Raw genomic sequence first — 118,153 nt, forward strand, 5'->3', positions numbered from 1 at the left:
TTTAAGCTTGTTTGCTTATTCAGCCTACTGTGATCAAAATTTGATTTTACGTAACTTTTCCCATACAATCTGCAGATTTTCCGGAATCGGTTCCAGAGTGGCCAAAGTGTCAATCAGTTAGCGTATAAACCTTCCTTGGGCTTATACGAACCCAACGCAACAAAAAGCACCTCGATCCGACGCTCCGTACTGAACTGATTCGCGTTCGAACAAAAACATCGAAATTTTTTATATATATAGAGATGTATTATTAAAATTTAATGAGTTTAATGCTGAAATCTAAATCTAGGCTTAAACTCATATTATCCGCGCACCACCAAGCCGAAGTGCGCATCTCTTCTGTTGCGCGAAAAAATCTGTTGCGCCGTACAAAAATGGAGTGGTTCGTCGCGAGTGTGGGCACTAGCCTGTGGCGCCCGTATTCTGATTTTTGTCTGCCTTCACAATAAAATTTAGTTTAAGACTAAATTCATTTGGAACTCCGATCGTACAGGTCTTCAAGTTTAAAGCGGTTTCCCACGGTTTTCCATATTAACGCTTGAAGCCGATTTTCTTTGCTTTGATTGAGATTTGAACATGATTTTGAGTATATAGGGGAAGGTGGGGCAAGACGAACAATCGCTCGTACGGTCGTAATTTTTACAATTTTGATTATTTCCAGTATGAGTTCCAGTTGTTGCTAGCAATGTAATAAGCTGATTCTATTACCACATAACCGCCAAAACAACGTAAACGCCATGGGGCATAAGATTCAATGAAGTTTTTATCAAAATCTTAGTTTTCTTATATTTTTTTGGAAAGTACAAAATAAGGCTTAGGGTTCGTTTTAAGGCTCATTTTATCAAAATGCTATTTTTCCTAGATCAGTAGTGTCCCTACCAACTTGGACCTATTATTTATTATGATTTATCTTTTGTTTCAGGTGGGGCAAGTGTACCATATGGATTTTTAGTATGAAAAAAAAAACGAATTGCTGTAACAAGATATTTTATTGGGAAAAAAATACATAAATGTACTTAAAAACAGATAAATACATAGTTGTTAAAAATAATGGTCCTTACACTGGTAAACAGCATTACACTTCTTTCAGTTAACTTTTACACACCTGTATGGGATTTTTCAGTTCAAGTATGATTACACACTTTCGTGTAATCATACTTGAACTGAAAAATCTCATACAATTGTGTAAAAGTGAACTGAACAGTGTGTAATGTTGATTATCAGTGTACAAAATATCCAGATTTTTAGGCGAAGATGGCGTTCGAATGGTGAACGCCCGAAGGTCAAAATCACGCAGTGGTACCAACATTACGAAACAAGTGTGACACGGTATGACAGCCTAGTTTCTAATGTTGGTGCAACATAGAAAAAAAAATCATGGTAATATTACATCTGGGAAGGAGTACATCTTTTATGTCAGAAAAAAGGTGTAATTTTACCTCTGGAAATGTGTAACTTTAACAACTTTTCTGGTGTAATGTCACTTTTGACGAAGAACTTCGTCTTAGGGCTCTATACAGGGTAGCAATCCAAAATTTCGCGAAGCGAAATGAAACCGAAAAATGAAACGCCTTCCCCAAGCAGAGGGGAAAATCACAGAAGCAGCGCGGCCGGTTTTGATATAAATATAAAAGCCACCCCCTCCACAGCATTAGTTTAGTCGGTGGTCTACCACCGAAGCGAGAGGAGCTCAGCTCTTCTCGCGAGCGCCAGCCTTCTCTCTTCCCTACAAAACCACGGGAAATTTGAAGGCTGGCTTCAGTCGGTGGTCTACCACCGAAGCGAGAGGAGCTTAGCTCCTCTCGCAAGCGCCACTAGGTGACGTCTTCAGGAACTAGCCTTCCCGCTTCCCTACAAAACCATGGGAAATCGGAAGGCTGGCTTCAGTCGGTGGTCTACCACCGAAGCGAGAGGAGCTCAGCTCCTCTCGCAAGCGCTTGGCAGTAGTGGCCACCACCTGGAGGCCTCGGGGATATTCCGATAAGGGGACATTTGTGGAACCATAAGAGTGGGGGCAATATGTGTATCAAACTTTAGGGATTTTGATACTGGACATGAAATTTGACATTTTGGCAGTAATGGCCGCAACCTAGAGTGGCCGGAGGCCCCGGGGATGTTCCGATAAGGGGACATTTGCGGAACCATAAAAGTTGGGGCAATATGGGTATCAAACTTAAGGGATTTTGATACTGGACATGAAATTTGACATTTTGGCAGTAATGGCCGCAACCTAGAGTGGCCGGAGGCCCCGGGGATGTTCCGATAAGGGGACATTTGCGGAACCATAAAAGTTGGGGCAATATGGGTATCAAACTTAAGGGATTTTGATACTGGACATGAAATTTGACATTTTGGCAGTAATGGCCGCAACCTAGAGTGGCCGGAGGCCCCTGGGATGTTCCGATAAGGGGACATTTGCCGAACCATAAGAGTTGGGGCAATATGGGTATCAAACTTAAGGGATTTTGATACTGGACATGAAATTTGACATTTTGGCAGTAATGGCCGCAACCTAGAGTGGTCGGAGGCCCCGGGGATGTTCCGATAAGGGGACATTTGCGGAACCATAAAAGTTGGGGCAATATGGGTATCAAACTTTAGGGATTTTGATACTGGACATGAAATTTGACATTTTGGCAGTAATGGCCGCAACCTAGAGTGGCCGGAGGCCCCGGGGATGTTCCGATAAGGGGACATTTGCGGAACCATAAAAGTTGGGGCAATATGGGTACACTCAACCCCCGGTGGTTGGTCACTTTTTCGTTTGACACTTTTTTAGTTTGTACCCCGTTGGTTGGTCAAAGTCAAACTAAAAAGTGACGAACTGTCACTTTTTACACGGCACTCACGCACACTATCAAAACAAACGTTTGGTAGTGTGTGTGAACTCCATGTAAAACGGGTGTCAAACTAAAAAGTGACCCCGTTCGTTTGACAACAGTTGGTGTCAAACCATCGGGGTTTGAGTGTATCAAACTTAAGGGATTTTGATACTGGACATGAAATTTGACATTTTGGCAGTAATGGCCGCAACCTAGAGTGGCCGGAGGCCCCGGGGATGTTCCGATAAGGGGACATTTGCGGAACCATAAAAGTTGGGGCAATATGGGTATCAAACTTAAGGGATTTTGATACTGGACATGAAATTTGACATTTTGGCAGTAATGGCCGCAACCTAGAGTGGCCGGAGGCCCCTGGGATGTTCCGATAAGGGGACATTTGCCGAACCATAAGAGTTGGGGCAATATGGGTATCAAACTTAAGGGATTTTGATACTGGACATGAAATTTGACATTTTGGCAGTAATGGCCGCAACCTAGAGTGGCCGGAGGCCCCGGGGATGTTCCGATAAGGGGACATTTGCGGAACCATAAAAGTTGGGGCAATATGGGTATCAAACTTAAGGGATCTTGATACTGGACATGAAATTTGACATTTTGGCAGTAATGGCCGCAACCTAGAGTGGCCGGAGGCCCCGGGGATGTTCCGATAAGGGGACATTTGCGGAACCATAAAAGTTGGGGCAATATGGGTATCAAACTTTAGGGTTTTTGATACTGGACATGAAATTTGACATTTTGGTAGTAGTGGCCACCACCTGGAGTGGCCGGAGGCCCCGGGGATGTTCCGATAAGGGGACATTTGCGGAACCATAAGAGTTGGGGCAATATGGGTATCAAACTTAAGGGATTTTGATACTGGACGTGAAATTTGACATTTTGGCAGTAGTGGCCACCACCTGGAGTGGCCGGAGGCCCCTGGGATGTTCCGATAAGGGGACATTTGCCGAACCATAAGAGTTGGGGCAATATGGGTATCAAACTTAAGGGATTTTGATACTGGACATGAAATATGACATTTTGGCAGTAGTGGCCACCACCTGGAGTGGCCGGAGGCCCCGGGAATGTTCCGATAAGGGGACATTTGGGGAACCATAAGAGTTGGGGCAATATGGGTATCAAACTTTAGGGTTTTTGATACTGGACATGAAATTTGACATTTCGGCAGTAGTGGCCACCACCTGGAGTGGCCGGAGGCCCCGGGGGTGTTCCGATAGGGGGAAATTTGCAGAACCATAAAAGTTGGGGGAATATGGGTATCAAACTTTAGGGATTTTGATACGTGACATGAAATTTGACATTTTGGCAGCAGTGGCCATAACCTGGAGTGGCCGGAGGCCCCTGGGATGTTCCGATAAGGGGACATTTGCGGAACCATAAAAGTTGGGGCAATATGGGTATCAAACTTAAGGGATTTTGATACTGGACATGAAATTTGACATTTTGGCAGTAGTGGCCACCACCTGGAGTGGCCGTAGGCCCCGGGGATGTTCCGATAAGGAGACATTTGCGGAACCATAAAAGTTGGGGCAATATAAGTATCAAACTTCAGGGTTTTTGATACTGGACATGAAATTTGATATTTTGGCAGTAATGGCCGCAACCTAGAGTGGCCGGTGGCACCGGGAATGTTCCGATAAGGGGACATTTGCGGAACCATAAAAGTTGGGGCAATATAAGTATCAAACTTCAGGGTTTTTGATACTGGACATGAAATTTGTAGTGGCCGCAATCCGGAGTGACCGGAGCCCTCGGGGGTGTTCCGATGAGGGGACATCAGAATCACCTCGAAATTTACGAGCGATTACATATGTGTGTATGTGAGTGTAAGCGCGTGCAGTCCAAAAATCTCAGCCTGCTGCGCCCCACTTCAGCTCATAATTTTTGGATCGTCGTCGAGGCCACATCAGCTGCAGCAAAAGAGGGCGCAGAAGGCGAAAATTTCCCTAGGCAGCCCAACGGACAAACAACGAAGAATAACCGCTGCACCGCAGGAGAAGCAAACCACAGGCCAAGGTTCCAAAGGAGAGAGGAAACCGGCCAAGCCCGCGGCCCGTCCGCTGGTTGACGAAACGAATCTGGCCGCCATCACCCCGAAGGATCGGAACTTCGGAACGAATCGCCACTGCAGACCATCGGGAAAGAAGAAGAGCAGCTCCTCCACCATCGCAAGTGTAACGGACAAGAAGCAAAAGCCCCGCCGCAAGTAGCACTTAGGAACGTGGTGCTGATGCAGGTTGACCCAGACCAAAGCCATGGACATCTTCTTCAACGTTGACCGGAGAAGCGGCCCGAATGAAGCACTACACCTCGCGGAAGATTTGATAAACAAACGGCCCTTTTCAGGGCCACCAAATATCTCACGAAAGAGTTGTTCCTTCAAAATTTCCCTCTAAGAATGTTCCCTAAAAATTTAAAAAAAAGATCGAATAAAAATCATTTCACCACAGAGTTAGCATGAAACCACTGTTTCTGTGTGGTAGAATGTCATACGCGCTTGTGTGTGTGTGTGTGTGTGAGCACGGAGAGGGAAAAATCGCCTGCTGCAAAAATGCAAAGTCAGAATAACTTTTTCGAAAATTTGGAGCCGTCGCCGATTGCTGGCAACAGCCTTCAAAAAACACTGGCTCAGAAAAAGCCCCATCGAAACGACGTTGAACGCTTCAACTTTATCCTCAGCTCAAGCATCTCCGCCGTCAGGTATTCCCGGTTTGGTTGACTCGTCCGACCGGGAACTGCGGCCCAGCTCGAGACTACCGTGTCTGTTTCTCGCCTTCACCTTTCCTCATTTGCTGACGCGTCGTCCCTTCCTCGTTGAAAGTCGAGAGTGAAATGATTGCGAAAATGACAAATCGACCTATATTTATAGATTTTTGTTTTGGCATATCGCGGAACGATCAAATCTTGGTGGCGAATGCAGTAAGGAAGGCAGAGAGAATGCAGTAGGAACGGCAAAATGAGGAAAAAATCTTGCGTGCTTGTGAAAAGAGGGGAAGTAAAAGCGAAGTAGAAGTATAAAAATGCGTTCTACCCTTTCCACTCCACTTAGTTGGCACCGAGATGCTGAACAAGTCGGGTCGGCTCATAATATCTGAGCCGCAGACGGGTGAAGCAGCAGCAGCAGGGAGATAGAGAGCCCCAAATTCTCTCTTCCGGAGAAGGATTTCTTCTGAAAAATTACCTTTATTTTCTAGAGAGAGAGAGAGAGAGAGAGAGAGAGAGAGAGAGAGAGAGAGAGAATCGGAGAGCAGTACCGAAGAGGGCAAATTGTTTGCGAATGCCGTAGAATGACACACCATACATACACACTCCCGTTTCATGGTACACGCTGATTGGGTTCGATGCGTCGAGTTTCCCTTCCACGGATGTTCGATTGATGTATCTAAATTCGTCACCTGAAAAGGCCATCAAAGACTGCGACCAACTACAGATACACCCGGGGACGAGCAAAACCGCCAGCGGAGGCAACTTTTAGGCAGTGGAGTAAAATCGTTTAACCTAGTAGACTGTGTGAAAATTGTTGTAGCCCTGTTGTATGGGTTAGTACAACGAATCTACTACGAGCTCGTGTAATTGGTCACGGCCCCGGGATGCACAGCCGGGTCAGTCAGGAAGCTTCCCCCAATTCGTTCAAAGATTTTGTTTACGCCAGTGGTGGCCAAAACCTGGAGTGGCCGGTGCCCTCAAAGAAGGTTCCCCCGGGGCTTGGGGGGACATTTACAGAACCATACGAGTTTTGGCAATATGGGTATCAAAATTTATGGTTTTTGATACTGAACATGAAAATGGCCATTTCGACAGTGGTGGCCAAAACCTGGAGTGGCCGGTGATCTCAAAGCAGGTTCCCCCGGGGCCTGGGGAGACATTTACAGAACCATATGAGTTGTGGCAATATGGGTATCAAAATTCATAGTTTTTGATACTGAACATGAAAATGGCCATTTCGGCAGTGGTGGCTAAAACCTGGAGTGGCCGGTGCCCTCAAAGAAGGTTCCCCCGGGGCCCGGATGGCCTTTTACAGAACCATACGAGTTTTGGCAAAATTCATGGTTTTTGATACTGAACTAAAATTGACATTTCGACAGTAGTGGCCACAACCTGGAGTGGCCGGTGCCCTCAAAGCAGGTTCCTCTTGGGCCCAGGGTAACATTAACCGAAACATACGGGTTGTTGCAATATGGGTATCAAAATTCATTGTTTTGATATTGAACCTCCTCTTGGGCCCAGGGTAACATTAACCGAAACGCAAATGAAATAGATTTTCGTTTTGGGATTTCGTGGAACGAAGAAATCTAGGTGGCGAATGCCGTAGGAAGGCACAGAGAACGCCGTAGAAACGTCAAAACGAGAAAAAAGTCGTGTAATGTGTGGGAATAAATCGTTTAATGTGATTCAAATTTGTTGTGACGCAAAGAAAATCTTTAACACATGGTTCAGACTGGCTCTCTGTAATGAATTGGTCTTTTTATTATTTCAAAATATTTCTAAAAAATTGTTCAATGCCAAAAGTTTAATTGATGAAATGATTTCAAATCAACTGGCACGAAAATCTTGACATTACGATTAGCTGTGAAGCGTTTCAAAACTTTAGACGTTATCCAACGTCAAAATACCATAAGATCTTAGAGCAGAAATACCATAAGATCTTAGAGCAGAAATAAATAGATCTTAAGAAATAACCGTTTCGTGATTGATTTTGTGGCCAAGAAACGCAAATAATAAAACTATAAAAAAAATCATTAACTTTTGTGTCCGAAGTTCTTCGTCATGATGGTTATGCCTGTAGCATTACCACTGCACCTTTTTTCAGTCTAAATTGAGGTAAAATTACATCATAAAAGAGGTAATATTCAACCTTCCAAAATTAAAGCTTCCAAATTTACATTATTTTTTCTGTGTACTGCGCGATTTTGACATTTCGGGCGTTCACCATTCGAACGCCATCTTCGCTTAAAAACCTGGCTGGTGATATTATGAACATTTACTATTTATCATCTCAGTAATTATTATGTTTTCGTAAAAAATGTTAGCAAATTAACATGTTGTTTGATGCATTGTTCCTGCCCCACTAGTTGTGTAGAACGTACGGAAATTCAAAAATTTCAAAATCAATTTTTTACATTAAAAAACTGGATTTAAAAAAAAATATTTTATCAATGTCTTAACCAAGACCTTGAATAAAATGATTATAAAAAAATACGACAGTTTTTTTTAAACGTTTTTAATGCGTTATAACGAGCATTTGTTATTGTCGCTCTGGCACTAAACCGAATCGAGCGATATCCACTCTCACCGCACTTTTTCTCTACGCCTTTTTCTGTCAAGCTTAATTCGGTATAACTCGATCAGTGTGTAAGCCAACTTTGTTGTGATTCCTCATATTGTTTTGATAGACGAAAATTTATGTCGGTGGATGAACCAACTTTTTTTTGTGTATTTAATGAAAAACAAAATGTTTTACCTATTTTACCTTTTTACCACTATTTTTACCTGCAGAAATGGTCAACATCATCATCCAAAATCTCCAACGGCATCACGCAAGCTCTGATGCTATTAAGCTTGACGGAAAAAGGCGGAGAGAAAAAGTGCGGCGAGAGTGGATATCGCTCGTTTCGATTTGGTGCCAGAGCAACAAAATATTTTTTCAGTGACGTTTATCCTCGCGTTCAACACAACTTGTTACACTCAGAATTAGAGTTGATGCGAAGCGTAGTGCCAGATAAGTCGCCGCGAAAATTCGATTTATTTCCGAAACCACAATAGAGCTTTATGACGTTTCGCGTACACACACTAGCGCACCATTTGATTTTGCTGGCCGGACAAAATTTAACCTCAATCTTTTTCGTGTATGTACACGCAATACATGCGCACGCAGATAACTCTATACACTTGCCCCACTTTCCCCTTGTTACACTTGCCCCACTTTCCCTTACTTCCAGCTGACCGTGTTCCATTGGGCAGCGAAATTAGAGATCCTAAATAGGGAGACTGGTCGAAGTGAAACAGACACGAGTTTGACGTAGAGACCCTAAATAGGGAGACTGGCCTAAGTTGGATAAATCGATCTGGCAACGTATGTTTTCAGCTTGGCAACACTGACAACTTTTGCTGGGCGTAAAGGCGATACTCGTTTGGATACGTCAAACTCGTGCCTGTTTGGGTACGTCAAATTCACTTCGACCAGTCTCCCTATTTAGGATCTCTAGTTTGACGTATCCAAACTAGCATTTCGACGGTAACATTTCAAAAGGCATCATGTACATTTTGACACTTTCTGGGTTATTGCATATTCTGAAAGTACTCCTAATAAGCTACCTTTGCACCAAAAATGAGCAAAAGTTACTTCAGTAAAGTCTGTTTAATCATGATTTTAAATAAAGTAACATAAACAAAATCTCTGCCATCAGCAGTCCCTGTTTATATAGCCCTGTCAACCTGTCAAACAAAAGACTACATGAACCTCGTGACGAAAAAAAAAGCGTCATGAAAAAAGCGCCATGTACATCAAGGGAATGGTGGAAAGAGAGGAATCACAAATCCGTGTAAATAATTTCAAGATTTTTCAGGTGTAAACCGAAAACGCGATCAAAAATTAAAGTGGAAGAATAAGACTTTTAATTGCTTATTTAATTGTAGGTGTACAAGACGCCGCACTTTTTAATCATTTTCTGACGTCCATTCAATTTTGTAGTCCAAACCCAGTCATTAAATTGGAAAAATAAAATTCTTTTTCAAATTTTCTTTTCTTGATTTGTGTGCACCGAGGTGTGCACCTACGTCGAAGACCAAGATTGTTTACTTTTTGCTCTTTGGTCTGACAGTCTTGGTCTGACAGATTTGGTCTGTCAGCTTTATCATGGATTTTGGTCTGGTCTAGGCGAGGGATAGGACACAGCACCTTCCTGATGTACATTCGGCGAAAAAAAACGAATCATAACAAAGCGCCTCCCTCAATGACAGCAGGGTGATATAGACGTTGGTGATTTCAAAAGAAGTTATGTTTGTTTTTCTCAAATAAAATTACGGAAATAATGTTTTATTGAATATAGATGATCAAGTATCAATTAAAGCAACGTTTTTCATCGTTTGTTATCATTAGAACATCTTATTTTGCTTTTATATTAAAATGGGAATTGAACATTCAAATGCGTTTTACTCAAAAAGGATGGTTTGTACATGATGCTTTTTGAAATGTTGGCATCGATTTGCCTTTACGCCCAGCAAAACTTGTCAGTGTTGCCAAGCTCAAAACATACGTTGCCAGATCGAGTTATCAAACTTAGACCAGTCTCCCTATTAAGAGTCTCTAAGCTAAATGACCGCGCCGCTAACCAATAACGTTAATTCAAGGTTACCCAATTATAGAGTACAATTTGGTCAAAGTATACCGGCTCTCGCCCAGTCACGACCTTCGCGGCCTTCTGGAAATTTTCCAGCAGGATTCTGGCTGAACCAGGTTTGTATGATTTTGATAAATGTTTGTTGTTAATTTGGTCATGTTTCCTTTGACAGGAAAAACAAATTGAATCGAAAAATTTCAGAACAAAATATTTGAGGAACGCAAAATTATTTGGCTCTTTCTTTCACTCGTAAAATAATATCATATTATTGAATGTTTACAAATCCCATTTTATTGCTCAACAAGATTATCAACTAGTCTCGGACTTAACCTGCAACGTTGTGGAAACCACCGTGCCGCCATCCCCGCTAGTTTCCCCACCCTCAGCTTCCTCCTCCAGCGGAGGCAACGGATTTTCGTGAATTTCAATCGCCTTAAATTCCACCTCCTCTTGCGTCTCCTCGGCCACCACCACCGCCGCCCTTACCTTCGCCCGTTTCTTGCGCGGCTTCATCGTCGGACTTCCGTCCGCGTGGTGCATCTTCATGTGGTACGTCATGTATTTGACATTTTTGAACCGCTTGTCGCACATCTTGCACGGCACGGGCAAACCATCCCCGTGCAGCGTTTCGTGCGTTTTGAGGGCCGATTTCGACACGAAGCTACGCCCACACTCGCCACACTTGTGCTGCAGCAAGTTGACGTCGAACGGGGCGGGCCAGTTGTGGATGCGCGCCTCGTGCAGCGCGATTTGCCGTCGACGCGTTGATCCCTTACCGCAGAAGCGACATCGGAATTGGAATTGTTTGGTGTGTCGTTGCTCGTGTCGAACCAGATCTTGCTTTGTGATAAATTTCGTGTCACAAAAACTGCACGGAAATTTGCGCTCGCTAGTGTCGTGCACTTTCATGTGCAGTTTGTAGCTTCTTTTACCTTTTAACTTTTTCGCACAAATCTCGCATGTTATTTCCCGCTCTGCGACGGCATCTTCGCCCACCTGTTCGGCGTGGTAGATTCGCACGTGTGCCGTCATACCGTTCCGTTGTGCGAAGGATTTCCCACAGAACTCACAGCAGAATGCCTTCTGCTCCTGGTGGATTTGAGCGTGGATTCTAAGGTGCGGCAGTCCTTTGAACGCTTTGTTGCAAATCTCACACACATGGCTTGGCTTCACGTGGACACGCTTCTTGTGCTGTTGGAGCTCTTTCTCGCTAGCGAAAGGCTTCCCGCATTCGTCACAGCTTGTCTTTTGATGCTCCGGATGGGCCGAACGATGCCGCTCCAGCCCATGCGCGCTGACATATGTTTTCTCACACAAGTCACACGCGAACCGACGATCTTTGCCGACGTGGGAACCCTTCATGCACGAATGCACCCGCAAATCGTCGGCACTGACGAACTTTCGGTGACACGACGTGCATCGAACGAACTTTGTTTCGTCAATCTGCTCGCCGTGAGCTTTCTCCAGATGACACACCAAGGTTTTCCATACGGAAAAGTTCCTCTCGCAGTGTTTGCAAAAATGAGCCCGAATTCTGTTCGGCACCGGGACGACTCCGTCGCCGTGCTCTTTGGCCCGGTGCGCCTTCAGGTGGTATTGGTAGGAAAACGTCCTGCCGCACGTCTCGCAAGCAAAGTTTGCCGGCCGAGGATTTTTGGCGTAGGATTTGCGACGCACCGCCGGGTTTGATTTGCGTTTTACTTTTGGGCGCGTTTGCTCGACGTTGATTTCAGACGACTGTTCATTTTCATCATCGATATCCTCAAATATGTCCCGTTCACTTGCCGTGTCCGATTCAGGGTTGGGACTACCGAAGGCATCACTGTTGCCTTCCTCGTCGGACGGTTCCGATTTGATTTCCTCTTCTTTGATGGTAATGTTATGCAAAGATTCATGATTTGATGTTGGCTCCTAAAAAGGATATTTGTCTTGTTAGAATAAATATTTTCTATTACGAAAGCTTTTAAATTCAGGCGTAAATGAAATAATTTAATACTCTCGGGAAAAAGTTTCCCGATATTTCCCATTTTCCATAAAATTTGAAATTTCTCGGAATTCCAGAAATTGAAGTTTTTTAATAGGGTCCTAAAGCTCCATGTAATTTTTTATGTACAACGGGGAAAAACACGATTAAAAACCATTTCTGATCGTTCTATTCTAAAGCTATAACAAATAAATTGACAAGACAACATTTTTTCGATGGATCAACTATGGTCCCCTTGGAACGAGCTGTCAAGTAGGACCATTTCTTGCAAATAGGAACGCGAAGTAATTTTTCAAAATTGATTTAAAAATCCATTTTAAATTCTTTGCGGTTAATTGGGTACTAAAGCCCTATATCAATTTTTATCTACAACGGTAAAAAACACAATCAAAAACCATTTCTGATCACTTTTTTTTTCATTTAAATGCAAAAAAATATATAACAAGACCTGCCGAGCTTCCGTGGCCGTGAGGTTACGGGTTTCGCCTTGTAAGCGGAAGGTGATGGGTTCGATTCCTGTCTGGCTCGGCAAAGTCAGATCCCTTCAAAGAGCAAATCTGCTCACTGGGAATACTGACCGGTAGGGGATGAGTTTCGACTAACGGCGTGCTGGGTTTCCAATCCAGAGGTCGTGAGTTCGATTCTCGTACCGGGATGATGAAGTTTAAAAAAAAAAAAAAAAGACAACAACCCCTTGGAACGAGCTGTCAAGTAGGACCTTTTCTGTCAAGAAGGACCACGAGGTTAATTTTTCAAAATTGATTTAAAAATCAAATTCAAACTCTTTGTGGTCGTATAAAGGGTCATTGTACTCAGAAAAATAAACTTTATCACTGTAAACAATAATATCAGCAATCTAAGCTTCATTTTAGGACCCAATTGTACTTAGAAAAATAAGCTTTTTGCAATTCCGTCGTGAAACTACTTACTTTTCCTGTCATTCTTGAACGACGAAATAGCCTACTTTTCTGTACCAAAAATAACAGAATCGAGTAGCAACACTTTTCAGCACTTGTTTCGAATTTTTTTTTTTTTGATTTAAACGATTTATTGACAAAATACATGAAAATTTGACATAAAATTTCACTCAGTGTGTGTTTTTTGGAATTGCAAAAAATGTTGCATGGAACTCGTTGCAAAACTTTATTTTTTCAGCACTCTTCGTATTTATCCAACTCGGTGAACCTCGTTGGATAAATGTACAACTCGTGCTGAAAAAATTCTCTTTTTGCAACTAGTTGCATAAACTACTATTGTCGTTGTGAACAATACCATCACAAATTCAAGTTTCATTTTAGGGCCTAATTGGGTCCTAAAATTAAGCTTAAGGGACCATCGAAATAATGTTGTCTTGCCAATTTCTGCTGATTTTTTTTTTTAAAGATCAAATGAACCAAATTTTCAGTTTTTGCTTTTTGGTTGTTTTTTAATACACCTGACTCAAGGCGGTTTCAAAAACATCCAAAAAGCAAAAATTGGAAATTTGATTTAATGGACCTTTTCAAAAATAAAAAATAAAACTCCAGATTTATTTGTTAGCAAATCAAATCAAAATATTCGCTCTACAGCATTGCCTTGGCGTTCTCGATTGCGAGATTCCTACTCGAAACCAGGTGTCCGAAGGTTTGATTGTTGAGGCAGTTGCAAACCTCTTTTTACACCTAAGCTTCCATCCACCCCGGGATTCGAACTGACGACCTTTGGACTGTGAGTCCAACTGCTAACCAGCGATTCCACCGAGGCAGGATAAAGGAAGACGACTTGTACACCTCGTTATTAGCATTAGAACGAAAAAAAACTGTTTAGAAATGGTATTTAATCGTGTATTTAATCGTGTTGTTTACCGCTGTACATTAAATATTTACATGGGGCTTTAAGACCATATTTCAATCAGATTTCTGCTAGCAAATGAGCAATTCTCTTTTTTAATATGTTTTAGAGGACATCAAATGCCAAATTTTCAAAATTTCCAGAATGGGCAAAAAATCTTTTAACAAGTTATGATTTTTTTGAATCAATACAATTTTTTTCAAAAAATCGTAATATTGGTCGCAATTTTTTTTTAATTTAATTTTTCGATGTAAAATTGAATTTGCTATCAAAAAGTACTTAAGTGAAATTTTGATAAAGTGTACCGTGTCAAGTTATAGCCATTTTCAGGTAACTTTTTTCAAAATAGTCGCAGTTATTGATTTTTTTAAAATAGTGCCCATGTTTGCCCACTTTTGAAAAAAATATTTTTGAAAAGCTGAGAAAATTCTCTATATTTTGCTTTTTTGAACTTTGTTGATATGACCCTAAGTTGCTGAGATATTGCCATGCTAAGATTTAAAAACAAGAAAATTGATGTTTTCTAAGTCTCACCCAAATACCACACCATTTTCTAATGTCAATATCTCAGCAACTAATGGTCCGATTTACAATGTTTAAACATGAAACATTCGTGAAATTTTCAAAAATAATATTGAAAAATTTTCAAAAATTTAAATCAAGACTAACATTTTAAAAAGACCAAACATTTAATATTACGCCCTTTTGATACAGATTTTTGAATTTTCACATATCATTTTTGTATGGACAGATGCCAAACTTGTATGGAAAATTATATGGACAAACTAATGATGCAAAATGGCTTCTTTGGGCAAACCGAAAGCACCAAAAAAAGTTTCAGCCGGATTAAAAAAATCAAAATTTAAAAATGAAGAAAAAAGACCGATTTCGTATAGAACTGCTCAAATAGCGTCCGAGTTTGAATTCCTACTCAAGGAGCTATTACACTACGGCAAACAAACAAACTCGCACATTTTGACAGTTTGCCTGCTTACCAGTTTAGAGTTTGGCAAACTGTCAAACACGAAAAAAAGGCGAGTTTATTTGTTTGTTTGCGGTATTCTAATGGCTCTAATGGCTAATTCGAACTCTGAACCGAAATTCGTAATTCGAATCAAATATAGTTTCAGAAATCGGATTAAACAAACCGAGTGTGTGTGTGTGTGCAACCAACCAAACGGGACCACGCGGTCGCTTCTTACAAATTGAGTTGTTTCCATGTATTTTTAGATCTTCATTCTATACATACAAATAACTCGCATAGGCATTTGGAAGGTGTTAGCTCTGCCGAGCTTTTGGTGACCCATTTCTACGCTGGCTAGCCGAGCGCGAGGTCCCTCAGCTTTTATCGACAAGCCCCGCCCTGAAGAACGTTTGCACCAATCGGGTTCAAACGTTATTTAGAACTTCCGAACCCTTGTCAAATGGACAAGGACCCAGCGCGTATATAGTTTGATAGTAACAGTATTCCTACTTCCAGGCGTCGTTCACCAAGCCGTGATGGCCTTGTGATTAGCATTTTTGCTTACCAATCCAAAGGACGGGGGTTCGAACCCCGACTCGGGCGACTTTAATTTTTCGTTCATGTTCAGTGTTTCAAGATTAATATTTCCTATACTTTCTCGTTGGGAGCAGATGGGAATCGAACCCAGGACCATTCGCTTAGAAAGCGAACACCGTAACCAGTCAGCCACGGCCGCTCCTATCATCGGATTAAACAAACCGAGTAGACACGAAAATCCTTGCTGAATTCAAATAGAATTTTTAACAGAAGAAAATCTTTCTATCTTGACTGGGTTGACGATGAACGATGAGAGATTCTTCTCAAGCGGTACCCCAGTTAACTCAGTCGGAAATCTGAAACGGAATTCAATTCGAATCGTTTACGAATTCTGTTAAAAACACAACAATCGAATCGATTTAATCGATACGTAGACGGAATCGCTTTTTGCGTTTGAAACGGAATACGTTTCGATTCGAATTGAATTCCGTCTCAGAATTCCGAATGAGTTGACTGGGACGCAGCTGAAAACTATAACAGAAACGAAAAGTAGCGATTGACGTTTCTTCGCGCGGTGCTTGTTTGATGAAAAAAGCAAAGAATTCTTATTTTTCTTTTTGAATGCGACTGACAATAGAATTTCAGAATTTAAGAATAAAAACGTTTAAGAACTAAATAATTTAAGAAATTAGGAATTTAAGAATTCAAAATTTTAAGATTTTTTTAAATAGAATTTAAGAATTTTCAGTTCAGTTTCAGTTATTGAGGAAATTTTAAAATTATTGATGATATTATTATTGATATTATGATGATTAATAATTGTTGTTGGAAAGTTTTAAATAAACGTTTTTTAATCTATTTAATTTCAACTTTTTGAAATTTTCCTCCTTCCGATCTGTACTTAGCGTGTTATCACAACGAGAGTTGAGCTGCAAAATGGAAAAATGTAAAATAAAAACTCACCTCCGGTAAAAGAACCTGATATTTGTCTCCTTCCCTTTCGCAGAGTATAACAATTTCCGTCGTTTGATTCCTCTCTTTTACCGGTTCTTCCTTGGTCACAGCCACCTTGCCGTCGCTCCCATCTTTCTCCTTGTCCAGCAAATGTTCCAACCCAATAAACGGATTGTGTTTGTTTCTTCGCACGCGCACCTTCGGCTCCTTTGGCCGCTCCACCGCTTCTTTCCTCCTGCCCTGACTTCCCAGCACCCGCTCGAGGCCCAACACTTCCCAGTGACGTTGGCGCTCGTGGTTCCGCAGTGCCTTCTCCGTGACAAACTGCAGCTGGCAGTGGCCACACCGGAACTTGCCCTCGTGAACCCGCACGTGATGGCTGAGCGCTCGCTTGGACTCGAAGCCCTGGCCACAGTGCCCGCACTGGTGGTCCTTCTCGGGGTGGCCCTGCTCGCGGTGCTTTTCAAGCAGCTCTGGCTTCCGGAACCGTTGGCCACACTCGGTGCAAGCCAGCCCTTTGGATCCGCCACTGGCGCAGGACCCCTCGTGGAGCTTTAAACTCTCGATTCGCGCGAACGATTTCCCGCACACGCTGCACACGTGCGGCTTCTGGCCGTGCGTGGTCATGTGCAGCCGCAGGTTCGACTTCCGCGCGAAGATCATCGGACATTCCTCGCACCGATACGTGACCCCTTCGGCGTGCTTGAGGATCATGTGCACCCGGCGACCTTCGCGGCTTTTGAACACGGCGTCGCACTTGCCGCACGCCAACACAACTCCGGCGTGCTTGTCCACGTGGTCCCGGTAGCTTGCCTTCGAGCGGAACACGGACGGACAAACCTGGCACCGGAGCTGCTTCGTTGTTTGTTTCTCGGTGTCGGGCTGGAATGTTTATATTAGCCAGTTTTGATGATTTCCAACAGATTCAAGCTGAATTTCTTACCTCATCTGCAGTGGCAATCGTTTCGACCGGTTCCGGGGGCGCGTCTTCACCACAAGCACTCATATTTTTGGAAACGGCAATTTTTTAACTGAAATTTTGATCTGATTAAATTTTAGTCGCAGGAAATAACGCCGTTGTTTATAAACACTTGCTTACCTATATACACTGAAAAAAATTTCAAGAATAAATTTTGTCAAGTTTGCACGTTAATAGGAACGAACCATTTTTGGGGTTTAGGGCAAAGTACTCTAAATTGAGGGGTGCGCTAAATCAAAACTTTTCAATCAGTTTCCAACAAAAGTGTTCAATTTATTTGATTTGTTTACGTTTAGTTCGTTGATGCAAAAGTCATTTCGGCACTTTCGTCGTAAAATTTTTGAACAAAATTCATGGAATTTGTGTGAAACAAAAATCAGATCTGTTCAAAATGGAAGCGGAAATCTCAGGTTTCGAACTCTCTGAAAAAGTGAACGAAACGCTTGAAATAAACGAATCAAAGGTAAGTTTTAATTGTATCAACATCTGAAACAACATAAAAAACAAACCAACTTTCAGGCGGACTTCAACCAAGAACCGGAAGACGACGATTTTCTTCCCCCGGAATCCAAACCCCCAAAGCACCCCTTCCAATGCGAAGTCTGCGACAAAATTCTCACTACCAAGCAGTCCCTGAAACTCCACGCGCTCACTCACGTAGACCCGGCCAACCGGAAGACCTTCCGGTGCGAAATCTGCGAGACCACGTTCAAGTCCCAGCCCGGCCTAAATTACCACCTGGAAACGAAGCACAACCCGGATTACGAGCGTAAAAAGCTGCCCTGTCCGACGTGCGGCCGGATTTTCAAAAGCGACGAGGGCCGGAAGATCCACATGACCATTCAGCATGGGGCCGGCGGACCAATCTTCAAGTGCAAGGAATGCCCGATGGTATTCGCGCGGAAGCCCCACCTCGAGCTTCACATGGCCACTCATGGCGCGGGCCAGCACGTTTGCACGATCTGCGGAAAGTCGTACGCCAGGCTGAAGGACCTGTCCCTGCACGAGGCCACCTGCGGCGTGAAGGAACTGTGCTGCGCCGTTTGTGGCAAACAGTTCCGGAAGGAGCAAGCCCTCGAGAATCACCGGAAAAAGTGTCGTCAAGAATGTCGGAACTACCGCTGTTTAACCTGCGGCCAGGGATTTGCCACGGAGCAAGCGTTGAAAACGCACGAGGCGGTCCACCGGAGGACGTTCCGATGTTCGGAATGTTCGCAGACATTCGTCACCGTGCTGGCCCTTCGGAACCACGAGCAGACCAAGCACTGGGATGGGTTTGGAGGTGGTGTCGGTGAGAAGCGGGGTCGTCCGAAGAAGAGCGGCTCCGGTGGTGGGGAGGACAAGGTCCGCATGAGGAGAAGTAAATATGACCTGTTTATTGGACTGGAACATTTGGCCGATCCATCGACGCTGATCGAGGAAGAGAAACCGGTTAAGGATGAACTGAAGCCAGCCGATCTCGATCCGAAGAGGTTTCCGTGCGAGCATTGCCCGCTGAAGTTTGCTACCAAGCAAGCACTGCAGAATCACGCGCAGAGACGTCACTGGGAGGCTTTGGGTCTTGTGGAACCAGCTCCCGAGAAACGAGGACGCAAGAGGACGCGTCCGTTGGTGCGAGTTTCGGAGAAGCGTCCGTTGGAGCCAGTATCGAGGAAGAGAGTTCGCAGACCGCGGAAGTTGGTCAACTATGTTGAGCTTGTGGATTTGCCGGAAATGGTTGAATGTGACGCTGCGAAGGAGGAAGATGGTCCGGTGAAGTCCGAAGTAGTAGAGAACGTTGTCATTCCTGCAAACGTTGCTTACGCTGAGGAGAAAAGTGTAGGGATTAAAAATGCTAGTTTTGTTTTCATTATTAATAATTTTTGTTGTTTCTTTCAGGCGCCGATCGAACAAGTTGAAGAATCAGATATTTTTGCAACGAACGAAGTTATCATCAAGGAGGAGATCGTTGGGTTTGAGGACTACGAATTTGATTACTTTGAAAATGACTCGGCCAGCGGAGACGAACCCGTTGATGAGCTCACGTTTGAGAACATTATTGCGGACCTTGAACTGCCTCGCGAGCCAACGAACGATGAAGTTGACACTCTTGCCGTAGAACCAGAGCTGGAGAACAACGTGTCGGAGGAACCACACATTTTCAAAGAACTCGTCATCAGATTGGAGAAGCTGGATTATTCCGCCCTCGTGGAGTCCAGTAGCGGCAAGAAACATTTCAATCGGAAGGAATGCGAACATTGTGGAAAAGCGTTTGTACGTCAATACGATCTAGCGAAGCACCGGGTCAGGGAACACGGGAGTACGGAAACGCCAACGAGAACCAAACCACCACCGAAGATGACACTGCCACCAAGCTACCGATGCGAGGAGTGCGATAAATCGTACCAGCTCGAGCATTACCTCAAGGCGCACAACGAAAAAGTGCACGGCATCACGGAAGAACCTGGTGACGGTGCTAATATTCGAACCTGTAAGCACTGCGGACAGAAGTTGAAATCCTGGCCAAGTCTGGTCAAACATCTAAAGTTTTTCCACGCAGAAAGTATCGACGAATCGCAGTTCGTTAAATGTCCGTCGTGTCCTGCAAAGTTTCTCAATCAGGAAGACTTGGACGGGCACGTCTGCACCAAGAGAGACGTTTGCGAAAGGGAACCAAGGGAGCGTTCCTTCAAGTGTGATCTGTGCCGTAAAACGTACTCTTTCCTCCTTCATTTGGAAGCGCATTATTCCGTGCATCCAGAATATCAGAACTTCAAATGTGACCACTGTTCGGACGGATTCTACAACGAGAGGGAGCTGAACAAGCACAAGAGGAACGTGCACGAACCGGTGGTGAAACCTGCGGTGACGAAGATTCGCCCCTTCAAATCCAAGTACAAAAATCCGTTTCCCAGGACGGAATGCGAACAATGTGGACAAACGTTTGCCTACCGATACCGGCTAGCACTGCACCGGATCAAGGAACATGGGAGTACGGAAGTACCAGTGGCAAACAGACCAGCAGCAAGTGCGACGCTTCCACGAAACTTCCCTTGTGATCAGTGCGATAAATCATACCATCTTCAGACTAATCTCATGATTCACAAGGCCAAGGTTCACGGCGTTGGAGAAGCCCCACCAAAGTATCATCCAACCAAAATCTTAAAACACACCTGCAAGCACTGTAAGAAACAATTCACAGCCTGGGGCGCCCTGATCTACCATCGAAAGTACATCCACGGAGAAAGCATCGAAAAGACGCAATTTGTGCAATGTCCTTCGTGTCGTTTGAAACTCGCAACAGACGAGGAAATGGCGAACCATGTTTGCCTCAGGGGAATCATTCGCCCAAGGGAACGTCCCTTTAAGTGCAACCTGTGCGATAAATCTTATTTCGCGAAACCTCATCTGGAGGGCCACTATTCCGTTCATCCGGAGTACCACAACTTCAAGTGTGATCAGTGCTCGAAGGGTTTCTTTGCCGAATCCGAGCTCGTAAGCCACAAGAAGAAAGCACACATTGCAAAAGAGCTGTACTACGCGTGCGAGACCTGCAATCAGCTGTTCAAAAGCCAACAAAACTTGAAGCGACACCGGGAGCTTCACATGGGCCGCGAGTACTGCTGCGAGCATTGTGGCAAAAAGTTCAAAATGCGAACAAACCTCAAATCGCACGTGTTCCACGTGCACGCCGAGTACGCGAGCGAGGCCGCCCGAGCCGCTCAAGCGATCCCTTGCACAGTGTGCGGCAAAACGCTGAGAGGAACGAGCGCGTTTAAGCAGCACATGCGAACTCACAACAACGATCGACGGTACAAATGTTCCTTTCCGTCCTGTGGCAAAAGCTTCATCGCGAGCGGCAGTTTGAAAGTGCACGTGCAAAGTCACACGAAGGACTACAAGTACAAGTGCAAGTTCTGCGAGTACGGGACCGTTTTCCGGAAAAGAATTGTGCTGCACGAGCAGCGGGAGCACAACCATAACCGGTTCGCGGGAGTGAACGATTCGCAATAGGTTGGGGAATGTTAAATAAACGTGCATTCTCGTCATTTGAGAGAAATTGTGATATTTTTGGCGGGTATTTAAACAACTTTTTCAGCAAACCTTTTGAAAGAAACTTGCCCAGTTAGTTCAAATCGAATTTTGCCTGTTGGCTGGGTAAAGTCAATCGGATTTAACGGAATGCAATTAGAATCGTTTACGAATTCCGTTTTAAACGCAACAACCGCGTACGTACAAACATAGACGGTTTTACTAATTTGGCTCGTTTCAGGATTGTTTTGTGCCTTAATTTCAGGGTTGTTACGGACGGCGCGGATGGCGCGTTTCGCGCGGATTTGTTGGCTAATTTTGCTTAGGCGCGGATTTCGCGCGGATGTGTAATTTGATTAATATTTAAAATAATTGAGAGAGATAAAATGACATTCCAGTAATAAGGAAAAGTGTTATCAGGGAATCAGGGATTTTTTTTTTAATTTGCTTCGATTTCTGCTATTGAAACAAAATTGAGTTTTCTTCCGAAAATGTTTGTTTGTATTTTCTTAATAAAAATAAAAAACGACAAAAAAATCTTCATGATTGCATTATTTTTTAAATGTATTGATGAGGATTTTTTAAACAAATTTATTACTACACTCAACTAATTTTTACCGGCTTTGAATATTTTTAATATATTTTGAGTTTTGAGTATCGTTCTTTTTAACTTTATTTATTGTTTATTTTATGAAGGATTTCAATCATGTCAATCATTTTTCAAACTTTTCTCCAAGTTATATACCAGGATGTAAGAAAAATGATTATTGGGGCTTGTTTCCGTGGCCGTACTGTGCTCAAATGCGGATGCTGGTTCTTCGCCGTTGAATTGTAGTAAAACCCACCCCATAGAAAGATTTTTTATCTAGATTTCTTGGGGAAAAAATAAAAGATCAAAACATTCAAAATGAAAGCTACAATATTCAAAACTCGATGATTCGGAAATTAAAAATATTTTTGATTTTCATAGTCTTTTTTACTGAAAATTAAAAAATTAGAATACAAATATTCAAAAACACGAAATTTTTTAAAATTTATAATTAAAAAAAAAATTCAAAACTTGAAAAATTTTGGAATTCAAACAAATTAATTCAAATTTAATTTAAGAAGAAGAGTCAAAAAAGATAAATTCTAAAAATTAAAAATGACCAAGAGAACAAAAAATAATACATGCTCAAATTCTTAAATACTTGAATTCTTAAATTCTTAAATTCTTAAATTCTTAAATTCTTAAATTCTTAAATTCTTAAATTCTTAAATTCTTAAATTCTTAAATTCTTAAATTCTTAAATTCTTAAATTCTTAAATTCTTAAATTCTTAAATTCTTAAATTCTTAAATTCTTAAATCCTTAAATTCTTAAATTCTTAAATTCTTAAATTCTTAAATTCTTAAATTCTTAAATTCTTAAATTCTTAAATCCTTAAATTCTTAAATTCTTAAATCCTTAAATTATTAAATTCTTAATAAAATAGTACAAATTTGGTGGTCCGATTTTTATGAGTGACTCTTTGGCGAGAATCATCAAGTACGAACTCTGTTTATATTTTTAAATCCTTGGATTTATGAATTTTTAAGATTTTCAAATTTATAAATTTTATGATCATTTTCATTACATAAATTTTTGATGTTTTTTCTATTTTTCATATTTATATTTCAAAATATTTTCATTCATATTTAGAATTGCTCTTTTTGCCAAAATTATTGTTATGGCTTTTCCCTCTGGGTTACTTTATCCTACCAAAAATAAATTTCTCCATGAAATTTTCGGCGTTTCAATATTCTGCGTTCTGAGATTCGGCTTCATGCGGCTATTCTTGATATAAAATTGGGTCCTAAAATGAAGCTTAGATTGATGATATTATTGTTAACAGCGATAAAGCTTATTTTTCTGAGTACAATGACCCTTTGTACGATCACAAAGAGTTTAAAATAAATTTTTAAATCAATTTTGAAAAATTAACCTCGCGGTCCTTCTTGACAGAAAAGCTCCCACTTGACAGCTCGTTCCAAGGAGACCATAGTTGATCCATCGAAAAAATGTTGTCTTGCCAAAAAAAAATTTTTGCATTAAAATGAAAAAAGTGATCAGAAATGGTTTTAATTGTGTTTTTACCGTTGTTCATAAAAATTGACATAGGGCTTTAGAACTCAATTGCATTTATTGAATTCAATTTTATTCAATCGTTTGTGATTGTTGTGTTCCTTTTGATGGATCTCTTGATTTTTATCCCAAAATATTTTTTTTAATTGGGTACTAAAGCCCTATGTCAATTTTTATGTACAACGGTAAAAAACACGATTAAAACCCATTTCTGATCACTTTTTTTTCATTTTAATGCAAAATTTTTTTTTGACTAGACAACATTTTTTCGATGGATCAACTATGGTCCCCTTGGAACGAGCTGTCAAGTAGGAGCTTTTCTGTCAAGAAGGACCGCGAGGTTAATTTTTCAAAATTGATTTAAAAATCCATTTGAAACTCTTTGTGCTCGTACAAAGGGTCATTGTACTCAGAAAAATAAGCTTTAACGCTGTAAACAATAATATCAGCAATCTAAGCTTCATTTTAGGACCCAATTGTACATTCGCACGAATGTCATACGTTTTTGCACCAAAATGTTGTATTTGTCGTGCGATCGATCATCGAAATTGTTCGACATTGTCGTACTACATTCGACCGACGTCGCACGGTTTTGTTATTTAGGTTGTCGTGCCTTTGTCGTGTGCTTTTTTCAGGTTTTTAGGTTATGTTGAAGTTAAAAAATAGATATTTGTTTATTTTTAATTTGTTTTATTTTTTATGTAATTTGCACTTTTCCCCGGAGTAAAAAATCAATTAATTCATTATACTTGTTGTGTCGTGGATCTTCACGTACATCTTGGTGTCGTCTTCCAGTTCTCCGCGTTGCTCGGCAGGAATTCGTCAGTCATCTTCTCGAGCGCCGTTGCGAGTCGCTTCTTCCGATGCAGGCGGGGCAGCATATTGGTCAAGATGGACTGTTGCTCCTCGCTGCTGCCGCAGATGCTGATCAAAGTTGGCATTGAAACGGTCCTGGTGCTGCCCCACTGTTTTATGTCCGATGGACTGATGGCCACTGAAGTAACGGATAACGTGGGTTTGCGCACTTTGCAAGACTTTCGGCAGGATCAGATAGGAATATTTTCGAATGTCTGAAATAAGATAGGGTGATTCCGTTAAACCATTCATATTTAGAGGTTTTTGCTTACAGGAAAATACAAGATTTTAAAATTACAAGGTAAAAAATACCCAATTTTATTGAAGATTAATCGAATAAAAGATTCTAGAAATAAGAATTTTTAAATCATAGAATTTTAGAATGCTGAAGATTTCAAATATTTTAATTGTATAAATTTAGAAATATGCAGCCATTTAAAAAAATAATTTGACGATTTTATAATTTAACAATTTCATAATTTATCAATTCAATAAATTAACAACTTGACAAATCAAGAATTAAATTAATCAAAAATTTCATAATTAACATTGTTACTAATTTTTATTTATTTTATAATTTCTTAATTATACAATACAAAAAATTTATTATTTGAAAATTCAAGAATTTCATAATTTAGGAATTTCATAGTAAACATTACTTTAAATTTCAAGAATTTGATAATTTCTGGCGAATCAGAAACGCCACCGGGAGCGTATTATTCCGTCCTCCTCCGCCTTTTCATTCACCCAGAACAGTGAACAACTCTCTGGGAATTGGAAGTTCCGTTTCCTTATTTATGTTCCCTTGACCAGAACTTGGTATTTAATCCTTTTTCTCTTTTGGGAATGCACCGCAACCTCCCGTGGAAAATAAAACATCCGCTTCCTCGACCGCAGATTGGTTCCTTCCCATCCCGTCTTCCGGCATGGCCGCCGGGTTATCTCTATTTCCCATCCTCCTTCGCCTCCACCACCACGATAACCGAAATCAGGAAACCTGGAACAAATGACACTATGATTCGGCCGCACGCCCACTCACGCTGAATCTTTCCAGCAGAAAAATAACACAACTCACCTATCAACCGGCCAAAATCCTTGCGAAGCTCAACAGCAATCATGTTCAAACAAGTCCAACTGAAGAGAACTGTCAAACTCTTGCGTCGACGAAAATCGTGACGTCAAATTGAAGGAAAATCGATAGAAAAAACAATGTCGGGCATGTCGAGTGTTTGTCGTACGTTTGTCGTCTTTTCGACCAATCGATATCGAAACGGTAAAATCAAAACCGTGCGACAACTCGTACGACGTGCGACATTTTTCAAACAGGGATCCCTGCCCTGTTTGAAAAATGTCGCACGTCGTACGAGTTGTCGCACGGTTGTGATTTTACCGTTTTGATATCGATTGGTCGAAAGGACGACAAACGGACGACAAACACTCGACATGCTCGACATGGTTTTTTCAATCGATTTACCTTCAATTCGACGTCGATTATCGTCGACGCAAACATTTTGACAGTTCTCTTCTGTTGATCTTGTTCGGACTTGATTGCAACCGAGTCGAACCAGTTGTTGTTGCTTTTAGGCTTTTGGAGGATTTTGGACAGTTAATAGGTAAGTTGTTTACTAGGTTCAATTACTTTTTCTGCCGGAAAGTTCCGGCCGGAGTGGGCGAGTGACCGAATCAAAGTGTCTTGTATTCCAGATTTCGGTCTTCGTGGCGGAGGAGGAGGAGGACGGGAAATATGGTGTCGGCGGGCCATTCCGGAAGACGGGACGGGAAGGAACCAGTTTGCGATCGTGGAAGCGGTTGGTTTTGGTGTTTTACCGTCCGCGGGATGTTGCGACGCATACCTAATAGGGGATGGCGTCGCTATTTTTAGACCACATTTTCCACTTTTGCTCATCGAAACCGACTACTTTATCGACTTCATTTTGCTGGGCGAGATAGGACGCCGTCTATTTTTAGACGATGACTCAGCACTTTTACACTCTTGCGCTTAAAAAAAACAGGTGGCAGCACGATGTAACGCCACGTCCCTATGGAACTGGTGAGTCATGTTTTAGAAACGATAGAGGTGTGCTGGAAGTGCGATTGGACGATCGAAATTAAAAATAGGATGAATGGAACAAAAAAAATTCTCAACTTTTCAATCCAATAATTCCAAACTGAAAAATAAAAAAAATCAAAAATACTAAAATTTTTAAAAAACTTAAACGCTGAAATTGTAAAGTTGTAAAATTCTAGCATTTCAGAACTTAAAAATGTAAGAATTCGAAAATTCTAAATTTATTGAATTCCTTGATATTGTGCAAATTGTTAGTATTCTTTTCTTAAATTCTAGAATTTATTAATTCTTCAGATTCTCAAAGTCTTCAAATATTTTTGAAAAAAATTGAAATTCAAAAATAAGAATTTTTTTAATTGACAAAAACTTAAACACTAAAATTCCTTAACCCACCGGAAGTCGCGTACGTGTACTTTGTACACAGTTTGTAAGGGCACTTGTAAGAAAGACGAAAACACGCGACTTCCCGAAGGTTAATTCTTAAGTACTAAAATTCTTCAATTTATAAATACAATAAATCTAACATTATAAAGTTCTTGAATTCCCAAAACGTTGGACGCACGAGTTGGAATTTTGAATTCTAATATTAAAAAAATTATGAGTTCTGAAATTCAAAATTGTAAATTCTGTAAATTCTAAAATTGAAATAATTTATATTTTTAAATTCTAAAATTTCAACGATTATTATTTTTAATTACGCATTTGAAAACTTAATATGTTTCTTAAAATTTTAAAAATAAAAAAAACTGATTTTTTAGATCTTAATTTTTTTTTTAATTTTCAATAAAATACAAATTTAAAAAACTTTAACAAACTAAAATTAAAAAAAAATATTACAAAATTTAAAAAATGCAAGTTCAAGTTTTGTTTTAAGTTTTAAAAATAGTTTTTTTTATATTTAAAAGTTTTAAAAAATTTTAAATAGTAAAAAAAATCTTTTAACTTTTGAAAGTTTTCAAGGATTTTACAAAGTCAAAATTTTAAAAAATATCACGAATTGAAATAAATGATTTTGGTATTGAGGCACCATAAATTCAAAAATTTTATAATTCAGAAAATTTTCATTTTTAAAAATTTCGAATTTCGGAACTTAAAATTTTTAAGAATTTCAGAATTATAGAATTTTAGAATTATAAAATTTTAGAATTTTAGAATTTTAGAATTTTAGAATTTTAGAATTTTAGAATTTTAGAATTTTAGAATTTTAGAATTTTAGAATTTTAGAATTTTAGAATTTTAGAATTTTAGAATTTTAGAATTTTAGAATTTTAGAATTTTAGAATTTTAGAATTTCAGAATTTTAGAATTTTAGAATTTTAGAATTTTACAATTTTACAATTTTAGAATTTTAAAATTTTAGAATTTTAGAGTTTTAGAATTTTAGATTTTTTTTAGCATTCTTAAATCAGGTACAATTTTCAAATAATAATATTCTCGGATTTCAAAACTAATTGCAATAATTTTAAATTTAAATCTATCATCTATCTAGGCTTCTATTATTTATAATTCTTTTTTAAATGTTTAAATTTTGAAAGTTCATAAATTTAGTTTTTCTTTCATAGTTCAAAAAAACATATTTGAAATTTTATTGAATTGAAATATTATAATTATTATTATTATTGAAATCTGAATTTAATTTATAAATTCTTGCCAATTGTTGATTGATGATATATTTTTTTCAGGCAACAAACATTTTTCAATCTGATTCTGCCGGAAACCGGAATGCGTTCCCGTGTGGTCACTCATGGCTTCCGTAGAATCCACGGAAGCAGCCCCGTTTTTTCGTACTCGTACTCCACAAAACCCACGTTTCCTCGTACTCCGGTAAACATCAATCCGTCGGAGATCCAAGATCGTCGCCAAGGCGTCGCATCCGGGTTTCGATCAGCTCGTCGAGGAACAAAAGTCCAACACGACCAAGATACTGCCACGGCCGCCTCAGAAGAACACCAACACCCAAGCCGGAAGCTGCGGTCAAGGCAAATCCAGAAGGAAGCCAAGTTGGGGAAGAATCGGCGATACGCAAGTGAAATTAAGTGTACAATAAATATTTTTGTGAAATTTTGACAGCTGGAATAAAAAAAAACAATAAAAATAAAACAACAGTTTTTTCAACTGCAACATAACCCAAAAATCCGAAATGACAGCACACGACAATAGCACGACATTCTAAATAACAAAACCGTGCGATGTCGGTCGAATGTCGTACGACAATGTCGTACAATTTCGATCATCGATCGCACGACAAATACGACATTTTGGTGCAAAAACGTATGACATTCGTGCGAAAGTCGCACGACATTGTCGAGCGACGTCGTACGATTGCACGGACGACAAACGACGGACGTCCGACGGACTTTTCAGTCAGGGTGACGTCATACGTTTTTGCACCAAAATGTCGTATTTGTCGTGCGATCGATCATCGAAATTGTTCGACATTGTCGTACGACATTCGACCGACGTCGCACGGTTTTGTTATTTAGGTTGTCGTGCCTTTGTCGTGTGCTGTTTTTTCAGGTTTTTAGGTTATGTTGCAGTTAAAAAATAGATGATTGTTTATTTTTAATTTATTTTATTTTTTCATGTAATTTGCACATTTCCCCACAGTAAAAATCAATTATTTCATTATACTTGTTGTGTCGCGGATCTTCACGTACATCTTGGTGTCGTCTTCCGGTTGGTCTTCCAGATCTCCTCGTCGCTCGGCATCTTGGCCGGATTTTTTTGGCGTTGTCTTCCGGGTCCGGATTTTGTCAGCCATCTTTTCGAGCCGACGCCAGCGTGCGGGGAAGCATCTTGATCAAGAAGGACTATTGCTCCTCGACTAGCCGCAGATACGGCGGGGTGCGGCGCCACCGTTTATGTCCCATGGATTGATGGCCACCGGAGTACGGGACAACGTTTACGAACTTCTGGAGCAGGTGTTTTTGCGGTCGTTACAGCTTCCGTTCAACAAGCTGCGTGGAACAACACGGAGACGCTGGGTTGTTAGCAGGATCAGATTGGAATATGTTTGGTTACCTGAAAAAAAGATAACGTCATTCGGCTGAATAATCATATCCAAATCATATCTAGAGTTTTGTTGTTGAAACAAAGGGAATCTCATGACAGATATCATACTCAAAAAATCTGTGAAAATTCATAAAATAATTAATTGTGGAATATTCAAAAGTTTAACTTTCAATGTAAAATTTTGAAAACAAATTAATTAAAAAGTAGTTAATTAAACCTTATTTTATTCAGAAAATAAAGATTAAAACAAATTTAAGACAACAAAATATTCTAACATTTTAAATTTCAAATTAAAAATCAACATTTACGCAAGTTTAATGAAGAAACCCCACCTGGACCTGTTTAAATATTTTTGATTTTTTTAAATTAAAATGCATGTGTTTCTGAAGACTTGGGGTCTTCATGCTTTGAAGAAGCTAAGAACTTAAAAGACTTTAAATAATTTTAAAATGTTCGAATGTTTAAATTAATCGTAAAAATTCAAAATATCTGAATAATTTAAAAATGAAATTTAATGTTTGATATTTTTGAAATTTACAAATATCAAGAATTAAAAGAATACACTCAAAACCCGATGGCTTGACACAAACTGTTGTCAAACGAAAGGGGTCACTTTTTAGTTTGACACCCATTTCACAAACGAAAAAGTGACCAACCACCGGGGCTGAGTGTAATACAACATAATAATTTAAGAGATTAAAAATTGTAGAACCTAAGAATTCAAAATTATTAAAAAAAATTTTAGAATTTAGAGTTTTAGAACTTTAAAATTCTGAAACCCTAAAATTCTTAATTTCTATAAATCTTTAATTCTAAAATTTTAAGATCACAAAATTCTAAAATTAAAAAAATAAAATTCTAAAATTCTAAAATTCTAAAATTCTAAAATTTTAAAATTCTAAAATTTTAGAATTTTAGAATTTTAGAATTTTAGAATTTTAGAATTTTAGAATTTTAGAATTTTAGAATTTTAGAATTTTAGAATTTTAGAATTTTAGAATTTTAGAATTTTAGAATTTTAGAATTTTAGAATTTTAGAATTTTAGAATTTTAGAATTTTAGAATTTTAGAATTTTAGAATTTTAGAATTTTAGAATTTTAGAATTTTAGAATTTTAGAATTTTAAATTTTAGAATTTTAGAATTTTAGAATTTTAGAATTTTAGAATTTTAGAATTTTAGAATTTTAGAATTTTAGAATTTTAGAATTTTAGAATTTTAAATTTTAGAATTTTAGAATTTTAGAATTTTAGAATTTTAGAATTTTAGAATTTTAGAATTTTAGAATTTTAAATTTTAGAATTTTAGAATTTTAGAATTTTAGAATTTTAGAATTTTAGAATTTTAGAATTTTAGAATTTTAGAATTTTAGAATTTTAGAATTTTAGAATTTTAAATTTTAGAATTTTAGAATTTTAGAATTTTAGAATTTTAGAATTTTAAATTTTAGAATTTTAGAATTTTAGAATTTTAGAATTTTAGAATTTTAGAATTTTAGAATTTTAGAATTTTAGAATTTTAGAATTTTAGAATTTTAGAATTTTAGAATTTTAGAATTTTAGAATTTTAGAATTTTAGAATTTTAGAATTTTAGAATTTTAGAATTTTAGAATTATTTTAGAATTTTATTCTAAGTGTTTGAAATAAAAAAAGATATTGCTTTTACCTTTTGTAATCTGCATTTTTCAATTTGTTATAATTTTATCATAAATATTTTTTCATTTAAAAAATATTTTTGTAAACCTTTTAAAATAATTAATTTTTTTGTAATCTGCTTTGTTTTCAACCTTTTTTATTTAAATTAATTTTATTTTTTCGGTAAAAAAATATAAAAAAAAACTGTAAAATATTAGAGAATTCAGGATGTTGGTAGTTTTTAAATATTGCAACTCATCATCAAGATGTTCCTGGCGGAGCACTTACACCATTCCAAAAATCCGTTTTTTCAATGTTAACTACTTTTTAGGTAATAAAAACTGTACAAAAAGTTCTGGGCCTTGAAGGGTTAAATCAGAGATACTAAAAATTTCCTTAAGGAGTTAATTTTTGATTAGTCAAATGTTAGAGTTTTTTATTATACAATTCTGAAGTCCAATAATCATAACACCCAATATTAGCCCTCATACTTCCGGTCTTCCAAGCTCACTCCCGATACTTTGAAATGCGCCTCTTCCATCATTTCAATGACTTGAAGCAACAGTTCTATTGATTAAAAAAATCCGGTGGATCAGAAACACCGCCACGAGATGATTATTCTGTACCCCTTTTTCTCTTACCTTGGGTAGAACTTTTGACATTCGGTGATTCATCCTCCTCCTCCTTTGGAATGAACCATATCCTCCATAAGCTCGGTTCCTCCCGGTCCTGTCTTCCGCCACGAAGATCTGGCCCGCCGGATTCATGCGTCTCGTCCTCCTCCTCCACCGCCACGAAGACAGAATTCTGAATATCTGGAACATAAGAAACTATAATTTGGCCACTTGCCCACTCCGGCCGGAACTTTCCGACAGAAAAAGAAGCACAACTTACCGGTCAAAATCCTTCCGAAGCCCAACATCAACAATAACTGGTTCGATTCGGTTGCATTCAAGTCCAAACAAGACAAACTGAAGAGAACTGTCAAACTGTTTGCGTCGACGAAAATCGTGACGTCGAATTGAAGGGAAATCGATGGAAAAAACAATGTCGGGCATGTCGAGTGTTTGTCGTCCTTTCGACCAATCGATATCGAAACGGTAAAACCAAAACCGCGCGACAGCTTGTACGACGTGCGACATTTTTCAAACAGGGATGTAGAGTAAATTGAAAACTTCGTTTGAAAAAGTGGGAAAACCAACTCTGCCAATCATGATTTTTGTTTAAGGGTGTAGAGTGTCATGTCAGTTTAATTTAGTTGCTTTGTTTTGAAAATTTTGATACAACATTTCATTGTCTTATTCGTTGCAAAAATACAAATTTCACGATATTTGAGTCTAAAAAAGTAGTTAAACATGGAAGTGAATGAATCCCTTGAAATGGTCGAATCAAAGGTAAATTGTTTCCAAAAACATTCAAGATAACAATCATAAAACAAAAACTTTCCAGCATGATTTCAACCAAGATCCGGAAGACGACGAAATTCTTCCACCGGAAGTAAGCCCCCCGAGGCATCCCTTTCAATGTGAAATCTGCGACCGAATCCTCACGACCAAACAGTCGCTTCAAGTCCACAAGCGCACTCACGCAGATCCGGTCATACGGCCGATGTTCGGTTGCGAAATCTGCGGGACCACGTTCAAATCCCGTACCGGCCTGAGTTACCACCTGGAAACGAAGCACATCCCCGAGAATGAGCGCAAGAAGCTGCCCTGTCCGACGTGCGGCCGGATTTTCAAAAGCGACGAGGGCCGGAAGATCCACATGACCATCCAGCACGGCGTCGGCGGGCCGATCTTCCGGTGCAAGGAATGTCCGATGGTGTTCGCTCGGAAGCACCACCTAGATCTGCACATGGCAACCCACGGCGCGGGCCAGCACGTTTGCACGATCTGCGGGAAGTCGTTCGCCAGGCTGAAGGGCCTGTCCCAGCACGAGGCCATCTGCGGCGGCGTCATGGAACTGTGCTGTCCGCTGTGTGGCAAGCAGCTTCGGAGCGAGCAAGCGCTTGAGAATCACCGGAAAAAGTGCCGATCGAGCGGTTTGAGGGGTGAAGTCGGTGACGGTGAGAAGCGGGGACGTCCGAAAAAGAGCGGATCCGGCGGCGAGGAGGGCAAGGTTCGCATGAGACGCAGCAAACATGACCGGTTTCTTGGACTGGAGCATTTGGCGGATCCATCAGCGCTGGTCGAAGCAGTTGTTGATCCGGCCAAGGTTGAGCCGAAACCCGTCGACCCCTACCCGAAGCGATTTCCATGCGAGCATTGTCCGTTGGATTTCGCTTCGAAGCAGGCAATGCAGTATCACGCACAGCAACAGCACTGGCAAGTTATGGGGCTTGTGGATCCAGCGGAGAGAAGGATCCGATGCGTGCATTGTCCTTACAAGTGTTATAGAAAGCAAGAGTTGCAGAAACACGAGCGCCGAAAGCACTGGGATGTGCTGGGTCTTGCGAAACCAACTATTCTGAAGCGTGGACGGAAGAAGACGCGAAAGGAGGTTGACTATGTTGAACTTGAGGGATTGCCGGCAGAAGTGGAGTGTGACGTCAAGAACGAGGAGGTTGATCCGGTGAAGTTGGAAGATACTTTCGCTGAGGCAAAAAATGTAAGGCTTGAAATTGTTGGATTTTATTCTGTTATTTTTGTTACTTTTCCTTCAAGGAGTCCTACGAACCAACACCTGATGGCTTTGCAGCGAACGAAGTTTTCATCAAGGATGAGATGGTCGAATTTGCTAATGACTTCGATCTGGATTACTTCGAAAATGATTCGACGGACGGCGACGAGCTCGTTGAGAAGCCGACGTTTGAGAGCATTGCGGCGGATGTTGACAACCTGCAAGAGCCAACCAAGGAAGAGGTTGACACTCTTGACGTTGAACCGGCGCTGGAGGAGGAACCACGCGTTTTCAAAGAACTCGTCATCAAGTTGGAAAAGCTAGATTATTTCGCGCTGGTAAAATCAAGCAGCTGCGAGAAACGGGTCAAGAGGAGCAAAACAACGCCCGCTTCAAGCTACCGCTGCGAGGAGTGTGATAGATCGTACAACCACAAGGGTAACTTCAAGGCGCACAACGAAAAAGTTCACGGCATTACGGAAGAAGCTGACGAAGGTGCTTTAACACGCTCCTGTAAGCACTGTGATAAACGGTTCAGAAACTGGACTCAGCAGCTCAGACACACGAAGCTACTCCACGGTGAAACCATCGACGAGTCGCAGTTTGTGCAGTGTCCGGCGTGTTTTGCAAAGTTTTTCAATCAGGAAGACATGAAAGAGCACGACTGCCCCAGGAGTTCCGAGCGCATGGCGTTACGTCCGTTCAAGTGTGACCGGTGCGATAAGTCGTACGCTCTCCTAACGCAACTGGAAGGCCACTATCCCATTCATCCGGAGTACCAGAACTTTAAGTGTGACATGTGTCCAAAGGCATTCTTCAAGGAAAGCACGCTGAAATCACACAAGGGCTACAAGCACGGACCGCGGACGAATATAATTCGAAAGTTTAGATCCAAAGCCAAGTTGAATAAACCGTTTCCCAGGAAGGAATGCGAACATTGTGGACAAACGTTTGCGCACCAATACCATCTAGCGCAACACCGAGTCAAGGAACACGGAAGTACGGAAATACCGGTGGCAAACAGACCCGTTCCAAGGACGACGCTTCCGCGGAACTTTCACTGCGACCAGTGCGATAAATCGTTCTACTACGAGTCTTATTTCGCGGCTCACAAGGCAAAGGTTCACGGCGTCGGGGAAGCCCCACCACAGTACTATAGAAAACAATTCCCGATGCACACCTGCAAGCACTGTCAAAATAAATTCACATCCTGGGGCGCTCTGATCTACCATCGGAAGCACATCCACGGAGAAAGCATTGAAAAGACGCAATTTGTTAAATGTGCGTCGTGCCAGTTGAAATTCGCTTCCGAAGAGGAAATGGCGAACCATGTTTGCCTCAGGGGAATCATTCGCGAAAGGGAACGTCCCTTCAAGTGCGACCTGTGCGATAAAGCTTTTCCCGTAAAAACTCACCTGGAAATCCACTATTCCGTCCATCCGGAATACCACAACTTCAAGTGTGACGAATGTCCGAGGGGTTTTTACTTTGAAAGGGAGCTCGACAAACACAAGAAGAAGGTGCATATATCAACAGAGTCGTACCACACGTGTGAGACCTGTAATCTGCGGTTCAAAACCAAAGGAAACTTGGTACGACACCAGGAGTTCCACATGGGCCGCGTGTACTGCTGTGAGCATTGTGGCAAAGAGTTCCAAGCGCGACATTCGCTCAAAACGCACATGTACTACGCGCACGCTGAGTACGGGAGCGAGGCCGCCCGTGCCGCCCGAGCGATCCCTTGCAAAATCTGTGGCAAAACGCTCGCCGGAACCAGTAGTTTGAAGTTGCATATGGAAATACACACCAACGAACGGCAGTTCAAATGTTCCTTTCCATCCTGTGGAAAATTATTCCTCAGAAGAACCTGTGTAAGGGTGCACGAGCAAAGTCACACGAAGGATTACAGATTCAAGTGCAAGTTCTGCGATTACGGCACCGTTCACCGGAAGACAATTCTGCTGCACGAGCAGCGGGAGCATAATTACAACCGGCTCGTTGAAGGGAACGATTCGTGAGATGATGAAAATCACTGAAAAAACTGTATTCTTATCATAACTTCAATAAAACCAGCTAAGGACCATTCTGTCATAGTATTTTTTTTAAGTTGAAAACTCGGATTAGTTTTCAAAAAGCCGTAAGAGCCATTGGTAAACAAAGTCCTTTTTGCATCGGTATTCGACCTACTTACGAAAAACCAATATCAAAAATGCTCGAGATTGTTCATCTACACGTCCTTCATGTGACCCATTGAAATAAATGAAATTTTGTTTCATTTTCGAGAAAAACGAAAATTAGTGTCAGAGGTCACAGTGGCTGTTACGACTTTTTGAAAACTCACCCGAGAAAACTTCAATCGAATCGTATACGATTTCCGTTAAAAATAAAAGAAACGTCAAAATTGGTGACAGCTTAACGATTGAACACGTTCAGTCGATTCTAGTAAATTTAGGGTTATTATACACACATTTGTTGCAATTTTCAAACGAGTAAATCGAGAGCATTCTTGCTTTTTCAAACAGAACATTTATTGAAACAAAACCCGTAGAAAACCCGCCCACCTACTCCAGCACCTCCTCGCCCTCCTTGATCTCCTTCAGATTCAACACCTCCAGCACGCCGTGCCCCTTCGTTTCCGTCCGGACGATCTCGTCCATCTCGCGGTAATGGCCCGGATTGATCAACCCGGTCAGCACCAGCTTATCGCCGTCCCACTCTTCCGCCTCGACCGGCGAGCACAGCTTGGCGATCTTGTCCTTCAACCGCTTGGCCTCCTTCCCGGCCAGCGTCACCTTCAGCCGCATTTTGGCCCGCTCCAGCGGGATCGAGTCCTGCAGGATCTTAATCACCTCCAGGGCCTGCTGCTTGGCGTTCCGATGCTGCTTGATCGAGTAGTGCACGTCCTTCATGGACTTTTCGATGATCGACACCGGATAGGGGCGCTTCGTTTCCGGGTTCACGCACCGGTCGGCGACGTTCGTGGCGATTTCCTTGAACATCGACTCCAGCTGGTCCTGGCGCTCCTTCTCGGAGATCTGCAGCTCGCCCTTGGCCAGAATCTCCTTGCAGATCTCCGTGACGTCCTCCTTGCCGAACGCCTTCACCAGGTCCTCCTTTTTGGCCACCTCGCCTTTGGAAACGTTCGTGAACACGGAACCCGTCTGCAGGACCTCGTCCAGGTCCTTTTCCGCCCCGCTTCGCCATGAAACGACCTTATTTTTGTAGCACGCAATCTCGAACCGCTTGCCGGCCTTTTTGATGCGCACGACGGCCACATTCGTGAGCCGGATCTGGTTCGTCGGGGTGAAAATCTTCGGCATGGTTCCGCCCTCCTGCCATGCACAACCACAGAAAACAACGTCGCAGTATTCAATTTTGTTTTTGTTTTGATTACGTTTATTTTGACGTAATTTTTAACCCATTAGTTGGGTAACGCTCACTCACGGTGCACAAACGTCAGGTTATTTCTGAACGCTCCTTCATCGCAGATAAACGGTTGCTCTTCAAATCACCAACTGTGAACATTGCTCGGTTCGCGCGCTTTTCTCGACTTGAAATTTTTTGGAGGATTTTCGCCGAGATTACTTCAAAATGTGCAACGTAAGTTTGTCAAAATCATACAACTTAATAAAAAAAAATCTGATTCGTAACCCCTCCTCCAAGCAGTACTGTCCCAACTGTGGCTTCTACCTGAACGGTGGCCCGCAAGGCTGGACCCGGTGGAATTACCAGCCAGCGCAGGCGTGGTGGCCGCAGCCCCAGATCATCATCCGGATTGAGGGTCCACCGCGTCAGCGATACGTCCAGCGACCCCGGGCAACGATTGAGGAACTGCCTCGCCGCGCCTATGACCAATACGTACCGGGACCGCAGCAGCAGGGGGGCACCTTCGTAGGTCAGCGTAATGTTTATGCAAACTATTGATTAAAATTGGGATGGAAATGTTTGAGAAAGTTCCATTTGGGGATTGCAACTAAAGATGAAATAAAGTTGTTTTGCAAATCAACTCGTTTATTGTTCAATTCACTTTTAATCCAACCGGAAATTCTCTTGTCTTTCTACTTCAAATCATGACAAAACAGCGATGCTTAGCAATTTTGGGTGTGAAATGGATTGCTGGAGTAAACTCCGGGGTAGTTGGTCGGTGCCGGCAACGGCGAATATCCATACGGCGCTCCATACCATGGATTCATCGACGACGGGCCTCGAGGTGGAACCGGAGCCGTCCGCAGTGGCATCGGATAGGGAGCAGGCCTTCCGTAGGGAACATAAAATTCTCTTGCGACAGGAACGTAGGGAACAAAGGGCGCAAACCATCCGCTGATCGGCTCTGGCCGCACCGACACCGTGGTTTGGGTTGCCACCTCCTTGTAGATCTTCACGGGTCGGATTCTGGGAGCGGCCACATTTTCCGGCTGTGGGTTGCAGCGTTGCGGGCCGGCCTAAGAGGGGATTAAATTTTGTTAGTTTTATGCTGAATAGCTTAAATATTTCACATCTTACGTTAACACTCATTTTAAGCTGCGTTTTTTTACGGAAAATGCAAATTTGCGTGACGCAGGTCAACGTTTGGTGATGTTTACGAGACAAAAAGGCGGGAAAAGTGAGAGTGTCGAATATCAACTGTGATGCTTGTCGCAAATGTTGTCAAACCAAACCAATTTTGGGTTGTTTCTCTAACCTAATTCTGTCAAAAGTAAACCATAGATAAACGGATACCAAACTGCTATTCGGTTTAAAAAATAAGTTGAAATAAAGGCACAAAAAATTACTAATAGAACTTCTTATTTATTTCACAAAATCATGAAACGTCACTTTTTATAACAACCAGCAAAATTCTCATCGTTTTCCACTGCCCCAAATCGCAAGTTTAGTTGTTTCTGCCGAGAGCAGGCTGCGAGACCGGCAGAAGCACCAGCTGTCCCGGAGCAAACGGTGCCGGAAAGCCTTGCAGATAATATCCGATCGTCGGCATCAGCACTGCTGGTGCGGCCATAATGTAGACCGGAAGCGGCTGGTATGCAAGTTGCCGAACTTGGCAATTGCAGCAGGCTGTGGGAGCCGCGCGCGGTTGCGTGGAAATTGCGGGCTCCTTCCGCGGGGGAACCGTGTAAGGGCTAGCCCTAGCGATTACGTTGGGGCGTCTCGGGGATTGGGAAGCTGACGATGGATTGCTGTCCGGTTCCGTTTGGGTCGAGGCGTCCTTAACAGACGAAACTGGTACGTGCACAGTTTGTGTAGCCTCGTTTTCCGGGTTGATGCATTGAGAACGGAGCTGGGGATAAAGTTTGTTGTGATTTATTCATGATGATCATCAAAACATATCAATTTTACCTTCATATTTTACCACTGATTGCTGAACTTTGTGAAACTGGAATAAAACGCCTTTCAGGATTCGTCTTTGAACGAAAAGTGGCGCGCAATCTCGTCAACAGAATGAAGATGTCAAATTTGGCAGAACTGCCAACATAATCAGCACGAAAATTTATGTATGACAGGGGGAAGAACACTTAACAAGTTTTTAAATAAATAATTATTCTAGAGTTTTTTTGTAAGGATCTTATAAACATATCTGGAAATAAATCTGGTTTTTTTTAAAAAGTTTCAATGAATCAGGGTTTTTTTTTGCTTTCTAGATGTTTTTGCAGCAAGAAAAAACTTCTTTTTGGTCTTAAAAAAACTTTGGCATTCAACCTAGGTTTTTAAGACGATTTCAGACAAAAAATGATGCAAAACTTTGTTATGATCAAGTTTGTTTATTTCTTTTAGATCAGTAAAAAAACGAATATCCCTTTTTTTCGAAAAAAAGTGGCACTCATCGAACGACTTTCTCAAAACCGACTCATTCAGCATTCAACGAACCGAAACTTGGCCGTATTTTGCAGGCGCGCTCGTCCCGTTCGCGACAACCCATAACAGCCGTGCACGGTCAGCAGCTCGAGTACACGAGCTTCCAGCAGCGCGTCCACGGAACGATCCGTAATGGGACACTGGTGCAGCTCGAGCTCCTTCAGCCGCGCAAACCGCTCGCAAACCAGCCGCACCTGGTCGTCCCCGGCGATCCAGCAAAGCGTGAGCACCTCGAGGTTGGGACAGGCTGTGAGCATTTGCGTAAGCGTGGCCTTCGACGTACGCACGTGGTACAGGGCCAGCCGACGGAGGTTCTCGTACGGGCCCAGATTTGATAGCCATGGCGTCAAGATGGTCAGTGAGCGGAGCGTTAGGGTACGGAGTTGGCCGAGGGGGAGCGTGGAGGTGAGGCTTGGGAAGTCATCACAAGCAAGGTCCAGGAGGACGGTGTGAAGGTTTGGGCATTGGCGCAGGAAGGACAGCAGATTGGTGCTCGGGTAGATGTCGGTCAGGTTGATTTCTCGGAGTCTTGGAGCGATGCAATCACGGAAGTCGCCTACGGTTTTGGTTCTGTATTCGCGGTAATTGTCGTGTGTGGCAAACTTGGCGAATCCCATGATGTTAACCTTGAGGTATTCAAGGTTCGGAGCGAGCTCAAAGAGGGACGATGGTTGCCAGATTGGGACGTAGTCCAGGTTTACGGTTAGATGTTTTAGCGCTGGAAGGTTCGCACAGATTTGGAGAACCACCAACTCTGGCAGCGCAAGGTCCAGCAGACTAAGCTTCTCGATGCTGGCTTGCTTTCGTGTAAAGTTGAGCACGTGCTCGATCTGGTCCGGATTGCACCAAAACGTAACGTCTTGCAGCTGCAGACGATTCAGCGAACTGATACCGGCCAGGATGTCCACCGTGGGAGTCAGTCTTGTGGTCTTCAGCGTGTCCTGCGAGTCCCGGATGAAGTCAATGATCAGCTGCTCGTCGTCTTGCGGTGCTGAAACGTCCCAAGCACAGCCGAAACACTTCAGCCGAGGGCAGATCAGACGACGCATCAATTTGGCCAGCGCGTCCGGAATGTTGCTGAGCGAGAAGTGTGACAGCTTCTCCAGCCGGAAGTTAACAGCGGTTCCGTTCCAGGCAACCGGGGGAAGCAAGAAGATGTCCTTGAAGCCCAAATTGTTCAAATTCGGCGTTTGACGAAGCATTCCGGCAATCATCGGCAGACTCAAGTGGCAAAGCCGAAGGTAGAGGTGGGACAGGTTCGCGCCCAGATCGGGCCACCAGTGGTTCACGTTGATAATGTTGGAGGTGAAAATCGAGACGCTGTGCACGGGCAGGCGACAGTGTGGCGCGAAGTCCCGGTCCAGATCCTCGCACCGGATGATGAAGGCCAGTTGATCGGACAGCAGACGACTTACGTCGACGATGCGGCGCCAGGCGTGGCACGTGAGGCGAACCTTCTTCAGCTGGAATACGCTCAGATAGCGGAAGACGGCCTTCCATATGTCGCCCGAAAGGGAATCAACGCCGGTGGTTGACGGCCCGCGCGAAGCTTCCATCTTGGCTACAATGACAACTCGCATAATCAAATACCAAAGGTGAAACTGTCGAAATAATAAGAAAATTATTTCTGGTATGGTTACCATTTGTGATATTGTTGATATAATGTCACGACCATGTGTGTGTGTGTGTTCAACCAACCAAACGGGACCACGCGGCCGCTTCTTACAAATTGAGTTGTTTCCATGTATTTTTAGATCTACATTCTATACATGCAAATAACTCGCATAGGCATTTGGAAGGTGTTAGCTCTGCCGAGCTTCGGTGACCCATTTCTACGCTGGCTAGCCGTGCGCGAGGTACTTCAGCTTTATCGACAAGCCCCGCCCTGAAGAACGTTTGCACCAATCGGATTCAAACGTTATTTAGAACTTCCGAACCCTTGTCAAATGGACAAGGACCCAGCGCGTATATAGTTGGTAGTAACAGTATTCCTAATTCCAGTCATAGCTCACCAAGTCGCGATGGCCTAGTGGTTAGCATTTTTGCTTACCAATCCAAAGGACGGGGGATCGAACCCCGACTCGAGCGACTTTGATTTTTCGTTCATGTTCAGAGTTTCAAGATTTATATTTCCTATACTTTCACGTTGGGAGCAGATGGGAATCGAACCCAGGACCATTCGCTTACAAAGCGAACACCGTAACCAGTCAGCCACGGCCGCTCCTGATATAATGTCACGACCATATAACAAAATTAAAATGGTACTATTTCCCGAATTGTTACTCTTATCTTGACATATTCGAATGGTTGATTTTTTTTCCTACAATTTAATGAACGGTATCTATTCGTCATACGATTAGGATGGTTCGAAACAGCTATTGTTAGAACATAATAGTACTGTAGCCGGTATGATAAAAGTTATGATACTCGGTATGATTTAGTCAAAGAAACTTAAGCGGAAAATTTCCTAAATTTCCTAAGTCCTAATAATTGAAACAATTGCACAACAATTAATGGTACGATATGATTATTCCTCATATGTTTAGTTTCATTTAGCTTCATTTCATTTAGTTTCATTTAGCTAATAATTATTGTTGAATGTTTATGAACAAGTTTACCTACCTCACTTTTGAAATTTAAGTGATGTTATCAGTCACAACTGAAATTATTATGATTTTTGGGAAAAATCCTTTGAAAACGCTGTTGGTTTTATCGGCGACCAGAGGAAAGCAGAAGTCGGAAGTGAGAATGAAAACGCGAGAATGTACAGTTAAGACTAACTAACATTTATTGCTCGTAAAAACGCGTCTGATCGTGGTGATCACTAAACTGGTTCTGAGGACGATCGACGAGTCGTCAAAGAAGGAGAGCTCGTCGTCGTCGTCTTCGTGGTTGCCAGAAGGGCCTAGGATGTGCGCAGACTTGATGTGGACAGCGCAGATTTCCACACTCCTCCTCGATGGACAGCAGCAACGTCTACGCCAGCAGCCCGAGCGTTCCGCAGAACTGCCCAAGCTTCAACGGTCCCAGGGGCTTGGTGAAGAGATCGGCTACCAACCGGTTCGTCGGACAGTACTCCAACGCAATCTGCTTCGTGACGCACAGTTGCTGACGGCTTGCCCACGAGATTGCTCCTCCTCCAAAGGTGAAAACAAAGCCGGACGTTGAGCGTCTGTTTCCTGGATCGCCGGCCCAGTCTGCATCCGAGTGCCCAACTAGTGCTTCCCCAGGCTCGCCGCCCAGTCGAAGATAGTACTCCCTCGTCGCTTTTAGATACCGGAGCACACGTTTTGCCGCAGTCCAGTCGGCTTCATTGGGCGCGCTGAACTTGCGCCCAAGAATTGCCGCACCGACCGCAATGTCCGGTCTAGCAGTACAGGCGATGTACATCAGTCCACCTACCAAGCTCCGGTACTTCGTCTGGTCTCCAAAGGGCGTACTCGGTTCTTCGGCTTTGAGGTACCCGGGGTCCATGGGTGACTTCGTGGTTTTCGCTTGCTCCATCCCAAACTTCGTGAGCAATTTGTCAATGTGGTTCTTCACCCGCACCTTGTAGCACCCGTCGTAGCGTTTCACCTCCATGCCCAGGAAGTGCTTGGCACTCCCCAAGTTGGTCAGCTCGAACTCTCTCTGTAGGCACCGGAAGATCCGGTCGATGTCAGCCTCCCGCGTCGAGCCAACGAGCAAGTCGTCGACGTAAACAAGCAGCAACACAGTTGTTCCACCTTGCTGCATCCGGTACAAACATGGATCTGCGTCCGCGGCCTTGAACCCCAGCTTCGTCAGCACTTCGTTGAGTTTCCGGTTCCAGCACCGAGCGGATTGGTGCAAACCGTAAATGCTGCGCCGAAGTCTGCACACGAGCTCCTCCTTTCCCAGCGCTGTACGGCCGGGCAGTGCTGCCAACTCCTGCATCGCCTTCCGCCACTCGGGTATCTTCATGGCTTCCTTGTAGTTCTCCGGATCTTCGAACGCACACGATGCCACGTCGACCTCGTACTCGTCAAGATGTTTCGGCAGCTGGATGTACTGCTTCGATCGACCGCCGCCGGCGCCGTCCGCGCCCCCGGTTGGTGCCGGGTAATCCTCGGGATCATCTTCAGGAACTACGTCTTGAAGATCACTCACTGTTTCGTCCCCTTCATTTTCTTCTTGAGGCTCTTCTTCCAGCTTTTCCCTACACGGCAGCAACTCGATCTCCTCCTCAGCAGCTGGCGTTTCCGCGGCAGGTCGTTCCGCGGCAGGCGGTCCCGCCACTGTTTCTCTGACGGCGGGCGGCCCCACGGCAGGCGGCCCCGCGGCTGGCAACTCCACTTGAGAACTCCTGTTGCTCAACTCGATGAACTTGGCGTCGCACTTTCTCAATTCTTTGCTGTCGAATCCGTTACCTCCGTCCAAACGGTTGATCTGCATCTTCCGGCAGGTCCAGTTCTCCGTCCACCGTACCTTGATCCTGTCCACGGCCTCCGATGTGCATCGACTGACGTCGTCGATGAGGTGCATGACGTAACGCTTGACAGTTTGTGTTGACATTTGTATCGGGCCGCACAAGTCTGTACGCACGATGTCCAAAATCTGCGTCGAATTTCTTTCGGTCACTTTGGGCTTTGGCAGATTTCCCCTCCAGACAACACTCGCAAACGGACCGATTGCCACAGTCACGCACTTTCATCCCGGTGGCCAGCTGTTCATTGTTGATACGTTCGGCAGCTGCCAAGTCACGATGGCCTAGCCGCCGGTGCCATAGGTGTTGGCAACTCTCCGTGTGCTGCCCTGCGGATGCTTCTGCCAGGCACAGGAAGTACATCCCGCCGCGACGATCTCCGGTTGCCTCCACACGCCCGCTGGGGTCCGAAATTTGGCAGCCGACGTCGTCGAAGAACACTTTGAGGCCGTTGTGCGCCAGCTTGGACACGGATATCAAGTTCGTTGACAAGCCGGGCACAAACTTAACCTCTTTCACCTCTATTTTCACCACATCTTCTTCGCCGTCTAGGCCAAACAACACAACACTGCCTTCACCTAGAATTTGCGTCTTCTTCCCGTCGGCGAGCGTGATCCAGCCGCCGGCAAACTCTCGGAGCGAGGTGAAAATCGACCGGTCGTTCGTCATGTGTGCACTCGCGCCGCTATCGATCACCCAGCCAGCCCTTTCGTCACCGGCCGTGAACGCGACCGCTTTTGCGTCACTGTGAGCCGCCTTGGCTCTGCCGTTTTCTTCTTTCTTCGCTGGCGTGTCACTCTTCCTTCTGCCCAATCGACAATTGCGCATCAAATGTCCGGGCTTCTTGCACTGGTAGCACACTTTTTCACACTGCTCGGCCGACCGCATGGCCTTTTCCACCTTCAGCTCACCGCCGCCATCGCGCTCCTGCTGACGATGGTACTCGTCCGACAGCTTGGACTTGACCGTGTCCAGCGTCAGGTCCTTGTCCGACTGCAGGTCCAGCGCCGCTACCAGGTGGTCAAACGATGACGGCAGACTGCGGAGCAGCATGCACACCCGGACATCGCTGGCCAGGTCCATGCCAGCCTCTTGCAAACGATCGAACAAATCGTCCAACTCCAACACGTGCTGTTCGAGGTCACCGCGTTCGGTGAGGTTCGTCGAACATAACCTCTTCAAAAGGCTTACTCGAAACGACCGAGTCGTTTTCAGGTGGTACGCTTTCAGCTTGTCGTACACTTCCTTCGCGTGGTTGCTGCCCTTCACGATCGGGAACTGGTTGTCCTCAATTAACAGCAGGATCGTTGACCGCGCCTTCCGGTCCTGTGCGACCCACTCCGGCTTCCGGGCGTCCCCGACCGGGATGGCGTTCGTCACGACGGACCACATGTCTTCGCGGGAAAGCAGCGCTTCGATCCGGATGTTCCAGGTTTGCCAGTTCCGGCCATTCAGCTTCTGGATGGCGAACTTTTCCGCCATTTTGTTCACTTCCGGTACGGAACACAAAGGCACAGACAAACAATAGTCTCTAAAAAACTTCTTCCACTGCGGGAACAAAGAAAACCACGCGGTTTTTCTTTTTACAACCGAACCTTCTATTCCGACTCTGCTGGGCCCATAACCTATCGGCGACCAGAGGAAAGCAGAAGTCGGAAGTGAGAATGAAAACGCGAGAATGTACAGTTAAGACTAACTAACATTTATTGCTCGTAAAAACGCGTCTGATCGTGGTGATCACTAAACTGGTTCTGAGGACGATCGACGAGTCGTCAAAGAAGGAGAGCTCGTCGTCGTCGTCTTCGTGGTTGCCAGAAGGGCCTAGGATGTGCGCAGACTTGATGTGGACAGCGCAGATTTCCACAGGTTTCACGTTGGTGGAGTTTGCGCCAAAATAACTTGTTTTGTTTGACTGGCCACAGTAGATCTTACGCCTCCTTCAGAAATTCTGGATTTTATACAGACTTTTTCGAATATCTTGAACAGATACCGATCCCAACTGCGTTACGTGATCGAAGAACGCTCCCTCTCACTGTCAAATTCGTCCGAAAATCGTTTTGTGCGTGGCTGCGAGTTTTGTTTACTCCTGCATTTTATACCCGGAAAACCCGCCGGAACTCGGAGAAATCGCGCACCAACAATGTCCGACGACAGGGAAAAGTCGTCGTCCCCTGCGCCGCCGTCAACACAACCGGCGTCCACCGTCGTCCAGGTAAAGCGCGAACGCAGTGAATCCCCGTCGCGACGCCGACGTTCCCGTTCGGCATCGCGCCGCAAGAGGGTGGCTTCCCGGCGGGACGCCGATTCGCGGTCGCGGTCCCGGAGTCGTGAGCGGAGGCGCCGGAGTAGGAGCATATCGAGGAGTCGGGAGAGGAGGCGGAGGAGGGATTCGAGGGATGAGCGTAGACGGAGGAGGAGGAGTTCGAGCCGGGAGTCGGGGGAGCGGAGCAGGAGTGTGGAGAGGAGGCCGACGCCACCTGCGGTGGCCAGCAAGATTAATCCGGACCGCGGGGAGGAGGGTGACGAGGTGCTGCTGAAGAATGAGAAGCCGGCGATTAGGAGGACGGTTGATTTGCTGACGTCGAAGACCGGTGGCGCGTACATTCCGCCGGCGAAGTTGCGGATGATGCAGGCGGAGATTACGGACAAGACGTCGGCGGCGTACCAGCGGATCTCCTGGGAAGCGTTGAAGAAGTCGATTCATGGGTACATTAACAAGGTGAACGTGGATAATATCGGGATCATTACGAGAGAACTGCTGCGGGAGAATATCGTCCGGGGAAGGGGATTGTTGTGCCGGTCTATCATCCAGGCGCAGGCCGCGTCTCCGACGTTTACGCACGTGTACGCCGCACTGGTCGCGATCATCAACTCCAAGTTCCCCAACATTGGCGAGTTGCTGTTGAAGCGATTGGTGATCCAGTTCAAGCGCGGCTTCCGGCGGAACGACAAGAGCATCTGTCTGTCCTCGTCCCGGTTTGTGGCCCATCTGGTCAATCAGCGGGTGGCGCACGAGATCTTGGCGCTAGAAATCCTAACTCTGCTTGTGGAGAACCCGACGGACGATTCCGTTGAGGTTGCGATTGCGTTCCTCAAGGAGGTGGGCCAAAAGCTGACGGAGGTGTCCGGCAAGGGCATCAACGCGATCTTCGAGATGTTGAAGAACATTCTACACGAGGGCAAGCTGGACAAACGCGTGCAGTACATGATCGAGGTGGTGTTTCAGATTCGGAAGGACGGCTTCAAGGATCACGCTGCGGTGGCGGATTCGCTGGAGCTGGTCGAGGAGGACGACCAGTTTACGCACCTGATCATGCTGGACGAGGCCACCGACACGCAGGACATCTTGAGTAGGTTTCCAGTGTCGAATTCCCCAATCCATGTCTAACTTTCAATTTCCTTCTTCCCAGACGTCTTCAAGGTGGACGATCAGTACGAGGAGAACGAGTCCAAGTACAAGGCGATTAGCAAGGAGATCCTCGGCAGCGATGCCAGCGGCGACGAGGACGACGGTGAGGGTGGATCGTCCAGCGGAAGTGGCTCCGGAAGCGACTCGGACGATGACGGCAGCGGTAGCGACGGCGAAGGTGGCGAAGCGGCCCAAAAGAAGATGGAGATCGTAGACAACACGGAAACGAATCTGATCGCACTGCGTAGAACGATCTACCTCACCATCCACTCCAGTTTGGACTACGAAGAGTGCGCGCACAAGCTGATGAAGATGGAGCTGAAGCCGGGCCAGGAACAGGAACTGTGCCACATGTTCCTCGACTGTTGCGCCGAGCAGCGAACGTACGAAAAGTTCTACGGCCTGCTGGCGCAGCGCTTCTGCATGATCAACAAGACCTACATCGAACCGTTCGAGCAGATCTTCCAGGACACGTACACGACGACCCACCGCCTGGACACGAACCGCCTCCGCAACGTGAGCAAGTTCTTCGCCCACCTCCTCTTCACCGACTCCATCGGCTGGGACGTGTTCAGCGTGATCCGGCTCAACGAAGAGGACACCACCAGCTCCAGCCGAATCTTCATCAAGATCCTCTTCCAAGAGCTCGCCGAGTACATGGGACTGTTCAAGCTAAACGCGCGCCTCAAAGACCCCACCCTGGCGGAACCCTTTTCCGGCCTCTTCCCCCGAGACAACCCGAAAAACACCCGCTTCTCGATCAACTTCTTCACCTCAATCGGGCTTGGTGGCCTCACGGACGAGCTGCGCGATTTCCTGAAAAACGCACCCAAGCAGATCGTCCAACCGGTGGTCGCACCCGTTCCCGCCGAAGACTCGGACAGTTCCAGCTCATCGAGCTCGTCGTCGTCCTCATCTTCCTCGTCCTCCTCCTCGTCCAGTTCTTCGGATTCGGACTCGGAGGAGGATCGCCGCAAGCGCAAAAAGAAGGGCAAGAAGCGTTCGAAGGTTGATTCCAAGTCCAAAAGTCGAAAGGAAAAGCCGGAGAAGGAGCGTCGGCGCGGTCGCGACGAGGAGTTGGACGAGTGGAGCGATAAGAGAAGGTAATAAGATGAGTTAAAAATCTTCAAATAATCAATTCTAACAAAACAAATTTCCAATATTAGGGACCGCGACCGAGACGAGCGGGCCCGAGAGGACGAAGATCGCCGGGGACGGAACCGTGAGGAGCGTCGTGATGATGGACGAAAGGAGCGTACGGATTCGCGGCGTCAACGCGATGACGATGAGGAACGTCGGCGAGGTGCCGGGGAAGGTCGTAGAGGCGAGGACAGGCGTCACCGGGATCGGGACTACGACGATCGTCGGAGGGATGACGAGGATAGGGGAGGTAGAAGACGACGCAGCGGGGAGAGGTACTAAAAAGTGGGTCGGCTGAGAGTACGATGTCGCTGTTTGAATGATAAAGCTTAGGTGTAATAAAATTTTGAGTAAATTAAGAGGCAGTATTTGTAAATTCTGCTCGGTTTGTTCTAGAGGTCGTATCGAGGTGCTCCGATTTGGATGAAACTTTCAGGGTTTGTTTGTCTATACATAAGATGAACTCATGCCAAATATGAGCCCTCTACGACAAAGGGAAGTGGGGTAAAACGGGCATTGAAGTTTGAGGTCCAAAAAACATGAAAAATCATAAAATTGGTCGCATTTCCGTAAAACTTCATCAATTCCAACTCTCTTAGATGCATTCGAATGGTCTTTTGAAGCCCTTCAAAATGTGCTATAGACATCCAGGATTGGTTGGACTTTTTCTCATAGCTCTTGCAAATTACTGTTAAAAATGGATTTTTTTAAAACCTTAATAACTTTTTGCAACAGCCTCCAACACCCATACTCCCATAGGTCAAAAGTTAGAGAATTTCATGGACTTTAAGCCTACGGTATTAACTTTTTGGCCAATCACAGTTTTTCTCATAGTTTTACGATTTTTCTAGAACAAACATTTTACAACGGTGATTTTTGCCCTGTAGGTCAAGAAGACGGCACTTTTTGGTCTCAATTTTGTCATATTCGGAATCCTCGGACAATTTCACGTAAGTCAAAAGTATTGGAGTTATAATTTTGATTTAAAAAATAATTAAGTAAAACATTTTTGAAAAAAGAAATAGATCTTATTTACCCTATGATCAATACGTCAAACGCTGTGTCAAGTAGGCGAAAACTTGTTTTACCCCTAATCCGACAAAAGGCTAAATAATATTTTAATTAATTCTAAATGGCACTTTTTTCAATCAAATTCAAAATTCGAACACCTCAATCTAATGTAAAATTTTCTGAGGATTCCGAATATGTCAAAATTGCCGCTATGGTGACCTACAGGGCAAAAACTAACGTTGTAATATGTTTGTTCTAGAAAAATCGTAAAACTATGAGAAAAACTGCGATTGGCCAAAAAGTTAATAACGTAGGCTTATAGTCCATGAAATTCCCTAACTTTTGACCTATGGGAGTATGGGTGTTGGACTGCCGCTCTAATCTAGTCCGTCCCATATGTATTTTGGTCATTATTGAGATAAACATAGCAAAAGTATTGTTTTTACATGTACTTTGAGCCAATTTAATAAAAAAGTGATGTTTGTTCTGAAAATTCCAAAATAAAAATCACTTTCGTGCTGTCCCATATGCAAAGTAAAGGCAAGTCAGTTCCTTCTAAAGAAATGTATCATGAATCGATTGAATGAACGTGGAACCATTTAAATTTCAAGGACAATGTAAAAGATAAAAGATAAAGATAAAGATTACAAGCAGTTCATATCTGCAAGAATATTTATAAATTTTGATGCGTAATATTTTAAACAATTGGTGCTTTTTTCATGCAAGGGACAACCACAAGTAAACAAGAAACTACAAACCATTATGAGTAATATTCCATAAAATAAGTTCTATTAAATCTTGAATGAATTGCCCTGGTCCTAGTTCTGGAAGAGGTTCTGCATCCGGTAAACGTAGACTGTGGATCACTAAATTTCAACGGTCCAGACGTAGAGACACGCATTCAAATATCTGTTGCCTCTGTAGTATTTTCGTCTCGTTTATGATTACATTTTCATTGTTATGAACTTAACTATAAATGAATGAATCTGAAATAAACATAAAACAACATCATTCTATAACATTTGAGAAAATCACTTGAAAATTACCCACACAAACCTTGAAATGACAGTTTAACTTCTGGTGAAAATGTTAAAGCCTACCTTGATATCATTGACTGACTTGCCTTTATTTATAGAAAAATAAAGGCAAGTCAGTTTTAGTATGAAAATATATAAATTTATCTCTAAATTTTAAGATTAATGAAACAAATTCATGTTAGAAATATTTGTTGAACTAATATTGAAATAATTGTATAGAAATTGAGCAAAAAAATGTTGATTGGAAATGTGAAAAATGGTGCAACATTTTTTGGCCTTCTCACGGCGTTATCTCAGCATCCACTTTTTACATATGGGACGGACTAGATTAGAGCGGCAGTGGAGGCTGTTGGGAAAAGTTATTAAGGTTTTAAAAAAATCCATTTTTAACAGTAATTTGCAAAAGCTATGAGAAAAAGTAAAACCAATCCTGGATGTCTATAGCACATTTTGAATGGCTTCAGAAAACCTTTCGAATGCATCTAAGAGAACAAGAATCGATAAAGTTTTACGGAAATGCGAACAATTTTAAGATTTTTCATGTTTTTTGGACCTCAAACTTCAATGCCCGTTTTACCCCACTTCCCTTTGTCGTAGAGGGCTCATATTTGGCATGAGTTCATCTCATGTATAGACAAACAAACCCTGAAAGTTTCATCCAAATCGGAGCACCGCGATACGACCTGTTTCACATCGGTGAAAAACTCGCTCTTAAGTGCTGCTTTTATTTGAATCCGAAAAAAAAAAACAGAAATATATTTGACAAGGACTTCGGATATTCAAGTGCGAACCGTATATTTTTTCATTTCTTTTGATTTTTGAATTAATTTAATAAAAAAAATTAGCTTTTATTACATTCAATTTTTGATTTTTTTTATAATCAATATTTTAAGATTCAAAAAACAAAAAAAATATTTTTTGGAATTTAAACCTTTGAATTTTAGAATTTTGGGTTTTATGGGTTGGGTATGGGTTTTTTGTTTGTATGTTTAGATTGTTTTTTTTTTATTTTGGTTTTTTTTTTGCATTTTAAATTATAAGAATAGAGCAAAGATAAAGAACATTTTGAATTGGGTCCTAAAATGAAGCTTAGATTGCTGATATTATTGTTTACAGCGATAAAGCTTATTTTTCTGAGTACAATGACCCTTTGTACGACCACAAAGAGTTTAAAATGGATTTTTAAATCAATTTTGAAAAATTAACCTCGCGGTCCTTCTTGACAGAAAAGCTCCTACTTGACAGTTCGTTCCAAGGGGACCATAGTTGATCCATCGAAAAAATGTTGTCTTGTCAAAAAAAAAATTTTGCATTAAAATGAAAAAAAGTGATCAGAAATGGTTTTTAATCATGTTTTTTACCGTTGTACACTTGGTTGTACATAAAAATTTACATAGGACTTAAGTACCCAATTGTTAAATTCTTGGGTTTTCAAGCATCTTTTATTTTTTTATTTTAAAATTTTCGAGTTTTTGGATATTTTTAAACGTTTAATTTGTGAATTCCTGAATTTTTCAAAAGCAATTTTTTCAAACTTTAAGATTTTTTTTATGTTTTGATTTTTTAATGTCTTGAATTTATGATTTTTTTGCTTTAAATTTTTTGGCATATTAAAATATTTTACTTTTATTTTTTTTATATATAACTTTAAAATTGAAAATTTTTGAACCCTTGCATTTTAAATTCTTATTTTCTTATTTCAAGCTTATTTTTTCTTATTTTAAAATTGTCAGGTTTTTGGATATAAGTGCTTTTAATTATAAATTCCTGAATTTTTGAATATCAAACTTAAAGAATGCTGAATTTATGTTTTTTTATTCTTAATTTTTTTGAATTTCGATTTCGATTAGATTTTTTTTTAATATTTATTGTTGCATTTTAATTTATGATTTTTTTTCGAATATTTAATTTTTAAACTTTTGAATTTTTGGGCTTCTGCATTTATTTATTTTTTTATTTCATTTTTTTCAACTCCAAATTCCTTGATTTTAGACAATCAGATAACTTTGGAGCATTTTTGGATTCACATTACATTTTTGGTTTTTCGTCAAAATAACAATTTCGTAATTCGATTATTCGGAGTAATATTTGACAAAGACTTCGGTTATTCGTTTAAAAATAAAAAAGAATAAAAATTTAAATAACGAGCCATGATTTTAACATTTTAATCAAAAAAAAGTGTTTTAAAATGCATTATACACCTGTCCAGTTGTTTTGCCATCATTAGTTTTCAAAATATCCAAGTATTGGCGAAAATTTTATTTTTTGTGAAAAATATTTTTTTGCATTGGAATTTCATAAAAATGCAAAACAAGCCCAAACATGCTAAATATGATTATCAATGCAGAAAATGCACTTTAGATTGTTTTCAGTTGATTAGACTTCTAATTTCATGGAAATTTTGAAATTTTTTGGAAAAATATTTTTTTTTACCCCTGATTTACAGACCATATTCTTTTAACTTTAGAATTTTTTAGCGTCTGCAATTTTTTTTTTAGAATTTATTTTCTTTTAATTTTTGAACTATTTTCCTAATTAAGATTTTCTTAATTATCACTTTTTTGTATTTTATTGCAAAATCATATCATGCGACCCATTGTTGGATAGGTAGCCAAAAGACCTTTCCAACGAGCCCAAAAGATTGAAGATTTGACGAGCCTTTCAAAAGTTATAAGTACTTTAGTGTTTTTAATACACTTTTTTTGAGGCCGGATCTCAGATATTCATAAAAATACGTGTTATTTATACACTTTTTTGAGGCTGTATAGTGTATTCACTTTAAGAATGCAAGGAAGGCACCAACCACCTAAAGGTGGATTAAGTAAGGTTTTTATTTTATATTCCTATATCAAATACAGTCGTATTTATTTTTAGCCGTATTCAAATATGCAAATTTAAATTATTTGATTTTTTCATCAAAACATAGTGCAAACAAGCATGGCGTGAAGAAACGCCACATTCCGATTTGTTTCCATTTTGAATTCTGAGTAAAATTCACCCAAATTTGACGAATGGTGTTTAAGTTTTTTTTTTATATATAAATAAGACTAACTTAAAAAAATATTAATAGTTTGTTAGTTGATTTATTATTTAATTTTAATTATTATTAAAAATATTAGTTTTGAAATAAACTTATTTTCTTCGAGCATTATAAATTATATTTATTTATTATATATTTATATATTTATTTACCCCTTTTTCATCACCCTAACCGAATCCCCTTCAGGATCTTTAGGGCAGTGTAAACTGTGCTGAACATTTGTCTGTGGCAAGAACTGTCAAAACAGAGAAAAAAACAATTTGCTTTGAAAACAAGCCGCGTCGCGCATTTTCAAAAAAAAACCTCTAAATTTTACTCAAATAAATAAGTTTTAAGCGTGAAAATGACTGCAATAGATAAAATACAGGTCCTTGACTCGATTGAAAAAGAACTGATTCTGTGCTTGCAAAGTGCCGGTAAGTTCTCCCGATGCCGGCCCGGCCAAAACCAAACACATTTGTTTACAACCAGCTCCTCCTCCCCCGCATTCAAGGCCAAGCTCTGCTCGAGCTGAGTAAAGAGAAAACCAGCCAAAAGGCGACGGAAACCCACACGAACCAGTTCCTGAAATCGCTCAACATCGTCGAGTCGAAGCTGTCGGAGCAGATCAACTACCTGACGCAGGTTTCGACCGGGCAACCGCACGAGGGAAGCGGCTACGCCGCGGCCAAGGTGCTCCAGATGGCGTGGCACCGAATTCAGCACGTCAAGTCGCGCATCAAGGAGCTGGAAGAGTGCAAGATGAAGTACGTGACGGCCACCAACCGGCTGCAGTCCCAGCGGGGCGGTCAGAATCCGACGTAAATTAAGCAACGCATTATTCTCACTTTTTTTTTTTAATTAAACATCTTTATTGGAGCTCTCAACGATGGGCTGTTCTTCCTTTGGCTGACCGATTCCGAAGAATTTGTTGTCCACCACGAAGCGAACGCACTGCAGCAGCACGTTCCGTTCGTGGCGAATGTCCTTGTCCAGCAGCTTCTCGAGCATCGTGTTTTGGCGGGCGTAACGAAGTTTGGAGTAATCTAGCAGAGGTTTGACCACTTTGGCGGGTTTTGGTTGATCTTCCGGTTTGGTTTGATTTTTACGCTTGCGATTTCGATTTCGGCGATTTCCGGATTTTTCGTCTGTTGTTGATGGTTGATCTTCTGTTTGTTCAGTTTGCTCTTTCTCTGGCGTTTGTTCCACTTCTGGTACAGATTCTATCTCGCCATCCTCCTCCTCCTCACTTATGTGTAAACTCTCCGGATTGATCGTAGCGCTGTCCTGCTCAGTGATTTCTCCCTCACTCAATCCGGGATCGTCTTTGATGTCAACCTTCTCTTCCGCTGGAGGTTCTTCCTCTTGCTCGGAGGAAGTCTCTCCACTGTCACTTCCATATCCAGTCAGCAGTGAAAGTGCCGTTTTGACCTTCTCCTTATAGTCCTTCAATCCGGAAGTTCCTTTAAATCCAACTCTGCCCTCATCTTCTCCATTTTCCTCGCTCTCCTCAGTTGGTCCATTTATCTTTCTCTGCCTGAACTTCTTCCTCCCCCGTCCACCTTCGTTTCGAAAGTTCCTTGGACCGCCGCCACCTCCCTCCCTCGGAGGTTCCTGCTGCTGTTGATTCCTGTTGGCAAACCTGCGCTTGTCCTCCTCAATCCGCTCACCCCGACTGAACCGCTCCTCCTGCGCTTGCTGTCTCCGTTCAACGTTCTCCTTGGTCGGGTATCGCTTCCGGCGTTGCTCTCTCCACGCATCGATCTCCTCCGGCGACTGCTTCGTGTCCGTCTGGGCCTTCTCCTGCTGGCGCTGCTCATCATGCACAAGTCTGGAAGTATTTTATGTTTTAGAGAGTTAAAAAAAATATCTTTCATTTGATGTGCCGTTTCAATAAACTTGGTCTTTACAAATTTACTTTTTGATTAATCAAAATGGCATAATTATGCCAGCCTTATTTTATAATTTTCTAATATTGTAATTTCATAATTACATAACTTCATAATTTTAGATTTTTTTAATTTTTATTTTTTCTATTGAGGAAATTTTAAATTATTGTTTTCTTAATTTTGTTGATGATCAATAATTAATGTTAAATGTTTTTGATTTCAACTTTTTGAACTTTTCCTCCAAAGAACCTCAAGTTATGTTATGCTTTTTAGGTACTTGAAGTTCACGTCGGTGCCAGGGAAGTGCAGCATTTGTAGAAGAGACTGATGCAATTTGGCAACATTGTTCAAATATGCATTATTTCAATACTTAACTTTCAGTCAGTGTTGCAAGTGTAATACGAAAATGCTGACAAAATTTCAAATCGGATAGTGCAGTATTGAAACTTTTTCTTAAAATCTAAAATTTTTAAATTTCAAAATTTTTATATTTCTAAATTATTGAATTCTTTAACTTCTTGAATTCTTAAATTTTTTAGTTTTAATTTTTTTTGAATTTAAATTTTTTAAGTTTTTCATATTTTAAATATATTGTCAGCTCCCTCCGTGTACGCACGAGAGCATGCAGCTAGTGCTCAGTGCTCCATCGTTTTTTCGAGTTTTTTCGCCGTAATTGATTGTGGTTACCCGCGAGTTTGCTTCTCCAGCATGCCAAAGGCCGGCCGTGGCCGTGGCAGTTCGAGTGCGGCCTCGAAAAACCCGCGAAGTTCGTCTACCGGCCGTGTGCAAAAAGGTAAACAAACCAACGCCGTGTCGGCCGCCATCGCGCAGGGGAGCGTCAGCGCTGAAGGCATCGACAAAAAGTTACTACATCCCGGATACGTTCCGAGATCACCAGTGCGAACCCGTTCCGGTACTTCCGGTGCCACGACCAGTGGCACATCAACATCCGCCAACATCCCCATCAGGAACGAGTACCTGATGCTGAGCGACGACGAAGAAAATAACAACTCTGACGGTAGCAGCACTACCGACGACGACGACGACGATGATGGTCGTGCACGGAAAAAAGTGCCGACGTCAAAAAAGAACAACTCTCCAGCGGAACGTAGACCACCTCCAATTTTTGTTTTGGACACGTTAGCGGACGATGTTGACGAGTTGCTGGAAGGCCTCGGATATTGTCTGAAAATCAGTAAGTCGGCAGTGCAAGTGATCACACTGACCAAAAAGAATTTCGACCTGGTGTTTGAAGAACTGAAGCGTAGCAACTTCAACTTCTACACTTTCAACCCCGAGAAGCCCCCTGTTAAGGTCGTCTTGCAGGGTTATCAAGACCGTCCGATCTCCGACCTGAAGGGTCACCTTTCGGACGCCGGAATAAAACCGCGGGAGATTAAAGTGCTCTCGCGCAAGACAACGGTGACAGGTACACACACACTGTACCTGTTGTACTTCGACCGCGGCACCGTCAAGATCCAAGACCTGCGGCGGACTAAAACGTTGGACGGTTTTTGGGTAAACTGGCGGTTTTACACCAAGAACCCGACGGACGTAGCGCAATGCCACCGTTGTCAAAAATTCGGCCACGGCTCGCGGAACTGCAACCTCCGGCCCCGCTGCGTGAAGTGCGGTGAGTCACACCTCTCGGAGGCGTGCGCACTGCCACGAAAGGCGGACTTGGGGGACAAGGCAGAACAAACCAAGCCGCGCGTAAAGTGCGCGAACTGTGACGGCAACCATACCGGCAATTACCGTGGATGCGTCGCGCGCAAGGCCTACCTCGAGGAGCAGGAAAAGAGGAAGAAGAAAGCGTCCCACCCTCCTCAGCGAAGTACGAGCGCAGCCGTTCCTGCAGCTGGACAGCGTACGGTTCCTGCGGAAAACTCAGCGTTCCCTCCTGGTTGGGGGCGTTCGTTCGCCAGCGTGGTCGCTGCCGGTAGTGGCAGTACGGCCCAGCAAGAAGTCACCGGGGAAGATCTCTTCACCCTGCCGGAGTTCTTTGCTCTCGCGGGGGAGATGATGACGCGGTTTCGGAGCTGCCGCAACAAGGCAGAACAATTCCTGGCCCTTGGGGAACTGATGATCAAACACATCTACAAAGGATAAATGACCTGTGATCTAGATATAAGCTTTCTCTTTCTCTATCCCCTTTCCTTTGCAATTTCTGTAAGTTTTTTTTTATAGTTTTTTCTTACTCTTGCTAGTGCCTTAGTTAAAGAAATAATTGTTCCTAAATGGATTATGATGCAACACACAGCTGTAAGGAACTCCAAAACTCTGTTATGCACTTCAAAATAACTCATTGTATCTTGATTATTCACCAATAAAACCGAATTGAATTGAAAAATTAAATATATTGTTCAAATTTGTATACTTGTTAAGTTGTAACTTCTTAAATTTAAAAAAATCCTAAATCTTAATTTTTTATTCCAGTTTTTTTTATTTTTAGAAACTAATGAGTTTTTGAATGTTACAACTCCGAGGTTTTCTTAAATTTTTATTTTCGAATTTCTATATTTCTGATTTTTTATACTTTTGAAATAAAGGAATTCTTGACTCGAGCTTGGGTTAAAGTAAAGGGTTCTTTATTTTGCGCGTCTTGCTCGCTTGAGTGTTCAAGACTGAATGAACTAGAAGCTGGCCTGTCGATCGCACCTCAGCTTTCTCAAAGCTTGCTTCGCTACACCCCCTCTCGATCGTGCAACCCTAATTGTCCGTGAAGGTCTCCACGTTCGTCCAGGATCCAGCAAGCTTCCCGTCAGCCACATGGTCCCGGATATGTAAACGCTCTCCAAGATCTCCTCGACGAACAGTCAGCCAGAGTGCCTCGGCTTCGCAGGTAGATGTGGACAACCCGGTTCCGAGGGTCAGCATCACCTTTCTTCGCTGCCAACGTTTATTGATCTTCATGTCCAGGTAGGAATGGACTCCACTGCAACCTGCCAACTTCAATGTGTGGATCATCGTTTCCTGGTCACCTATAATCAGCAGATCATCAACGTACAGCACAAGGACAGCATCATTCCCCCTCTCGTTGAACCGATCATCTTTCCAGTGCCTTGAAGACAGCTTGAACTCGTACAACGACTTAAGAAGTTGACATGCTATCCATCGTTCTGCTTGCACGCCGTCCGGAACGACCTCGAAAATAGTCTGGTGCAGCTTCCCGCGCAAGCCACTCTGTTGACCGCCAACAGCCAGCTTCGTCCGAAAAAAGTCCAGCTTCGCTACCCGTTTGACCGTCTCGCGATAGTCCAGGCCGGTCTCACGCTGGAATTGTTCCACAACGAGCTTTGCCTTGCAGCGTACAGGAGCACCGCCTTCGTACTCATCAACTCGGACTACCCATTTCGACTTCTTTGGCTTGACACGAACCAGACTCTTCTTCAGCTTCCAGACAGCATTGGCACCAAGGAAGTTGAGTTCGTCCGTTTCTGTAGCGTTACGAGTTTCGTTATCGCTACCAGGTGGATCTGGGAGTCTGCGCTCCCTATCGCTGCGCCTAGTGTTTGACTCTAAACAGCCGTCACCTCTTTGTTGCGATGGGAGCGCCACAGGATTGTCCTGTTCCGCACCCAACTGGCCGACGTCGTCCGCGTCGCCATCCACAGGTCCTACGTCACAGAGTCCATCTCCATCCGTGCTGTCCTCGATCGGAGGTATTTCAACCTCAGCTGCATCCAGACTCACCGGAACATCATCTGCTTCGTACTGATCCCCCTCTGGCTCACCGTAGTGAGCTTTCACCAACAACGGGGGTTCGGATTGGGCGTCTCCATGCTTTTTGAGGATATTCCCGGTCATCGATGATTCTTGGCTTTTAAGGTCCAGCTGCTTCCTCTGCTGACTTGATCTGTCCCAGACTGACAGCTCAAGCAACCCATCCACATGCGGGTGCACGCGTTCCTCTAGCCGAACAACAGGTTCAGGTCGGCCCTTGAACGACTCACGGGTTTGCTTGCTCATCACGGCAGTACACAGGTTCGCTGTACCTCCCAACATATTTACCTCGAGCTCCAGTTCGTAGAGGTTGTTTCGTAGATATGCCTCTGCAATCACAACACCGTTGAACTTCATGACCGCTTTCTCACGTCCATGGCTGCCGGTAAACAGAACGTCAACGCCAGCCTTCGACAGCTTCTTCACAGACAGCAGGTTCCCACGTAGCTCCGGCAGGAAAACGACGTGTTTCATCTCCACAGGAACTCCCGCCATAGTGACGCCCTCCAGCACACCTTCGTAAGATCCGGTCAACGAGACGCCGTCCTTGGCGACTTCCACAACAAACGGCTGCTTCAACTTGTGGACGGCCTTCAAACAGGCCAGGTTGTTCACCAGGTGGTCACTGCACCCGGAATCCACGTAGAACACCACCTTGGTTGAGTCTGCTCCCGATTTGGCATGGTTTGCAACGAACGACACAGGTGTCCCATTGATAACCGCGTTCGCTTCGCCTTCAGGCAACTTCACCCGGCAGTCCTTGACCATATGGCCCTTCGTGCCGCACCGATGGCACTTACCGTTGAACTTCCTCTTCTGTCCAACAAACGCCGCAGTCGTGACTTCCGGCGACTCTTCCATACGGTTGATCCGCTTGGCCTCCTCAGCAAGCAACCGTTGTTTACACAAATCCAGAGAGATTTCCTTCTCGTCCAGGTTCTCCAACGCAGTAACCAGAGGGTCGAAACTCTCCGGCAGTGACAGGAATAACTGGGCAATTAGGTCACCCTCCTCCAACTTTGCTCCAACGGACTTGAGCTGCCGAACGAGGTCATCGAAGCTCTGGAAGTGGCTCCGCATCCCGGTCCCTTCTTTCATCCGCAATCTGGCCAGCTGCATCCGGATGATGGTCTGACTAGCCACGGACTTCTTCAAGAAGTGGCCTTCCAACGCTTGCCACATCAGCTTCGTCGTCTCCTTACCCCTGACAATCCCAAGGCAGTCCTCGGAAATGAATCCAACCAGCTGCGTCTTGGCCTTGCGATCCAGCTTCAAAAACTTCACGCGATCTTCATTTCCGGCAGGAACTTCCGCCGTGAAAACATCAGCTAACTCCGCACCTTCAAAATGTAGCTTCACGCGGTAGCTCCAGTTCTCGAAGTTTTCGCTGGTCAGCAGCGGGATTCCTTCCTTCGTAGTGCCCATAACCTAAAGGAATTCTTGACTCGAGCTTGGGTTAAAGTAAAGGGTTCTTTATTTTGCGCGTCTTGCTCGCTTGAGTGTTCAAGACTGAATGAACTAGAAGCTGGCCTGTCGATCGCACCTCAGCTTTCTCAAAGCTTGCTTCGCTACATGAAATTTCGACATGTCATCCCACATTCCCATTTCGACTGTCATCCCACATATTCGGAACACCCACGAATTCGGAACACTTTTGTCGTAATTTGGCAAAAGAATGCAAAATTCAACTTTTCTGACGACCCTGCTATTTTTAGGGCCTTTATTTGAACACTCTCTTGCTATTTCACCAGTAAAAGTAAAACTTTTTCAACAAAAACTGCATTTCCAGACTATTTTATCCAGAGCACCAAAACACTGCCTCCAAATTGCCTGTTCCGTGATTGTGGGATGTTATTGTGTCTCCCACAATTGTGGAACGCCTGAATTTAACTGATATTTGCACAAAAAAAGTTATCAGACCATTCATTCAACATTACTAAGCATGAGTTTTATTGGTTTCAGAGTGCAAATTCATTATTTTGCAAAAAATTTCTACTCCTGCAGAGAAAAAAAAAGTTTGTTTATTTACATCGTAAGAAAAAAGTGTTCCGAATTTGTGGATTTCAAGGGTCAATGTTTTTCTTTGAAAACTTGATATAAAACGTAAAAATGTACAGCCGGTCTATACATCAATCGAAAGATCGCAAGAAAAGCTTTCACATGAAGGTAAAAGTAGATCATTATGTAAAATTATCGATTTTATATGATTTGTTGAACATTGGCCGATCTGTAAACTGTTCCGAGTATGAGGGATGACTGTAATTTCTGAAATTTGTCAGGTTTCGAATTTTAAAATTTTGGAGATATTGAATTTATAAATACTCTTTATATTATAATTATTATTCAATTTTGCATATATTTTATTTTGAATTTCCAAATTTCAATAATTGTTGAAAATTCCTTTATTATTTCATTAAACTTTTTTGTTATTAGAAACTTCTCAAATGTTTGTTATTAGAAACTTCTCAAATGTTTGAATTTTTAGTAAGAAAATAGATATTGGCATGATTATTATCAAGTTTATTCTCACTCTGGTTTGCTTTATTTCGGTCCCGCCGGTGTGGATCAATCGGACAGCGCAGGGGACTCATAATCCAGAGGTTGCTGGTTGGTACCAAAAAACTAAATCTGTCAAAATTTTCAGCATTTTCAGATTTGGCGGGGATTTTCAATATTATTACATAGGGGAACAGCATCTAATTCCAGCGTGCCTCTAATGTTGGCAGGTAAGAACTTTGACATTCAATTAAAGCTAATGAAAAGCGTTTTCAACTGAAATCGAGTAATAAATAGCTCAATAAGAAGTGAGCAATCAAGTTTATATCAAAAGTTTTGCAAATTTAGTTGTTTAAATAGTGAAAATCAGCAAATTGGATGGAATTAGGTGCGAGTGATTAACCTGCCAAAGATACGAGAATTTCCCCTAATATCGAATAATTTTTTTTTAAATGTTTTGTAATTATCAGTCGCATTCAAAAAGGAAAATTGCAATTCTTTGATTTTTTCATCAGAACATATTGCAAACAAGCACCGCGCGAAGAAACTTCAAACGCCGTTTTCGTTTCTGATACTTTTCAGCTGCGTACTGCTTAAGAAAAATCTTTTCGTGACTTACCCTTGGCCGTTTTTTATATGAAGTTTTGCGTTCCTTTCGATCTGCGTATCAGCCTTAAACGAAAACATTTATAAAGATATTCTATCAAGAATAAGAATAACAAATATTCTGGAAAACGTCCTTTCCGGAAATAGGATTCCGGAAACTTTCATAGATTTTTTATGTATATTTCTAGTATTTCAATCATTGTATTTTAAAAATAAAAAAAAGCTTTATTAAATTGAATTTTTTTTAATTTGTTAGTTCTAATGGTTTGATTTTTATGTTTTTATACACTCAACTGTTGTCAAACGAACGGGGTCACTTTTCAGTTTAACACCCCTTTTACGTGAAGTTCACAAATACTTCGAAACGTTTGTTTTGATAGTGTGCGTGAGCGCCGTGTAAAAAGTGACAGTTCGTCACTTTTTAGTTTGACTTTGACCAACCAATGGGGTACAAACTAAAAAAGTGTCAAACGAAAAAGGTACCATCCACCGGTTGTTGAGTGTATTTGTTTTTTTTTTTCATATTTTTTTAGTGTACACTCAAACCCCGATGGTTTGACACCAACTGTTGTCAAACGAACGGGGTCACGTTTTAGTTTGACACCCCTTTTACACGGAGTTCACACACACTACCAAACGTTTGTTTTGATAGTGTGCGTGAGCGCCGTGTAAAAAGTGACAGTTCGTCACTTTTTAGTTTGACTTTGACCAACCAACGGGGTACAAACTAAAAAAGTGTCAAACGAAAAAGTGACCAACCACCGGGGGTTGAGTGTAATTGCTTTTTTTTATTTAGTTTTTTAAGCGAAGTCAAAAATACGCAGTGGTACCAACATCCCAAAAAAAGTGTGCTATGGCATGATAACCACACTTTTTTGTAATGTTGGTACCACTGCGGGATTTTGACATTTCAGGCGTGCACCATTAGTAATGCCGTCTTCGCTTAATAATCTGGATACGATTTTTTAATATGCTTTTTAAATAAAAAACACCTCCCCCCTAAATAGAATTTTGTGAATTATTTTTGGAATTAAATTTTGTGCAATATTATATTTTATTCTTCCTTTATAATTTTGATAACTATATGTAACAGGTTTATGCTCGATTTGAAATATGTAGAACATTAACTTCAAAAATATTTGCAGCAGCTGAATTACAAATTAATTGAAATTATGTAATTTTCAATTCAATTCATATGATGTACTAATTATTCTGCTTAACTGAAGACAGAATGCAGAGTTTTGGAGACCCTTACAACTACAAAAACAATTCAAACACAAATACATTGGATTCAATAAATTTCATAAACTTCAGCGAGTGTAGAAAAAACTTATAAAACTGCTACCTAATTCAAACTTTTTATAATTTTTGAATACAAAAATGTATAAATTTATAAACTCCGGATACCTTTTTAAAAAACATTTGAAACGGAAAGCGAGAATTATACATAGTTTTTTTTTAAATGGTCCTATAAACATATGAGACACAATAGTTTATAGGACCTTAAACAAAAATAAAAGCATTAGGTAGGCTTGAAAATTTTGCGCAATTCGCAATTTTCAGTGTAAGAACGGGCCTTGACCGATCTTATGCACCAGGTTCCCGACGAACACGCACTGCCCTTACACCTACATCTCACCCTTGCTCTGAGTCAGTACGAGCAGCACGCTAGAACACGCTTTGAGTGTTCGTGCCAGGCATGCACACCTTCTTTTCCGGTTACGCATTTTAACTCGGCCGGGGGTGGTACATTACGTAGGGTTTGATGTAAGTATAAGTGCCTAACCATTTATAGTGTGCCTATCTACTTTCATTAAAGCAAAAACTGTTTTATTTTTAGTTTGAATTCAAAAACTTATTGTTATTTACTGTGTATTGTTTTCTCCTGAAATCTTCCCTATTGTTGAGTCTGTTTATCTGTTGCTATTTCTTTTGTCGCGGTGTTTGGTTACAATTTTTGGTCCTAAGCATGTTATAAAAGTTTATCAAAAATACAATAGTAATTGTTGTGTTAATCCTTTAACCATTCCATAAATTGAGTAAGGGCTCAAACCTAACTTGTTTGAAAAAAAGGGTGAAGATTGAAAACAATTGACAGTAAAAGAGAATTTATTTTATAAAAATCAAGTATCAATAGTAAGAGAATGATGAGCGTATTTTGAAGAATAAAAATGAGAAGCTAGATGTATTAGATGTAAAATTAGACAATAGTTAATAAATAGAGATACAAAACAGGCTTAGATTATAGTAATGATAATTTATAGGACAGATAAAGAATTATTCAAATAAATAAATTCGCAATAAAATCAAAAAAGATTAGGCGAATGATAAATAGACTTGATATTACTAGTACAGTAAGGAAAAGTATATTTTAAGGAAAAAAAACAAAACAAAGTTTGTTACAGCAGTATCAATTGATAGAAAAGAGTGGAAAAGCTTTGAGAGATAAGAGAATCAAAAGTTAGTAAAATTAAAATCAAATGTTGGTCAACCGAAGAGCACGCAACAAGGTCAGTGCCATTGCATGCTCTTAGGTATCAATCCTTGGCCTGCAGGTAGGCTTGAAAATTTTTAATGATAAACTAATTCACCTCCAATGCCGCTTCATCACGCCGGGATGTCCCACGAAGGTGCACCCCTCCACGTCGCAGCCCCGATGTTCCGCACAGTGCCTCGCCAGCTCCTCCTCCGTCCGACTGTTGAAGTCACACTTTTCACACCACAGCGCCCAGTTAATCTGGAGCAGCTCCGGAACCACATCCCGCTCAAATCCGCCGGAGCTCCCCTGATTATAGTTATGTCCACCGCGTTGCGGCGGTGGCCCACGGAATCGCTGCTGGTTGTTGTGGTACCCTCCTCCCCGTCCTCGTTGGTTCTGGTTCAGGAACCGCGGCGGAACCGTCGATCCACGCGGTCCGTACATCGGCGGCGGTTGCTTGTCCCGCGGCAGGAGCATCCCCGAGGGCGTTGAAAAGTGAGGATTGCGGAGCTTGGTGAAACTGTCAAGGGACCGATTGGTTTCATCCTGAAACTTGGGCGCCGGAAGACGGAACGGTTCCTTGCTGTTCGAACTCATCGCGCGCGCCGTAGAAACTCGCGTGCGTGAACCGCGGAGAACGTAAATAAAATAAACGCACGCGAGAGTGACAGATCTAGCAGTGTTGCCAGTTGGAGTTTCATCTGGGGTTGTAGCCTTGCCTGAACATTTTCGCTGTCAAAATTCCAAACACAAAAAAAAATCTTTAGTCTTTCTGTGAGGAGGAGCCGTGTTCGGTCGCCGCTGCTGCCTTTCGGAAGCAAAAATACCAATAATTTTCATTCGAATTTCGTGAATCCGCGTGAACGTTTCGTGCGTGACAACCGTGCGGGTGTAGTGGACGAGTTTACCTTCTAAGATACTGACCGCGCGCGCTTGTGGTCCTGCTCCGACGGTATGAAAGTGGTCCACGGGGAAAAGTTCTCGATTATGTGATCATCTGTGATAGAAGAAGGAGGAAGATTCCCGTCTTTTTTTGTGTGTGGTGCTTTTGTTGTTCCGTTCCGTTTTTGGGAATAGCGCTGGTTGGCTTGTTCTGTGCCCAAGTTGGGAAGTGGTGCTCCGGTTCTCGGAAGAAGCCGATTCATCAAGTTAAATTGAGTGAAGAAGCGCTCTCGGAACAAAGCAGATTCGACGCAGCGGTTTGCCGGTCTGCGGCAGCGATCTTTCCAAAGCAAGAGGAAGATTCTGTGCCGTCTTCCCGACATCCCCCTCCGTCTTTAAGTAAGTGATGCTAATTATAAAACGTTGAAATATTTTCTTCGATTTTTTTTCCCTCTCGGTTTTTCCTTCTCTACTTGTGTGTCTTTATGACCGCGAACGCCGCCACCAAATGTGTGTTTGTGTGTCTCTCGAAAGATTTTCCTCCCGTCCCGGCGGTCACCATCAGCTCTAAAGGTTAAGGATTCTGTCGCGGAAAAATGCTGCGAAAATAATACGCGAAACTAGCACAGTCCTCGACGACGCTTCCATCTGTTGCTATATTGCTGGTTGTTGCGATGATCCGCGCTTCGACATCGACATTCCTCGGGACACATGACTCTGAGGAGGGAGGCGACGGCGTTGAGTTGGGATGGGATTTCAGAAGAATTTTGCGTTCTCCGGATGTCGCGCACCGGCCGAGAATGAAGACACTTTCCATATGTTGTTGCTTCTCCTTCTGGTGATTTGTTATTGTTGAATGAGAATTGTTCAACTTTTAGAGCAATGCAGCGAATGGTTCGAATTGTTTTGATGTCGACACATGAGTTGGGTTGGAATGGAATTCAATCTTGAAGGAAATGCTGCCAACATACAAGGATATACAAAAAAGGGTCATTGAGTAAAAAGTATGATTCATCGTGTCCAGTCATCGTAGAGACAAGAAAGTATCGTTATCTTTTACCGAGTGAGTCATACTTGCAACCTCTTGCAATCCAGGTTTCGGGTTTCGGGAGTTCCGTAAATTATACGCATACAATAAACGTATATTGAATCTATATATTTAGGGTGGTCCAAATCCGGACTTCCATCTGATCGTGCTATCTTGACATACCATAAACATTGCTGCAAGTGCGACAACTGACCAAAGGGAATTTAGTCAGAAAACGTTTTGACACACGTACATGCCCCACTTCTGTTAACATTTTCAATGATAACTCTGAACTACGGGTACCAAATTCAACCAAACTTCGGGATAATGCACATAACAGTCAACCAGACAAATCGTGTTTGTTGTTGTTTACACTGGGTGCTCTAGTTTTGGTTTATTCAAGGTCAAACGGAACGTCAAAGTTTGAAAACATTTCTTATGTAGTGTGAGAAAAAAAGTAATATTAAGTTTTTTGGTTTATTCGTTTTCGATTTTCGATGAAAATGTTATTAAAGTTTTGAAGTCAAATCTAACATTTGAATAGGACTTAAATTATATATAGCATTCCAGACTCAATTATCCGAAGTTCAATCATCTGAATGTTTGTATGAGACACCGGATAATAAAATCATGAACAAAATATTGTTTTTCATATTTAAAGTTTTTTTTTGAAAAGGTCCTTTAAGCTATTTTGTTTCATATGTTTATAGGTCCTTCCCTGGGCTTTGTCATAATGAGTGTCATAGGTTTGATGCTTGTTTGGCAAAGAGTATGATTTGATTCGATGTGGAATTAAAATCGAAGTGTTCAGTATATTGCTGAAGCTTCCATTTTTACACATGGACACCACTTCATGCTGCGAGAACCCACTTTGGCGTAGTCTCAGGGCTTAATCGATGGCCGGTAAGCTGTCATCGAGACAAGGAGGTTCTCTGATAGTGGAAATATCACATTTGTACAATGAACCGCTACATATGTGATTTTTCCTATCTTAATGTGGGTGTCAGGTTAGGATGCGGGTTTAAAAAAATAGTGTTTGTAGAATTTAGGATTTTAACTATAAATATCAACTTTTTATACTTTGCTTTTAGTTATTTAGGGACAAAATTATTAACAGTGAATTTAGTAATTCTATCAGAATCGGTGATTTTCATTCAAGTAGCATAAAAACCATTCTGATTTGTCAAAATTTCCATAGAGTCTCGATCAATCAATAGTGAAATGATATCGGACTAAATTCGTTGATCTGTTGAACTAACGGTTGTCGGATTATGATTGTATCGACCATTGTTGCGAATCGAGGATCTACTGGAATTCTGACGAACAAATGGTCGTCTCTTTTTCATTTCACGACTTGTAAAATATCAACTGTTATTTTTTTTTTTTGTTTTTTTAAAGAAGCCAGACAGGTTTTAAAAGAAACATTTTTTTTGGTTAATAATTAAAATGTCGGGGATTTGAGATAAGAGTAGCTTTCGGATAGGTTGCTTTAAATCTTGTATTCAATTCAAGTTAGGTAGTTATCCGCAAATGAATATTTGGACTTATATGAATAATTGAACATTTTGGACTTATGAATAACACACAACTGTGCATTTATTCTAGAGTCAGATCCATACAGCGTCAGTGTTTATTTGGTCGAAGTGTACTAATTCATTGGCAGATCTGGTTCTAGTTGTAATGTACGACAAGACTACTGACGGACGTGACAGGACGAGGGCCCAGTTTAGAGGTTTCGACATCAACGATGTGCGGCTGGATCACCCTCCCAAAAAAAAAAAATGTTTATAGGTCCTTAAAAAAATCTGGATATTTTTAATTCGAGTTTTGCGACCCAATTTTAGTCCCTGGGCCTTGTCAAGTCAAGGGGCATGATTTGATCCTAGTGCATTAGTTAAAATTTGGGTATAAATTCTTTTTTATAAGCACTATGGACACCACTTCATGCTACGAGAACTCGCTTTGCCGCAGCCCCAGGGCTTAAGCGTTGACCGATAAGCTGTCTTCGTGAACGAGGTAGTTCTCCGATAGTGAAAATATCACAATTGCACAAGACACCGCTGCTTCTGTGACTTTTTCACTATCACAATGTGGGATTTAGGTCGGGACTTCAGGATAGTACAATTGCTTTGTTGCTTAGCATTAGCATTTAAATTAGATCTGTATCCTTTCCCAATCTTTTTGATGTTAAATTTAGTTGCAATTATTAAGTTAGAGTAATGCTGTCAATAAACTTTGATTGATGTAGAATACTGGGCATTCTTTTATGTCAAATTGTCCATAGAGTCTCGATCAATCAATAATGTAATGATATCGGACAAAATTCGTTGATCTGTTGAACTAACGGTTTTCGGATTATGGTTGTATCGACCATTGTTGCGAATCGAGGATCTATTGGAGTTTTGACGATCAAACAGAGCCTAACATTTCAAAAGGACACACAGGTGCGAACAGGATTGTGTCTCTTTCTCTCAAATGATAGTTTACATAAGGTATGATAGGGATACAATCTTGTTTGCAAACCTTGTGTGCCCTAATGAAATGGAAGGCACGAAATAGTAGTATTTACAACGAGTGTTCAACTTGTAAAATATGAACATTTCATTATTGTATATTGTTTTTGGAAGCAGCAAGACAGGTTTTTAAACTAGGTAAAGAAATGTTTGGCTTTGTAATTAAAATTTCGGGGATTTGAGATTCAAGTTACTTTCAGACAGTTTAGCTGAGGTTGATTCAAGTTAGGTAGTTTTCCCAGAAAAAAGGCCTCAAGATTTATGTTCCCTTGACGAGTTAGTTTTCATCTTTCATTTTCCAGTAAATTTATTTGATTTCCTTTAAATTTGAAATACATAATAGGTTCCTTTTGTATAAATCTCAAATTAGTTTTAGATTAAATCATAATTTCAGATTTCCTTTATTCAGTTTTAGTTAGAAGTTAGATTAACGTAACTGCTCATGTCATCCAAGTTCTTACTATTCACACCTACACTAATTTTCTTTTACCTTCCCCCTCCCGATCCCCTATATCTTCCGGTGGTGTTCATTTTGTATGCAATACTAGTTCGGCCACTACCCTTTTTTCCACAAGAAACCGGACTTGGATTGACTTGAGGCCGCGTCCCCCACCTTGCTCCGTAAAACGAAAACGAAAACGAGTTTTGCGACCCAATTTTAGTCAAATTTAAAAAGTTGATTGGTTAATAAATTACAAATGCATTTTTTCAATATTTCATTCCGCACTTTTGTTCGTCATCTTGGATTTAAAAATTATAAATCACTTTAGCGTGGATTAGAAATTAGAAGTCATACATTGAGATTTTTGTTGCACACATTTCAGAACTTTAAAAACTACAGGAACTACAATTTCAGATTCTTCCGCTAAAGAACTGCACACAAAATTATTTACATTTGACTTTTTTTTACAATCACATTATCACAGGATTGGGTCCGTTAGTTTAAAAATTTTGCAATAAGAAGACTACAACTTCCTTGGTTGATGTGCACCGTTAAGGGGTTACATACATGTAAATCGGCATAAATGTCATAGGTTGGTTTGAGCACAAACATAAACTTTTTTTAAATCTGTTTTCAGGGCATTAAAATATATATTTTCATCTGTTAACAAAACAAATTTGAGGACATTTGGTTGTAACATTGCCGAGATATAGCTATTTGAAGTTAGCAGTTTCAAAAAACGGGTGCCACGATATCTCAACACTGCAATGACCAAATCGGCTCAAAATTTTGGTGAAGACTCGCTAAAGCGGTCCCGTGTGCATGACGAAGGCCGATTTTCAAAAAGTTTATTTTTAAAAAAGATAAAAATATTTTTATGTTTTTCATATAAAAAATAAGAAGTTTTTAATTTTTGTATTTTAAAAAAATGCAAAATTTCAAAATCGCGCTTCGTCATGCACACGGGATATGTCTTGCGAGTCTTCACTCAAAATTTCAGCCAATTTTGTCTATCCCATGTCGAGATATCGTGGCACTCGTAAATCAACTTGGTGTTCAGAGAAAAACGCTCGCAAAGTTTGACAGTTCGCTTTGCGCATGGCAAAATTTTCAGCTAAAATCGCCTGTAACTTACTTTAATCATAAAATATCTTCATGAAACTTTCAGGAGTGATAGAAAATCATCTTGTGTTTTCTGTAATATGAAATTTTGTGATTTTCTACATGTATGTAACCCCTTAAGTTCAAAAATTAAAAATAAGACATTTTTTTGTGAGATTCAATTATCCGAAGTCAAAATTTTCCGAGGTCTTTGGATAATCGAGTCTGGACTGTATGCCATTTTTATCCATAGATTAAAAAAAATAACGATATTTCTGGCAACACTGCCAAATATTTCTTGCCTTGCTTAAAAGTTGTCTTTTTTGAACTTTTAAAATACAACAAAAATTTAAATTTCCAAGAATATTGTTTTTCCCCAATTTGTTTTTTTTTGTGTTGCAATGTAAAGTATCGAAACAAATGTTTAGAGCGTACCATTTTTTTCTCGAATTGTCGTCCTACAACTTTGCTGTAGACACAAAATTCACCAGAAATTTTCTTTTCTAGATACAGAATTAGAATATTTAGCTACCATTTGTAGCCTTCATTGCAGCTAAATATTCAAGAATCTGTGTCAGCGAGAATCTAAACAGTTGTCAAATTTGTATGAGGACCATCCATAAATAACGTGGACACTTTTTTGGAAATCTCAACCCTTTTTTAACTTTCCAAATGGATTGAGAAACAGTTTTAATTTCCTAAAATATTTCTCTGGTATTTGATTATTTAAAGAAATCCCATCATGATCCATCTAACTTTGCATATGCAAAACTAATTTCTCCATTACAGCGCCACTTTTAATCATTTTACGGATTTATACACACAAAAAAATCGTGTCACTCTCAAAACGCGTCGTTGTCGTTGTCGCCGTCGTCGTTGTCTCGCCCAAGAGAAGATCACAGATCCGATCCGTACAACAGCGACATGAACAGAAGTCTATAAATAGCTCGTTCCCCCGCGTGTCACACACACACAAACAGTTGAGTTTGAGGGGTACGCGGGAAAAACGGCTTGTTGATTCTGACGACGATTGCGCTGCTTTTCTCGATGATGGTCTTTGAAGTTGTGTTGTACTGCTGTTGCTGAGTATCGTCCACCGATCACAACTCGTCGTAGATTTATTGCATTTCTTCTGGGCGCTCTGGTTAGCATTTATTAATGTGGGTGTGTGTGTACTGTGTGTGTGTGTCGTTACGCTTGACGAGCTGTGAATCTCAATAAATTCCATTCATTTAAATCCACATCATAAAAGTGCATCGGATTTGGATCGTCAACTCTGCCATTGACGTCAGTTGGGTAAATATAAACAAATCACAAATCGTTTTCTTTTGGGAAAATCTCCAAAGATTTGAAACACGTTGGAAATAGTTTTCAAGTCGTAAAACTTGTAAAAGTTATTGTAGCAAAGGAGAATGGGCAAATTTGGTCCAAGAATGTACACGAACGGGACCAACTTTTTTCGAAAGATCTCGCCGAGACATGAAAAAAAGTCTTCTGGACCAACTCTTTAAACCCCGGGGTTCAAAAGTTACATGTTGTTGAAGTTTGAGCATTTTTGGGTAAAAATGTATAAAAAAATTGTGTTTTTACTATTTCTAAAATCATTTATAAAATCTCTGTTTCATTATGGATTTCGATTTTCTTGACTTCATTCGACGCGTATCAGCAAAAACTATGAGTTCTGATATGTCTTAGCATGATTGAAACATGATTTCTCTTGTTTTTATCCGTTTGAACCGTTTGTGCAAGAGGCATCCCATAGAAACAAGTCGAAACTTCAAGGTTTTGAATCCGGATCCGACCCAGACTGCTTCAGTGAGTATGGAAGGCTTCAGTGCAATGTTGTAACAACTTATTGGGATGGTCTGAGTCATCCGAGAACTCCTTGGAGTTAAGACCGGAGAGTCTACCGCCGTAACAAGCAAGATGTCGGCGGTTTTTGACAACGGATCATACCCGCATGGCTTCAGTGAGTATGGTAGACTACTATGCTGATGTGTTGGAGTGTCCTGGGTTCTCCTAAGACTCCCTGGAGTTAAGAGCTGTGGGTCTACTACCGTAACAATCCAAATGTCGACCGATTTTGACAACGGAACATACCCGCATAGCTTCAGTGAGTGTGGTAGACTACTTTGCTAATGTGTTAGGATGTCCTGGGTCATCCAAGGACTCCCTGGAGTTATGATCTGTAGGTCTACGGCTGTTACAAGGACTCCCTGGAATGGTCCAGAACATCCCAACATAACAGCAATACAGTCTGCCATACTCACTGAATCTTTGCGGTTATGATACGCAATTAAAAATCATCAACCTTTTTCTTGTTACAGTGACCCAAATATCTAAACTCCAGGGAGTCCTAGGATGACCAAAGACATCCCAACACATTAACAAAGCAGTCTACCAAACTGTCTGAAGCTATGCGTGTATGTTCCGGGGTCAAAAACTGACGACCTCTTGCTTGTTACGGCTGTAGCTCCACAGATCATAACTCCAGGGAGTCCTTGGATGACCCAAGACATCCTAACACATTAGCAAAGTAGTCTACCGCACTCACTGAAGCTAGGCGGGTATGTTCCGTTGTCAAAACCGGTCGACATTTGGATTGTTACGGTAGTAGACCCACAGATCTTAACTCCAGGGAGTCCTAGGAGAACCCAAGACACTCCAACACATCAGCATAGTAGTCTACCATACTCACTGAAGCCATGCGGGTATGATCCGTTGTCAAAAACCGCCGACATCTTGCTTGTTACGGCGGTAGACTCTCCGGTCTTAACTCCAAGGAGTTCTCGGATGACTCAGACCATCCCAATAAGTTGTTACAACATTGCACTGAAGCCTTCCATACTCACTGAAGCAGTCTGGGTCGGATCCGGATTCAAAACCTTGAAGTTTCGACTTGTTTCTATGGGATGCCTCTTGCACAAACGGTTCAAACGGATAAAAACAAGAGAAATCATGTTTCAATCATGCTAAGACATATCAGAACTCATAGTTTTTGCTGATACGCGTCGAATGAAGTCAAGAAAATCGAAATCCATAATGAAACAGAGATTTTATAAATGATTTTAGAAATAGCAAAAAAATCGATTTTTTGTACATTTTAACCAAAAATGCTCAAACTTCAACAACATGTAACTTTTGAACCCCGGGGTTTAGAGAGTTGGTCCAGAAGACTTTTTTTCATGTCTCGGCGAGATCTTTCGAAAAAAGTTGGTCCCGTTCGTGTACATCCTTGGACCAGCTCCCATACAAATTTGCCCATTCTCCTTTCAAACTGACTGAAAATGGCATTTTCATGTCTCCATTTAAGAAACTGAGAAAATAATGAACTGACTCACCTCGGAAAATCTGCTCAGCTGTTTTCCATCTTGGACATCGCTTTGAACCACTCGTGTGTGTCACAGCATCAGCAAAACACACCTTTCTTTCTCAACCGTAGCGACACATGTGCCTGTGTTTACGTCGTCGGGCGACATTTTTTCCCCGAGCTGAAACGAGCAAAAATTAGCGTGAAAATTCAAAATAAAAGTTCTCCCTCCTTGATGATCAGCGGTGTGTGATTTAGACCCGCTGGCAGAGATAAATGACGATTTTTTAAGTATCGCCGCTCAAAATTGATTAATCATGCACGTCTTGCGAGCCGTTGCTCTACTCGTGTGTTTTCTGCCAGCTTAAATGACCTGTAATTGTGTGTAATTTATTTTGAACCTCGTGAAACATTTATTAACACGAATGTAAAATTAAATTCCAATTAGAGATGTTTTCATAATAAAAATATCTGGTGTAATTCTGCACAGAAACGCGCAAATCTGGCAGCGCTGCAACATATCTGGATTTTTTTTAAAGGTCCAATACACCAAATTTTCAGTTTTTGATTTTTGTGTTTTTTTTGATACCCCTGATTCAAGGCGGTTTCAAAAACACCCAAAAAGCAAAAACTGGAAATTTGTTTTTTGGACCTTTTCAAAAAAAAAAAAAAAAAAACTCCAGATATGCTCAGTAGGGTGAGTACGGATTTTGAAAAGTTCTCAGATCAAGTTCTGGTGTGGTTCCCCTTGTAGGGCATACCCATAGGGACTCTCACGCCAAATTTCAGTTCATTTGGTTGAAAACTGACTAGTCTCAAGCGGGTTCAAGTTTACATGGAAATTACTATGGGAAATTTTGAATTTTCGTTCATTCGCTCCTACAGGCCTGGGGAAAACATGTAGAAACTTCTAGGATGGCCAGAAATTAGCGGAATCGTCTGGAGAATATCTTTCCCTAAGAGACCAGGTCGATTCGTCCAACCCCCATCGAGCTCAACGGCAATACATCCGGGGTTTTCGGAACCAACCGTTCTCCCCAGAAAAGCATCAAATTTACCTTAGCATGCTATGAATGCTTGATGAACACCGCGACGCCACATGTCAACAGCTACCACGTGATTGTAAAATTTTCACCATAACATTTTTTTTCTTATTTGGAGGTTTAGAAATAGTATCAGAATCACCATAAATGATAATTCTACAGTTCAAAAAGTAATAAAAAGTAATTTTTTATAGGCGATGCTAGTCCACGTGGTAGCTGTTTGACATGTAGCGTCGCGGTGTTGTTTTCCCCAGGCTTGTAGGAGCCAATGAACGAAAATTCAAAATTTCCCAAAGTAATTTCCATGTAAACTTGAACCCGCTTGAGACTAGTCAGTTTTCAACCAAATGAACTGAAATTTGGCGTGAGAGTCCATATGGGTATGCCCTACAAGGGGAACCACACCAGAACTTCATCTGAGAACTTTTCAAAATCCGTACCCACCCTAATGCTCAGTTCTCTATTTTTTGAGTAGAAGTTTTGCGAGAGAGCAAATTTGCATTAGGTTTTACGCCGTGACGTCATTTGACATCTCGCGTGCACTGTTTACATGGTCTTCGCCGATTGTCGACGAATTTCCACGACCAAAATCGACGACCGCGTTGAACTCTGTGCACTCCTTCTAACCTCCAAATCGAGTAGGCGTAAAACTTAATTGCTGAAACTGGATTCAAGCTATAGCAGAAAGAGAAAACTTTAAGAAAATTGACAGAATGCAATTCTGAAGCAATGAGCAAAGGCTATAAAAAATACTGTAAAAACGATGGTTGTCGATCTCCTCGATCTCAATATTGTTTCATCTATCGATGATTTCTTCAGTCCCACAAAATGCATATTTAACTTAGATCTTTACTTTGATGCACTTCTTGTCTCGATATTAGGTTTTATGCCGACTCAATTTTTAGGTTAGAAATTTGACAGCTTGGCTGCACTGTTTACATTTTTTGCACATGTGTCTCAGTAAAAATGTGTAGGCGTGTGCGCTCGTAACGTCACGCTGTAAAACCTAATTCTTTCTTGCTCGATTTGTGCCATAGACATTTTTCTTTGCCAAATGGAACTTTGAAGGGAGTTTAACATTAAGTTGAGAATCGCTGCTTTAAAAGTCTAAAAATGTTAAAAAATAGTGTTGCCGAAAACACGTTTTGCCAATATCCATGGTAGAAACAAAAGTTGCGGTCCAATACCATTTTTTTGGCAAGTTATTATAAAATAATTTCAAACCTTTTGCCTTCCTCACCTCACTGAGGCCAGGCTACAAAATCACTCGAAAATTGAACTTTTTAAATATACCTTCTAGATATACCTTCACGTATACATATCGACTCAGAATTAAATTCTGAACAAATGTCTGTGGGGTTGTGACATGATTTTTTTCCACACGATTTTCTCAGAACTGGTTGAACCGATTTTGACCGGGTCAGCCTCATTCGATTCGTTTTTGAGTCCTATAAGACCCTATTAAAATTTATTCTGTTTAGTAAAGTATTTAAAAAGTTATGCTAAGAAAAAGATATTTGTAGATACAAAAAGGATGATTTTTTGCATAAGCTTAAAAGGCCGGGACTTTTTGTTTACGTGCGAGAGTCGCGCCAGATGCGAAACGCCCGGTTGCCACATTGCTTCAAATGAGAGTCTGCATGTTTTCTGGAAAAGTCTGTATCAGGTATATATTTTTTCATTAACTTATTTTTATTATTACTTTGTAAATATGAGGAAGGCCCCAACCACCTAATGGTGGATTAAGAAACGTTTTTTACACCAATTTCACACTAAATTTCCTTTAGAATAAATATTAAATAACAAAAAATATTGAAAATCAGTTCTGTTGTCAATCACGCTAAACTTATCAATTAATAATGTAAACTTCACACATTGCCCATTCTAACCAGCAACATACACAAATTGAAAAGTGCAAACAGGCTGCTTTCGCGGCTCATCTCGTGGCTAGTGCTTTAAGGTTTGGCCACAGACAAACAGACGTGAATCGGTGAACAACTCATCGATCACTGCTCACTAGAGCCATCTAATTGTTTACACGCGCATTGACCGCCGTGTTTGATTGTGTAAGTGCACACGGTTTCACGCAACTGTCAAACACATGAAAAGGAGCGGTGGTGGCATTTCATTTTCCGTGGTGAGTTTCCAATTGTTCAAATTGACCGTTGTTTGCTAGAATTTAAAAGACAATAACATATGTTTTTCTGTGGTTTAGTTGTTTAGAAGGGAAACCTTTTTCGCGCAAACCAATTAACAATCCCAAATGTTATTCCGATTCTGTGGTTTTCTCAATTTATACAGAGAGAAAACAAGCCCAGGATAAGTAAACAGCAGGTTGCATTTTTGGGCGGTAAGGAAGGTTTCGTGTTTTAACCCTTTCAAGCCTGAATTAAAAAAATATATATATATATTTTTAGTTGATGATAGGAAACAGATCCTGAGACTACTTAAGAAAATTTTGATTTTTGGGTCATATATGACCCATCAGGCCCGAAAGGGTTATTAAAACCACTTTGTAGTTTGAAAATTTGTTTTTTTTTATTGTTTTGCAAATGTCGTTGAACTTTGATTGAACCGTGTTTTTGCTGCCTTTTTTCTCAATATTCATCCACCCACCCTAAACTTACATCAACACCTTGTTCTCGTTCACTACCAACTTAAACAAGATATCTACATAGCTGAAACATCATCATTAGCACACGAGCGCGGAGTGAAATCTCGAAAATGTTTGCCCGTATTCTGTTTAGTTTCTCTGGCAGAACTTTCGGTTTGTTGTTTCTTGAGTGTTTTTTTTGTTCTAAATTCCTTAAAAAACGAGACATGCTTCTGTTTCAGCTGGGGGGTTTGTTAGTTTTGCAACAATGTGCATCTGTCCGTCCGTCCCCGCGACTTGGCTTGGTTTTGCCTGCGGCAAGGTCGAACGAAAGATTTAGTACTTGAGGTGGCACGGAATGTGTATTTTTAACCTCGAAAATGGACTCGGCTGCTGAAACACATGGTGTATTGCGCTCATTATTTTGGCGTGCACATATTGTTTCTCAGTGTGGTCGCTTAGAAAACTTGTGGACTTGTTGTCTACTACACTGTTGTTGGCGAGCAGTTGTCTAGACACTATAGCAGAGGTTCTTGGGCTGTGTTTATATAAAAAGTAGTTATAATTTATCGCTCGTGGATGTCAGGTTCACCTGTTGTGGAGTGATTTTGCCAGAAAATGTATGCAAAGTATAAAAAAAGATGAGAAAAAAAATATCAGTGGGGCAAACAACCAGTTTTGTCTTCTGTTTTTAATAAATGAAATTAATTAACGCAACATAACATTTATATTCAATGTAAAAAAGACATTTCCTAACAAATTTAGTATTTTTCCTAATTTTTATTACCTTAACACCAAAAACCATTTTTTGCCATTATTTGTTTTTGTTTTCAATTCTTGACTAAATTTGGCAAACAGTTCTAGTCTAATCTTATCTGTTCTTATCGGTTCGAACCCTATTGCAGCCAGTCTTTTGATAGCCTTAAGTTGATTAACTTTAATTTTTAATTTTTTTGTATTTTTTTGAATTGGTTAAAATTTTGTGTCCCATACAACTAAATATTCGGAAATCTGAATCATTTTGAGAAATTTTCTGATCGATTTAGTCAAAAAAAAAATCAAATTATTCGCTCTACAGCATTGCCTTGGCGTTCTCGATTGCGAGATTCCTACTCGAAACTAGGTGTCCGAAGGATTGGTTGTTGAGGCAACTGCAAACCTCTTTTTACACCTTAGCTTCCATCCACCCCGGGATTCGAACTGACGACCTATGGATTGTTAGTCCAACTGCCTACCAGCGACTCTACCGAGGCAGGACCCAGGGAGACGACTCCTACACCTGGATTGAGCTAACGACCTAACCCTCTAGGTTAGACTGGGGCCAACATTTACTTCCCCATCCGACGGAAGGCGTAGTCAGATAAATCTCGTCTCGAAAAATGCCACCGGGACCGACTGGGATCGAACCCAAGCCGACTGGGTGAGAGGCAACCACGCTTACCCCTACACCACGGTTCCCGGCTATTTAGTATCTTCGGCAAATTTTTAGGTTTTGATGACGACTATTCACAACAATACACGGATTTTTTGTAGCCAATTTTTGAATTTGTTTTTATTTTCACAAAATATCTACTTCTCGAAATCCGTATTTTTGAATACATTTGATATTTATGAAGGGACAAAAACCTGCTACTTTTGAGCCATAGATAAAAAGGGCACTAAGTTTGGCGCCGAGTAATATTTTTATGATTTGTGTTTTTTGGAATAAATGTTAATGTATTTTTATAGCTCCAGTTTTTAATGTAAATTTGTTTTAGGCAATCGAAAAGTACAACAATGTCAATAAAGTGCGACGTTTTCGAAATATATTCACTTAATGTTTGGTTTAATTTTAACTAAAAACAAACAGTTAACGATGTTTAGAAATAGTGGTCATGAGTAGAGGGTGACGACTCTCGAGATTTTCAATTTCCCGGGAATCGAGAGTTGAGTTTTGTTATTTCCCGGGAATTCCCGGGACCCGTGATATTTTTTAACTAGCCAATAGTGTCAATAACTTATAAAGAAAAGTAAAAAAAAAGCGTTTCTTTTTGATGAATTCAGATACAATTAATTCATACTAATCCAATGCAATGTAAATCTAAGTAACCTCATCGTTTTGAGGAACTATTTCTTCATTTAGATTTTTTTTTAAAATGCAGTTTAAAATGTTTCCGAATCTTCATTCGCACTGAGTGATTTTTCAAAAGTTCACAAACTTATTTTTGAACTTGTTATTAGATTTTTTGAAAGTAAAAAATCGGGCTGAAGCCCACCCCCGAAATTTTTGGAAGACATATAGGAGAGAGGGAAGATGAAAAAAATTTCTTTGAAACAAAAAATATGAAAAGTGACTATAACTTGGTACACGATATAAAATTTAATATGATGTGGAAAAATCGAATTATAATAATAAGCAATTTTTTTTTTGGTGTAACTATTTTTGATTCCGATAATTCCTAAGCAATACCTACAACTTTGCCGAAGACACCAAATTTATCAGAAATTCCGTTCTCTAGATACATATATTTTTTTTTTTAATATTTTAATAGCCTTTTTATATAGACAGCTGCCAAAATTGTATGGAGACTTGTATGGATGATCCAATTATAAAAAAATGTCTTTTTTGGTCTATGAGGTATGTACACAAAATTTCATCAAATTATAAAAGTACACAAATTAAATTTGCAAGAAAAGGCGCATTCTTGGGAGAATTGTCCCATATCGTTATCTTCGGATTTTTTTTAGTCAAAATAAGTGTAAAATACTAAAGTTTTCACTAATCAATTCCGTATTTTTTATGTAAATAATCGTATCTTCAAACAATTTCACCCGTGTACCCGTGTATAAATAGCGTTTGAAAATAACATTTGAGAAGGGCGTAAGGAAATTGGACGGGCTTTCTGGAAAAAATAAACTGAAACAAAATTACACGCCACATCTATGAGATTTTTTGATTTTTAAGTCTCAAACATAAATTTAAAGGGCATGTCACGTTTTTTTTCGTTCAAAATTTTTGAGGAAATAGCTTAAAATATAACCAAAAGAATGACGAAAAATGCACGATGGTATGTCTCTCCTAAAGAAATACAAGAATGATTTACTAAAACTGTTTTCTTTTGAAAAGTGGTCTAAACGTCAAAATTTTTGAAAACTGGTAGTGGGAATCGATTCTCCAGACAATTTAACATAAAAGTCTCAATATTGACCATTGTCCTATGTCCAATCCTTGGGAAGATACAGCGGTTTTAAAAATAAAAATGTTGAAGAAACGGGAATTTTGGTGTTTTTTTGGCAATTTCCATATGACAGACTTGGTTTTTCAGTCTCGTAAATATTTTTACCGGAAAGCTCGTTCAATTTCCCATAAGTTTGCCTTTGAAAGCATTTCAATTGGATGTAAGGGCTTACAGATATAAGCTTAATTACATTGCTTATAACTGAAAATAGAATATTTTTTTCAGTGTGGTAGAAACCAGGATAGTAAATTTGATTACATAAATATAAAAACGATATAAATCAAAAAGCTGTCAAAGGCAAATTTATGGGAAATTGGACGAGCTTTCCAGTAAAAATATTTACGAGACTGAAAAACCAAGTCTGTCATATAGAAATTGCCAAAAACCACCAAAAATCCCGTTTCTTCAACATTTTCATTTTTAAAACCGCTGTATCTTCCAAAGGATTGGACATGGGACCATGGTCAATTTGGAGACTTTTATGTAAAATTGTCTGGAGAGTCGATTCCCACTACCGGTTTACAAAAATTTTGACGTTTAGACCACATTAAAAAAAAAAAAACAGTTTTAGTAAATGATTTTTGTATTTTTTTAGAAGAGACATACCATCCTGCATTTTTCATCAGTGCTTTGGTTATATTTTAGGCTATTTCCTCAAAAAATTTGAACGAAAAAAAATCGTGATGCATTGAAAATCAATAGAACATTTTGCGTCATTTGCTACCTATATTGCAAGTTTTTTATGATATAATTTTAAAGATAAAAAAAAATGTATTTTGTGATCGTTGTTTTATACTCATGTTGCAAATTGAGATAATGTAGTATGTTCAGTAAAAAAAACGTATTATTTGTGAAGTTTTTGTGTACATATACAACTAAATTTGCAACATAACAAAAAAAAAAAAAAAAGATTACCAGCTTTTTAGCATCCATGTACTTTATAATGACACTTGCAAGAAACTTTAATCATTATCGTTAACGACCTTGATTATTACTTCAAAAGACATTTTTAATTGTCGTATCGTAAGCAGATCAAGCTTGATATAAATTCATTCAAAACAAAGTTCTTGACTCATCATCCGTGTCGATTGCAAAACCCTCAACCAAAATTCAAGCCCGGCCGGGGTTAGCACCTTTCGGGTTCAACCGAAAATCTCGCATAATCTCCCCACTAGTACAGTGCAGTGGCCAACGACGGTGGCGTCCACCTCGGATTTTGGCATAATCCCAATAAATCCGTGTACGCTCACTCAAGTGCTCCCGAGCTCCCCTTCTCCTCCTCTGTGAGCATACGCTTCAATCATTAGCAAAGTGTGAATGACCGACTATAGCTGAAAGGTGTGGTGTGTGTTTTGGGGTTGTAGAATTTTTCCTAGTGGTTGAGACTTCAGGACTTGGCCAATGTCGGGGTGTGGTGGCCACTTTTTGACCACAGCAACTAGTGCCAAAAACGGGTTGTTGATGACGAACTTTTTTTTCGCTCTAGCTTGGTTCTGCGCGCAGTCATTTTCGCGCTATTTTAATAACTATATTTTAAACGAATTTTTCCCCACCTCAAAGAGCACACCGAGGGTGGTCACCAGGACGGCACACGGAATATGGCCAGTAGATAGCCGGCGCGTTGCGAGTGGTCGCGTTTTTTCGCCGTGGTTCCGCGCGATTCGACCTTTTTGAACGAGGGCGCCGCCGCCATCGCGGTTGTGTTTGGTTCCGGAGAAAAGGGCAACCCTTTCGGAAGCTGACGACTTGAGTCGGTGCGCGATCCAGAGTGATTAATAGCAACGGCAGCAGCAGACACGTTGATGCCACTCGAGGTGGACGACGGACGGGATTCGGAATAATTTGTTGCTGATTTTGACCGACACATCGAGTCACTTGAGCTGGTTCTTGGAGTGTCGGATGATCTTCGGATTGCCTCATCGCGCCCTAGCAGAACGAAAGCGCGCTCCCCCCCGGAGAGTATAAATAAATCGCGCGCATATTTGGGAAAATTTAGAGATATTTTTGGCATCACCAGACGTGGTTTTTCAGAAAGGGAATCGCGAGCGGCCGAATCGATCCTCTAACCCACCAAGCATGTTCAAAATGAACCAGAACTACATGGTGCTCATCTGGTACCTGGTGATAGTGATCGTCATGATCTACCTCTTCATATTCTCCCAGTGACGAGACGCGGGCGTCCTGGAGTGCAGCAACTCCACACCTTCGGTAGCAAGTTAGAGTAGGAGACAGCACAATGTAATCAATCACGCACGCGCACGAGAGAGCCGCCGACGACCGACCCGTTGCACCTGCTTCCCGTGTGTCATCCGCGGATTCTGGACCGTCACATTCCCACACAGCGCGTAGCAGCAGTTCACCGATAAAAGACACAAGCAGCAGCAGCCAGTAGACAACACACGTTCCCAGCATCACCAAGTCACAGCCAATCACACGTCGAAACCCTTGTTAGTTTTAGGAGCAGCAGCAGCAGCAGCATCAACACATTAGATGCACGGCGAAAGATGAATTAGTTAGTTCGGCATGGTAGCAGATAATGTAGCGTGTAGTAATTAGCGTTTAAATTAAAGTCAAAGGCTACGCGACTTTGACGCGTAAGATCAGATTCTGCGCGCGGCGCAGGAAAGAAGCAATTCCATGCCAACGTTGGCATAGGTGAGTTTCAGATTCCAATTTAGTACGTTGTGAAAATGTCTATAAAAATTAAGGACAATCCTTAAAATATGGGGTCTTGAGGAAGGTTCTACATCTAAGAAATGGAAAGAATTGGGCAACTTTTGCGCCCTCCACAGGTAAAAAACTGAAACTGTTGCTTTTCTCCATACATTTAGACGATTTTTCCCATACAAACTTCAAGCAATTAGAATTGGGTTCATGGTCAGAATGAGCTCAAATTTGGAATTTAACCTGTTGATGGGTCAATCTTTGATTAAAAGAGGTAGCCTCGAGGAAGCCCGGATTTGAACCACCCTAACGTTCATGCAAGAAGAACAAAACGGCATCTAGCAAATATTCTCTTTGGCAAGTTGTCTCAATCGCAGGTTGTGTCAATGTAGCATGATCTAATCGGGACTATATTCCAAATGAGAAGTGACAACATTGCACGGGTTTTTACGGTTTTTGATGAATTGTTGAAGGATTGAAATCGAGTTTTGGGTATTTGGAAGATCATAAGATAGGGTGGCCAATCAAGTCGGGAATTCGACCAAATCCGCTAAAAATCGGGAATTTGTGTTTTTTCTTCACAAAACCGAGAAAACAAATTTCTGGAATAGTCGCATGAAAAAAATGTTCGTGCTTATTTTTTTTAAATCTTGTAGGATTTTCAAATTAATTTTACTCAATTCGTCTTGAGCACATAACATAATGTTACAGCGATTCCACGTCATATCAGCAGGATTCAGATCAAAGTGCTTCGATCTGTCTCAACTTTGTTTTGTGAGTTCCTTGGCCAAACGTAATTAGACCCGTATTTTTTTGGCCACTTGGGTGCAGGGTTGATTGATATGCACGGTGTCGAGCTTAAATCAAAGGAGGTGGGCATCTAGTTGTCACCAAACACGCATATTTTTCAGTGTCTATGGTGATGCACGTCACTTGTTTATTTTCACGTGCTTACATTTCGGGTTAGCACGTCACATTATAAGCACATTACTGCACGTGTGCTTATTTTCAAAGGGATATTCAAAGTTTTGTAAAATATTTATTTTCTTTCTTGGTGAAGCTCAGAAAAGTTCTTTTTTTTAGGATGGAGCAATTGAAAATTTACAGACAGAAAATTTAAGAACCTTTTCAAAAATATCAATATAAAAAATGGGCAAAACACCCGGTAGAACTGGTTTGCTGGTAAAAGTTGCTTGTTGCTGGTTGTTGTAATCCGGTCCTTGGCTGTTAGGCAGTTCCAGCACCTGATGATCCTAATTCGGTAACTTTTCTTTGAAGGTAAGACCAGCGGGCTGACGATGATGGCGCGGGGATGCGCTAGATGATGGGTTATGGTCCTATCACTTATAGACCCAGACCATCTAATCCGGGACAGAGCGCTCACGTAATTTTCGGGTTTCGACAATTGGAAGGTCGATTACCAATTTAATTTCATTTAGTCTATGAACTAAACCAATAATCCTTGAAAAAAGTTTTGGTTTTGTTTTGTTCAGAGCCATTTTACCGTTTTTTTTTTACAAATAATCACATCAGATTTAACTAGGACCAAAGCCAATGAAGTTCGTTTATTATAAAATATAGTGGGAGGATTTAAAATGTATTTAAACCAATTAGGCACGGGAAATTATAAGCACAGTGTGCTTAACATAAGCACGTACACTGCTCACAATAATGTCGTGTGCAGAACCTAATCATAGTGCACATAGAAAATTCTTGTGTGTCTTTTTATCAACCCTGCTAGGGTGTTCCCATACGATACAAAATAGCGTTTTTTTTAAATTATCGCAAAAACAACATTTTCAAACAACCATATCTCCGGAACGGCTGAACCAATTTTGGTTCGCCAAAAGAATAGTGAGTAGTTGCGCTTTCAATGAAAAATACTAAAATATTTTAAATTCGCTTAATACACTTACAGATCTAATGAAAACATTGTTTGCTGAATTGGGACCGTCCATAAACCACGTGGACACTTTTTTGGGATTCTCAACCCCCCCCCCTTCGTGGACAATTGTCCATACAAAAAAAAACTTTTTCGTATGGAACGTGGACAATCGCCATACCCCCTTAAGTGTCCACGTGGTTTATGGATGGTCCCATTGATGGTCTCGAGACCAAAGGGCTCAGAGCTGAAAATATTTTTCTATGATTTCACAGGATGTTTAACGTAAAATATCCAAAAATGTTTAACATCCATAACATAGAAATCTGGTACAGTACAGACTCGATTATCCGAAGGTTTGTATGTGACTTCGGATAATCGAAACATGAACATTTTTTTTCCTTTTTTTTATTTTCTTACTTTAAACATCAAATTTGAGTTCTGCGACCCTGTAAAATCAAAACATGCATTTTTTCAATATTTAATCATCGCCATTTTGGCCGCCATTTTGGATTCAAACATTCTAAATCACTAGTAGTTTAAGGGTCATACCAGATAGAAGGGAAATACTCTTTGATCATACTTAAAAATGAGACAAGGAAAAAAAAATTTTTTTCGTGATTCGATTATCCTAAGTTTCGGTTATCTGAAGTGAAATTTTTCCAAGGCCTTCGGATAATCGAGTCTGGACTGTATATGATTTGATATATAAAAAATGGATTTCGATACATTTATTAAACACTACTCTACTAGTTACTGGCAACTTATTTTTTGACCACCCTATTTGGGAAAGGGCCACCCTAATCGCCAACCAAAAATAGAACAAAAAAATGGCCAATTGTTTTGGCAAAGGAACTCCCATGACAAATTTTCCATTCACTATTTTAATCTATTGGACCACCCACCATTCTCTAATGACGATATCGCAGCAACTAATGGTTCGATTTTCAATTTTATTAAATGAAACATTCGTGAAATTTTCCGATCTTTTCGAAAAAAATATTTTGAATTTTTTTAAATCAAGACTAGCATTTTAAATGGGCGTAATATTCAATGTTTGGCCCTTTTAAAATGTTAGTCTTGATTAAAAAAAATTAAAAAAAAATTCAAAAAGATCGGAAAATTTCACAAATCTTTCATGTATTAACATTGAAAATCGGACCATTAGTTGCTGAGATATCGTCATTAGAAAATGGTGGGTTGTTTTGGTGAAATTTAGAAAACTTCAATTTCCGTCTTTCTTTTTCTTAAAGCGGCTCTATCTCAGCAACCGGAGGTCCAATCTTCAATGTCTCTTAAACAATTTTATAGCAAATTTTCTGAACTTAAAAAAAAAATTAGAAATGGTCACTATTTTTAAAAATCGAAGAACTGCAAATATTTCGCTAAAATCAAACTTTCGGTGGCTATATCTTGAAAACGGAGCAATTTATCAAAAAATCTGTTAAGTACGTTTCGATTGCATATTCAATCAAATTAGTTTTTGTATGAAACTTAAATTTTTTTTCCAAAAATCATTTTTTTTTTTCAAAAATTCATAACTCGGCGGCGGATTTTTTGACCATGTTTCTCTATGGCTCAAAAGTTGCGGATTTTTGTCCTCTAAAACATATCAAAAAATCTCGAAAATAAAAAAATACGTATTTTGGGAAATTGAGTTTTGTGAAAAAAAAAGTTGATTAAAAAATCTGCAATTTTTTTCCGTGTACCTATTTTTGTCTCAAAAGTCCTCAAGAATAGAAAATTCACTCAAAAGTTACAGCTGTTTGAATATTTACATACCATTTTTGTATGCACAGCAGCCAAAATTGTATGGAGACTTGTATGGGTGAACCAATGACGCAAAATAGCTTATTTGATCATAGGGAAGGCCCCCACAAAGTTTAAGTCAAATAAAAAAATACAAAAAATAAAAATGGTCGAAATCGGCTGATTTCTTAGAGAGTTGCTCACATATAATAGAAAAATACTAAATTAAAATAATGTCAGTACACAAAAAAACAAATATTTTAATCGTATTTTGGAACTAATAAAATTCAAATTAATTTATTTTACCCTCTTTTGAAAATACTTTTTTTACTGTCTAGAAAATATATCATCGTTATTTTAACTCAACCTGCAATTCTCTGAGGCTTCGAATAACAATTTATATTTTTTTTCATTTAACTGCAACTGGCTACACATTTTGCATCTATGGTTCGTCCATAAAAATTTTCTACAATTGTAATGATGTCCATTAAAAGGTATACCAAAATATTCAAAATTGTTAGCAAAATACAATTTTTGTAGCTAGTAAACAACCAAAATTTGCGAAACGTGCTGAAAAAATCTGCATTTTGCCACTAGTTGCGTAAACTACCCATGCTCGATTATCAGAAGCTTTCGATTATCTTAAGGTTTGTATGGCAATTCGAATGATTTTTCTTCTTATTTATTCGAGTTCTGCAACCTCATTTTAGTCAAATTTGAGCGGTTGATTGCCTATTGAATTCTAAAATGCATTTTTCAATGTTTCATCTCCACCATGTTGGCCACCATCTTGGTTTAAAATTCTAAATCACGTTGCCGTTTCCATGTGAAAAAATGTGCAACTGAGAAAAACGCGATTGAAATTTTTCAATTGATTTCCAGACAACTAATGATGAAAAATATTGTACACAGAAAAAAAAAATCATGGTGATATTACATCTGGGAAGGGGTACATCTTTTATGTCAGAAAAAAGGTGTAATTTTACATCTGGAAATGTGTAATTTTACCACTTTTCTGGTGTAATGTAACTTTTTCAGTCAAAATTGATGTAAAATTACATCATAAAAGAGTTAATATTCAACCTTCCAAAATAACAGCTTCCAAATTTACATTATTTTTTTCTGTGTATAATAATCAAGAAATACCAACAAAATTAAAAATGTTATTTCGAACGTTGGTATGGAATCCCTCAAATCTCCCGTTTCAACCAGACCGCACTAAAAAAGAAAGAAGAACCCGTAATCTAGGCCAAAGATACAAAGGCAAGAACCCGGCAAATACTCCGCCAACCGCGGCAAATATAATCTACACATAATTAATAATTATAATCGATATAAATAAACAACTTTACACAACAGTCAGCGCAGCCAGCAAGTTGTGAAAGACACACAGTTAGGAAAATTCTCGGAAGAATCCCAACCCAAGTCACCTTGTTGGTTCACCCATATTTTCACCGTGTCACGTCACGTCACGTTACGCGTTCGCTCGGAGGATAAATGAGCCAAAACGCATCAACAAATGTGTGCACCGTCGGTCCGTCGGTCGTTGGCGTTACCAAATTTCCCAAAACTGCAAAGAAGAAGAGCAGAAGTCGCTGCTAATTTTGCGGGCCAACATTTGCCATTTGTCCTGCCCGGGGGTGTCTCCCTTTGGCTGGAGAATCGTTCGCGCGGCCAGTTTCTCGGAAGTCGTCTAGTGGGTAGCAGCGCAAACATCGACTTGGACCGTGCTCAGGAAAAATCTGGCAGGACCGTGAACGACGGCGGCGACGACTAATGGCGGTCAACGGCAGCGGAAGTGACACTGAAACTGAAAGTGTAAGGCGTTTCGTGATTTTTTTTTGGCACTCGCCAGAGAAGCCGAGCGTGACAAGTGAAAATAGTTTCAGTTTTCGTTTGCTGGCCCCAGACACTAACGTTAGTCGGTTGGTGGTGTGATGAGCGCAGATGGGAAGAAAAGAGAAGGAAATTAGAATGAGAAGACACATTTCGACATGGTCAAGTTTGATGATGAGGACGCCAAGTTGTTGATGGGGAAACATTTAAACGAGAGGATGTTTGGATTTTTGCTTGTTAAAATGTGCTCAAGGTTTTTCCCCTCCGGATTTGGAAAAGGTTAACTTGTGAATAGAATTCCAAAACTGTGAGTAGTGCGGATCTGTGAAGGATGTTGACATTTGATGGACAAGTTTCAATTGACTAGAACAGTCGATATGAAAACATTATTTCGTAAACTGTGATTTTATTATTTTAAAACTCGTTTTGTATAAAGAATGTAGTTCCCCATGAATACAAACTTATTATTAAATAGATTATTATATATTTTCCAGTTTGTTTTCGTCAATTTTTCAATCAAATTGAGTAATAATTTTTTTTTCAAAATCTAAATATTGCTGGAAAACTTTGGAAACATCAATCGAAAAGCACTCTTCAAATTTTGTTTGTTTGTTCGAATGTATAGTTATTAGAAGAATTTTCAAATAAAATTTGTTGCATGAATTTATTTCTCAAAATAAAAAAAACAGTTGTCTTGTTTGATTGTTCCAATAAAAAATAATTTCCAAGGTTCTTAATCGATAAAAATTATCGTCGATAATGATAATGGTTATTGTTACCATCGGGACGAAAGCAATAGTCTATCGTTATCGTTATTTTGATAATTCTTGATAATCTTATCGCCGATAACGGATGATAAATCAATTTGCAATCTTTTTAAAATCGATTAATTCAACCATATCCTGTTAAATTTTCAATGCTTTCACCAAAAATATATTTTTTGAAAATGTGAAAATTGTGAAAAAAAATGCAATCTATCTATTTTTTAATTTTCTTCAAAATTTTAGTTATGTAGAAACGATAAATATTAAATATAAATGATATGAAATGTTTTACATCAAGTTATTTATGAAACAGTTCTTCAGGAATCTTTCTACAGAACAATAAATAAAAAACGTGTAATTCTGGAGTTTTTTTTTTGAAAAGGTCCTATAAACATATGAAACGCAATAGCTCATAGGACATTTAAAAAAACTCTAGATTTTTTTCTTTTCCATTCCTAATTTAGACCATATTTTATATTGTATATAAATTAGCGTTCTTCAAAACTCTCTACCGTTCTTACTTAAACAATTGTTAGTTGATAAACTAAAGATATAAAGTGGATTGAACTAAAAATAAATTTGGCTTTTAAGATTACCTTCAGCATTTTTTATTTGCATGCACAAACACTGTGAAATAATGCATAATTTTTGAAATTTATGTATTTTTTTTAACTTCTCCAAAATATAAGTTGTCATTGCTTCTGTAAAAAAAAATGCCAGGCATCAATGAATTCCTAATATTCAATAGTTTCAAAAAGACTAAAAGTGACCTATTTGATTGAAAAATTTAAAAATGGACGTTCAACAATATCATTAATGCGAACCGAACTTTTTTTTATGTTTCTCTAATATTTTTAAATGGTTAAATGTTTTTACGCATTTCAAATTTCATAAATAAGATTGACTATAACATAAACTTGCTCAAGAAAATTACTGTTTTTCATGATGCAAAAATAACTGAGATTGCGTCATTGAACAACTTTGTTTTATTTGTTGTTGAAGAGTTGGACAAGTTGTAGAAAATAATTGTTGCAAAATTTGGTGATCGATCTACAAAAACCGACTATCGCTTTGTTAAACCGCTCTAAAATCTTCAAAATTGCAAATGCCTTTGAACCATTAAAAACCCGCACCGTAATAAAACACTCAATAAAATCTAGAACGATCTTATCTTTTATTGCTTTCGCTTAACACTGTCCAGCGATTTTATGCTCCCAGATGCAATCAACCGCTCGAGCAGCTTCCGATCAGTCTCCGCCCGCGTGCTCTTGATGGTTTCCACGATCGGGATGATGATTGGTTCTGTAAATTTGGGCAGTTAATTTCACACACTGCACATTAAAGCGGTTCAACCTTTCTTACTATCGGTGTGTATCACGTAATCTAGCTCGTCCCCAACCGACAAGTGGTACTTGTAGCCTTCCTTGGCGTCCGGTCCGTACTCCATGAACTGAACACTGTTGACGAGACACAAATCATTAGCACTCCTGATTATGATGATCACTGAATGTCGGACACACAAACCTCGATCGTTGCCGAATCTCGTCCAACGTTTTCTGTATCACGTCCTGGTCATGCTCTTCGCGTTCAACCACCAACTGCGGGGTTACCGCTGTGTGAGATGCTACGACCCCGACCAGGACGGCGAGCAGGTACAGCTTGAACGCGATCGCCATGATTAACCGTGAACAACTGAGGACTCCACCACACACACTCGATAGGACTTGGGGACCCAACCCGACGCAACCAGACACAGCGGCGAACTTTAGTCATTGATCATCTTTTATACCACTTTCACGACCTTGCTGCATTTTAATACAGATCAAAATGTGACACAGTCTGCTCACACCAGCGGGAACAGGTTTCGCGGCGTTGATTTAAATTTGAATATGGACCGACGGTGGCGTGGACCACTTTTTGTCCTTCTTGGTGCATGGGATTCGTTACGAGCTCTCTGGGTGGTTATTATTGAGTGGAGATTTGCGATAGGTTCTTTATGTAACACTTGTTGCTTTAGGTGAATTGATCGGCAGCACTTTTTATCTTGCCAGCGCGATGTGGGTGAATGGAATAGGAGTGTTGACACGCTACGGTGGGGTGACCTGTTTGACTATTCCGGGTTGGGCGATGTTCTGGAAGCTTCTACAGCTCTATGCCTTTTCCTTTCGTTTCCAGCTTTGACCACATCACCGCCCTGCATCCCGGAGAAGGCGCAGGCCTGGCGGCGTCGTCGGCATGGACTCGGGCCAGTTTACCGTGCAGGCGCAGTACTCGTTCAAGGGGTCCAACAATGACGAGCTTTGCTTCAAGAAGGGCGACATCATCACACTGACACAGCGCGAGGATGGCGGCTGGTGGGAGGGAACGCTCGGCGAAATGACCGGCTGGTTCCCGAGCAACTACGTCAAGGAGTATGTCGGTAAGTGGGGCGATCTTGTTCAGTGGATGAGGTTCAGCGTTTTGACGGATTTTTTTTTTTCACCTGCAGGACCCCTTCCCCTGTCAGAGACCATCCGTCCACCGGAGGACATCCAGGCCTTCCGGTCGGTCGTCTTCCGCGATTTGCTCGAGAGTGAGCGGGCTCACGTGGCCGAGCTGCGAGGGATGATGGAGAACTTCCTGGAGCCGCTGGAGGGTAGTCAGATGTAAGTTTCTGAAAAAATGATCAACTTTGTATCGAAACTGATAAGAACCTTTCCCCTCCGGACAGTCTCTCGCAGGACGAGTATACGCAGCTGATGTGTAACTTTGTCGAGGTGGTCGAGATGCACGAGGAGTTTTTGCAGAACCTGGAGGAGTCGAACGATCGCGTCGGGAAGGTGTTCCTCACGAAAGCACCCACCATGAAGAAGGTTCACCAGTGCTACTGCGCGGCGCATCCGCGTGCCGTCGTCATAGTTGATAAGTACCGGTAGGTTGAGCTGCGATCTGTGATCATTCAACTCTTCTCTGACTCTTGTTTTATCTTTTTTAGCGATGATTTAAATGCCTTTATGGAGAAGCAGGGCGCTGCCAAGCCTGGTCTGCTCGTGCTCACCACCGGTCTGTCGAAGCCGTTTCGCCGGTTGGACAAGTATTCGGCGATCCTGCAAGAGTTGGAGCGTCACATGGAGAGTTGTCACGCGGATCGCGGTGACACCCAGCGATCGATAGCCGTATACAAGGACATTGCTTCGTCGTGTTCTGCGACGCGGCGTCAAAAGGAGTTGGAGCTGCAGATCCTGACCGGTCCCATTCGGGGCTGGCAGGGCCAGGAGTTGACAACGCTCGGGGAGATCATCCACATGGGCAGCGTGGCGGTCGGTCCCGAGCACAAGGATCGCTACTTTGTGCTGTTTCCCCAGACGCTGCTGATTCTGAGCGTGAGTCAACGGATGAGTGCGTTCAAGTACGAAGGCAAGCTTCCGCTCACGGGGATCAGTGTGAACCGGCTGGAGGACACGGACCAGATCAAGAACGCGTTCGAAGTGACGGGTACGCTGATTGATCGGATTGTGGCCGTTTGTCAGGGGCCGAGCGAAGCGAACAAGTGGGTTGACCTGCTCAGTGCAAAGTTGATCGCTGATGGACAGCAGCAGCAGCAGCCAGGCAAGGACATGAAACGGATCGTGAGCAGCTCCGCGGTCAACATTCCGCTGCCTCCGCCACATGTAAGTACCCAGCGTTGGTTTGCGGAGAGTTGTTTGCTAAGAGATTAACACCGTTAATGGTTTCGGGCTTCCCCTCGTTGAATAACTGTTGTGTCCCCCCTCCCTCGTTGTTTAAAGATGTGTCCCTCCCACCCGTAATCCAACCGGCGAACCGCCGGAACACCGTTTAACGCTCCACCTTATTTTATTCGTTTTTCTATCTCTCTGTATCTCTTTCTCCCTCGCTGAACTCCAAATAAACACATACACAAAAATACGAAATCAACAACCCCCTTGGTAAAAAAAAGCAGTGTAAAGAAACGCTCGACCCGCGCGGGTACTGCACGCGTGTCTCCGTATGTGCATACAGTCAGAGTCCGGGCCGGACGACGTTTCCGCCCTCGTCCTACCCGCCAACGGCTCCGTACGCCGCGCTGACCTCCTTCTTCCGGCGGCTGCTCCGTTCGGGCGGCATGTCCCGGTACATCGTGCAAGCGCTGCTCTACCCGCAGATTACGGCACGCATCGATACGGGTGCGGTGGTGTTGCGCCGGAAGCACCGGACCACGGTGCGGATGTACAGGAGGGGGGAAGAGCAACAGCAACAGCGGAATCAGCAGCAACTTGACGGAGACTCGGATGAGTATGAGGAGGAGGAGGCGGGGTCGTGTACGTCGTCGTGTTCGGCCGGATCGAATGGGAACAATTTGGAACGGCAGAACGCGGTAGATTACGGGGACGACGAGGATCCGTACGAAACGATTACGTTCTTTACCGAGGGGAGGAAGCAGGAGAGTGATGAGGTTGCGGCCGCCGCGAGAGAGAGTACGATTTACGAGAGCTATGGCGGGCATCCGGATGAAGCGGATGAGGCGTTCTTCTACGTGCCAGGAAAACCGGCCAGTGGCAACGTTGGCAGCGAGGAGAGAAAGAGTGTCGAGAGTCACGGATCGCACATAATCGGGTCGCGAGCGATTCCTTGTCTAAAGTTGAACGACTGTGAGTCCTTTGGGAGCAACGGCGGGGTGCGGGGTGACGGGGACGCCGTAGGTTCGATCCATACGACCACGGCCCGGTTGCACCTCGGGGAGATCCGGCAGCAGTGTTCCGAGCAGTCTCAAGTATCTAGCTTTGAGCATAGAGTAGGCCACGGCCGTATGGCGTGTGAAGACTTAGTCAACTTAGATGATTCCATGAAGATCAAACATTCGCTTCAACAGAAACCGATAATCGAAGAACGGCACAGCATGCCGACCCTGTTTGTGGGGAACCGGTTCGCGAGCTCGTCGGTAACCGAGATTTTTATTCCGTCGTGGAAGGATCGCCAGGATCCGCCTCCGCCTCCGCCGCCGTCCAAGCCCACAGAAGATCGCTCCAGCTTCACGACGCATCATTCCAGCACGCTCGATATTCCCGCGCCCGAAGCCCCACTGCTGTCCGTGCCGGATCACGTGACCGCGGAACTGCTGTACAACTTCCACAACAGCCACCACAGTCCGTCGCCGTCCGTCGTGCGTTCGCCCGTTACCTCCTGGTGCAAGATCCTCACGCCGCCGCAGGAGTTCGGCACCTTGTCCCGCGAGATGTCACCATTCCGTAAGCATTCACTAAATTCTGATAAAAAACTTGTGCTAAATCAAACTCATCTCAGAAAGGGAAAGGATGATGAGGAGGCGCGATCGGCGACGACCACGACTTCGGCGACATCGCCGCGAAGGTGCGTGAGCTACCAGTACGTAAACATGGGCGGCAGCAACGCTGCCAACACTAGCGCAAGTAACGCTTCCGGGCGGCAGAACAAGAACAACTCCCCCGAACAAACCCACGCCAAGTGTCGCTTCTGCGATAGCAGTTGCAGTGCAGGCGGCTCCCGTTGCCACAGTCCGCGCTCGAGCGATTCAGGTATGGCCGGCAGTTGTTCGATATCCACACCCGATCCGCCTAAATTATCCGGGGATTTTCTTCTTTATGATTCAGAGCACGGAACAGACGCGGCCGGCGGCGGCCAACGTAGCCAATTACGGCACTCGCGCTCCAGTCACAATATCGGCCGGTTCGCGCCGCTGCTCCGCGACGACAGCGAGTTTAACTTTACCGACAGTGGTCAGTACGACCACCACCAGCATCACGGCGCGTTGGCACAGGCCACCACCACCGGAAGTGGCGATCCGAACCAGACCCGGAACAATACTCTGCGAAGCGAGGATTCCGAGCTGGGCGGGGGGATGATGAAGTTTGCGCGAAGTCGCAGCGAGGAGCGCGTCAGTGACGACGACGAAGTCGTCGAAGAAAAGAAGCAGTACAGTGGCCGGAGTAGAATTGTGGTCAATCTTACCGGAAGCGGACTGGAAAACGGCGCGAACGAGCACAAATCGCAGACGACGATCTACCGCACCGGACTGTATGCACATTGGTGGAAGAAGGAAAAGTTGCCCATCTTTGTGGTCGGAGCGACGACGCGGCAGGGCGCGGCGGAAGAGCGAAGAAACGAGCTTCCTGGGGGTAGTTGTGGTGGTTCCGGTGACCATTTCGTTGATGGCGGTGGTGGTGGTGATGGTCGGGACGCCGTCGTTGACGTCGCACGGGGTTCAGGCAAGAGATTTGCTTTTCTGTTTCGTAGTGTTACGTTTGTGTCACATTTTTTTTTCTAGATCGTTTCGTATTTTTATTCTTTCGCTGAGTTAATTTACGAGAAAGCAAATTTTAATTTAGTAGCTTACCGGTGCTTTTGTTTACCATTCGATTAGAGGTTTTTGTTGAAACGAAATTTTGAGTAGAGATTCTCATTTTCAGGCTGACAAGCATCTTTGAAGTGTTGATTGGAGATCATCCATTGCTAATTTGCATTCTACTGTTTTTGTCCGCGTCAACTCTCTTTACTCGCTCGGGACAAGACAGAGAGCAAGAGAGTAATTCTCTTTTCTCTCTCGAATGGGCTCTCTTGCTCACCGTTCTCTGAAACGTTCTGAGAGATACTTGAATGATAAATTCTCAATAATTTGAGAAATACTAACAGAAAAGTTATCCAATCAGCCTTCAAATGACGAAATAGTTCATCAATTGGTTCTCTCCTAACAATAATTGTAAATAAAGCCACCGTTTCCCGCCCGTTGAGTTACACCAATTGGCTTACCAACATCGCGCGATTGAGTCCACCCTCATATTCGAATCTTCGTTTTCATAATGATTTTGCCTTATTTCATTTGTGTTTACACTACATTTGGTTTATTTTTTTTTCGATTTTGCAATTACTAAAGCTGCACTGCCTGGGCCCCCATTTCGAACATCTCCACACATCAGCAAAATCAAAACAAATTGTCACTCTTTCTACTAATTGCTGTTGAATAAAACGACCTTTTCGGAAGACAAGAAATTGTCCTAACCTAAACGTGCTTTACATCGGAACTAACTCAACCCTTTTTAAACTACTTTCATGCTTGCAGAAAAATACGGAATAACAATTCTGTCGGAGAGAGGAAATTCTCTCTCTTATTTTGCAAGTACGGAAACCCCATGTTCACCCCCACCACAATCAATCCTCCGCTAACCCATCTCTGTCGCCTGTTTTTCGGTGTTTTTTCCGTCTCAATTCCACTGTACAATCTCACACTTCTTCCCTCGCAATGTTCTCTGCAGATGTCCCCGCCCACGTCCGGCGGCAGCAGCACCGGCAACAGCCACCCGTCACGGGGCAGCGGCTCCATCACACAGCACATGTCGCAACACAAACGCAGCCAGTCGTTCAACCACCACCTGAGCTACAACCAAGTCCAGCAGCAACAGCAGCAGCAGCACCAGTCCCAAAAACTCCTACTGTCCAATTTCGCTGCGAGCCGGATCAGCACCGAGTCGGGAAACCCGCCACCAAGCCTAAAAGGAATCAAGGAAAAAGGTAAGATTTCGGAAAAACTAAACTAAAAATTATAAACTAAAAAAAACCTTCGTTTCTCCTCTCTCTTTCAGCTAATTGGAACATCACCAACCTCCGACCGGCACCTCCCCTGCGACCCGCGCTCCTCAACGGAACCAACTCATCGGGCTCGGGAACGGGTTCGACCGGCGGCGGTGGAGGCGCTAGCATTGTTGGCGGTGGTGGTGGAAGCATTGGTTCCGGTTCCGGCCTGACCGGGTCCGGCTCGGTTTATCACAGTTTGTCGCTCGGCACCGGCCAAAGCACGAAGGCCCAGCCGACGTACGAGGAGGACGCGCTCGTGCTGCGCGTAATCGAGGCGTACTGCGCGGCCTACCAGAGTAACGCGCGCAACACGATGCACTCGGGTAAGTGGAATGATTTTTTTTTACTTTTTTCAATAAACTGTTTCATTAGTGACATTATGTGTACCTTCATGTTACTACTCACACGTTTATGTTAGCGTTTTGCAATTATGAATGATACATGTTATTTGCATTGTTTTTAACTGAATAAACCTTAGGATATTTTTTTTTAAATTTCGGAATATTTTGTTATTGTACTATTATATTATTTTGTTAGCTTTTCAATTTTATATTTATGGTAAACACACATTTTAAAAGGGGTTATTCATAAACAACGTAAATACTTTTTTGGAAATGTTTTACCACCCGCACCCCTCCCCCTCTTCACATGGGGTCAATACATACATGGAGCTTGTAACAATCGCCCTCATTTTTCTACTGACAATAGGTCTATTCCCGTACCTGCAGAATTGCAGAATTTCTGCAGCTTCTGCAGAATTCTGCAGCCAGCATAAGTCACTTTTTTGCAGCACGTTCCCGTACTTTTCAGCTCGCTCTTTTCTTCTCTCTCTTCTGCAGAAGTTCTGCAAGGAGAGAAGCCGCAAAACTTTTGCCTGGGTAGCGCGTTCCTGTACTTTTTCTGCAATATTGTACACAGTTGAGTGGATTTACTCAAATTAGGTTTTTTTTTAAATATTAAAAAGTTTATTTCTGGAACTTATTGTTCTATGCAACTCAACATTTTATTTAAAAAATCAAACATGTACCATTTTTTTAGTAACTAGAAATTAATTATGCTTAGATAGAAATTATACAAGCAATTGAAAACTTTGACATTAGGTAAACAATTTTAGAGAGTTGCAGGTACGATTAACTAATATAATTGAAAAATGACAAGCATAAACCTTTAATAGTTAAAAAAAATCTAAGAAATTATAATTTCAAATAAATTAAAAAAAATTGTAAATCCAAAATTTCGAATCTTCTACATTTGAGTTTCTAACCTAAAATATGACTCCAATGTGTATTTTTTATGATTCAAGATGGCGGCATTTAAGAATGTAGGAATTTAAAAATTTAGGAATTCAAGGATTTAACAATTTCAGAATTGAACAATTTATGAATTTAAGAACAATAATGAAAAAATGTAGTGTAAAGCATACCGAAAGTTTGGATTTTAAATAAAATGTATTTTAATTTTAAAGAATATAAAATATGATGTGTAAACAACGTAAGTATTGTTTCAGCAAAAATGTTATGTTCATCAATTATATAATCATTTATATTTATTATTTGTTTGATATAGCCTAATACCTCCTTGTTGACTCCTTCGTTCGACAAAATTACATCAAATTGGTAGCACCGTTTTAGGTATAATTTATTATTTGCCAACTAAATTTACCTATTATGTTAACACATGTAATCTGTTATAAAGTCTTTTCAAAAACAATTGAAGATTAAAAACTAATCTTTAAACGAATATTTTTTTGAAATTTTATTCAGCTCAAAAGAAATGTGTCTTTTGAAAATTTTGCAAGCTATTTGTTTTTATGATACAAATTGTTTGTTGGGTATTAGCCGTGCTGTAATACTGGCATTAGTTATCGACTTTTTATCAGGTTAAATCATTAACACTTAAAAATAATAATCGTTTTCAATAAAACCAGGCATTAAAAAAAAACCACCCCAAAATCCATCAATTCAAAACATACAAATGTCCCTTCAAAAATACTACTTCAATTTAGTAATAATAAAACATCAAATTTACTACAACTCGTAATAAAATGCTTGATTTCACTCAACTTGCAAATTTTATGTAAGCGTGTACTCAATATCCATCACACCAACATGCAGATACTTTTCAGCACGAAAAAGAAGAGAGAACTTGCAGAAAAGTACGGGAACGGTTTTACTGCAACTTCTGTCTCTCTCATTGCAGAAGTTCTGCCTGAGAGAAAAGTTACTTTTGTTGCAGAAAAGTACGGGAACGCTCTGCTACCGATTTCGTGCAGAATTGCAGAATTCTGCAGTACGGGAATAGACCTAATATCTCGGAAAGTATGGGGTCGATTTTCTATGAACTATGTCCCCGAATTCCGGAAATGGGGTTTGTTTGTATTTTTTTGTTTTGGCTCGAACTTTTTGGGGGCCTTCCATATAAACACAAAAGCTATGTGTTTCACCCGTACAAGCCTCCATAAAATTTTGCCAGTTGTCCATGTAAAAATGGTCTGAATCTTTTGAAGAAATCTTCTGACCGATTTGGTGTCTTAGGAAAAGCGGATGATTTTCAACATAACCTCAAATGGAGGGAGAGAGGGATGCCATTTTCTTCAGGTGGGGTCTGAATTTTCTTGAGAAAAAGTCTGAGATTTTTTTTATACAGAAAATTCCTATTTCAGATGAAATAAAAATATAAATGAAAGGAAGGAACCAACCATAGAGTTTTGACCGTACTTGTCTATGAAAGTTGTGAAAAAATAATGGATTTTGGTAAATTGTTTTTTTTTGTTGTTAAAAAGTTAATTAAATTCGAAAATCGGCAAACATAAGAATGTACCTATTTTTTTTTGAATAATCCTCATTAATAGCCACCATTTTAGACCGCTGCCAAAATTGTAAAAAAAAGGCACAAATGCAAAAATGCACAAAATTGTCCGATTTAGTAGGGAATTGCTCCAATGTTAAAAATTGAAACTATTGTGAATTGTATGCTCCATAAAAAAACAATTGCGAAACTTCAGAATCAAATGTCAAATGTTTGGGGAATGTTTTGAAAAACAATAAATGAAATTTGTTAGGCTGGTTGAAAAGAGCTGAAAATATCACAACCGTTTCAGTTTTTAACATCGAATATCGAACTTATACTTTCCAATCCAATTCCCAACGTTAAAAATAAATCATATTGTCGCTTGTGTGCTATCTTGTGACACGTCCTATCTCTTTACAGCAGACGTGTCACAAGATAGCACACAAGCGACGATATTTGAAAATTTGTGATTTTTTCGAAAAAAATATTTGAAAATTTTGACATCAAGACTAAAATTTCAAAAGTGCGTAATATTGAATGTTTAACGAGTTTTCATAAGAGCAACTCTCTACGAAATCGGCCGATTTCGACCATTTTTATTTTGTGTATTTTTTGATTTGGCTCAAACTTTGTGGGGGCCTTCCCTATGACCAAATAAGCTATTTTGTGTCATTGGTTCACCCATACAAGTCTCCATACAATTTTGGCTGCTGTCCATACAAAAATGGTACCGTAAAACGGGGTGACTTTGATAGCCGGGGTGACTTTGATATAGGTTTGCGATTTTTCCGCAAAATGAAGAGTACAATTAAAATACGTAAGGAATGGTTCAGAAACATACTGACCGTGGTAGAGAAGTGTTCAAAGTACCTCATGAAGAACTATTCATAAATTTTTGAAAAGTTTATAAAGTTAGTTAACTATAGTTAAGAAAATGTGGATGAAAGTCATTATTTTAAACCAGTGATCCCCGTGCACAGCGTTCAACCGCGTTCTCTGTTTTCTGTAATCGATCAAACACCAGCACCGCGTGTGCACGCGTACAAGCAAACCTAAACTCTGACGTGTACAGTCTGTACGCGCACACGAACCTCGAGTTTAAAACCGAACCTTGCACCCCGGGTACAAACCCCGTGCAAGCCGACGACGCAGAAAAGAGACAAAAATAGTTCCCTCACGCTCCCTCTGCTGTAAAGCGGTGTTTCATTCTCCGCTGCAGTCACACTACAGTGTTTGCCACAGAGAGAGTGAGAAACAGTCATTTTTTCGTCTCTTTACACGCTCTTCGCTCGCACGGCGTTGTACCCGAGGTGTGCACCACGTGTTTACACCGCGTGTAAACTTGAGTGCGCCGTGCGGGGAGAACTCGAACATGGCAGCCTGGTGTGTTTGAGGTTCATCTGCACTGAAAACTTGTACGGCGTGAACGGCGTGCGCGCGTTTCGGGAAGACTGTTTTAAACTTCTCAAAGTGTCATGATTTTCTCAATGAACATGATTTTTAATCGGAAAACGGAATGCATTTTCGGATTCTTTGGACAATTTTCCACTAGGAGAAGGTTAAATAAGTTTGTAAATAATAAATAATATGTGTTTTTGAAACACAATTAAAAAAATCTCCAAATTTATAGGCAAATTCAGTTGAACAAATTTCATGTAAAATGTGAAAACTTGTGATTCCGTGCTTCGAATTCAGTTTAAAATGCAATATGTATAAATCGATAATTTTGTAAACAAAACTATTTTTAACAAATTTCAGGCAAAATTCCGACTTTTTAACAATTTTACCTAAAATTTATATTTTTTTTTTTGTTAAAAAGCTTATAAACTTAGTTAACTTAATATAAACATTGATTTTTTTCTCACAAACTATATCAGCTACTTTAGTGATGGTACATTTAACGTACAAATAAAGTTTGAACATCTTAAATATGATTTTAACAAGAAAAACTATGACTATCAAAGTCACCCCGGAATTCAAACCATAAATTTTTAACATAACTATTTTTCTAAACACTATTGAAAAAACTTTTTTTTCCAAAATAGTGCATGGACTTTGTGTGGCCTACCCCAGTACATGTTTTAAAAATAATAATCTTGAGAAAAACCTTACCTGTTGGAAAATATTCTAAAAACAAATTGAAATCCTATCAAAGTCACCCCGGTTTACGGTATGTAAATATTCAAACAGTTGTAGCTTTTGAGTGAATTTTTCTGATCAATTTGGTGTCTTCGGCAAAGTGAGTTCAATTAGTTGGGTGGTGACGCGCGGTCAATTATGTGGAATTGTGTGTGAAAAGAAAAGAATTTTATTTCGTGTTTCATCCTGGTTGGCTTGCCCACAAGCAGAAACAAAATCAGTTCAATTAGTTGGGTGGTGACGCGCGGTCAATTATGTGGCATTGTGTGTGAAAAGAAAAGAATTTTATTTCGTGTTTCATCCTGATTGGCTTGCTCAAGTCCTTCCTACATCATCGTTGATCGGGAGGCACGACGTCGTGTGAATTGTTGCATTAAAATAAGTTTAAGTATTACTGTAAATGACTGTAAAAAAGTCCTTCGTATATCATCAATGTCGTCTGGGTAATCGTGATGAAAAATTACATTTATTCAGTACTTAAATACCTGTGCGCGAGTGTTTTGGTGTGCTAATTAGAAAGACCTTCCCATAGCATCGTTGCTCGGAAGGCTCGCCGACGGGTTTGTTATGAAAGTCCTCCCCATAGCATCGTAGCTCGGGAGGCATCGAAAAGCCAATATCTTATACCAATAATCACGTGATGCTTGAAGGAGATGCTGTGGATTCAACGGTCTCAAGCGGTATCAACAAGTATATAGCGAAAAACTGTGTGCTTGATGAGTCTGCAACTTCAACTATCGGACTAACATTCCTCCCTTTTGTTGAACTGCAGGCTTCTTGGGAGGGCGCCGGTATTGACTAATAAAGTCGGGGTCATCAGGGGTTAAACAGTGAACGGATGGTTGGCTCCCACTGATCATTTTTGATTCATTGTTTAACTTCAGCTGATCTGTCAATAACGGAGTAGCAGCTCATTGGCAGTCAACCATGCTCATGCTCATGCTCATGCTCAATTTGGTGTCTTCGGCAAAGTTGTAGATATTGTTGAGGACTATTGAGAAAAAATAGGTACTCGCAAAAAAAAATTGCAGATTTTTAACCAACTTTTTTTTCACAAAAACTCAATTTCCCAAAATACATATGTTTTCATTTTCGAGATTTTTTGAGATATGTTTTAGGGGACAAAAATCCGCAACTTTTGAGCCATAGAGAAATATGGTCAAAAAATCTGCCGCCGAGTTATGCATTTTTGAAAAAAAATGATTTTTGGAAAAAATCAAAGTTTTATGCAAAAACAAATTTGACGTTATTTTTTAATGCAAAATTGAATTTGCAATCGAAAAGTACTTTAAAGATTTTTTGATAAAGGGCTCCGTTTTCAAGATATAGCCACCGAAAGTGACCATGAGTGACAGTAACCAGGGTACATCACAAAAGATAGCCTTCTCAGGTGGTCGCAGTGAACTTAACCCAATGCCCATTGGGCAACAAAAAAAAAAAAAAGAACATATTGTTTTTTTTTCAAAGAAACTTCAAAATTTTAATGACAATAAAAATCTAATTGAATGAATACAATTTAAAATGCACTTTTCTCCATTGAAAATCACTTAGCATGTTTATGCTCGATTGAAATTTTTTAGAAATTTTGTGAAAGTATTGCATCGCCATATTTTTTTTGAGAAAAATACATTTTTGTCAATAGCTTCATTGGTTGCATTTTTGCAGCCATTATTCTGTTGAAAATTTGCTGTCTGCTGATACATTTACCAAATGATGAAACATAAAACAAATCATTACAATCACAATTATGGATTTTGTATAATTTTGAGTGTAGTCAGTATCCGCGCTTTTAGTTGCTAACCTTCCTGTCGGTGTTATTGATTCGCAAGCATTTGTTACGATCACGTCGTGTGTCAATGTTACTAATAATTTGCTTCGCGACTTCCCAGTTTCACGTACATAACAATTTGAAAACCCACAATTGCGAAATCTTGAGCACTCCAGTCGAAACGAAAATAAATCCAAAAAATGTGTTCGTTCATATGTTAATTTAGTGTTACCGCTGCCGCCAATGCAATGCTGTTGTAGCTGCTGCTTTGCTCCTGTTATGTGTTTTTTTTTTCGTTGCTGCTGCCGCCACTGCTGTGCTGTGTTATAATTTAACGGTTCGTTTTTGTTTTGCATCCCCCTTTTAAGCGAGTTACGGCATTTGCTCACATCTCCACCCACATCACAAACATTCAGACTCACACTCACATTGCTAGATAGAAAAACCGCCGAAATTTGCGTATCCGCCCCCCTCCTCAACCCGTTCCGTGCGTACGAAAATATCTCTGTTTCTTTTTCTTCCTTTTCTTTCTCTTGCCGCATTTCAATTTCCTTCGGGGAAAAATGTTTCAAAAACGAATCGAACCGAACCAAAAAGCACTCCAACCGTGGGCTCCGGTTCTGCCGATCCGCGGCGGCAAGCTGAAGACGAGCCGACACTTTTCCTCGTCGAACCCGCAGCTTCCGTTCACGTGTTCGTCGCTGTCGTCCTACCTGACGAATCCGGCCGCCGGAAGCAAGCACGGCCAGAACAGCCACAATACGGCGTCGACCAACAGCATCAACACGTCGCACATTTGGCGCGAAGCGAGCCCGAACAACTTTAACATGTACTCGGCGTCGATCTGTTCGCTGAACTCCTCGGCGGCGGCGGCGGCCGCGGCCAATTGTCGTCCTGGGCCGGCGAGCCGTTACTCGGTGGGTGGTTACGGGAGTACCGAGTGGCGATCCCACTCGGAGGAGAAACCTGGTGTCGTTGCGCCGAGAACTGCGACGACGACGACCCTGCTGCAACCCTTTTCCAGCCCGATCGCGCGATCCGGATCGAACTACGACAACATCTTCATGAACAACAACACCAACACGCCCCTCTTGTCGCGGGTCTCCAAGCAGCAAACGGTCTGGATGAACGCCAACCAGGTCATGAACTACCGACAGCGGTCCACCAGTCGAGAGATGGAGCAACCTCTCCCACGGAGGGAATCTCCACCTCCTCCAGCGCCGGAAGGCCCACCGATCCAACTGCCCCAGCAGTCCTCGACAACCCCGCTCCTGTACGACCGGCGCCTCAACCGGTCGTTTGAAACGGCCCAGGGACTTGGCCGCACCAGCAAAGTGTCTCACATGCGCCGGTCGACGCCCCAACTCAACGGAGACGACGACCCCGAGGAGGACCCGCTGAGGGACGACGCGTCGCGTAATTCTGTGTCGTGCTGCAACAAACTGCTCGCATTCTACTGGCAGCATCGATAAAGGCGGTAGAGGTCGTAGTCGGTATAGATCTGTACCTAGCTCTGCTTTCTGTGTAATTGATGGTTTCAAGGGTGATGGAGAGATGACTGTCAGACGATTGACGAAACGCGAAGGAGAAAGAAATGGAAGAGAAGAGCTTTGCTTGATGGGATTGTATGACAATATTTGTGCTATATGTTCGAGCTGGTTCACGCAGAAAATTAAATTGTTCCTTCAAAATTCCGAAACAATTGTCGGCCACAAAATTAGTAAAAGTTTATAAATATCTTTTTTGTATGCAAAATAGTTCGATGTAAAGAATAACTTATTTTAATTTATCTGGTATTTTCAACACAGTAAAAAAATAATAATATTACATCGCGGGAGTGGTACATTTTTTAATGTCTGAAAAATGTGTAATTTTACCACTTTTCTGCAAAGAAAAAAATAAATCATGGTAATAATACATCTGGGAAGAGGTACATCTTTTATGTCAGAAAAATGTGTAATTTTACCGCTGAAAATGTGTAATTTTAACAATATTCTGGAGTAATTTCGCTTTTTCAGTCTAAATTCAGGTAAAATTACATCATAAAAGAGGTAATATTCAACCTTCTAAAATTACAAATTTTTTGCTGTGTGGTGTAATGACACTTTTCAGTCTAAATTGAGTTTAAATTACATCCTAAATTACACCTTCCAAATTTACACATTCTTATAACAACAACAACTTTTTTGTATGAATGACAAAACTTTTTTTTTAATTCTATTTGAATTGCAAGCGTTGATCTTTTGACTCTCATCAAGCGAAAAAATCCGAAGAGAGCATGACTCTCCTCTCTCCCGCACGAAAGATCGGTTGCAAAAAACTAAAAAAATCAACATCTGGGTTATTCGGCGGAACATCGATTTCACACAGAGTAACACAGAGTAGTAGTAACGTGTTACGTCAAAAAATGACCTGTCACTATTCGTAAATGAACAATGCTTGTAAACGAAATAAATTAATTTGAGTGGTGCTAACAATGAGATTTAAAAAAAAATCTTCAACCGATTTTCGGAAGCGAATTTGTTTTGCGAGATTCGCCTCCTCTTTTATTCCATCCCTGAATGTTAAAAAAAGAAAATTAAATTTCTGCGTGAACTAGCATCTGTTTGCCAGCAATTGTTTTGCCATGAAAATGCGTTAATTTGTCCTAGTCGAATCCGCTAGTCATCTTTAATAGAAGAACCATGTTGTGTAAATCGTACAATCATACAACAAACTCATGTAAAAAAAACGATTAAACACACAATACCAAAACTCTCGTCTTGCGCAGAACAAATAGCTCGTACTAATAATGAAATTAATTGTTAACAAAATTGCATTCAAACAATAAGTGTGCTAAATAAAACTAGGAAAAAAAAACAAACTAATTGGAGTCGTCCTAAAAACATCAACTGATATTCTTTTTGTAGCAAGGCATATAGCAAAAAAAAAATCTAGTCAACAAATAAAACCAACTAACTTTGGATAATCAAAATTTTTGCGGACTGGCACAAACGAAGCCAGCTCCGCGGCATACGAAGATAATAATAATAATTACCACGCAGTTGTATAATAGTTATGTGAGTGATTGTCGTCGTCGAAGAAAAATAACAAACAGTTTGTGATATTAGTTAAACTAATGTTCATTTTAAATTGCCACTCACCCTTAAAAAATCACACACACAACTGATTTCCACCATCATTGTTTTTTTTTGTCTATAGGACGTTTGCGAGCAGATTTCAGAATGAATTAGTGTAAAAGCAACCAACACATGTGTCAAACATAAACGTAGCCAGTAAGTTGATATGAATTCGATATTTATACACATTATATGAAATTTTACACGCAAAAGGTGAAAATGAGCCCAAGGCTCGACCTAACGATACTTATATATTTCGGTGAATGCTCGAAGAGAGAGAGAAAAAAAAAATGTTGGTTTCGTATTTATTCGAAAAAAAAAAAGAATACATTTTTCATTACATTTTTTAAAACATTTATTCATATTGGTCTACTCTTAATATATTCGTTACTCGTGATTGCGTTCCTAATTGCATTGGCTTTACAAAAAAAAGTCACAACGAAATTGTCCTAAATATAAATGTTACCCGAGAGAAAGAGAGAGAGAGAGAGAGAGAGAGAAATTAAGCGTGAGATTTCGTTTCTGGATGAGAATTGTAACAAGCGATTAGAACGTAGGAAAATAAAACTATTCGAAGCGATTTGCGTGTGGTGTTTGTTTTGTGTGCGTTTTTTTTACTGTCTTTGTTTGCTGATCACATGCCTGTACAAAGAAAGCCTCTTGCAGTGATTGTGTGTTGTGATTACAAAAAAAAAGCGTCCAGGAGAGTCAACCATTGATAAGTGTTTAACATTTTTTCCAAATTCTAAGATTTGTAAATATTTTTTGCAATTCCGTTTTGAAAATATCTATTTTTCCTGTCAGTCTATACTGCTAAAATCGAAATGACCGTCATCAAAAACATCAGTGCTAAAATAGTAGTTTATGCAACAAGTTGCTAAAAGAAGATTTTTTCAGCACGTGTCGTACATTTATCCAACGAGGTTCGCCGAGTTGGATAAATACGACAAGTGCTGAAAAAATCAAGGTTTGCAACGAGTTCCATACAACATTTTTTGCATTTCTGAAAAACACCCATTGAGTGGAATTATAAGTCGAATGTTCATGTATTTTGTCAATAAATCGTTTAAATCAAAAAAAAAAAAAATGTTGAAAAGTATTACTTTTCAAAACTAGTGCTGAAAAGTTCAAGTAGAACTTTTCAGCATTTGTTTTCAAATGTGTTTCTATTCGATTCTGTTATTTTTAGTGGATAAAAGTAGGCTGTTTCGTTACGCGAGAATGACAGGAAAAGTAGGAAGTTTCAAGACGGAATTGTAAAATAGTAGTTTATGCAACAAGTTGCAAAAAGAGGATTTTTCCAGCACGAGTTGTACATTTATCCAACGAGGTTCACCGAGTTGGATATATACGAAGAGTGCTGAAAAAATCAAGTTTTGCAACGAGTTCGATACAACATTTTTTGCAATTCCAAAAAACACACACTGAGTGAAATTTTATGTCAAATTTTCATGTATTTTGTCAATAAATCGTTTAAATCAAAAAAATGTTGAAAAGTGTTACTTTTCGAAACTAGTGCTGAAAAGTTCAACTTTTCAGCATCCATTTGAGTGCTGAAAAGTAGAACTTTTCAGCATTTATTTTGAAAAGTGTTGCTATTTGATTCTGTTATTTTTGGTACAGAAAAGTAGGCTATTTCGTCGTTCAAGAATGACAGAAAAAGTAAATAGTTTAACGATGGAATTGCAAAAAGTTAATTATAGCACTTGATTGAATTCTGAAAAGTTCAAGTTTGCAAAACTTGTATCAAAAAGTAAGGTTTTTATTTTTAAGTTGACGTCAACCTGAAGTTGAAAAAAAAAAAAACGTTTCAATCAAATAACCCTATTCAAAAGTGTTTTGCGGAGTTGCTAAAAAAAATCTACAATTCTGTCGTGAATCGACGAAATGGTCTACTTTTCTCTACCAAAAATACCTTTGGATAAATGTACGACTCGTGCTGAAAAAAAAAAAAACATTCTTTTTCTAAGCTGTTGCATAAACAACTTGTATGCAACTCGTTGCAAAACTAAATTTTAAAGACATTTTCTGATAACTGAGAGTGGTTTAAAGTGGTTCGTGGAAAGAAGGTTCTAACAGGGAGACATTTACCGAACAATACGAGTTTGGGTAATATGGGTATCAAACATTATGGTTTTGGATACTGGACATAAACGAAACTATTGGCACTACGCCCCCCGGGGCATGGCCTTCCTCTAACGTGGGATTTCTGCTCCAGCGCCTCTGACGAGACAGGAGAAACCGGGACCGACGTTTTACTTCACCATCCGATAGAAGCTCAGTGGATAAGGCGGGAATCGAACCCGCGTCTCATAGCATCATCGGGATCGGCAGCCGAAGCCGCTACCCCTGCGCCACGAGACCCACAATACTGGACATGTATCCTATGAATTCCCAGTAACGTTTGTATAATTATTAAACTTTGAAACAATATGATTTAAATTTATTTAAAAAAATAAAATTATTGAAAAAATAAATAAATAAAAGAATAAATTTCATCAGCATTTTGCAAACTTCTTTGCCTAATTGGTCATGTGTGACATAACCACTAGCACATTTTAAAAGTTAAATTCGAGTTATTAGATATTGATATAAATTAGTTGATATTGAATGGTTGATGTCTTGGATTACATATTTCCTGATTACTTTATTGCATAAATGTCCGATATCCATTTTCTCCACTTTTGAGTTAATGGTGCAGTTTGGTTAAAAAATGATGAGCACTTTTGAAAAGCAAAATAAATAAGTATGAAGTTTCAGATATTTCATTTTTTTCATTTCATTTATTTGGTTGCTTTAACAAATACATTGGTGCAATTGTTATCCTGAGCTGAGATATGGACTACCTTTCAACCTTGTTCTTAATGGAGAGAGAGTTTTACTTACTAAGGAGAACGAATTGGACAGAGAAGGAAAAAAATGCAAAAATAACCTTCGAAATAGCTAATAGATGTGACATTTCAATTTATATATTTGAGCTTAGAATCTTGATTTTTTTTTTGTGTAGAAAGGCAGTGTAGCTTCAAACGTTTCTTCAGTCCCTGCTATAAACTGAACACTTTATTTCTGCCATTAGCCTAATAAATATTCAAGCAAAAAACCACAAAAATTAACCCTTCTTAATAAAAAAAAACGTGGGTAAATGTGCCACCCTGATGTCCATTCAGTCCTCCCGAGATGCATTTTCATTCCAGTGTAAATTGTCCGTCAACAAAGCATGGTCCACTCTCGGCAATAAAGTGGGAAGAATCGGACCACAATGCTTCTGCTGCCTCTGTTGCTAAAAGTGAAATCTAGTTAGAAAAACAACAATGCTGCTCTGCGCCAAACGAATATTCCCCGTTAGCTTTGGGCCCGAAGGTTTAAACAATGAAAAAGCTTGTATAACAATGAATGGTGGTGGTACACCAGCTCTGCCTCAATTGTAGACCCAAACACCTTCCGCACAAGGGTGCATTCATCTCGAAAATTGTTGCTACCCATCAACGCTGCAAATTGCGCGGTTTTATTCATGCAGCTCTGTTTACTGACAAATTTCCTTTTTCATTATCATTTAAAGGTTTGGAGTGCGACGACATGACCCCGACGCTGCGCCAGTTGTTCATCACGGTCCGCCAGCTGCAGCAGGACATGACCCAGGTTAAGGCGCAAATCACCGAGGAACGTGCCCTCCGGAACCACCTGCAGCAGGTTCTTATGGGCCACCTGGAGAGTTACGGGACTTCGAACACGACGTGCTAGAAGGTTTGTGCTGGATTGTGCGATTGTTTTGTTTAGAAACTTCAATTGGATTTTTTGGAACATTTTTCTACTATTTTTGAACCACAACCAGTTGTGCGTCGACGACGAAAAGCTTTATACTTTTTATTATATTTTAAACCTAATCTAACCACATCGAAAACAAAAAAAAAAAAAAAAACACACACATAACTAAAGTCGATTTCAAGTTTTACGCTTCAAATTACAGTAAAATATTAGCTAATTAGACAGTGACGCAGTTTAAACAAAAACTGTTATTCGCAACGATTTTTTTTGTGCCTTAAAAGTATTTTCACCTTTTTGAGAGAAAAACGCGCAAGTACGCGCGCGCACACACACCTTGTCGAATGTTTTGGACAAGAAGTGGTGTGTGGCCTTTTTCATCTCGGACTTGTTCACTAAGTACTAACGACCCTCCCCCGAGTTGATTTATTTACAATATGAGATTCGACTCACCATACAAGAGTACACACTTATACACACAAACATACAAATACATACAAAAAAAACACAAATACAAAATACATAATTGTTGTAAGATAAAAAAAAACTAAAACCTAGCTAAAACAAACTCATTAACGAGAGCAATAAAAGCGAGATTTTATAACCATGATCAAGTAGGCTGGGTTTTTTTTTCACTTCCTACTGAAGCTATCCGAACGCCTCAATTTGGTGCCGAAGAGTGCACCCACATCACGCGAAAATGAAAGATTGGTCTACGTCTTTTTCCGATCTGTGGTTCCAAAAATCAATATTTATAATAAAAAGCCCACAATTGTCAATACAAAAATGGTACAGTCATCCCACATATTCGGAACGGTTTACAGATCGGCCGATGGTTGAAAAATCATAGAAAATCGATAGTCGAACATAATGTTTTGCTTTTTCCTTCATGTGGAAGCTTTTCTTGATATCTTTCGATTGATGTATAGACCTGCTGTAGTTTTTTACGTTTTATTTCATTTTTTAAAGAAAAACATTGACCCATGAAAACCACAAATTCGGAACACTTTTTTCTTACGGATGTAAACAAACCTTGGTTCTCTCCAGGAATACAGATTTTTAACAAAATAATGACTTCACACACTGAAATCAATGGAACTCATGCTTAGTGATGTTTTATACATGGTCTGATGACTTTTTTGTGGAAATATCAGTTAAATTCAGGTGTTCCACAATTGTGGGAGGCACAATAACATCCCACAATTATGAAACAGGCAAGCCTCCAAGGCAATGTTTTGCTGCTCTGGATAAAATTGTCTTGAAATGAAGTTTTTGTCTAAAAAGTACTACTTTTACTAATGAAATAACAAGAGAATGTTCAAATAAAGGTCCTAAAAATAGTAGGGTTGACGGAAAATCTGCATTTGGCATGCTATTGACAAATTATCTCGAAAGTGTTCCGAATTTGTGGGTGTTCCGAATATGTGGGATGACTGTACGTTTCGTAAATTTGTATCTTTTGAAGGCATTTTTTGTTCGATTGGTGTCTTCGGCAAAGTCGCAGGTTTAATTTTAATATATTTCCAAAAACCCGTATTTTTTGTTCTAAGGTACTAAAACCTGCAACATTTGAGCCATTGCGAAGTACGAATTAAAATGTTGCTGCCGAATTACGATGAAAAAAAAAAAAGGTTTTTGGGGAAAAATAAAAATATTGATACATATTTTTCATCAGTTTCATAAAAGTGAAATAAAAATCTCAATAATTTTCGTTCGACTATTAACCCTCTACTGCTTTTTTTAAAATTTTTTATTTTTTCCGGTGTACGGGAGGTATTTTTGAGCCACTTTTGTTCTACGAAAAACTATACTTCTCTTGTTTAATGTTTTTCTTGTTTAATTTTTAGTATTTATATTTGCATTTATCTTGTTTAGCTTATGTTAGTTTTCTTAAATGTTTTATTTAGTTTTTTTCAGGTTAAACACTTTTCATTTTTTTTGCAGGTTTTTCACATTTTTACTCTAGGATGAAACCATTATCATTTGAATTGTAAAAAAATACATAGGGTCATAGTCTGGGACACTTAAAAAATTACTGCATACTTCTTTTCACTTAAAATATAGGAAATGTTAGTAAAAACACAGCCATAGTTGACGCCTAAAAAAATGACATTTTTAAAATTATTGGCAAAGTCACATAAAACAAGTAAAACTTCCAAACCTAAAACTATCTCAAATTCTTTCCAATGCTTTTTAAAGATCAAAAATTGGGTGAAAAATGGATTTTTGGCGATTTTTTAAATCGAAGTCCGTCTTAAGACGGGGTTGGGTTAGTTGCTGAGATACAGCCTTGCACAGGAAATCAATGATAAAAAGAATTTTTATAATTAAAATTAATGGGATATTTTTTTTAATTTTTAAGGTAGTTTTCTGCATGTAGGTCATTTTAGCAAAAATGGACAGTATAGTAATTCTAATAATTGTTCAGAAATTGGTGAAAAATGTGATAATTATCATCAAGCGATTGGTACGGTATGTCCACGCAGCCTTCCTCCCCTGCTGATTTTGTGAATTGTGATCCGTTCACAGAATCTGTCTTTACGGAAATAAAAAAAAATATAAAAATTTAAAAATTACAAGCCATAATTTCAACATAAGAATGAAAAAAGTGTTTTAATAGTAGTTTATGCAACAAGTTGCAAAAATGGGGTTTTTTCAGCACGAGTCGTACATTTATCCAACGAGGTTCACCGAGTTGGTGCGCGACATAAACTTTGAAAAATATTTGCAACGGCCTCATTTGAAAAAAAAAAAAAAACACATATAGTAGGTTTCAAACAGAGTTACGGTAAATCATTAAAATATTGTAACTTTAATAAAATCTGTTTGTTATGATTTTGTGGTGTTCTCTGAATCAAAATGGTCAAATATTATATAGTTAAATGTTTTATAGTTGACAGTTTTAATTTACTTTTCTGGTGTGAATTCTCATTTAAATTGCGTAACTTTATTTTAACTGATTAAAATTTGGTCAATGTTGGTATTTAAAGCAAAAAATGTACATAAATTTATTCTGAAAACTTCTTCTTTTTAATTTAAAAATGAAGAATAAATATGACGATGGTTATGTTACTGACATTGTAAAAAAAATTGCTAAACGGTGTTCATACTAGAATTATTCCAATATCAGTTAAGCAGCGATTACATACTAATTTAAGTACTGATTAAGCCTGAAAAGAACCAAACGCTCAAACTCTCCACCGAAACCTGCACAAAGGTGAGATGAATTTATTTTATCTTTTACAACCCCGCTGCGGAAATGATTTATTGTCCTGGGGTGCGCTTTTCTTTGTCCAAATTTATTCATCCGCACCGACAAAAAACTTAGAAAAGTGTTTGGTTAGCGCATAGGATCACACAAAAAAAATCGCACGGAAGTTTACGTTTGAAGGCCACTCAAAAGACACCCAAAAAGCGTCCCCGACGAGGTTGGGGGAGGTATCTCAACCTTTGTTCGCACCTTGGACGACAAAAACACGACGATCTCTTTTATGCAAAGTTTGGCTCACTGAATTAATGGTCATCGCCACCACCTTCACCGCCGAGCGAGGGGTGGGAAAATTTGAATGTTTCTTTTGATCTTGGCTTTTTTTTATTTCGACTTGTTAGACTTGGTGGCGGCGCAGAACCCGGCAAGGTCTGACTAAATAGCGATCATAAATAGTGTGCGACAGTATCGGTTTCGAGGCCTCCGGCCTGGTGGAAATGAAAAGTTTAGTCTTTGCTACCAAATGGAGTGTGCGGTGAGACTTTCACGGTCAAGACCGCACGACATTTCCGAATAGCAAACAGATAAATCGCGCGGTATAGGCCCAAACAGAAAACCTGCGTAAAAATAATTAGTTCGAATGTTTTGGTTGATTTCTCGCGTTTGCTTGTGGGCATCGAAACAGATGGATTTATTATAGATTTGCCAGCAGGTGGGGTGAGTTTGGGCGGGAAAAGATTTCGGAAACAACGAACCAATTACAAGCACTGACCCAGATATTGATCGAATTTGGGCGAGTGAAACGATCGGGCTCGCGACTGCCCAAATCAATTTTCGGGAGCTTATTTGTAATTAATTATCCGCACCTCAATGTAAGTTTTCAGGGCGTTTCTTCTTGGGTTTGGGATGTGTGGGAATGTGTGTGTGTTTTAGGGGGATTTTCGCGCCCGTCGCAATTAATTTCGGCATAATCAGAGAACGGGTAATTTGGTGGATAATAACTGGAATATTTTCTGCTGTGTTTTTTTAGGAAATTGGTTTGCATCTTTCAAATTATAATTATTAAGCTCAAATTGAAATGAGATCAGCTTATTAAATTTTTTAGTAATTTGACCTTTATTTGGACAAGCTCATGCAAAGTTTTTTTTTTTAATTTTTATGTAAATAAATTAAACAATCAAACAACGACAATCAAATTTTTCTTCTTCAATTGATGAAAAAAATAGCAGTGATCTTTGATTGCCAATCACAATTGGGAATAATTTCGTCAGCCTCTTTCACGAACAACTCATCAACACTTTTCTCACCTCAGATTGACCTGTCATGATTGGAGGTGCAAACCAAATTACGATCAGCTGTTGTGAGATGCTTCTTGGCAAAAAAGAAAGTGCACACCTTTCCTTCCCTTCTAGTACGGCAATTCAGTCTGATAACGAGAAAGGAAAATCTTATTAAAGTTGGTACCGATTCACGTGCTACTTTTGCGAGTTAATTTCAATCTGCTGCCCGCTACCGCTGCTGAACTAATCAGCCCAGTTCAGTCCAATCCAGCAGTGCGCTTCTGGAAAAACGTGCAACCACAAAAGTGAAAAATGAACCATCGTCAGAATACTCGTGCAGAGCCCCCTTTCCTAGAGCAAAGTGCCCCGAGGCCATGTCGATGTCTTAATGGAAACGAGCTGGCGCCGGTTCCGATCTGACGGGTAATTTACCACCAGGGAAAGTGATGGAAACAACACCATCGGCCATCGCCAGAAGGTCACGATCGGTTCAAGAGTGAGTTCAAGTTCCACGGTGGAAATTGAGTTAGTGCTGAAGAATTACCGGAGGCCTCAATTACGAGAAAATTTGGGTCAGAATTGTTTCGAGGTTGAAGGCAAAAAAAAGTTCTCTCTTTGATTTTCGGCGGTGTTTTATTATACCGCGATATCACTCAACTTTTTTTCCCTACATCTAATAGTTTCTCCCCGGACTTTCTAAGATACCGCCGTGGCACTTTGAAGCGCGCAACAGCTTGAAATTCTATCGATAATTTAGCAGCGATCGGTGTTAGTCAATTGTTCCATTTTTCTTCATTATCGAGCTAATCGCTCGATTTTTTGTTGCCTCCGGCCATCATTACCGATTTAAGATTGATGATGATATCGGCACAGAAACTTGGACTTGCCACGAAATCATCATTTATCAAATTAGTATTTTCCCCTATCATCGATTTCACTCTTTCGCACCAATTAATGTTGGAAAATATTATATTCCGGTCATTAAACTATAAAGCTCATTGCAAGAAATTTCAATTACAGTGATATTTCTACCTTGATCCATCGAAACAACCTTGCAGGCAGAAGAAGAGTTCAAGCCTACGAGTTCTTATTAATGAGCACATCCAACAGGAAAAGGGGGCCTATCTCGTGGCGATTCATAAATTATCCTTCTGCTTGGCTATTGCCGTTTGCGGGGAAATGATTCTGCCTAGCCCAGCCAATAAATCAATCAAACAGAAAGCGAAATGATTACCGCTCGTTAGTCCCAAGAACGATTGATTGGTTGTCTAGTGATGTGGATTTTACTGATTGGAGTAATTTTATTAGTTTGAATCGTAAATTATAAATGACAAAAAGAAATTAAAATAAAAAAAAGTAACTGAAAATGCAGAAGCTTTGACTATTTTTTCAAAACGAATTAGACACCCGATTTGATGGCGTACTCAGAATTCAGAAAAAACGTATTTGTCATAATAAAATACAATACTTGTTTAAAGAATCTGTCATTTTCCATAACTCCCTGGAGATGGAGCCACACGTTGCCGTCGTTTCAGGGCTATTTGTAAAGATGGTTTCCGATGTTGATATATATCACACATTTATTTTATATTTATATACTTGTGTTGATAGAAATCACAACTTTTATACTATGTAAAATTTTTAGTTATTGATTTTTTTATTTGCATCTCAATATTCTTGTTTATAAAATCTGGTAGGGACAGGTTCAAATCTTTTTGATACATCGTTAGCTTAGGTAGAAATTCATAAAGCAAAGCAACGCTTATGCACAACAGTAAGACAGGTCTCTTCTAGGCATTGTGGGATTATATTAAATAATTTATTTTATCACAAAAACAGAAGCGTGATTTTTTCTTATCTTAATGAGGGTGTTAGCTTAGGATCTGGTATTTTAATAAATAAGTTTTTTGCAAGGCACTCAGAATAGCTAGTTTTTTTTTGTAACTTTAGATTGTTTAATAATTCCAGGCCGACAGTTCTGTGTAAACGAGTTAATTGATGTTATCAGAATCTCTGATTATAATTTAAGTGATATACTAACCATTCGGAATTGTCAAAACATCCATAGAGTCTCGATCAATCAATAATGAAATGATATCGGACAAAATTCGTTAATCTGTTGAACTAACGGTTCTCGGATTATGGTTGTATCGACTATTGTTGCGAATCGAGGATTTACAGGAGTTTTGACGATCAAATGGAGCCTAACATTTCAAATGGAAACAAGGGTTTTGTGAACAGGAGTTCATCTCTTTCACTCAATTGACAGTTTATATTAGGTATGATAGGGATACACTCTAGTTTGCAGAGCTTCTGTGCCCTAATGAAATGGAAGGCACGAAATAGTTTTCTTAACGATTCAGTATTCAACTTGTAAAGCTGAACTGTTCATTTATGTTTATTGGTTTTGGAAGCGGCAAGTCAGGTTTAAAAACAAGGTAAAGGAATGTTTGGCTTTGCAATTATAATTTCGGGGATTTGAGATTCAAGTTACTTTCAGATAGTTTTGTTTAGGTTGTTGATTCAAGTTAGTTAGTTTTCCGTAAATGAATAATTTGACTTAAATGATCAGTTGAACTGGTCGGAGTGTACTATTTCATTAGCAGTTCTGCTTCTAGTTGTAATGTACGAAAAGACTACTGACGG

At 40.7% G+C, this 118,153-nt stretch overlaps 12 protein-coding genes across 18 annotated transcripts; 5 read left to right on the forward strand and 7 right to left on the reverse strand.

Annotated features, from left to right (window-relative positions):
* Positions 1–10,448: 10,448 nt before the first annotated feature.
* Positions 10,449–17,537, reverse strand: LOC6033308 (zinc finger protein 808). Its single transcript, XM_038254531.1, has 3 exons — positions 17,393–17,537; positions 16,459–17,331; positions 10,449–12,091 (listed from the first exon to the last, which is right to left on the reverse strand). The coding sequence occupies exons 1-3, from the start codon at positions 17,453–17,455 to the stop codon at positions 10,490–10,492; spliced, it is 2,538 nt and encodes an 845-aa protein (XP_038110459.1). The 5' UTR covers positions 17,456–17,537; the 3' UTR covers positions 10,449–10,489.
* A 191-nt stretch (positions 17,538–17,728) lies between these two features.
* Positions 17,729–21,473, forward strand: LOC6033309 (zinc finger protein 208). Its single transcript, XM_001843723.2, has 3 exons — positions 17,729–17,891; positions 17,948–19,246; positions 19,307–21,473. Exons 1-3 carry the CDS (start codon positions 17,820–17,822, stop codon positions 21,419–21,421), a joined length of 3,486 nt encoding a protein of 1,161 aa, XP_001843775.2. The 5' UTR covers positions 17,729–17,819; the 3' UTR covers positions 21,422–21,473.
* A 7,606-nt stretch (positions 21,474–29,079) lies between these two features.
* On the reverse strand, positions 29,080–32,170 carry LOC119767121. 2 transcript variants are annotated; one of them, XM_038254809.1, is made up of 3 exons: positions 32,006–32,170; positions 31,753–31,926; positions 29,080–29,486 (listed from the first exon to the last, which is right to left on the reverse strand). In XM_038254809.1, exons 1-3 carry the CDS (start codon positions 32,031–32,033, stop codon positions 29,368–29,370), a joined length of 321 nt encoding a protein of 106 aa, XP_038110737.1. In that variant the 5' UTR covers positions 32,034–32,170; the 3' UTR covers positions 29,080–29,367. The 2 variants fall into 2 exon arrangements, 1 of the variants encoding a protein (XP_038110737.1); XR_005277337.1 differs by having other exon boundaries at positions 31,400–32,170.
* A 174-nt stretch (positions 32,171–32,344) lies between these two features.
* Positions 32,345–35,826, forward strand: LOC6033310 (zinc finger protein 808). Its single transcript, XM_001843724.2, has 3 exons — positions 32,345–32,505; positions 32,561–33,718; positions 33,775–35,826. The coding sequence occupies exons 1-3, from the start codon at positions 32,467–32,469 to the stop codon at positions 35,746–35,748; spliced, it is 3,171 nt and encodes a 1,056-aa protein (XP_001843776.2). The 5' UTR covers positions 32,345–32,466; the 3' UTR covers positions 35,749–35,826.
* Positions 35,827–36,238: 412 nt separating this feature from the next.
* Positions 36,239–37,111, reverse strand: LOC6033311 (ribosome maturation protein SBDS). Its single transcript, XM_001843725.2, has one exon. The coding sequence runs from the start codon at positions 37,048–37,050 to the stop codon at positions 36,292–36,294; it is 759 nt and encodes a 252-aa protein (XP_001843777.1). The 5' UTR covers positions 37,051–37,111; the 3' UTR covers positions 36,239–36,291.
* Positions 37,112–37,752: 641 nt separating this feature from the next.
* On the reverse strand, positions 37,753–38,353 carry LOC119767529. Its single transcript, XM_038256329.1, has 2 exons — positions 38,234–38,353; positions 37,753–38,172 (listed from the first exon to the last, which is right to left on the reverse strand). The coding sequence occupies exons 1-2, from the start codon at positions 38,243–38,245 to the stop codon at positions 37,819–37,821; spliced, it is 366 nt and encodes a 121-aa protein (XP_038112257.1). The 5' UTR covers positions 38,246–38,353; the 3' UTR covers positions 37,753–37,818.
* Positions 38,354–38,593: 240 nt separating this feature from the next.
* On the reverse strand, positions 38,594–39,147 carry LOC119767952. The gene is made up of 2 exons (XM_038258023.1): positions 39,065–39,147; positions 38,594–39,005 (listed from the first exon to the last, which is right to left on the reverse strand). The coding sequence occupies exons 1-2, from the start codon at positions 39,068–39,070 to the stop codon at positions 38,601–38,603; spliced, it is 411 nt and encodes a 136-aa protein (XP_038113951.1). The 5' UTR covers positions 39,071–39,147; the 3' UTR covers positions 38,594–38,600.
* Positions 39,148–46,064: 6,917 nt separating this feature from the next.
* Positions 46,065–48,932, forward strand: LOC6033313 (pre-mRNA-splicing factor CWC22 homolog). The gene is made up of 3 exons (XM_001843727.2): positions 46,065–47,374; positions 47,435–48,536; positions 48,600–48,932. The coding sequence occupies exons 1-3, from the start codon at positions 46,165–46,167 to the stop codon at positions 48,853–48,855; spliced, it is 2,568 nt and encodes an 855-aa protein (XP_001843779.2). The 5' UTR covers positions 46,065–46,164; the 3' UTR covers positions 48,856–48,932.
* A 4,972-nt stretch (positions 48,933–53,904) lies between these two features.
* On the forward strand, positions 53,905–54,527 carry LOC6033314 (mediator of RNA polymerase II transcription subunit 11). Its single transcript, XM_001843728.2, has 2 exons — positions 53,905–54,077; positions 54,155–54,527. The coding sequence occupies exons 1-2, from the start codon at positions 54,005–54,007 to the stop codon at positions 54,463–54,465; spliced, it is 384 nt and encodes a 127-aa protein (XP_001843780.1). The 5' UTR covers positions 53,905–54,004; the 3' UTR covers positions 54,466–54,527.
* LOC6033315 (nuclear fragile X mental retardation-interacting protein 1) lies at positions 54,482–65,490 on the reverse strand. Its single transcript, XM_038257427.1, has 2 exons — positions 64,946–65,490; positions 54,482–55,471 (listed from the first exon to the last, which is right to left on the reverse strand). Exons 1-2 carry the CDS (start codon positions 65,428–65,430, stop codon positions 54,502–54,504), a joined length of 1,455 nt encoding a protein of 484 aa, XP_038113355.1. The 5' UTR covers positions 65,431–65,490; the 3' UTR covers positions 54,482–54,501.
* An 88-nt stretch (positions 65,491–65,578) lies between these two features.
* Positions 65,579–105,966, forward strand: LOC6033318 (rho guanine nucleotide exchange factor 7). Of its 6 annotated transcripts, XM_038257425.1 has the most exons (9): positions 65,579–66,114; positions 92,033–92,276; positions 92,346–92,502; positions 92,568–92,768; positions 92,832–93,507; positions 93,795–95,388; positions 95,464–96,078; positions 97,123–97,378; positions 97,450–97,592. In XM_038257425.1, the coding sequence occupies exons 2-9, from the start codon at positions 92,093–92,095 to the stop codon at positions 97,451–97,453; spliced, it is 3,687 nt and encodes a 1,228-aa protein (XP_038113353.1). In that variant the 5' UTR covers positions 65,579–66,114; positions 92,033–92,092; the 3' UTR covers positions 97,454–97,592. The 6 variants fall into 6 exon arrangements, with proteins under 6 accessions (XP_038113353.1, XP_038113349.1, XP_038113352.1 ...); XM_038257421.1 differs by having other exon boundaries at positions 93,795–96,078; XM_038257424.1 differs by having other exon boundaries at positions 93,798–96,078.
* On the reverse strand, positions 91,008–91,624 carry LOC6033317. Its single transcript, XM_001843730.2, has 3 exons — positions 91,382–91,624; positions 91,220–91,314; positions 91,008–91,159 (listed from the first exon to the last, which is right to left on the reverse strand). Exons 1-3 carry the CDS (start codon positions 91,531–91,533, stop codon positions 91,032–91,034), a joined length of 375 nt encoding a protein of 124 aa, XP_001843782.2. The 5' UTR covers positions 91,534–91,624; the 3' UTR covers positions 91,008–91,031.
* Positions 105,967–118,153: the final 12,187 nt, after the last annotated feature.

Source organism: Culex quinquefasciatus, chromosome 2, assembly GCF_015732765.1.
Source record: "Culex quinquefasciatus strain JHB chromosome 2, VPISU_Cqui_1.0_pri_paternal, whole genome shotgun sequence".
Taxonomy (NCBI): Eukaryota; Metazoa; Arthropoda; class Insecta; order Diptera; family Culicidae; genus Culex; species Culex quinquefasciatus.

Excerpts from the sequence above, each read along its gene's own strand:
- LOC6033315 (XM_038257427.1), bottom strand. The coding sequence starts at position 65,430 with ATGAGTTCGAACAGCAAGGAACCGTTCCGTCTTCCGGCGCCCAAGTTT. Across the intron at positions 55,472-64,945 it reads GTGATGAAGCGGCATTGGAG|ACTTGTGCATGATGAGCAGC; the intron begins GTGAATTAGTTT and ends AAATACTTCCAG.
- LOC6033313 (XM_001843727.2), top strand. The coding sequence starts at position 46,165 with ATGTCCGACGACAGGGAAAAGTCGTCGTCCCCTGCGCCGCCGTCAACA. Across the intron at positions 47,375-47,434 it reads CGACACGCAGGACATCTTGA|ACGTCTTCAAGGTGGACGAT; the intron begins GTAGGTTTCCAG and ends CCTTCTTCCCAG. Across the intron at positions 48,537-48,599 it reads GAGTGGAGCGATAAGAGAAG|GGACCGCGACCGAGACGAGC; the intron begins GTAATAAGATGA and ends TTCCAATATTAG.
- LOC6033314 (XM_001843728.2), top strand. The coding sequence starts at position 54,005 with ATGACTGCAATAGATAAAATACAGGTCCTTGACTCGATTGAAAAAGAA. Across the intron at positions 54,078-54,154 it reads TCTGTGCTTGCAAAGTGCCG|GCCAAGCTCTGCTCGAGCTG; the intron begins GTAAGTTCTCCC and ends CCCGCATTCAAG.
- LOC6033309 (XM_001843723.2), top strand. The coding sequence starts at position 17,820 with ATGGAAGCGGAAATCTCAGGTTTCGAACTCTCTGAAAAAGTGAACGAA. Across the intron at positions 17,892-17,947 it reads TTGAAATAAACGAATCAAAG|GCGGACTTCAACCAAGAACC; the intron begins GTAAGTTTTAAT and ends ACCAACTTTCAG. Across the intron at positions 19,247-19,306 it reads CTTACGCTGAGGAGAAAAGT|GCGCCGATCGAACAAGTTGA; the intron begins GTAGGGATTAAA and ends TGTTTCTTTCAG.
- LOC6033311 (XM_001843725.2), bottom strand. The coding sequence starts at position 37,050 with ATGCCGAAGATTTTCACCCCGACGAACCAGATCCGGCTCACGAATGTG.
- LOC6033308 (XM_038254531.1), bottom strand. The coding sequence starts at position 17,455 with ATGAGTGCTTGTGGTGAAGACGCGCCCCCGGAACCGGTCGAAACGATT. Across the intron at positions 17,332-17,392 it reads CGATTGCCACTGCAGATGAG|CCCGACACCGAGAAACAAAC; the intron begins GTAAGAAATTCA and ends TAAACATTCCAG. Across the intron at positions 12,092-16,458 it reads ATCAGGTTCTTTTACCGGAG|GAGCCAACATCAAATCATGA; the intron begins GTGAGTTTTTAT and ends TATCCTTTTTAG.
- LOC6033318 (XM_038257421.1), top strand. The coding sequence starts at position 92,093 with ATGGACTCGGGCCAGTTTACCGTGCAGGCGCAGTACTCGTTCAAGGGG. Across the intron at positions 92,277-92,345 it reads CTACGTCAAGGAGTATGTCG|GACCCCTTCCCCTGTCAGAG; the intron begins GTAAGTGGGGCG and ends TTTCACCTGCAG. Across the intron at positions 96,079-97,122 it reads TGACGTCGCACGGGGTTCAG|ATGTCCCCGCCCACGTCCGG; the intron begins GCAAGAGATTTG and ends TGTTCTCTGCAG.
- LOC6033317 (XM_001843730.2), bottom strand. The coding sequence starts at position 91,533 with ATGGCGATCGCGTTCAAGCTGTACCTGCTCGCCGTCCTGGTCGGGGTC. Across the intron at positions 91,315-91,381 it reads GAGATTCGGCAACGATCGAG|TGTTCAGTTCATGGAGTACG; the intron begins GTTTGTGTGTCC and ends TCTCGTCAACAG. Across the intron at positions 91,160-91,219 it reads TTACGTGATACACACCGATA|AACCAATCATCATCCCGATC; the intron begins GTAAGAAAGGTT and ends CCAAATTTACAG.
- LOC6033310 (XM_001843724.2), top strand. The coding sequence starts at position 32,467 with ATGGAAGTGAATGAATCCCTTGAAATGGTCGAATCAAAG. Across the intron at positions 32,506-32,560 it reads TTGAAATGGTCGAATCAAAG|CATGATTTCAACCAAGATCC; the intron begins GTAAATTGTTTC and ends AAAACTTTCCAG. Across the intron at positions 33,719-33,774 it reads CTTTCGCTGAGGCAAAAAAT|GAGTCCTACGAACCAACACC; the intron begins GTAAGGCTTGAA and ends TTTTCCTTCAAG.
- LOC119767121 (XM_038254809.1), bottom strand. The coding sequence starts at position 32,033 with ATGTTGGGCTTCGGAAGGATTTTGACCG. Across the intron at positions 31,927-32,005 it reads CTTCGGAAGGATTTTGACCG|ATATTCAGAATTCTGTCTTC; the intron begins GTAAGTTGTGCT and ends CTTATGTTCCAG. Across the intron at positions 29,487-31,752 it reads TGTCAAAAGTTCTACCCAAG|GTAACCAAACATATTCCAAT; the intron begins GTAAGAGAAAAA and ends TCTTTTTTTCAG.